This window comes from Gymnoscopelus microlampas (genome assembly GCF_963454915.1).
Source record: "Gymnoscopelus microlampas genome assembly, chromosome: 1".
NCBI lineage: Eukaryota > Metazoa > Chordata > Actinopteri > Myctophiformes > Myctophidae > Gymnoscopelus > Gymnoscopelus microlampas.
The window spans coordinates 59,337,591-59,458,255 of record NC_139962.1 but is presented as its reverse complement, the minus strand read 5'-3'; the positions used below and the strand labels follow the sequence as shown (position 1 = coordinate 59,458,255).

General features: G+C 42.2%; 5 protein-coding genes across 9 annotated transcripts; 1 reads left to right on the top strand and 4 right to left on the bottom strand.

The window, feature by feature from the left end:
* Window positions 1–3,740: 3,740 nt before the first annotated feature.
* Window positions 3,741–39,714, bottom strand: vps35 (VPS35 retromer complex component). The gene is made up of 17 exons (XM_084062743.1): window positions 39,654–39,714; window positions 31,144–31,239; window positions 30,489–30,585; window positions 29,497–29,620; window positions 28,416–28,598; window positions 27,932–28,154; window positions 22,341–22,424; window positions 19,662–19,771; window positions 15,840–15,936; window positions 13,994–14,142; window positions 12,761–12,968; window positions 11,241–11,396; window positions 9,700–9,822; window positions 8,999–9,178; window positions 7,351–7,590; window positions 6,562–6,705; window positions 3,741–4,737 (listed from the first exon to the last, which is right to left on the bottom strand). Exons 1-17 carry the CDS (start codon window positions 39,654–39,656, stop codon window positions 4,558–4,560), a joined length of 2,397 nt encoding a protein of 798 aa, XP_083918869.1. The 5' UTR covers window positions 39,657–39,714; the 3' UTR covers window positions 3,741–4,557.
* Window positions 39,715–43,677: 3,963 nt separating this feature from the next.
* Window positions 43,678–46,125, bottom strand: LOC311044333 (CCR4-NOT transcription complex subunit 3-like; the record flags this gene model as incomplete). Its single annotated transcript, XM_084055833.1, has 1 exon — window positions 43,678–46,125. The coding sequence occupies one exon, from the start codon at window positions 46,123–46,125 to the stop codon at window positions 43,678–43,680; it is 2,448 nt and encodes an 815-aa protein (XP_083911959.1).
* A 2,564-nt stretch (window positions 46,126–48,689) lies between these two features.
* Window positions 48,690–55,935, top strand: orc6 (origin recognition complex, subunit 6). The gene is made up of 7 exons (XM_084061002.1): window positions 48,690–48,833; window positions 49,915–50,041; window positions 50,913–51,076; window positions 51,706–51,795; window positions 53,457–53,566; window positions 54,043–54,132; window positions 54,596–55,935. Exons 1-7 carry the CDS (start codon window positions 48,769–48,771, stop codon window positions 54,730–54,732), a joined length of 783 nt encoding a protein of 260 aa, XP_083917128.1. The 5' UTR covers window positions 48,690–48,768; the 3' UTR covers window positions 54,733–55,935.
* A 4,007-nt stretch (window positions 55,936–59,942) lies between these two features.
* Window positions 59,943–111,848, bottom strand: mylk3 (myosin light chain kinase 3). 5 transcript variants are annotated; one of them, XM_084058111.1, is made up of 16 exons: window positions 111,745–111,848; window positions 111,570–111,652; window positions 104,851–104,990; window positions 83,838–83,931; window positions 82,766–83,246; window positions 81,166–81,264; window positions 79,604–80,067; window positions 76,825–76,930; window positions 75,125–75,218; window positions 71,117–71,226; window positions 68,420–68,561; window positions 66,402–66,472; window positions 65,321–65,449; window positions 64,563–64,715; window positions 63,495–63,630; window positions 62,297–62,610 (listed from the first exon to the last, which is right to left on the bottom strand). In XM_084058111.1, the coding sequence occupies exons 1-16, from the start codon at window positions 111,747–111,749 to the stop codon at window positions 62,533–62,535; spliced, it is 2,385 nt and encodes a 794-aa protein (XP_083914237.1). In that variant the 5' UTR covers window positions 111,750–111,848; the 3' UTR covers window positions 62,297–62,532. The 5 variants fall into 5 exon arrangements, 4 of the variants coding, with proteins under 4 accessions (XP_083914237.1, XP_083914235.1, XP_083914236.1 ...); XR_014600825.1 differs by lacking the exons at window positions 104,851–104,990; window positions 111,570–111,652; window positions 111,745–111,848 and adding exons at window positions 59,943–62,187; window positions 87,861–88,724 and having other exon boundaries at window positions 62,321–62,610; XM_084058109.1 differs by lacking the exons at window positions 104,851–104,990; window positions 111,570–111,652; window positions 111,745–111,848 and adding an exon at window positions 87,861–88,724.
* Window positions 108,151–109,308, bottom strand: LOC311045626 (eukaryotic translation initiation factor 3 subunit M-like; the record flags this gene model as incomplete). The annotated part of the gene is made up of 1 exon (XM_084057582.1): window positions 108,151–109,308. One exon carries the CDS (start codon window positions 109,306–109,308, stop codon window positions 108,151–108,153), a length of 1,158 nt encoding a protein of 385 aa, XP_083913708.1.
* Window positions 111,849–120,665: the final 8,817 nt, after the last annotated feature.

Sequence of the window (120,665 nt, the reverse complement as noted above, 5' to 3'; positions counted from 1 at the left end):
TAGCAGATCTACAAGCTCTCAACGCCTCGCGCTTGGCGTTGAGAGCTTGTAGATCGGCTATTTTTGGCAAAGAGCCTATAGGTGTAGAGGGACAAAAAGAGCAAACTAAGTTAAAAAAAAAACTGAAAAACTTTAATCTGAAACACAATTTTAAACAATATAGAGTAGGGGGTCCCTGCTTCATCTCTCTCTCAGCTAGGGGGTCCTTGGCCTGAAAACGTTGAAGACCCCTGCACTAATGCATCAAAAGTAGCAGATTTTGAGCTTGCAGATCTGCAATTTTTGCTATTTTTGAATTTGAATCCTTAAAGGTATTTTTTTTTTTGACATTTGAGGTTTCCACCCGACAGAAACAATCTGTACATACCCTAGACAGTAAAAAAGTATGGACAACGTTACGCCCATAGACTCTACAGACCATAAATGAATCCTATTTTTCAACGATTTCAAATCCGCCATCTTTCTATAGCCTATGCACTCAGAAATGAATGCTATTGGTTGGGACCAGAGCGGGGGTGGGAAATGAATGCTATTGGTTGTGTAGCTTGTCAATCAAATCATCACACGGTAGCCAGCATACCCTACTTTATCATCAATTTATGGCGACATTTATGACGACATCTTTGTCAATTTATTAAAATAAAGACTTTAAACTAGCGACTGGAAGAATATAGTATTTTTGACAATGTTTATTAAGGTAATAAAATCAAGTGTTTTGTCAAAAACCCATCCGCTTGAATGGAGCTTAATTACTTCTGACACCAGCAGGGGTGAAACAGCGAGACTACAGGCCATTCATATCTCTTCCTATATAGCCTCAATTTACAACTCAGAAGCTGGCCCCTTGGCTGGCTCTCTCTCTCTCTCTCTCTCTCTCTCTCTCTCTCTCTCTCTCTCTCTCTCTCTCTCTCTCTCTCTCTCTCTCTCTCTCTCTCTCTCTCTCTCTCTCTCTAATAATTTACATACCAGTGGCGGAAAGTATAACTATAGAAGTACCTTTACTCAAGTACTGTACTGTACTTATAGGTACAATTCTGAGGTACTTTTACTTTACTTGAGTATTTCCATATTTGTGTAGGCTACTTTATACTTATACTCCACTACATCTCAGAGGTAAATATTGCACTTTGTTTTACTCCACTGGAATTATTTGACAAGTTTAGTTGCTAGTTACTTTGCAGATGTACACACACACACGCACGCACGCACGCACGCACGCACGCACGCACGCACGCGCACACACACACACACACACACACACACACACACACACACACACACACACACACACACACACACACACACACACACACACACACACACACACACACATGATAGAACTAGGCTCTCTATACAGCAGAACAATATAAGCAAAGGGGAACAACAGTCCAAAGTCCACTGCAGTCCAAAACATAACGGCATGTTGACAGCATGTCAACATTTGCACACCAGCCCACTCTGACAGTGATGTAGCAGTGTTTTATCTCATCTCTATCTGATCTTGGTGGCTGGCTCTTTTATGAAGCCATCTTTAGTTCAAATAGAGTTTGTGGGATGTTGTCACAACGCCCACCTGTTGTCTTTTAGCAGACCTATGCTGCCATCTGGTGGTGGAAATGACTCACTTGCCCTCATGCATATGAAGTAACCCATTATGAAAAGAGTCAGTTTCCTGTCTTTATTTCCTTCAGTGGTGTAAAGTAATAAGTACATGTACTTAAGTACTGTAGTTAAGTACAATTTTGAGGTATTTTTTACTTTCATCAGTAGTTTCAATTTTCAATACTTTTACTTCTACCCAGCTACAGTACATCTCAAAGGAAAATATTGCAGGATACTTTTTCTCCACTACAATTATATGAAAACTTTAGTTACTAGTAGTTACTTTGAAGATGTTGATTATTATTACAAAACACACTTACCACTTCAGCCCTATAAATATTTTCAAAAGATTTTTTATACATTTTGAACTTGTGAAATGGGACATTCTGCACAATGAGTACGTTTACTTTTGGTACTTTATCTATATACATTGATGCCCATACTTTTGAACCTTTTACTCAAGTACATTTTGAATACTGGACTACTAGGCTACTTGTAAAAGAGTATATCTACATTGCAGTATTAATACCTATGTAAAACATGTGAGTAGGGGCCATCACTGTTTTCCTTTCGTCTTAATGACTGTAACGTCTACACTTCACTTCCCCAGCAGCAGCAAAGTGCAAAAAGCAGCGACAAGTCTGTTGCAGTGGTGTAAAGTAACTAAGTACAATACTTTTATTCTACTCTACTACATCTCAGAGGCAAATATTGTACTTTTACTCTACTATTATTATATTATTTGAGAGCTTTAGTTACTAGTTACATTGAAGATTTTGATTATTATCACAAAACATACATTAACCATTTCATACTGTATATTTTGGCCATTTGAAAATAGTAGATCTACAAACTCACAATGCATCGCATCGTGACACATTGTGAGCTTGTAGATCATTCTGCACAATGAGTACTTTAATTTTGGTACTTTAAGTATATGTTGATACCAATGCCATTGTACTTTTATTCAAGTACATTTTGAACATTGGAATTTTACCAGTGATGGAAGAGTACCTCTTCCAGTACCTCTTCCTGTCTGCATCACTGGTTAACAGAAAGCTACATATCTGTACAAGCCTACTGTAATGAGCCCGTTTGTTATCATAATTATTTCGTATCAAATTAAGACATTTTTTACACGTTGATTATATTAGTGCAATTTCAGAGATTAGTCTGTTGGTCTACACTGCAGTAGTCTGGACTAGAGCTGATCTACAGTACTGACTCCACTTTCCACTAGGTGGCAGCAGAGAGCTAGTAAATAGCTGACGCTCTATTAAAAAGGTAGGGTCAGTGATTTTCTTTAGTTAAAATACGTGTTAAATAGCTCTATATTCGGATAGTACTCATTGCTATAGTGTTTGTTCAGTAACAAGAGTATCCATGTCTCTCCAGCTCTTCAATAAACAGAAGATGCACACCAATTTCGTCCAATCAGGAGAGAGAACTCAAGTCAGGCTACAGATCAAACAAGTCAAATTGGAAGTGATGACACAAAGAATTGAACAGACACACAATTGGAACTGGAACACTATAAGAATGATGCTGATATGGGTACTCTCTTCCTGATTGGCTGACATTTTGTCACCTACCTGGAAATGTATTTTCTGTTTATTAAAGAGCTGGAGACAGGGAGACCCCAGTTACTGAACAAAAACTCTATAGCAATGATTACTACCCTACCTTTAACTATAGTGCTTCTCAAACTTTAATTTCAAGGACCACATTACTCTGAGACTTACAGACAACACCTTTTAAGTTGGAGGTCCACAGCCATGGGGTTCTTGACATGAAAATGTTTGAATAACTGCTCAATACCCACATCATCTGCTATGTGGAGGTTAAACCATTTGAACAATGAGAAGCAAACTGCTGTTTACAGTAAGGGACACAGTGTAAACAATTTAACATTGCAACAATTTTGGGATGAATAAACTAGTGGTCCTCAAAGTGGGGTCCCCCACATTCCAGAGGGTCCCCAGCAAAATGTGTTAATACAGCCACTATTTATACGTTGTGAAAGGCGACTGAGAACTTAATCTGGAGAGGCTGAGATGGTCGTTGAACAGCTGGTCAATTTGTAAAAAAAAAAAAAAAAAAGAAATGACTCAAAATCAATAAGACACTCACATACAAACATGGTTTAACATTTTATTTACGTTTGATTGGGAGAGGAAGCGAGCGATTAATGCATCTCATTGCACAGAGGGGGCGTTGGAACCCGTGGCTACGGTATGGGGGGATGCATGTACAGTGACGGACAAACAGAGGTTAAAGTTCATTTGCTTTATTAAAACTCGACAGGGAGCTGAAGGGGTGGGTGTCTCTCTCTCTCTCTTTCTCTCTCTCTCTCTCTCTCTCCACCGCCGCAGCGACTCCAGATGGACAGAATGATCATGGAGGAAGGAATGATGATGTCACAATCTCTGGAAGAAGTGCGGAGGCGGGGAAGAGATTGAAGTGCAGCGTCGTCGGTAAAAAAACTAAACAAAACAAACAAAAAAAGTGCTGGCCAGAACTCCAAAAGGTAGAGACGATGTCATCGTCGTTAGATGACGCCGGGAGGAGGGGAGGGAAGGTTTTCTGGGGCGGGCGGGCGGGGGGGGGGGGGGGAAGGGGGGCGAGTCAGAAAAAACAAGGTAGGTCAGAAAAGCAAGATAGGTCGCTCCACTAGGTGTCACTGTGGGGAAAGGGTGACGCAACATGGTTTATTTATAGATTTATTTATTTATTTATCCCCGTTCCCCTGTCACATGGAATACCCTGGATGTGCATGTGTGTGTGTGTGTGTGTGTGTGTAAATATATATCCATAATCTAGTTATATATATATATGGACTTTCTCCCCACCCTCCCATCCTGCTTCCCTGTGGCTCTTAAAAGGACCAGGGGCCTCGTTGGGACAGACAGGGCCCTCTCCTCAGACAGACGACCCGATGGAACCGGCTCTTTTTTTTTAAAGGACCAGGCCCTCGTAGGCGGGGCCCTCGGACTCGGGGGACTCCCGCTGCAGACGCAGGTGCTCCAGTGTGTTGTGGAAGTGTTTGTTGATCTGCTCCGTCTCCTCGCTGGCCTCCAGGTTGGGCAGGTCCTCCCTGACCTTCTGGATGAGCTGGTTCAGCACCTGCATCGTCACCTGGAGGTCCAGGGACCAGCAGGATAGGCGAGGAAGGGGAAGGGTATTGTTACATTATTGTAAACGGTCTTGCTCTTACAACTTAGTTGTCTTGTATTTGGGAGGTTGAGGCAAGTTGTCTTGTATTTGTTATTTGATTTGATTTTGGTCCAATCACAATATAATCTAAACCCAGGATAACACTTTAAAGTGTAATGAAACACTTGTTTCCAATGTGGTCCTGCAGCTAACTACTACTTACTAAAAATAAATAGTCCAATAAATGACACAGCACCAATACATTTTAACACGCAGCACGTCACGTACATTTACAAAATACAAGACCAGTGAAAAAACAACCTAAAACCCCAAACGCCCAAATTAAAGTTCATCACTAGCCTGTCAATCTGGGAACTCATCGTCAAATAAAAAGGAAAAACAGCGCCCTCTGCTGTTTTTTACTTATTCATTTGGCTCTGGGCGGAGCTGAACGGACGACCCGTGCTCAAGGAAACCGGGGTTTTTGGTCTACCCTCAGCACTCCACTTCCGGTGGTGCGACTATGTTTTCATGCCCACTAACACAATTTCTCCCTAAGAACATCGTTTTGGTTACAAGCCCTCTTGTTTCTATGATGAAAGAGCAAGTTAAAATGTTACTAACTTTCCGTGGTTTTGTCTGCTCCGAGGACGCTATTGTTAAATGAGTTTCGGTTTGTTTCCAGTGGGAATTGAGCAGACCAAAAGTTAAACCCGGCCACTACATTTGATTGGGTAAAGTGCGGCCTGCTTCCTGATCTGAAGGCACGGGTGTGTGTACAGGTTGTCAACACGGCTACCGACTGATCCAAGCGCAGCGATGGATCTGTTCTTGAGAGATTACTAGCCTGCAGCTTTTGCCATAACAGTTTTTTCACACTGTTTAGATTAGACTGCCTGACACACAGAGGCAGAAAGCAGAAATACCTGTGTATATAAAATAAATCTTGCCACAACCTTTGACTCTTGATGTCTCATATACCGTTTGGTTCGACCTAGTTTCATACTGATGTACAATCAACTTGGCATTACTCCTAAAGCAGTCAGGGGCATTACCAGTAAATATTTTGTATCTATGACCCAGCTCAAGTTGATTATTAGGTTGTAAGTTGTCTTATATTCGGCAGGCTGAGGTAAGTGGTTTAAAATGAATTGTATCTTTGTCTTTGCGTGTGGGTGACTGTTTAAGTAGTGTGAATCATAATGAAACCAGTTCTATGAGTGACAGACCCTGAGCCAACCATGAACTGTACAGGTATGTTCCACTTCATTATCTACTACTTATTACTTCAATACCTAATCCTTGCTTATTTCTCACCTCCAATGTTTTCAGAGACATATTTTAATGTACCGTTTACGTTTAAAACCAGTAAAGCACCGTCTGGCCGTCATCTTGAGTAAGATAAATAAGGTAGCAGGCGAATAGTGTCTCCCTAATTCAAATCAGGTGCGAGTGGAGAACGTGTGGCTATGGGAACCAAAACGTTGAATTAAATCAAGATTCATTTATATTCATAAAAGTCTATTTATGTCATCACACAGTACGGTTGTGTTTACAGGAAGTGAATTACTAGGGGGGAAAAAAATGTGGCGTCTAATGTTATACAGTATGTCCTCTTTATGACTGCGGGTATGCTCCAAGAGTGTGAAAAACGTCTTCAAGCTATCTGCACTGCTGTTATTTGTCTTTCTGCCACATGGCGAGCCTAAATGAAAGTGTATTGTCATTTGGCAGTGCAGCAGTGATGAAGGCGGATTGAGTTCAACAGTGAGGTTGAGCAGGTGTGTTTTTTTGCAAGCTGCTTACCGCATCGTTTTCGCGCTCGTAGAAGCAGACGTATCTGTTGAGGATCTCGATGAAGAGTTGGACCTGCAGCGACGGGTCCATGCACTGGTTGGCGATCTTCAAGGCCTTCTTTAGACACTCCATCACTCGCTTCCCGTCACGGATCTGAGCAACACAGAAACACATCACGATCGTCTCTTAACACATTGGCTGCCAAAAACGCAGATCTGCGTTCTATTGAATACCATCACTTGGCTGCCAAAGACGCAGATCTGCGTTTTATTGAAAACATTTTTTTAAATTTGACCCAAAGTGTTAAGAAGAGTGGTTGTCAAGTTGAGTCAGGTAGTTATTGGGGAGGCACCAATGCGTCTGTGTGCATATCAAGAGGTTTAAGGGTGGATTTAAGAACCCCTCACACTACAGCAGTGGTTCTCAAACATTTTAGCTCGAGACCAAAAAGAGAAATTCAATGTCTCCCCGGGACCCAAACTGGTGAAAATAGCCAATCTACAAACTCACAACATCTGTCACATCTGCAATTTTTACTACTTCTTAAAAGTATTTTTTCCCAACTGCAGTATAACTTCGGAAGTGGGAAATTGTTTTGAAAATCAAAATCTTTTGAAATAATAATAATTCCAAACAAAACATAGGAAAAATTAAAGGTATCCTCTGGGCATATAGTCGGTTCCTCAAACCGGGAACGGCCCTGTGATTGTCATGAGCGGCGTTTCTGACCCCCAATCAGCCCAATTATCCTGTAGCGTGAGCCCAGCTTCATTCACAAACACCACCACCATTTCTTACGTCCTCTCCGTTCTTGTCGGTGCTCCTTCCGGACCAGAACAGGTGGGCGCAGATGCTGACGGCGCGACACTGGTCGGGCTTCTTGAGCAGCTTGGAGGCGGCCAGCGCACACTGCGTCCGGAGAGGCTCGTGGTTCTCCTCGCTGAAGCAGCGCGTGCGCTCAAAGGTGCCGATGATCAGCGTGATGGCCGCCAGCTGGGCTTTGGAGTCACTGATCTCGTCCTCGTACAGAGAGAAGGCCTGGGGGGTGGGGGGGGGGTGGAAGAACAGATACAGGTAGGTAAAATGGTTATTTAACCGGAACACGTTGTCCACCCAAAAGGTCTTAACCACATGAACCCTTGCGTCCCCTATTCTGGACAGGCAAAAATATTAGTCGAAAATAAGCCATAATAATAAGCTAATGAGCATCATGTTGATACGTTGTGAGCTTGTAGATCAGCTATGTCCCTCTACACTTAAGGGTTCAGTGGTTTGATAGAGGTTTGGTTTAGTAGATACCTTGCCGTGATGCAGCTACATATATTGGAGAGATCTCTTCAACTTGCTCTGTTGACTAGAAATTTATATTCCCATAATACTCTCGTATGCTCTCTTTTAGCACAACAAATGCAGAATCCGCCAAAGTATAACATCACAAAACCTGACACTGCATTAAAAAAATGACAACTTCCAGTTGATTTTACTATTTGAACTGGGATCATCAAATAGCACAAACAGGAATTTGGTCTGACCTGGGAATGTGGCTCAAATCTGATTAGCAGAAATCAGTTTGTGTTTTTTTTACTGTCCAGACTTGATCAAAATGTGATATGGGCTGCCTACCCCACCTCCCCTAGCACTCCTCATTCCTTTTATCACTTCTTGTCTACTTTGATGGACGGTGGTTATACTGTACCATGCAGTCTGCTGGTTAATTCTTCACATAGTCCATGTATGTTATGGTTACTTTCTGCACGCCATTGTTTTCTTAGCATTCTAGTTACATCTCCTTTTACCCTGTCGTTTTTGTTGAATAGGATTCATTATATTTACTCTGCTCTAGCATCTGCTAAATCGGTGGTTCTCAAACTTTTCAGGCTGTGACCGCACAAAATAATCATATTTGAACTGGGGACCGCCCAAAATAGTCATGTTTGAACTGGGGACCCCCCCACCCTGACAAGCACTTGTAATTGTAGTAGTTCAGACAAAAAAACTTTGTTTGACTCGGTTCCACAGATAAATATTGCTTGTAGTATTGCTTTATCACCTATTTTCAAGATTTGTGCCTTTTTCCTTAGGTATTATTTGACAAGTTTGGTAATATTTTGGCTACTTTGTTTATTACTTTTGACGCAGTAATGGACTTATTTTATCAAATTGATTTATTTTCATTGTAGAGGTATTAAAATGGTCTTAAAAGTCATACATTGTCACTTTAAAAATGTGCAGATACCCTGTATACACTTATACAGTATGTTGGTTTGTTAACTGTTGAGTGAGAAAACAATGATCCACATTAAACAAATGATCTTAGGACCCCGCCAAAATCATTTGAGAACAACTGTGCTAAAAGACTAAATTGCTAAATGTTAATTTCAAGTCTTATCAGCATATTGGTCATACTGGCTATAATTGAAAAGACTTGTTGTGGGTTATTTTCTACCTGTGACATGAACTCATAGGCCACCGTCTCGTGGTTTTCAAAACCGATCTCGCCGGCGGCCAGCGCCCCCTGGAGGAAGAGACGGAGTGGCAGCTCAGCCAGCTCCGCCTTGATGAGTGCACTGATGGTCTGATGGGCGAACGAGAAGATCTTCTGACATTTCTTCTCCCACTTGTCATCCTGGGAGAAGTACAGAGACACAGGAACGTTGGAGAGGATTGTATGGAGACCAGTTCATATTTAAGAACGTACAGGATATCGTCGGTGTCGGAGAGAAACCTCTCATGTCCATATTTTCACTTTTGTGTTTTTTTCGTAAATTAATGCCGTACCCGATCATACTACTGTGTGACACGGATGCATATCCACAAGCAGATCTACAAGCTTGAAACGCCGGCCGCGAAGCGACGTGTTTTGAGCTTGTAGATCTGCTACTTTTGAATTTGAATCCTGAAAAGTACCAGTTTTGGACATATGAGGTTAATAAGCAGAGCTTGCAGATCTGCTACTTTTGATGCTTTTGTGTGACGCTGTAGTATGATCAAGTAGGGCGTCAATTTTCTAAAAAAAACGAAATGTTAAAATATGGAGATAAGTTTCTGCCCGTGTGTGTGTGTGTGTGTGTGTGTGTGTGTGTGTGTGTGTGTGTGTGTGTGTGTGTGTGTGTGTGTGTGTGTGCGTGCGTGTGTGCGTGTGCATACCGATGAGGAGTTCTCCTTATATCTGAAGGCAAGCTGATAGGCTGCGAACACCAGAGGAGGGAGTGTGTAGCGGATCCGCTGGTTGCCCCCGGCTCCAAAGTGCTTGCGTGCCGTGTTTAGTATCTGCCCAAAAGAACATAGAAAACTCATTCACACTCATTCTAAGTTACAAGACGGTTAAAAAGACAATCGTGGATAATGAGACACAGTAATGTCATCCGACTTATTTCCACTGTGTTTTACACATACTTATTAAATCACACAGAATACACCAGTTAGAAAAAACATAATTTACAGCAGATACTGTACAAATCATTTTTAATTTACACTCTTTATCATGACAATAGCCTAAAATAAATATATTAGGAGCTAGTTGAATGCTCACACTGCTATCCTCTCAAGTAGCCATGATTTAATTCTACCTTTTATTGTATGAATGGTTTCTGGTCCTATCAGACAGAAGCTGTTGGTTGTTGGTTTATTGTATTGTATCAATGGGCATGGTTTTCAAGATACTGAAGGGACCAGTGCCCATGTACCTGTCAAACTACTTCAAAAGAGTGAGAAACGCCCACGGGCACAACACCAGAGGGAGCTCCCACTGATCTCAGTCCCCCCCCAGATTTGGCACAAACATGGGGATGAATTATTTCTACCATTAACGCATTAAGACCTGGAACGCATCTGTGTCACTTTTTGATTTGAGCTAAAAAGCATTATTTTAACCTTTGGCTATTCAGAAATAGCAGATCTACAAGCTCGTAGCGCGGCACCGAGTGCCACGCAATGAGCTTGTAGATCTGCTATTTTTGAAAATTTGTGAAAATGTGTGCAAATCTTTGAATATACATTGTTTATAAGCAAACCTTTTTTTAAAAATATATATATATATTTTTGGGGGCTTTTATGCCTTTATTTGGACAGGACAATAGGCTGACAGGAAATGGGGAGAGAGATGGGGGGAGACGTACAGCAAAGGTCGTCGGGAACGGGAGTCGAACCCGCGACACGCTGTCATGCTGGATTACCAGCTTATGTGGTATGCGCCTGGACCGCTAGGCCAGCGGACGCCCCATAAGCAAACATTTTTAACTCAAATCTTTGCTTCTGGGGGTCCCTGGAACAACATATTTTGAGATGGGGGTCAGCGGCCAAATACATGTCATTTTGGGGGTCCTTGACATGGAAAAGTTTGAGAACCACTGATATAGAAACATACGTTTTTTTCAAAAACTGTTGGGATTTAGAAGACATTTGTAAATGGTGAAATGTAAAAAAAAATCTGTAAATATACTTTTACTGCTCCTAGTATTGATGATCTCTTGTATAGTATTGAATGTATTGTATACTTTTTGCAAACTGTTAACCCGTTAAGGCCCGAGTCCGATTCTTAAAATGTTTTCTAAATCCTAACAGATTTTTGAAAAAAAGATTTAATTTTTTTTTTACGATTTTTCAAAAATAGCAGATTTACAAGCTCATAGTGCGGCACTCGGTGCCGCACTATGAGCAATCAGACAGAAGCTGCTGGTTGCTCTCACCAGGTACTGCTGGTCGGGGTCGTCTGACTGCAGCAGGTGGATGAAACGTCCCACCAGGCTCTGCTCCTCTGCAAAGTCCTCTGGGTCTGGGTCTTCTGCTGGCTGGTCTGGCTGGTCCTGGATCAGCGTCGACACCAAGCTCAGGATGGAGTCCACCTGCGGAGAGAGACGGTTATACCCACTTTCAGCCTGGCGTTCCTATTTATAGGCTAAAATTGTCAAACAGTTTAAATGATAGTGAAAAGAGCCTATCACATATGTACAAGCTATTTTTGTCTTCTCTTCCGGGAAACAAAACCATGTCAGTATCCGGGTTCGCGGCCAAATAAATATAATTTTGGGGGTCCTTGGCACGAAAATGTTTGAGAACTGATTTACACGTAGAAGGCATAAGTAGAATCGAACTGTTCAGACCTTCATGAGGACTTATATATGTCCTGATGAAGGTCTGAACAGGCCGAAACGTTGACGAGCAATAAATTACCAAGTGGAGCTTTCTGCAACTTTACCAGTGTGCAGACTCTAGTCTTTTTTTTTCATGATGCTTTGTTTGTCTAGCACCTGGGCCACGGATGTGCGTGCACTACCTTTTTCATTAGTAGAATCGGCCTCACCCAAACAATTACTTATTTTCTATCAATTACACACCCCATGAAAACCTTGAATTCATGGAGATTTTTTTTTATCGCGTTCCTAAGCCAATAAATAATTTGATGATCGGTGGAGTCTCCTACCGGAGTCCTACAACGGGCCGGGTACCCGCGGATACCCGACGGGTACCCGCGTTTGGGTGAAAACGGGTGAATATTTTACTTTGATAAGATCACGGGTACGGGGACGGGCGGTACTGAACTAATCGCGGGCGGGTATCATTTTATTGTGAAAATCAGAGAGCACTGTTTCCGCCCAAACAACGTCACTTGTGTAACTTAACACAGCACAACTGCATGGAGCACGCTGGTCAGTTATCTTAACTCACAAAAACACATTGAACATCCTGTTAAACCTTCAAATTAAAACCATCTGACGACGTAAACAACGACACATGTGTGCTGCGTAGATGCGCGTTCGCGCGCGTGGCTTAAGCTCGCTCCTCCGTCTTCACTTGATTTCTGTACGAACCTGACCACTGAATGTAGCGCTGTTGTTGAAGGCTGCAATCTTTTTCAACACACTTTTCAATAGGATTTACATTTTACTCTGCATGTAATCACGGGTAAACGGGCGGACAACGGGCGCTTATTTGGCGGGCGGGGCGGGTCTGGTTCGTATTTTGAAATAATCACGGGTGACGGGTCGGTCTACGGATATGAGTATTGACGGGCGGGGAGGGGCGCGGGTTCTCAAAATTGGACCCGTGCAGGACTCTGTCTCCTACTGACCGATGACCCGGGCATCAAAGTATTGGCTCAGGAATGCGACAACAACAAAGAAATCTCCATGTATTTAAGGCTTCATGGGGTGTGTAATTGACATAAAATAGGTATTTTTAACGTGGCCGTCCTGAAAGACGTCCTCACCTGCTCCTGAGCCATGATGGTGGTGTTGTACTCCAGCGTGTTGGTGAGGACGTAGCAGCTCATGCTCTTGCGGGACTCGTAGTCAAAGTACTCGAAGAGCGGCGGGAAGTGCTTGAGCTGCAGCACGGTCAGGCAGTTGTTGTAGGTGTCCACGGGGATCTTCAGCAGTCTGGTCAGCTCCTTGGACACCGCGCTGCTGGTCGCAATGCTGTGACACACAAGGAACACACACGGAGGATTCGTTGTTTTGTTTCGTTTAGACAGGGAGGTGGTGGAGAGACGGGAGAACAAAGGGGGAAAAGACGTGCAACACAGGACTCTCACCGGCAGTCGTGGAAAAAGTACTCAAGTAGTAAAAGTATCAATACTGCAATGTAGAAGAACTCTGTTACAAGTAAAAGTCCGGAAATAAACATTTACTTGAGTAAAAGTATTGGTATCAAACTGTACTTAAAGTACCAAAAGTAGAAAGTACTCATTATGCAGAATGTCCCATTTCAAGTTTTCAAATGTATACAAATCTTTTGAAAATAGCAGATCTACAAGCTCACAATGCGTCGCGCTGCGACGCATTGTGGCCTTGTAGATCTGCTATTTTCAAATGGCCGAAATGTATATAGGGCTGAAGTGGTTAATGTATGTTTTGTAATAACAATCAAAATCTACAGTTTTCAAATAATTGTAGTGGAGTAAAAGTACAATATATGTCTCTGAGATGTAGTCGAGTAGAAGTAAAAGTACTGAAAATTGGAAATACTCCAGTAAAGTAAAAGTAACTCAAAACGCACAGTATTTGAGTAAATGTACTAGTTACTTTATACCACTGCTTACCGGAATCAAACCAGGGAAATTGCCATTATCATGCAGTCAGTCAACACACTATCCGGTCATCTACCGCTGCAGTAGCTTTTAGCCATCTCAAAATAACATGAGTACATATTGCTCAAGTCACGGCCATAGCCGAGTGGTTAGTGAGTCCGCCTAGGGAGCCAGAGGCCCTGGTTGCCGCAGGTACGATTCCCGGCCAGGACAGCATATGTGTCGATGAAATGAAATTTGTCCCTGAGCAAGACTCTTAACCCCTAATTGCTCACAGGTTCTCATTGGAAACAAGACCGCAAGGACTTTCATGAACGACCTGTTAAAAGGAATTATCCTTCACGGCCGTAACGGAGGACAGTTTTGTATTCCGTTTTGGACATTTGGACGTTCTAAGTCTAACTCGGGCCTTACTGTTCGAGGTTGAGCTTGTTGAAGATCTCCACGGTGCTCTCCAGGACTTTGTCTACATAGTCCACGCGGTCAGGGTAGCACTTCATGGCCAAGTTGATGAGAGACACCTGGAGAGAGACCACGTCCTCTGACGGCATGTCCTGGCGAGACTGGAAAGAAGACAGGAAACGAGACACGGAGGTGAGAGACACAAAGCAGGAAACGCCAGAGCAAGAGTGAAATCGAATAAAACGCATTTTTGGAAAATATTTGTCGAACCCCCCCATAGCCCTGCAAGGGCTAGTGCATACATGGGCAACTGGCGGCCCCATGCGGCCCTCATCTTCTCTTAATGCGGCCCACAGGTTAATCGGAATACTGATATATTATTGACTTCAGCTGTTCCAATTCTAAACAAGGCAAGCTTTAATTACTTCAGTCTATATTAGTAGTAGCTTAATGACTAGTATTACAATTCTATTGGCTTTTTGTTGTATTTAAGTTCATGAAGTTAACATAAGTATAACCAAATGCATTTGAAATTAAATACAAATCAAACTTTTCAGGATTCCAATACAAAAATAGAACAAGAAAAAATCGAAAATAGCAAATAGCAAAAATAGCCGATCTACAAGCTCAGAACGTGACGCGTTCTGAGCTTGTAGGTCTGCTATTTTTGCTACTTTTGTGTGACATAGAATGGCCCGACAGTATATGCAATGTGGCCCTCCGGAGTGAGTGTGGAAATATAGTGGCCCTCTCCATCATCAAAGTTGCATCACCCCTGGGCTAGTGCCATCTTTTCTGTGTTCATTTAAAGTGGCACGATGTAACTTTTTTTTAATGAATAAAATGTAATTTTGTCCAATCTGTATGGCAGAGTATGTTAATACAATACAACTTATACAATTGGGGTGGTTGTATTGACTCCCTTGCTTCTTCTATTGAGACATATAGATCGTGTCAAAGGTCATGTCTCACCTATAGACACAGGATCTGACACAAATCTTGACCTGATGGTCAAGATGCAATCCCCTAAGCAAGCAGGCAGGCTCTTTAATTAGCTAAGCTCAATGGTCAAAATGTCAGCACATGCGCAGGAAACCGGGTTCAAATCCGGGGGTAGAAGAAGGAAAGTTACATAGTGCAGCTTTAATATGAAATTCAAACAATTAGGTTTAGAAACGTCGCACATTTGTTCTTGCGTCCACGGATCATCTGGGGTTCAGTCAGTGTCAAGGAAAACTGTCAAAACCATTAAAAAAAAACTGTCAAAGCCAAATAAATATAATTTTGGGGGTCCTTGAAATGAAAAAGTTTGAGAACCACTGATATAGAAACATCCGTTTTTCAGAATACTGTTGGGATTTAGAAGACATTTGTAGAATCGGTCTCAGGTCTTAAAGGACGACTTCACCACTTTTCAACATACCTTCATATAATAGGTCCTCACTAATGCTCATGATAAAATGATACATTTTTTTTCTACTTGGTCTGTGTCTCATAGGAGGGTTGTGGACAGTCCAGAAACCTGTCTACCAGTGACATCATCGTTAGGCAGGATTTCTTTTTCCAAAAAGATTTTAAAAAATGTATTCAGATTTTTATTAAGGCGAGAACAATGGGATCTATTATAGACGGGTAGACGGGTTTCTGAACTGTCTACAGCCCTCCTCTGAGACACAGACTGATTAGAAAAAAATGGTACCATTTTATCATGAGCATTAGTGAGGACCTATTATATGAAGATATGTTGAAAAGTGGTGAAGTCGTCCTTTAATAGGTTAAACCAGTGCCTGAAGATGAAGTCTGTAGCATTGGAAAATATCTGCTGTGAAATTAAGAAATAAATACTAGTGACATGTACCTGAATGACGGTGGCCACTTGCTGGGAGAATATGTCAAACAGTTTGATTTCAGCTGGTATGCCAGGGCCATCTTCTCGGTGAGCAAACAGTGCTAGTCTGAAACACAGAGCGTTAAATGACATCAGCTCGTTTAATGGCTTTTAAAGCTTTTATGGATCTGGATTTTATGTATACATTTAGACTAGCCAGTCTTTTTGACCCCTTCTTTGAACATTCCCCACTGACAGCCCATAGGAGTACATGCAGTGACAAACATCACCCTCCCCGGCCGGCTTTCCTCCCCTGAACACGGCCAATTGTGTTCGTATCAGTGGTGGACAGCAATTAAGTACTGTACTTAAGTACCATTTTGAGGTATTTGTACTTTATTTGAGTATTTCCAATTTCCAATACTTCTACTCCACTACACCTTAGAGGTAAATATTGTACTTTTACTCCACTACAATTATTTGAAAACTTTAGTTACTAGTTCCTTTGTAGATTTTGATTATTATTACAAAAGATACATTAAACACTTCAGCCCTATATTTCGGCCATTTGAAAATAGCCGATCTACAAGCTTGTAGATCTGCTATTTTCAAAAGATTTGTATACATTTGAAAACTTCAAATGGGACATTCTGCGTAATGAGTATTATTACTTTTGGTACTTTAAGTACATTTTGAATTCCAGAGTTTCACTAAATATTGCAGTATTGATACTTTTACTTAACACTTGCATGACTAAGCCATCAACATGACCGATTTTGAGAATTTAAAGTGGATTATCTTCTCTCACGAAGCTCTGAGAAAGTTCCCCTTTCATGACTTTTCCTAAATATTTGTTTCAAATCATCTCCGTTTTTTTCTTCTTTCTGAAACGTATTATAAATATGAATTATATACCGTATATACCATCCCAGTCGTCATATTTTGGCTAAATTGACCGCTCTCCCCCTCTCTCCCCCGGGGTAGAGCACTTTACACCCCGTTTACCCCCCGCAGAGCGGCCCCCAGCGCAGCAGAGAACTGCTGCAATGCGAGTCTATGTTGCCATGTCTGCTTATTATAAGCGACGTTGGGCTTGATTTCCACGTCTTTCTATTATTATTATTATTATTATTATAATCACTAGACCATACCCAGTGAAGGGCGCAGGCGAAAGTAGTTGCAAACTGGGGGTTATTGCATGTCCTGTCGCGCGTCCATGTTTTCTGTGTGTGTGTGTGTGTGTGTGTGTGTGTGTGTGTGTGTCTGTGTGTGTCTGTGTCTGTGTGTGTCTGTGTGTGTGTGTGTGTGTGTGTGTGTGTGTGTGTGTGTGTGTGTGTATGTATATATATATATATATATATATATATATATATATATATATATATTCTGTCATTCCTTATACTTTATTTATAATGATACAACACTGTTTTGTACAACTATTATTTCAACTTAACAACAATATAATTAATAATTATATGCAAGCAGATATGCACTTAAAGGGTGCACGTTCAACAGTGGAGAATGCATGGGCGTCCTTAACAAATAAACACTCTCCACCTGTAGATCGCAGAAGCAGATCGCCCACCACAGACCGTTCGTTACGATGGGGGGCGACCGTGTTTAGGGGCGAGACAATTAGGCGCAGATTGCTCACTCCAGACCGTTTGGTGCGATCCGGGGCGACCGTGTTTAGGGGCGAGATTGTGAATCGTTCGCATTGTTAGCTTGTACAAAATTTCGGAGACTCGACACGGTGCAATATAGATGATGAACTTTTGTGTGTCTGCCTGGTGGAGAGATTTACTTAAACGCGACGTACGACCAAGGATTGCAGTGCGTTACACACACACACACACACACACACACACGCAGCACGGAGCGTGTTTCTCTCTCTCTCTCTATCTCTCTCTACCCCTCTCTCTCTATCTGTCCCTCCCCCCCTCTCTCTCTTTCCCCTCTCCTTCTCTCTCTCTCTCTCTGTCTCTCCCTCCCTCCCCCGCTGTCGCTCTCTCTCCCTCCCTCCCTCGAGCCGTGTATGCGTATAGGCCGCGGACCGCCCCCCCCCCCCTCTACACACACACACACACACACACACACACACACACACACACACACACACAGCAGGGAGCTGCAGAGACGCTGCAGAGACACACAGGCGCGGGTGCGAAGCGGACACACACACACACGCAGGCGCGAAGCGACGCATGCGCAGTTTGATCGGAGACCCAAGACCCCATCCACCCACCGTCAGCTTACTAGAATTATAGTAGGATATATATAATTACATCATAATTGTAATAATGTTCTACTCCACTACAGCTCAGAGGCACATCTTGTACTTTTACTCCACTACAATTATTTGAAAACTTTAGTTACTAGTTACTTTGCAGATACAGAATATCTTTTCATATTGTTTAGATTAGCTTCATGCATACTTTTACTCCACTACAATTAGGCTATTTGAAAACTTTAGTTACTAGTTATATATATATAGTTAAGAATTCAATTTCATTTGACAATGCTTCATGTCTCACTGTTTTCTCAGGGCAAAACGCATGCAGTAACATTTTCATAGACCTGCCTGCTTATTTCTCTCTCAAGATTTGGCAACCCGTCAACTTTCACTTTCATTGCAAAGCAGCGGAAAAAGAATAGACCTACAAGCATATAGCTTGTCACGCAGCAACTGTCTTGTGCTTGTAGATCAGATATATTTGCGCAGGATTGGTCACATGTGGAAACATACCAACGTGTTCAGGTGTTGCGCTGTTGTCAGCGACGTGGAAAGTGATGATAGAAGGTTCAAGGAGACGCTTTACTTACGCTAGGCATAATAGGCAAATAATGTGAATAGTATTATTATGAATAATACTAATATATGTTTGGCAAGAGATATCCATGTGTTTTGGACAATGGAGATAGTCACGTAATTAGACAGTGGCTTCAGCCTTCATATAGGCTCCATGTTTCACTGAAGAGTTTAATGTGAGCTACAGATTGCGCTGTTTTATACGCTTTTTTTAATAAAGATTTTACATACAGAATCTGCAGTTACCATTACATTTTATAATACTATTTTATATATATATATATATATATATATATATATACTACATTACTATTTTATAATGTTTGTGTCTGCCTACAACAACAACATTATGTGGGTTCACTGACTGAGCAGAGTGCAATTGAGATGTTAATGGCTATTTAGAAGACAATGGAACCCCCCACGGTTTGGGGGAGAAGCTGTGAGCTGGTCTGGAGCACAGAGGTGAGACAGTAGCCAATAGGATAGCCTTATTTGGGGATCAAAATGATCGTATTTCAGGCTGTGTAGGTATAAATGAAACCTCAGTCATGCTAGTGTTAAGTAAAATATCTGAATACTTCTTCCACCACTGGCTCGTATAGATGCTCAGCAAGCTGGATGCACCGGGGGGGTAATTAGAATGGCAGTTGTGAACAGGTACTTTACCTCTGCCTGCACCACCCTTGGATACATTTTCTACGATCCTTTGTGTTATATACGTAGAAGCTTTTTAAAAGCCTTCAACCACGCTGTTAGGCTTAATGAACTATTGTAGAATGATCTGCTTTTCACCTAATGTCACCTCATGTGTGCATAAATCAGGACTTACACAGTAAGCCGATAAAGCCAATCATTAATAAATATGCTGTGGCTGTACATCTTTTATTTTTTCACACTTGTATATTGAAATTAGGATATACCCAATAGTCAAATATTCATTATTTCCATTGATAATGAAGATGTTTTAATTGGCTTGATAAGAGCTAATTGACTATAATACCTACAACTAACTGTAGAGAAAAGTGTAAACGTGTGTTATGCACCTGTCGATGAGGGCGATAATAATGTTTTTGACGTTGACATGCTGGTGCAGCTCAGCACACGAACGCAGGAACGGATTCAGAGTCTGAAGGTGGAACTCATCTGGGAAAACCTGGCATTTGAGAAACAAGAGAACAGAATGGAAACTTAATGTTGTCCACAAGTATCACTAAAACAGTCAACATATAATGTATCTAGTAGTGGCACGGTCTCCCTGTCCAATCGTTAGACAATATTGATAGTAAGTTACGATTGTGTGCAGTTTATGAACAAAGACGCACAAATCACAATGCCTCTAGGGGGTTCAGCACCCCCTACAGGCCATGCTGCTCCTTACACCCAACTGGACCTAGCGGTTTGAAATGACCAAAATTGCCATAAATTGCCATCACTCCTGGGGCTACAATGTAATTATTAGTGCCAGAATGGAACGTATATGTATTACATATTATCGCATTGTATTTTTGTATTTATGATTTTTATTCAGCATAGGTTAATTTTGACAGGTACAGGTGCGGTAAGACTCATGCCTCTTTTTTCTTTTCTTACACACAAGGGCAAACAGTACAATACAAAACAATGCACACCCACCATAACATTTAACATACATTCTAAACAGCACACAATTCTCCTCATACCCTCCCTCCCTCATGGGTCCCCAGTCACCGTTCAATTCACCACAACAACAAAAAAAGGAGATACATTAAAAAAAAAAAAATTACATTAAATCAGCAAGCTCCACATCGAGTTCTAAAAGGGAAAAAGTTGAAAAAGAAAAAAAGACACAAGAATGTTCCATTCACCTTTCCCTCTCCCCTCCTCCCCCAACAGAAAACAGAATGGGCAAAGATAGAAAGACAGAAAGACGGGGGGGGGGGGGGGGGTCTCCATATCACTGGAGAGACTCTATCATGGGCAGCCCTATGTGCCATCAGGGAGTCTGTCAGATTAGTAAGATAGGTTATTATGGCGCCCCAGGCGGACATAAATCCACCTGGTGATCCTCGTAAGTCAAGTTTAATTTTCTCTAATTTCAGAAATAACATTACATCCTTCAGCCAAAGATCTGGTTTGGGGGCACAAGGAGATTTCCACTCTAGGAGGATTTTCCTTCGTGCCAGCAATGTAGGAAAGGCAATACCATTCTGAGTTGATTTATTACGAGTCAGTTCTTTGGGTAGCACCCCAAAGATAGCAGTTACAGGGCTGGGCTGTAAGCTAATATTGAACATTTGTGATAAGTGTCTAAATATGGTGACCCAATAACTCTCCAGTCGAGGACAAGACCAAAACATATGGGTTAAATTTGCCGGGGATGTGTGACATCTGTCGCAACTATCATCCACAGTAGGGTATATTCTAGACAGTTTGGCTTTGCTATAATGAGAGCGGTGTAAGACTTTGAGTTGTATCAGGCTAAGACGAGCACGCGAGGTACTGCCATTCACTCGAATCTGAGCTTGGTTCCAGATATCATCTGTGATGGATTCCCTAAGTTCCCCCTCCCATCCTGCTTTAATTCCATCCAGAGAGATGACCCTTAAAGAGGATATAATGTTATAAATAGAGGACACGAGCCCCTTTACCTGCTTGGGAGTATCCAAGATAGACTCCACTCCTGATCTGGGCGGTAAATTAGGGAATGAGGGATTATATGTTCTAACAAAATTGCGAATTTGAAAGTATCTAAACAGGTGAGAGTTTGGGAGTTCATATTTAATTGCCAATTCCCCAAAGTTAGCGAAAATTCCATCAATGTATAGATCATTTAGTTTAGAGAGACCCAGCCTCTGCCACATAGAGTAGGTTGGATCTGTCCTCGCCGGGGCAAATAGGTGGTTGTTGTTTATAGGACTATAAAAGGATAGTTCACGAAGGCCAAAGAAGGTTCTGAATTGGGACCATATCTGCAGAGTGCTCAGAACAATAGGGTTGGAAGAATGTTGATTAGGGGAGATAGGCAATTTGGTAGTGATTAAGGCCATTAGAGATGTATTAGGACAGGAATTTGCTTCAATTTTACACCAGTCCAGATCAGGGTTGTGGGCCCAGCAAGTCATTTTAGAGATATTAGCAGCCCAGTAATAATACTTCAGATTGGGAAGGGCAAGACCACCATCATCTCTAGTTCTCTGTAGGTATTCCTTCTTTATTCTTGGGGTTTTGCCTCCCCAAATAAATGAAGAGAGTAATGTATCAAGTTTACATTAGTTTAATATTATTAATATTATCGCATTGTAAACAACAGCTAAGGTTTTAAAAGGGAAATATACCATAATCTTTAACCACTTAAACCCACAGGGCTCTAGAACACTTGGTCCATTCCTTTTCCCCCCCTAAACACCAAACGTCTTCTCCGATAATGGCCGATCAACAAGCTCACAACGTGTTGAAACACGACGCGTTAAAGAATAATGAAATGCTATGTTTTGTGTGGCAGAAAAGCACATTTAACTCTACAGTATGGGTGAACATTTTTGACTGGCGCACGGCCACGCCCCATCTGTGATGTCAAAACCTGCAGGATTGGCTGATAACCAATCACAACGCACATTCCCTGTGAGTGGGGGTTTTATGATTATGATTATTATGATTGTTTATGTACCTGAATGATGCACTCCATAAAGGTATTTGTTTATGTACCTGAATGATGCACTCCATAAAGGTATTTGTTTATGTACCTGAATAATGCACTCCATAAGGTATTCCTGAGCCAGTGAGTCTCTGCAGTTAACCACTTGTTCCAAGACACCAGCCAGAACCACCTGGAGAGAACAGAAGAATAAAGGAGATATCAGAGCACTGACAGATAACGGATGAGCACGTTTTAAAAGACATAGCAGAATCTCAATACATGTCATTGTCTACTCACAGCTTCAGCCGTATACTTTGTTTGAATTCCGTTCATAAGTCCATTTCTCCAGTATCATCTGCTACAGGTTTCAAACCAATTTGTGCTTTAAAATGGATTCAAACAAAACGTTTTGACAAAAATAAGCACACGTTGATATTTAGTGTGTTGGATTAACGATGTCAATTAAGTGTTCAAGTCTCTCTGCAAGTTGATTTTCATCCACTACTGAACTGAACAGAATCCAACCCACCACGGTACCATGCTTGGGGAAAAAGGTGATAAGTAGTACTTAGTAAATGTACTGTGAGGCATAACAAAATAAAATCAAATGGTGTCTCCTTTAGTGATTCGTCCCATACCTGAAATTCTTCCTCTGCATGTAACCATTCTAACCATTAGTGACTGATATTAATACAGCACCCCGGTTAAGGGTCTTGCTCAGGGACACTTTAACATACACAGACTGGGCAAACCAAGGTTTGAACCAGAAGCCTTCTGATTCCCAGACTGCCTCTCTCTAGTCCCGCATACTGTAGCTACTGTGCCGTCAATGGGTTAAACATGCCAGAAGTCTCTGCATTCAAGAGTCTTCCCAATTTCTACTCGTCCATGATTCATATTATAAAAGATTACCCCGTGGCCCAGTTATTTGTGCACGTCATTTTTGTTATCCCATCTGAAAATATGAACGGACTCTGCGAGAATGAATACGCTAGAAGCTAAATCCTGAACCTAAAAGGGGAAGACCACTCCTTTTCAACATTGAACTATGTGGAAATAAGAAAAAAGTCCCGATGTCATTGATCTGCACTAAACGGTAGAAACAGAAAGCTAGAAGTGTGCTCGGATGGCACAAGGGGTCAAGTACCTGTCAGTGTCCACCACTGCGGAGTCTGGGGCTTGAAATTCACCCCAGTGCATTCGGCTTTGGCCCGAACACAATTGGCCATGTTCAGGGCAGGAAAGCAGAGCAGGGAGGGCGAGCTTTGTCACGGCGCTGGGCGCTAGGGACTCCTACAAGCTGGGGTGGCGCCTGTCAGCGAGGGACTCTCACATAGCCAGACCAGAGATCTCCGCCTACTAATAAAGTCCTAATATCGTCGCTGTCGGGCAGAAACCTCTTATCTCCATATTTTAACTTTTCGTTTTTTCTTAACCCATTAAGACCTGAAGGCGATTCTACATGTCTCCTAAATCCCAACAGTTTTCTGAAAAACGTATGTTTCTATATCAGTGGTGCTCAAACTTTTTCATGTCAAGGACCCCCAAAATTATACGCATTTGGCCGCCGACCCCCCATCTCAAAATATTTTGTTCCAGGGACCCCCCAGAAGCAAAGATTTGAGTTAAAAATGTTTGCTTTAAAAGAATATATTGTCAAAGATTTGCACACATTTTCACAATTTCTCAAAAATGGCAGATCTACAAGCTCATATCGCGGCACTCGGTGCCGCGCTATGAGCTTGTATATCTGCTATTTTTGAATAGCTAACGTGTAAAATAATACTTTTTAGCTCAAATCTACAGTAAATATGACACAGATACTTCTCCAGGTCTTAATGGGTTAATTAACGCGCCTACTTGATAACACTACAGCATCACACAAAAGCATCAAAAGTAGCAGATCAACAAGCTCGAAATGCGACGCATTTTGAGCTTGTTGATCTGCTACTTTTGAATTTGAATCCTGAAAAGTAACAGTTTTGTAAATATTCCACCCCACAGATACGATATATAAAGGACCGTCCTAAAGTCTTTGCATTGGTTACGGCAATGCAGTTATTTTTTTACATCTCAATTGTTCCCACCCTGTTTTAGCACACTGATTAAATGTCACCAGACATACAGTAGGCAGAGTTCTATGATCACCTGACTACACGAGACTAGTTGGAACGGGAGAAGTAGGACGGAGGCACTACTACGTCCTCCCCGTGGGGGGCTCCTCACTAGCAGGTGAGCCAGTAGGAAACACACAGCAGTGGCAACACAGAAATGTGTTACTAAAGTGGGAGAAAAATAATTGGCTATTATGGCTACTCATTCTAAAAAGAAAGGAAAAAACTAGTAAAGATTAAGCTGCATTACCTTCTATGGAGAGTATATTAAATCAGGGTATCTGCACACTTCAAAAGTACACATTTGTATACCACTAAAAATAAATAATAATACCATTACTGCGGCATTCTGCAAAAAATAAAAACAGCATATTACAAAACAATGTTATTCTTACAGAAGAGATGAACGCTGGAGCAACACGGACAATTTAAGCCTTTTATTGTAAGACTATATTATTCTTATTTTGAACTACTACCTATGTTCACACTGGTTATAGGCAGGCCTGGAATTTCGTCATTTTAGGGGCAAGGCCACTTGGCCTTTGGTGTTGTAATTTTTTGGAGGGCACAAAGGCCAAATGCCAGGGCAGGAAGGCCATCCAAAAAAAAAGATTTTTTTTAAGTCCAAAAAAGTTTTTTAAGTCCACGGAAATAATGCATTTAACTTGAAGGTTAAGGATGATTGTATTTTAATATATTATAAGAATTGTATAACTATCTGTGAAATATAACCCATTTATTTCACAAAATAATGTGTTGGCAAATGACCAATATTTGGTTATATAGGTCTCAATATGTCACATTCAGCCCTGGACTTCATTGACTGAAGTAGGGGTCACATTAATCACATTAGATTCACAGATTAGGGGTCTTCAACCTTTTCAGGCCAGGGACCCCCAAACTGATGGGGTGATGGAGCAGGGACCCCCTACCTCGTAGGGTAGGTAGGGGGTAGGCTACTATATATATCATATATTTATGTATAAAATTGTGTTTTATATAAATACACATGAAAGAATTGCCTGCTCCTACAGTACGCACAGGTTGACCCAGTAGGTGTGCAAAAGGACCTTTCTCAGGGGCGTCAATTGGGTATGGCAAGGCATGGCAGGTGCCATACCTTGGCTCCAAAAAAAAAAAGAGAAATAAAATCATGAATAGTAGCCTAATGCAGGTGTAAGACCATTGTGTTTGCATTGTGTTATAGGTATAATTCATAGTTTCTATGCATTTCAGGGGTTTTGGGGGGGTTGACCCCCTAAAAAAAAAGGATAGCCTATATGTCCCTTATTTTAATCTCTGGGAGTTGGCAACCCTAACCTTGCCATACCTTAGCTTTTGCTGAACTGACACCACTGATCTTCCTCTACAAAATATGTATAAACATACCATGTTATTGTGCATTCATTACTAAGCTATTAAAATATGTCATGTTATGTTTAAAGACAAATTTACATTTTTGAAAAAAAAAAGAATGAAAAAAAGTTTTTAAAGTTTTTAAAAACAAAATATTTTTTAATCAAACAACAATTTCGCGGACCCCCTGCAGTACCTTCGTGGACCCCCTAGGGGTCGCGGACCCCCTGTTGAAGACCTCTGGTAGAGATTTTGTCTTTTCCCCACAAGTTATTTTCATTCAAATGAAATGTGATTGAACTTGCACTAATAATGATTTTAGTTGATTTTTCACTCTTTAAAATATAGTATTTCTTAATTATTAATAATTACAGCTTGTAGATTGGCTATGTTCACGATTTTAAATTGTTTTTAAATAATAATAAAAAAGGAACATACAAGATTTCCACCCCACAGCCATAATATATAGCCAATAATATATGGTTCTGTATGAGTCCGTTTTTGCAGATTTCATTCTAATTGGCTACTATGCCTGCATATGAATTTCATGAGCCTGGGTAGGTCACCCTGGCTTGGCGGAGATATGCCCTGTTGCGCACACTCCACACACTGCGCTGCAGGTGAAAGTAATTCACTTAACGAGGGCTGTGTTGCGCACCAACAAACGGACTAAAACTGTCACATTCTAGCTGTTGAAATAAACTTCCCAATTAGAACATTGTTGACAAACGAACAGATATTATGGATGTGGTTTGCAAAAGGAATATATATTTCTTGTCCATCAGAGCGGTGAGGTCACTCTTTTGTATGATATTGATAGCCTAAACTTTTAATTTGTCTGCAGTTATTCTGTTGCTTGCTTTATATTAAGACTCATAATTTGGGGATTTCGCTGTATTTTATTAGACGTATTCATCTATATTTTGCTGTTGAAAAAAACATCGGGGCACATCGGTCTGTAGGACTACGGAATCCTCTCTCTCTCTCTCAGGCTAGAAATCAAACCTACCATTCAACAGGCTGCGTTAGATTTATCTCCGGTTTGGCCCGGTAATGCTTTTGTGTCCATTACACGGTGTTGCGGGATTCCGAAGGTTCATAGGAGGCTCAAAATCAAACCTACCTACCACTGTGCATGTTGTTGTAGCTGCGCAGCTCAACCAAAGGGACTGGTGTCTAAAATAAACGTATTGACAGGAAAATCGCGCAGAGGAAAAACTGTGAAATCAGTTTCTGGGCGCAGCTGGGGCACCACGGCCACTGTGGCCGTGAAGGCATGTCATTATTCGAGGGGCACACGGCCAATGAGAGGGGCAACGACGGCCATGGCCGCCGTGGCCGCCGTGAAATTCCTGCCCTGGTTATAGGGTTATATAATTCCGCCGATTCTCGCTGTTTTTTTTTCTCACGCCGTTTGGTGAACCCCCCAAGGTTGGTGCCCTGTGCTGCGCTGCTTTTATCCGCCAGATTGAGACGTTCACGGCATATTTTGCACCACTACGGTGCGTTCATCATCGGTGACGAGTGCCTCTAACAGCCGCTGCTGGCTGCGTGCACGCAGCGAGGCAATGCGAGGCGATGCGAGGCAACACTCACACAATCACGTGCAGCATGCGTCCTCTCCCCCTGCGCCTAATGTCTGTACATGGGGCCGACGCGTGCTTTAGCGTGATTGTGTGAGTGTGGCTTCAGGAAGTAAATTCCTAGCCTCGATCTCCAGGCTTTTATTTTTTTAGTTTTGCTAAAAAAATAAAAGCTTGGAAATTCCTGTCCCAGCTGTTGGTACGCAAAAGCACCTCGCGTCGTCTGATGTCTTGAAAACGTTTAGTTTTCTACGACGTGACGAACGCTCTCATTTTAAAGACCGACCAGAAGTCTCTGTCTAAAACAGTGGCAAATGTGTTATTGGCTGGCTTCAGCGGTAGGCTATATTCCACACAAGGCGTACCGCTACCTACCGAAGCGGAATGTACCCTCTGGAATCATTGCATTACATTGTTTGTCATATGGGCAAAAAACAACGGAGTGAAAAGCAACTAGTCTGTTTGCGACACGTTTATACCCCCACTTATACAATTCCAGATATTTTTAGGCATTCAATTGCAGAAACTAAATTCAAGACATTTTAAGGATCGGCAGGAACCCTGTTAAATGTAAGTCAAGGACGGAGGCACTGCCTCTTAATTTAATGGCAAGTGTACAGTGACACACACAGACACACACACACCTGTTTGTACTTGTCCACGTTGACTCCCTCCAGTTGGCTGAGGCGGACCAGGTTGGTCCCTACCAGAATCCTCAGCTCCTGCCTCTCTTTCTCCCTCTTCTCGCGGTCGCGGCTGTGGCCCTGGTGCTGCATGCGCACCCACAGCTTGTTCATCTCGGCGAAGTTGAGCAGCACGAAGTCGATGGAGTCGTTGATGTCGCCCGTCATTGCCTCCTCCGTGCCTCTGTGCGGAACAGGACACCAGTTACCAGGGTTAATTTTGACAGCAGTCAAATTTGACTATAAGTCATAGTCTTTTGAATAAAATTGGATTTCGTTTTGGTCATATTTTAGTCGACTAAATATCATATATGATTATTTTGGGGGGGTCACGGCCTGAAAGGTTTGGGAAACCTTGTTCTAGGGAACTTCCCCACCAAGGTATAAATGAGTGACAAGCATGTCTTGGTGACATCAGATCTTTTTAACATTGCTGTTTCCTTACTCGGGCTGTTCTCCATCGTCAGGGAGGATGTTGCGGGTGCACTGCAGCAGGTAGTTCCTGAGGAACAGGCCTCTGAGCGGGTGCTGGACGCCCCGACACATCTCCACCAGGTCCTTCAGGATGTCCTTACGCGACTGAGGGAAGGAGCGCACGTACACCACGCCCACTGTGATCAGCAGATAGCTGGGGAAAAAGACACAAACTCTATTACACTTGATTTGCTAATGCTTTATTTAAATGGTGCATTTATATAGCGCTTTTATCCAAAGCACTTTACATTGATTGTGCATTGGTAATATCTCCATGTTATAACTTTTAAATTAATGCCCTACTTGATCATACAACAAGCGTCACACAAAAGCATCAAAAGCAGCAGATCCACAAGCTCGAAACGCGGCACGAAGCGACGCGTTTTGAGCTTGAAGATCTGCTACTTTTGCTGTTTTTGACTTTGAATCCTGAAAAGTAACAGTTTTGGACATATGAGGCTTCCACCCGACAGAGACGATATCTTTGCTGTCAGGCAGAAACCTTGTATCTCCACATTTTATGTCATTGTGTGTTTTTGTCAATTCATGTCCTATTTTATACTTCGAAGTACGACAGCGTCAAGTCGTGGAAAAATAGCAGATCTACAAGCTCACAACGTGCCGTGATGTGTTTTAAGCTTGTAGATCTTTTTTTTTTGCCTACAATGCTGATTGTGGGAGGCCAGGTTGAAAGTGGTTTAAGTCTATGGACCCTATCTTGCTTTATGCCCAAACTTCTGAGGCATATTTTTATTACTTTGCAAAACATTTTGAAATAGTGAAAATAGCCGATCTACATCAACGCGTTGCGAGCTTGTGGATCGGCTATTTTCACCATTTTAAATGGCAACATTTTTAAAAAATGCCTAAGAAGTTTAGGCATAGGGCCGCGCAAGATAGGGTCCTAAGTGTATTTTATACATATTTAGCCACCCGATTGCAGCGTGCACATGAACATTTTTGTCTGGGGTGTAGATGGGATTGAACACATCAAATGAAACAAAAACCAGTTGTTAAAAAATAAAATAAAAAAAGATTCATGAGGTACTCACAGTCTAGGGATGATGTTTCCTGCATACTGCACCAACTCGTACAGGTCAGCTACTTTGCGTCCTTTGGCAAACTCATCTGTCAGATAGACCTCTAGGTAGTGGAGCTCGTCAGAGATGGCCATGTCTGGACTCACCGTTAGGGACAAGCTACTGAAACACCTGGTTGTCAATGTGATGCATTTCTATGCATGGATTAAAGCAAATACAATCTCACGACTGAACATGTTTGTATGACCTTTTGTCAAACAGTAAGCCCATTTGTCAAACAGTATGAAAAGGAGCCCCCCCACACTAGCGCTGCTTCCTAAAAGATTTACACACTATGTAACATTATGATGTTTTAGTAATATTGTTCCTGCTGTTCTACATACTGCCAACCAGGTGAAGAAGTCACAGACCTTTGCTTTTATACAAAATTATCAGAGACTATTAAAATTTTATGGAAAATGCTTCAGAACATAATTATTGCTAGTTTGACCACTACAAATGCTTAAAATAATATCCCGCTCTCAATGCGTCTGACGCATTGAGAGCTTGTAGATACTGTAGGCATGAGCATGTAGATAGGCATGTCTTCTATGGAAGCATGTTGCGCAGCGAAAACAACCCATCTACAAAAGATAGGCTGTTTTCGCTGCACAAGCCAGCATGTCTCCTATGGAGAGAATCCATGTATATGTGACTTTGTTATGGTCCAAAGGAAAAATATGACAGGAGATGCAATCTGCCCAGCGACTACGGTCATATTTTCAAATATGACCCGATTTGAAAAAAGGTCTGGGCACCCCTGCACTAGTATTTCCTTCGATCTAAAATAAAACTAATTTCTTCCTCGAAAATAGCCGAACTTCAAGTTCAAGACACTGGAAACTACAGCATGACTCCTCATGGCCAACAATGTGAAGAATGAGAGGAATGTGGACATGAATGCAGTATAAGCTCATTCTATCATAATAATGGCAGACATTGTTCTTTTTGCTGGTAGAGGATACAGAGCTCGTAGTAGCTCTTTGGAGACAGCATGGATGTCCTGAGCTCTCCCAGCATGTTGGAGGCGTGCTTCAAAGCGTCCATCAGCTTGTTTTTGTCCTGCAGAAGACAACCACAACAACTGAGTCAGCGGGATTCAAGGCACATGGGGATGCAGCAGCTTAAAAAAAAGGTTCACAATCTTTTTAGCTCGAGACCCAAAAGAGAAATTTGATGACTCCCCGGGACCCAAACTAGTGAAAATAGCCTATCTACAAGGTCGCAATGCGACGTGTTGTAAGCTTGAAGTTCAGCTGTTTTCACTACTTCTTTTCTGATTATTGGAATTTTCTTTTTTTATTTTGTTTATGAAAGATTATACATATTTATATATATTTATTTTTTTATGAAAACATTTGAATTTGGGGGGATTTGGGGGAAATCTTTTGAAATAATAAAAAACTAAATGTAGGAAACGAAAAATAACTCGCGAGGATGTTAACGATGTGTCGACTTTCGACTCGATTTTGGCCTTGGAACGCCTTGGGTTCCCCAGGAGGAAGTGGCACATGTTGTTCAGGAAAGGGAAGTCTGGAGCTCTCTGCTGGAACCGATTCCACCGCAACCAGATTCCGGATAAGCGGTTGAAGATGGAGGATAATAATAGTAATATCCTACCAGACATCTTTTCATCTGGAAGGACTGGACCTTGACAGCCTGCACAGCTTCATCTAGAAGCTTCTCCTGCTCATCCTGTGGAGACTGTGTGGTTGGCTGAAACACATAACACAATAAAGATTAAAGCTGCAATCCCTTAAGTTTCATGACCTACTTGAGAATCCAACGCGGGTCCTCCCGCACGATAGACCAAACTTCTGCCATTCTTACCAGAGGGAATCTCCACTTGGCCAGGGGAGATATTTAGGCTTCAGGTTGTCCTACCTGACACCTGGGTCTAAATCAGTGGTTCTCAAACTTTTACATGTCAAGGACCCCCAAATTGATATGTGTTTGGATGCGAACCCTCCATCTCAAGGACCAGGGACCACGGACCTCCAGAGGCAAAGATTTTAGTAAAAAATGTTTGCTTTAAAAAAAATGTATACATTCAAAGATTTGCAAAATCTTTTCACAATCTTTAAAAAAACAGCAGCTCTACAGCTATGATCTTGTATATCTGCTATAAGTGAAAACCTTTAAGTATAAAATATGGTTAAAGTAGTTAGAATGATTGTGACTCTATATTAACAAATTTTGCTGGGGACCCCCTGGTAAAGCATAATTATTTTCCTCTATTGTGCAAGTATGTCACTTTGCCAAAAAGAACATAAAGTAGTCAGGACAGACAAGTGACAGATTCACCAGCTATCAACAGAGCTTACACCGCGTTGTGTGGTTTTTTGAGCTTGTAGATCTGCTATTTTTGGTACATGACACCATCGTACTACAGAGTAAGAAATGTAAGCTGAGCACATTTTGGGCTTTTTTCCCCCCCATCTCGTTAAACCGTCTGTCGTTACATACTTTGTTACCGTTATGTTTACGGTTTAATTTCATGAAGCCAAAGGAAGTCACTTGCCTGTTTGTCACCAAATTCTTCCACCAGTATTCTGACTTGGCTCCAACGCTCTTTGACTACATCAATGTCAATCATCCATGGCAGGAAGATCTTTACAGATTGTTGCAACTCACTCATTGTTGCAACACACTGGTGTCATGTTGTGACGTGTTATATTAAACATACGACTTTGAGCTGCGATATGAGTAGGTTACATCTGAAGATGAGGGCTTGGCTTTATCACATGATCTGTCTACTGCTGCAATGTGATCAGTCATTTATTGCTCCCCGTTTCATGTTGGTCGCGCGCTCGCACCATTTGTAACAAATCCATTCGATTGGCTAAAATGTGACAAGGGATGTCTGTTTCACCACCACTGCGCAACTCAGGCCTTTGTGAGTGAGTGAGTGAGTGCCAGTCTTTATCATCAGTCCTGGTGGTTCTAGGAGGATTGTCTATCAGGCCATCCTTGTAAATCATATGTTTTTCTTAAGTAACCTGCCTGGTCACTTAACACATTGATTTCCAAGATCGCATTGATGCGTTCTTTGATTTTTTGGGGAAAATTCCACAAGGGGCGACCTAACACAGCTTTGGAATGATTGATCGTCACTGAGAGAAGTAGAATGTGGATGTGACGTTGTTCCAAAAAAACAGGAAGCCATCCGCTTCCGGTTTGGGATTTTCAGAAAAACAGCTGTAACTCAGTTTCTTTTTTTTGCATTGAAAACCACTAGTTTTCAGCGGGCCGAACCCCCAAAATGGCGGATCGCGGTTGGAACGTCGTCGTTCCTATGGATACACAGATCCCTCCGCGATCCCACGGGGACTATTTTGTTTGTGTTTTTGGGACACAATTCCACGGCGTTTCAAATATCATCGGATTGAGGTAATTATACGCTGGCAAGGGGATAGAAAACTATGTTTAATATCTTGGCAATCAATGCGTTAAAGGTTAAATATATCAAATGTCTTAGGTTATAACTATGTCCACTGACAAATAATACTGCATTTGTAAAATAAAGTTTGGACATAATTTTGCTGGACCATCAGTAATGGCAATGAACCTGTTTTACCTTATATGACCTGTTATTTCTGACCATTTGCAAAACAAAAATGTCTATTATGCTCGAGTAAATGAAACCCAAATTAACAAAATAGTTATTGTATTACAACATTGGAAGGGGGGAAAGGGAGTGAGTTGGAGGGAGAGGGGAGTGGAATGCCAAACATTCCTCTATGCAGTAAAAAACCTTGCTCTGTCTGGCAAGATAAATCACAACCCACAAAACTCACATAACACACAGAGACCAGGGGTCTTCAACCTTTACATGATCTTTTCTATTAATATGTTGAATTCATGTTAATGAATTGACATTTAACCACTTAAACCCTCAATAAGTAGTAAACTTGACCGATGGCTCGGTAGTCTGCTCTTATTCTCCTCTAAACCAAATCTCTCAGTCAAGCTCACAACGTGTTGCAGTGTGATGCGTTGTGAGCTTGTAGATCTACTATTCATTCAGCCAACGATCACCCCCAGAATAGGGATAGTTCAAGGCGTTAATATAAATAAAAGTTCTTATCACACAAACATTTGGCGTACCCCCCTGTAGTAACTCCCGTCCTTACCCCTAGGGGTCCTGGACCCCCTGTTGAATACCCATGACCTACTGTAGAGCATTGGTCCTTAAAGTGGGGTCTGTGAACCCCAAGGGGTCCTAGGGGGGTTTCCAGGGGGTCCCCAGCTAAATGTGTTAATACAGCATCACAATCATTTTAACCACTTATTCCATTTCTACATTGGCTATTCAATGTTTTTAACACAAATGTTCTCTTCTGGGGGTCCCTGCCCCTGGCACAAAACATTTTCAGATGGGGGTCCGTGGCCAAATTTATATATCAATTTGGGGGGTCCTTGTTGACATGAAAAAGTTTAGGAACACCTGACATAGAGAGTAAGGCAGGGGTCTTCAATAGGGGGTCCGGGACCCCTAAGGGGTCCTCAGAGTTACTACAGGGGGTCTGCCAAATCTTTGTGTGATAGGAATTTTTTTTTTACATTAACCTCTTGAACCCTAGCATTCCTTTTCTGAGAACTTTAGCCAAAAATATCAGATCTACAAGCTCACAACGCCTCAGAGCTTGTAGATCTGCTATTTTTGTCAAAGAGGTAAATAGGTGTAGAGGAAAAAAGAGCAGACTCATTTAAAAAAAAAAAGGTTATATAGAGGGGGTCCCTGCTTCATCTCTCTCTCAGCTAGGGGGTCCCTGGCCTGAAAACGTTGAAGACCCCTGGAGTAAGGGCCAGTCCACACACCAATGATTCACACTGCAACAAATGTGTTGCAGAGAGAAAGCGCAGTGGTCTGAATTGCCTCCCTGTTGCAAGAAGGCACAGTTTGGGGATTGTGTTGCCAGTGGTTGCAACTTGCAGGTTGCAACTCGTTGCATTGCAAATCATTGGTGTGGACTGGGCTTTAGAGCAGTGGTTCCCTAACTGTGGGTCGTTGCGTCATGGCAACATTGTTTTCTCACTCAACAGTAATAAAAAATGCTTATAACGCCACAACGGTGTTGTAAGCATGTAGATCAGCTATTGTCACAATATTTATCTGTGGAACCGAGTCAAACTAAATATAATGCCTCAACTCCACAATTCCAAGTGCTTCCAAGTGGGGGGGGGGGGGGGTCGCAGCCTGAAACGGTTGAGAGCCACTGCCTTAGAGACAGCAGCTTCCCCAATCCACTGGAGTCGTTATGTAACAGACAGATGGAGCTGTATTAAATATGCAGACACAATGTCATAACATTTTTTAAGATTAGCACAAGGCATGTACAGATGCAGATTATTAATTGTATAATTTACTGCCCACAATATTTGACATATCGTTGGTCTGAAATAACTGAAAAATAACACAAAATGAATCACCTAACTAACATATCATTGACAATGAATAATTCCCTTTGATTTGTAAAAAACAAAGGGGGGGGGGGGGGCATTTTCCTAGCCACTTCAAACAGGTCACAAAGTCTACATTTACCAAAAATAAACGCATGTATCCAATTCATGTTTCAGGACAGTGTGTGTATATATATATATATATGACTGTTTAGTGCAGGGGTCTTCAACAGGGGGTCCTCAGAGGTACTACAGGGGGTCCGCCAAATCTTTGTGTGATAGGATTTTTTATTTCACCTTAACCACTTGAACCCTAGCATCCCTTTTCTGAGGAGAGCTTTGGCCAAAAATAGCAGATCTACAAGCTCACAACGCCTCGCAGCGCAAGGCGTTGTGAGCTATTTTTGAAAAATCGTGAAAATTTGTGCAAATCTGAATATATATATTTTTTAAAACGAACATTTTTAACCCTGTTACAACTTCTGGGATTTAGAAGACATTTGTAGAATCCACAGAAGCTAAGATATGAGTTACAAATGTTCTCTTTAAAAAATATATATATACTAGAGTTTCGGGGGGCTACGCCCCCCTCAACCCCAGCCGCGCACGGGGCTTTGCGTTTGTTGGTCCCTCCGTGTCCCTGTGTCTATGTCCGTGTAGCTGCAGCACAGAGTGGGCAGTATAGATGGGGATTATGGCTGTTAGAGGCATGTACGCGCACGGGGCCCGCGTGGGCGTGTGTATATGGGGGTAGACAAATTGTCTAAGTAACATTTGCAAAAAGGGAAAAAAAAAAAAAAAATTGTAAGAAAGTGTAATGTAAAAGTTACAAAATGATGAAAAATAAGTAGAAGAAATTATATTTTGTATGTTTCGCGGACCACCAGGGGGTCCGCGGACCCCCTGGTGGTCCGCGCGGAAATCGTGGGATGAAAATTTCCAAAAGGAAAAAAAAAAAAAAAAAATATGAAGGTGGTTGCTTGTTTTTCTGAAAGCTGGCGAATGGCAGCCCTTTCTGCAAGATGGCGGCCGCCTGGTGTTGTTGTGAGTACGTGTATTTGGGGGGGGGGGGGGGCTGTGGAGCTGTGGAGCTGTGGAGCTACATAGTTCTCCAGAAGACACACACAAACATACACCATCTACAATGGACGAACTGAGCAGCAATATAGACATTCACCACACGAACGTGCATTGTTGACAAAGTGATTGCACAGCCGCTGCAGGCATGACAACCAGGTTAGCGTTAGCGACATGGCAGCTATCACAGCGCCCTGTCCGTCGTGCTGCAACTGCCTGTGATGGCTACAGCAGTAACAGCAAGCTGTCTGCGATGCCATTGTCTGGAGACTGCTCTTAGCGTGACACGACCAATGAGAGTGAGCGCTGTAGTTGTTGCTAAGATACGGTGGCGTCTCTGCCCCATAGCTTGTAGATCTCTCACACATGATTGGCGTAGGCTGCGTTGCCAGGTCTGACTTTGTGTCTAAGCAATGGGCGGCTTATTTTTACGCGCCTTTGGGCTCGTTTGCATTGTGCGCACGGCAGCGCTTGTTTAGCGTACGTCAGCGCGACGTGGCAACGGACGTGGCAACGTGAAAGGTGATTGGCTGGTGAAAAGAAACACCCGACGTTACACCAGAAATGGTGCCTGGAGAAAATGGTGACCAAAAAAAAAGTTTGGAAAAAAAGGAAAAAAACCCCGCAGCGGCTGCCTGCTGTTGTGGTGATGAGGTCGTGCGCAGGGTAAACGGTACGAAGCTGCCTCCCCTTCCGTTTTGTCCGACATTTGGTGAGTAGAATTAATTATGTTGCGCGGTGGAAAAGGTGTAGTGAACAGTGAGATGTCCCCTACGCGAGGCGTAAATTCAGTGCGGCCGCCGTGGCGAGTCAGTAGGCGACATGTGGTCTGGCGGTGCGTTGTTTATCCGATAACAGAGCTGTGGGGTGTCACCACCGAGGGTGCGGAAGTTGCTCGCCATTTATATAGTTAGATATTCAACAATTTGCACACATTTTCCCAATTTCTCCAAAAATAGCAGATCTACAAGCTGCCGTGCTATGAGCTTGTAGATCTGCTATTTTTTGAATAGCCCAAAGCAATCTACAAAATGACACACAGACGCGTTCCCGGTCTTAAAGGGTTAATAGACAGAAGTGATACTGAAAGCATGACATGATAACATATCGTTGCTGTCGGTCAGAATCCTCTTATCTCCATATTCTAAAGTTTTGTGTGTTTTTTCCATAAATGAATGCCCTAATTGATCATACTACAGTGTCACACAAAAGCATCAAGAAGCGCCGCTTTTCGAGCTTGTAGATCTGCTTACTTTTGATTCTTTTTTAATTTGAAATCCTGAAATGTAACAGTTTTGAACATAATGAGGTTTCCACCCGACAGAGACGATATGTCACATGACTCCTGGCTGTCACACAGAGGACACTAACCGATTGGCCTATTTGTTGCTGCCAATGATATATAACATAACTCATCCACTGGGACATTACGTATTATGGCTTATTGTTTATTATCAGTTCAAGGTTCCGGCACAGTTTTAACATTTTAGTACATTTCCAGGCCTATAGCAATCAGGTGCAAAATGAGGCTCTTACACATGTGTGCTATCAATGCCACTACACCAGGGGTCTTCAACCTTTTCAGGCCAAGGACCCCCTAACTGAGAGAGAGATGAAGCAGGGACCCCCACTATATATTACATACAACAATTGTGTTGCAAATTAAAGCTTTTCAGATGTTGGATTCATGTTTGTCTGGGAGGCTTCGGCTCAAAGCCTGGACAACAGGGGCGTGGCCACTGCGTTCTGATTCAAATCAACAGCCAATGAAGAAAAGGGGGCGGGATCCACATGCAGTGGGTGTTGCATGTAAATAGGAGCAACGGGAAGCAATTTCCCCTTGAGAAATTGCGGCCGCCATTGTTGTGTACTGCTGTTTGCCTCTCGTCTGACTTTTTAGACGAGTTGCACAGCTCTCAGACCGGTAAGAGGCGTGTCCGCTCAGATTCTGAGCATAAGTTACATCCCGCCCACAAATACAGGGGTTTTGGCCCAGAAGTTCCTCGCCGCTCCCGTTTGTATGCGAGAGCTGGCGAAAACTTCTGGGAACTCAGATTAGATTCATGTTTATGTGTATTTTCAGACATTTAACGACTTAAACCGCCAATACTTAATAAACTTTCACTCTGTACTTGGTCTGCTCTTTTTCCCCCTCTTCGCCAAAAATAGCCGATCTAGCGCGAGGCGTTGTGAGCTTGTAGATCGGCTATTTTCGGCTAAAGTTATCCTTAGAATAGGGATGCTAGGGTTCAAGTGGTTAAATGGAAAAAACAATGATCCTATCACACCGAGATTTGGCGGACCCCCTGTAGCAACTCTGAAAACCCCTGTTGAAGACACCTGCCCTACACATATACTCCAGCAAAGGTGTCACGCAGACAAAAAGAACAGATCTACAAGCTCACGGTGTCCTGTATACACTAAGTCAGACATATTTCACGCAATGCTAGACATGTTTTGGGACATGTTTTTTAAGAACAAAATCAATCGCCAAAAACTATGTAAATTATATCCATACATTTTACAAAACATTTCATTCCAAAGTCCAAATCCAGTCCAAATCTTTTCCAGGTCTGGAAAACTGTTTTTTGAATTTCAAAATAGTTCAACACACCTGATTAAAACAGACACAAGAGGCCCGACATGGATATATGATACAAACATGCACAGAGCTGGTGATTTTTAAACCACTGGTTCTCAACATGAGGTCAAGAGACCCCCAGGGATCCTTCAGGGAAGTGTCAGGGGGTCCCCAGCAAAATGATTGTTAGAACCCAAAAAGGACCCTTATGCATCTATAACTCAGAGGGTGTACACATGGGACCAAATGGACCCTTATGGATTTTTAACTCTGAGGGTGTACACATGGAACCAAATGGACCCTTATGGAACTTTAACTCTGAGGGTGTACACATGGGACCAAATGGACCCTTATGGATCAGGATCTCTAATCTCCAAGAGTAAGCGTTGAACCAAAAGGACCCTTATGGATCTTTAACTCTAAGAGTGTACACATGGAACCAAAAGGACCCTTATGGATCGTGAAACTCTGATTGTGTACACGCGGATCAATGTGAACACTCTCACCAGTTATATTAACACCTGAGGAATGTACTCCAGTGTACATTGGGGACAGAGATAAACAATGTGAAACGGGGGTCCGTGGTCTAAAGCATATCAATACAAGCCTTGAGAGCCACCGTTTAAACCACAAATCAACATGAACGAACCTGTGTTCATCATCATATCACTCTTATCGACAAAGCTGGCCATAGTTGTTGTTATGCTAACGTTAGCCTGCTGTGCTAACCCCCATACAGTGCAAATGTTGTTCAGACGCTCATGTCCAACAGGCAGTCAGGCACTAAGAAGACATTATGCGACCATGAAGGACTTCTATTCATTTAAATGTAATTGGGCTCCCAGTCTAGCTATATAGCCACATCTCACTAGCCTGTTAGCTACTTAGCTAGCCAGCCAGCCAGTTGGGTTGGCTAACGTTATAAGGCCAGAGAGGAGCCAGCACAGCTGCATTGAATTAAGTGTTTAATCATTAGAGTTCAAAGTCCTCTAGGACAGAGACACGGCGACGACACACACGGCACGCGGGTGAAAGCAGTGGTTATTGACGTGTCAGAGACTGTACTCACCATGTTTTAGTCTATCAACAGATGTGTCTCTGTCAACAAGAGGAAACAGTCTGTCGTGGATCAGATTGATTCACTGTGTCATGTGACACACACAGCCTGACGCTTCTTCTTCAATGGTGGTGTTGTTTGGGCCGGTGCATTGGATGTCGTGCTATAGTGACACCTACTGGGTGTCTGTGTCAATGCGAAGGGCTCTGTGGACAGTTTTAAAGCAGTGGTTTTCAACCTTTTTTGTGTGTCAAGGACCCCCAAATTGACACATATTAGCCCAGGGACCCCCATTTGAAAAGATATGCCAGGGACCAAACCATTTTGATTTCTTGGGGGGGGGTCCCAATAGGCTCTATGCACAGCAGCCATATCTTGGGAATGAATTGGGCCCCTTCCTTACTTCCTTCACAGGTGTTACCAATGTGATACTAATTAAGGCTCTGTTCCATTTAGTGTAGCGCAGTGGTTTCCATGACCCCCATAACTGAGAGTGTACAAATGGAACCAAATGGACCCGTAAGGGTCCATTTGGTTCCATTTGTACACTCTCAGAGTTACACACACATAAGGGGCCATTTGGAAGCCCATGAGGGTCCCTGGACCCCAACTTTAGACCCACTGGTGTAACAGAGTGTTTCCAATGAGCCAACATGCACAATATCAGCACCCTGACTCTGTTTGACCAGAATGGGATATGGGACAGAGTCCTCATTAGTATGATTAGCAACACCTGTGCATTTCTTCACACTATGGCAGGGGCGCCGGAACGGAATATGACGTGGGGGGACCCGTCCGGGACACATGCACGCGCGCGCGTGCATCACTATGGCTGCTCTATTCACAGCAGCCATAGTGACTATGGCTGCTGTGAATAGAGCCTATCTACAGAGTAGTATCATCATCAGTGTTCATTTAACTCTGAGAGTTACCAACAGACAAGGGTCAATTTGGTTCCTAACTATTTATTCATTTGGCTGGGGACCCCCTGGAACCCCCTCAAGGACCACTGGTGGTCCCCGGACCACTAGTTGAGAACCACTGTTTTAAAGCACAGCTCAAGACTTATTTCTTCACTCTTGCTTTTAGCTGATTCTGTTTCTTCTGAATCTCTGTGTTGTTATTTGTGGCTTTTACTGTTTTGCTGGACTCACTGCCTTGTATTTGTAGCCATTATTTCTTGCCACTGTTTTTTTTTTTTGCCATTGCTCTAATTCAGGGTCTTCAACAGGGGGTCCGGGACCCCTAGGGGGTCCTCAGAGTTACTACAGGGGGTCCGCCAAATCTTTGTGTGATATGATTATCTTTTTTCTACCGTAACCACTTGAACCCTAGCACCCCTTTTGTGAGGAGAACTTTAGCCAAAAATAGCCGATCTACAAGCTCACAACGCCTCGCAGCGCGAGGCGTTGTGAGCTTGCTTCATCTTTCTCTCAGCTTGGGGGTCCTTGGCCTGAAAACTTTGAAGACCCCTGCTCTAATTTGTAGTTTTTTTGCTCTGTTTTTAGTTTTTCTTGCTCTGTAACGCACTTTGAGCTGCATTTATGTCATGAAAGGTGCTATATAAATAAAGTGTATTATTACTGGAGGCTGGTTTAGCAATGTAAAAAAAAAAACTCTTTTGTTGGTGGGTCTCAGACTTGTTCAGATCAAGCCAAGGAGGATCAGAGTGGGAAAAAGTACTCATATTTTCTGCTTAAGTAAAAGTACCAATACTGCAATGTAGAAATGCTCTGTTGCAAGTAAAAGGCCTGTGTTCAAAATGTTACTTGAGTAAAAGTACAAAAGTATTGGCATCAAAATATACTTAAAGTACCAAAAGTAAAAGTACTAAAATGTTTGAAAATAGCAGATCTACAAGCTCACCACGCTTCGCGATGCGACGCGTTGTGAGCTTGTAGATCGGCTATTTTCAAATAGCCTATATAAAACAGGGTTAAAGTGGTTAATGTATGTTTTATGCTATAATAATTTATATCTGCAAAGTAATTAGTAACTAAAGTTTTCAAATAATTGTAGTGGAGTAAAAGTACAATATTTGCCTCTGAGATGTAGTGGAGTAGAAGTAAAAGTATTGAACATTGGAAATACTCCAGTAAAGTAAAAGTATCTCAAAAGTATACTAAAGTACAGTACTTGAGTAAATGTACTTAGTTACTTTACACCACTGCCAAGGATCCCCAAATTGATATGTACTAGAGGTTCAGTCAGCTACGCGGCCCTCACATCTAGGGTTCGGGCCACTATGCGGCCCTCACAGCTACAGTATGTTGTATCGCCGATCCGACTGATGCCCACATATGGAGATCTCTGTATCTGTCAGTCCCTTTTATGGTCATATATGGAGATCTCTATCTGTCAGTCCTTGTGCCTTTTATGGGCATATATGGAGATCTCTATCTGTCAGTCCTTGTCCCTTTTATGGGCATATATGGAGATCTCTGATCTGATGTCAGAGAACTCTGTATCTGTTAGTCTGTGTCCTTTTAATGCCCATCTATGGAGAGCCCTGATATCATCAGCATATGGCCATATATGGGCATGCCCCCTTTTGTGGCCATATGGAGCTGATTTATTTGTAAGCACCTGATGCCATGACACATTGAGGTAAGATAATACACTCCGTATTTGGGTGTAGCTGCATTGGGAAGTCCTTATGGTTATGGCTGAATCATGGTGACGAGGACATGGTCTGTGTGTGCGGCCGTGCGCCCACACATCCTCCCTTGAGCCAATTCTAACATAGGAAGATGTGTAGAAAGATTGGGCATTAAATGTACTGTAATTAAGGGGGGGAGTATTGAATTCTCTGTAATTGAATTAGTTCATGAATCCATCAGCCACTGTTATCCAACTCTTTTGACTGCTTCAGACAGAACACCTGACAGTATGCCTACAGTAGGCTACTTAGCAGGTCACACAACCATTAATATGCATCCAGCCAGCTATAGGTCGTCGTTTCTGTTAATTCACGCTGGTGACACACTGCCACAGTTACTGGTAAAGTCGTGGCTAGTAATGGTATAGCTGTAACATTAAAATATTTGTGTGTGTTTGTTTGTTTGTTTTTAATTTGCATAGCAATTTAAGATCGAATAAGGTCCAAGAACTCTGGCTTCCCTGGCTGTGGTCATTCTCTATTAGTGTTTTTAAATCAACCAAGAAAATATAGACAAAACTATTGATAATCGCTCAGTAGTTAACATCAGGCATCGTAGGCTCGTCTCAAATGAAGCTATTTTCCCACTGCAGTGCCCCCCATTCTACACCAATAGAATGCCAAAGACCCTCACATTGATATGTATATATATATATACTGTATATATATATATATATATATATATATATATTTGGCCACGGCACGAAGTGACACGCTGTGAGCTTGTATATCTGCTATTTTGAATAGCCGACGTCTAAATGAAGTTGTTAAAATGATGTGATTCTGTGATTAACTAATTTCAGCCCCCCCCCCCCCCCCCCCCATTGAGAACCAAAGTTCTGACTACACCACTTCTGTCTCAAAGCCAAGCACTTCCAGGCTTGTCAGAGAAGGGAGAAGGTACACAGAAATCCTCTCATTGAAAAAAAGAAAAGAAGAAAGTGAAGAAACATGAGAACCATGCATTGGTTACGCTTTCCTGATAACTAGTTTATAACCACCGCATGTGAGCTTGTAGATCGGCTGTTTTCAGCATTATTTCAAGATCTTGAAATAATTTGAACATTTTGGAGTATTTTTTAAAAACATTTTAACAATACAAATATTTTATGGGGGGGGGTCCCTGGCACAAAATATTGTCAGTTCTGGGTCCGTGACCAAATAAATGTAGAGGTCCTTGACATGAGAAAGTTTGAGAACCACTGCCTTAGACAACCCCCCCCCCCCCCACCCCCCTTGAGGGGCTTGAGATGCGTCTCTATTTTATAGGAGAGGGGCTTCAATCTCTCTAGCCTCGGTATGGAGTTCAGTCTCGGAATGTCAACAGCAGCGGCAGCACGTTCTCTTTCTGTCTCTCTTGTCCATTACCGGAGGTCTCTAGAAGTCTTCCAGGTACCTGTACTCAAATTTGAACTCCAACAGTCTCCCGTCCCATTTCTGATAGTCAAAGTAAACGTAAGTGCCCTGTTCAAACTCCCCAGCGACGACGATCTTGGGTTCCCCGTGTCTCTGGAACCACATCATGAACTTGTTGTGGAACATCCATGATTGTTTCTTCAGAGCCTTAGCAGACAGAGACTGAGCCTTGGTGCCCTCTAGGTAGTAGAAGATGAAGAACAGGGTTTCTGGCGAGAATCTCTGGTAGAACGCTATAGAGTCAGAGTGTTTGAAGGGAAAGGTGGGACAGGGGTTCCTCATCCTCTCGGAGTCGGCGGGATGAGGCATGCGCGTCCACGCTGACTCCTGCATGGCCTGCTGGCGCAGCTGGTCTTTAGAGAGAGGTGTGGGGCCCAGCGGACACACCCCCAGCGAGGGGGGTATGCTGACCTCTGACAAGGACGGCCGGGGGGCGGCGGGAGTCTCGGGGGCCGCGGATGGACCGGAGAATAAGATGTCTCTCTCTGATTGGTGTAGGTTTGAGGTCTCTAGACGCAGACGAGATCCCAGCACCGATCTCTCAGCCATCGCCTTGAGAGAACCGAGAGGCACAGGAGGAGACTTTAGGCCCTCAGAGGGCTGTGGGTAGGAGTGGGGCCCGTTGAGCGGGCTCCCTCCTCCGGGTGGGCAGTCAGAATACAATGGGGACGGAGAGCTTGGGGGCACAGCGATGGAGCTGATCAGACTGGGGTTGTCTATCGGCCGACTGGCTGAGGAGACAACTGGTGAGGGCTGGCTGCTCTGTGATTGGCTAGGTGTGCCTAGCGCTGACTCTGTAGAACTCTCTGCCACTACGGCACTGTAACTCATGCTTCCGTTTTGTTTCAGTCTACTCGGTGGTCTAGCGGGCGCAGTGTTCACCCTTACGACTACAGAGGCCATGTTATGCCCGGGGATCAGAGCCCAGGGCCCCCCAGTCAAAGAGCTGTGTGCGGGGCTCGAACCAAGCACACCCAGGCTCGTGCCAGCCCGGTCTGCGGTGACTCCACTAGAGCCAGAGGTGGGGGAGGCCCTGCTCTCTACAGATACGCCCGACTGGGCATCGCTGCTCAGACCCAAGCCGCCCGATGCCGCCGCTGCCTGGGCAAAAGGGTGGGCTTGGGAGATGGGCGTGCTGGGGGTGGGGAGAGACGGGTGGGTGGAGGCTGGTAAGAGGAGGTGGCTGGGCGGGGTGGTAGTGTTTGAAGGGAAGCAGGGTTTCATTTGTGGTGGCTGTTGCTGTTGTTGCTGGCTTGGTGGCTGGGCTTGTCGCAGCTGCTGCTGCTGTTGTTGTTGTTGTTGTTGTTGTTGTTGTTGTTGTTGTTGTTGTTGTTGTTGTTGTTGTTGTTGTTGTTGTTGTTGTGGTGGAGGCTGATGCTGCTGCTGCACCACACTGCTGAAGCTTCCTACAAGACTGTTGCTCGTTGGAACAGCGGAGTTGGCCCTGGCCTTGCTCGCCAGGGACACGAGCGAGGGGGAGGAGGGGCGGGAGGTGGTGGAGGAAGATAAGGAAGAAAGCAAGGAAGGGGTGCCATTTTTCACAAGCGACTGACTGACTTCATTGTCAGTCCACCGGCCGCTTTTCCTATTGTACTCTGAGTTCTGGGCAGTGCATGTGGCCGGGGATGGGGAAGCGGGCGCGGATGAGGTGGAGGAGGTGGGAGAGTTGGCCTGACCCGCTGGAGACGTGGCGACTAGCGCTGCGGGGATCTCTTCCAGGTCGAGGTCATCGTACAGAAACTCGTTCTCCTCGAAGTCAGGATCCTGAGATGAGTCGATGTAATACTCCACATCGTCCTTAATCTTCTGGACGGAGTCCACCTGGACTGAGTCATTGTCCAGCATTCGCAGGACGGTCTCCAACATGCGAATGTGGAAGCGGTGCCTCTCGATCAACCTCCTGAGCTCTGTGATACGGTCCTGCTTCTCCTTCTCACCCTTCTTCTTACCAGTCTGTACCGAGAGAGACTCCACCTCACTTTCAAACTGGTCTACCTGCATATTTAGAGTGTCTATTGTATTTGTGAGCCACTGTACTGTTTCCTCCTTTTCCTTCTGTGCAGGATCAAACTTTGGAGTGAGCCCCAAACCTTCTTTCGAGTACGCCTTTGTTTTGGATTCTCGCTCCACCTCCTTGAACCGCTCCATTTGTGCCTCAATGAGTTTGCGATTCTCCACTAGCGGCTGTTTGTCTTTGATCTCGTTTGAGGCTACCCATGTCTTTATCTGATCCCTCAATCGTTGTAGTTTTTTTATCTCTTTTTTGAGGTCGGCCTCGTGTTTTTCCTTCTGATTAGAATTTGCTGCAATTTGAAGCTTTTGCCAAATATCTTCAAACTGTTCCACACCTTCAGCTACCCTTTTAAAACATCTGTCGATTTCAATTTGTAGTTTTCTCTTGTCAGCCATGGCTTTGACTCCGTTTGCACAGAGTTAGCTAGGGTTCTGGGCTTTTGTTTGTCCTTTTTCAATTATAGGCTAATTATAGGTGCTAATTTCCCCCAAAATCCTCTTTACTTCCTAATTATGTTGCCTCTTCGCCAGTCGTTCCCTTAACTAGGAGGTAGTGGCCTTAGTATGTGCTGGAATTGTTAATTGGTTGGTTGTTTTATATAAATCTAGCAGAATATATCAACTATATAAAGCTCAAGTTGAGGTGGGAAGTGTCAGTCTGTCATGGGTGCACAGATATTCCCATATATGGACTGGGTATGCCTGACATCAGCACAAATCAGCTTATGATATGCCCATATATGGACTGGGCATGCCCAAAGTCAGCGCAACAGCAATAATGTGCAAATCGAATTGTTAAGTGTCATTTTTGGTGCAGTAAGTCCCGTGACGAACGGAGCTGGAGATAAAAAGGGGGTGGTTTTTTTCCGTTGAATTCAACTGCAATACCTGTGGCGATCTTTGTTTCACTGTAGGGGAACGGTTAATGTCAGCGCAAATTGACATTGTTAGACAACGGTTTCTGTTGTGTATGACGTCAGACCATTTTGCTCGATCAGTGAGAGATACAGAGAGAGACCATAGACAGTAAAAAGGATGGACAAAGGAACGCCCATAGACTCTACAGACCGTAAATGAAGCCTATTTTTCAACAATTTCAAATCCGCCATCTTTCTATATCCGGTCCGAATATGCAAATAAGAAACCGGAAATTATAATGAATGCTATTGGTTGGGACCAGAGCGGGGGTGGGGAATGAATGCTATTGGTTGTGTAGCTTGTCAATCAAATCATCACACGGTAGCCACGCCCTCCTACAGCATACCCTACTTTATCATCAATTTCAAAATAAATGGGATCCATCATTTACCAAAACGCATGGTGATTGAAAGAAGACTTAAACTATAGCGACTGGAAGCACATAGTATTTATGACAATGTTTATTGAGGTAAGAAAATCAAGTGTAAAGTTTGTCAAAAACCCATCCGCTTGAATGGAGCTTATTTACTTATGAAACCAGCAGGTGTGAAACAGCGAGACTACAGGCCATTCTTATAAACTGTCTCTTCCTATATAGCCTCAATTTACAAATCGTAAGCTGGCCCCTTGAGAGAGACAGAGACAAAGAGATAGAGAGATAGAGAGGGAGTGGGAGGGAGGGAGGAGGAGGAGACAGGGAGAGCAAGGGAGAGGGAGAGCGGAAGAGAGAGAAAGGGAGACAATAATAATAATACATTTTATTTGTAACACACTTTGCATTTGACAAAAATCTCAAAGTGCTAGAGACAGATTATGTCACCTATGCAATAACCCCGGACCAATGCTGGGTACCACCCTGAACACGATGCACTTCATGACATGTTTTCTGCTTGTACAATATATAGGTAAATAGATACAATTTACAAGACGTTCTTAGATCCAGAGCGATTTACAGTAAGCAAGGAAAACATGAGGTAATACATCAAATGCATAGAAATAGTAAGATCTATGTGATCTAGGATCATATAGGTAAACCAAGAACCTATCATTCTAAACAGTATATAATATAAAATAATCTTTAAAAAAAAATCAATATTCTAATACAGGAGGAAAGGTTGCCAGGAAATGGTCAACATTCTCCACTCTTAGCCTTGATGTGGATCAGGCCATCATTTCTGGGAAATGATTGATTGAATGATTGATAAACTAAATGGTATAAGAAATAATATTTCCTATGCACCAATATTAAAAGGAACAGAGAGAGGTTATGAGGGGATTTCTTTTTTACTTTTTTTTACCAATTAAGCGCAATATCTATTAACATGTTACGTTGATATGTTGTGAGCTTGTAGCGCTTTTTGAAAGTATTTTTGAGTGGTGCCAACCACTCCTATATCTGACTTTGTCTGTGTGTGTGTCTGTCCGGGTGTGTGTCCAATAAACAAACATTGATGACAACATCAATACGGGGCTCATCAAAGGCACCACTCTCTTCACACAGGGTGTGATTTTTTAAATGGTTTTAAGGTCACTCGGGTGGCGCAGTGGTAAAGTGAATAAATAAAAGAATGAAAGAACATACCAAGGTCAGGTGTTTTTCATTTTCTTAAAGCAGGGGTCTTCAACAGGGGGTTTTAGTATAGGGGGGAAAAGGAGCAGACTAAGTACAGAGTGAAAGGTCAGGTATACTAAGTATTGTTTAAGTGCATGGTTAAATGTCTGGAAATACACATCAACATGAATCCAACATGATAGTGCTGTGAAACAAGTCTATGACGCTGCGCTGCCTATGAAATCTATGGGAAGAAAATATTCTATACAATATATAATGGGGGGTCCCTGCTTTATCTCGCTCTCACAAGGGGTCCTTGGCCTGAAAACGTTGAAGACCCCTGTCCTCTCTTCTCTGTGAGCTACATTCCGGGGCGGTAGGTGGCGGTGATGAGCCATAACTTTGGATGCGAACCGGCGTCTTGTTCAAACTACAAAAGGAAGAAGAAGACTTTTGCCGGGAGTTCATTTCTACCAGGAGAAACACAACACAGTGGATCATAGTTTATACATCGTCCTAATCATTATTCTCTTTTTATAAGATTTTTTTTTTGTTTTGATCTACCAACGATGGAAAAGGAGCTGTATTCCAAACTTGCTTCAAAAATGGGGATAAGTTCAGCCAGAGTTATTCGGTGAGTTGCAATGGTGGAAAAAAGTACTCGCCTTCTGTTACAAGTAAAAGTCCAGAGTTCAAAATGTACTTGATTAAAGTACAAAAGTATTGCCATCAAAATATACTTAAAGTACCAAAAGTACTAAGTACTCATTATGTAGAATATGTACTTATACTTTACACCACTGTGTATGTATAACAACTGCTCGGTTATAATGTACTGAAGTGATAAAGATGACAGAAACCTAATTGTGTGTGAGTTGTGGTGTGTGTATATATATATATATATAGTGACTATTCTGTCAGAGTTGAGGGAACATTTTGTTATGAAGCTGAATATACTGTAAATATTATTCAGCAACGATTTGAGTTTGCCTGCAGGTGTCACTGTCTAGTGTGTGTGTGTGTGTGTGTGTGTGTGTGTGTGTGTGTGTGTGTGTGTGTGTGTGTGTGTGTGTGTGTGTGTCTCACTCTCACTAACAAACAAAATGTATATAAATCCGGCAACCTCAGAACGGTCCCAACCAGGTATTCCTAGTAGTAGTAGTAAAAAGAATACAAGAACCGCTGGGGGCGGGCGGTCCGTGTAAAAAAAATGGGGGCGAGCGTTCCGCTTTAAGCGTTATCAATTCAATCTTTATTTCAGCCCCAAGGGCGATCCATATCACAAATAAAAAAAAACATACAAAATATTACAATAATAGAAAAAGAAATACAATAAAAATAATTCCACCATGTTCAGTTTCGAACATACAGACAAATGGTTCCACAGTCTTGAAGAGAACCTGACAGAACTACGTAACGGGTTACTTATGACAGAAATGATGTCATTTACTGACTCAGATGCCCTACACGTAAATCTATACATAATATTGCGTAGCACAGCAGAGCAGGTGGGTACCCCAACACTAACACACATCTGGCTTGCACTGGAGCTTCTTGGCGCTCTCAGCAGCAGCCGCATACAGTCATTATAAGCCACTGTGAGTCGTCTGATGCTGCCTTGCTTGTAGCGACACCACAGGTGGGCAGTATACAGAGGTGTACAAAAAGTTATCGTTATCGTTATATTATTTGTAATGTTTTTATTTGCCCTTTAGCCAGGCAGAGGAGTACGTGCGCCTGTCCCAGGTCAGATGCACGGGGCTGGGGAACCTCACGGCCACCAGCAAAGCTGTGATGTGTCTGGAGCTGGCCTCCACAGCCATCAAAGTACCCATGGACAAGGTGAGCTCTTTGCCCTCAATGTTACCCCCTGCTTTGCTCATCAGAGCATAGAAAGCAGTGGTTCTTCAAAAATAGCAGATCTACAAGCTCACAGTGCGGCCCAAGCGAGCTTGGACATCTGCTATTTTTTAACATAAAAAAATATAATTTTGAATAATTTAGATTTAGTTTTTTTTCACAAATCTTCTCTTCTTCCACAAAACTTTTTTAGATGGAGGTCCGCGGTCAAATAAATATTATTTTGGGGGTCCTTGACAACAAAAAGTCAGTGGGGAGACTATTTTGGATACATTTTTTAAAGGTGCCACAAGTCATCTTATAATGAGCATTAGGACCAAGATAATGGGTGAAGTGCTCCTTTTAACCATTTTCAACCTGGCGGTCTTATTAAAGGCACGTCATTATAGGCGAATCTTTTTAGAGAATGGGGAAACTAGCCGATCTACAAGCTCACAATGTGTCGCTATGCATTCTGAGCTTGTGGAGCAGCTTTTTGCCAGATTTGTCTTAAAGGAGAATTCCAGTCATTTTAGATGTTTGCTTTGACCCCTTCCCCTGGCATAATGGAGTAATGTGTATAAATGAAAATCGCCTATTTTAGCACCTCCAAAGGTCGTTTTTCCCCCACTAATCCTCATTATGCAGTGTACTGACACTCAAACATGCACTAAATGTACCTTACGAGCTGCCGTTCATGCAGAACGACATGGAGCTGGTTGCTTGTTTCTCTCACAGAATCTGGCAACACCGAGGACAAGCTTCACGTTGTTAATTTACGAAAAAAAACATACAAAATCAGAATCTGCCCGACAGCAACTATATATGGGTTAAGTGGTTAAATAAAGTTGTTAAATTCAATGTTTCTTTTTAGGAGTACGCCATCAAGCTGTCGGGGCTGAATAAAAAGATGTACCAGAGTCACCTGAAGGCTTTGGAGTGTCTTCTTGGGCTGGAGAGTCACGTGGGGCTCAGAGAGCTAGCTGTCCAGTACGGCTGCATGGAGGCCCTCAAAGTGGCTGCACAGATACTGCAAAGGTGACAACTAAAACATTAAGACATTTTTTAATCACATGAGCCCTAGCGTCCCTCCCTATTCTGGGGGGAGAACATTCGGGGCAAAAATTGCTGATTTACAAGTCGTTGTGGGCTTGTAGATTGGATATTTATTGTGGACTTCAGTGTGATTTTAAAAGTGTATATTGTCTTCTGTAGTAGCATAACACTAACGCATGGATTAAAGTGCTCAGTCGCCATGACTTGGATTCTATAGAAGTGGGGCATGTCTATTATGGCAGCATGTCATGCATCGAAAATATGCTTTCTAAACTTGTAGATAGGCCTATTTTCGTTTATTCGTTGTTTTAAGATTAAAGAGTATATGAATTGGTCAAACTAGCAAAAGAAATGCATGTTCAATATTTCAGAAAATCCTAATGCTCTCAGATTTTCATAAAGGCAAAGGTTGAATCTGCAATTTCTTCAACTGGTGTACTGTATGGCTATATTGTGCCGATAGTTTATGAAACGCAGCGCTAGTGTGTGGGTGGGCTCCATTCCCCCTGTTTCACAAATCACAGATTAGGCCCAACAAACATTTTCTTTCAGTCATGAGATTTTATTTAGCTTTAATCCTCGCATTCATAATGACATTTGTGTCTTTGCAGATATGAACAGAGTCTCCCTGCTGCCCAGAGACCAGACCTGGATCTGTCCAAACCTCTCTTCACCACCTCTGCTCTGCACTCTGCCTGCAAGTCAGTGACACGCGCACGCACACACACACACACACACACACACACACGGACACACGGACACGGACACGGACACACACACGGACACGGCCCGCACAAAGCTAAAAGTACATTCACACCGGACGCAATAAAAAACTTGGACGCATCTGGGAAATCTGCTTGTGAAAATCTTTTTCATAGGCAGGGTAGTTAACAAGACCAGGGGCCCTATTTAGACCATGGATGACGCAGGACACACACACCAGCTCAGTGGCCCTGTGGTCAGAGTGTCTGCCCTGAGACCGGGAGGTCAGTGGTTCTTTCCCCGGTCGAGTCCAAAGATAATGGGACCCGATGCCTCCCTGCTTGGCGCTAAGCATCAAGTGTTTGCTACATACTGGCATCATGTCCAGAGGGTGTACTTGTACATCAACCTGCCTCATGCTACAGAAACGGGGGATAGGCTCCTGACCTCCTGGGTCCTTATGCTACTTGCTTACTTTATGACGTGGGAAAGCGGCGCAAAGCAAGACATTTGGCAGCAAGGGGTTGTTATAGACCTCTCATCTCCCATTCCCTTTAACCCATTAAGACCGGGAACGCATCTGTGTGTCATCTTTGGCTATTCAAAAATAGCAGATATACAAGCTCATATAGCGCGGCACCGAGTGCCGCGCTATATGAGCTTGTAGATCTGCTATTTTTGAAAATAAAAACGTGGAAATGTGTGCAAATCTTTGAATATACTGTGTGTATATATATATATATTTTTTTAAAGCAAACGTTTGTAACTCAAATCTTTGGTTCTGGGGATTCTGCAAATGTGTTCTAAATCCTACTTTTTTATTTGGCCGTGGACCCCCATCTCAAAATGTTTTGTTCCTGGGACCCCCAGAAGTTGTAACAGAGTTCAAAATGTTCGCTTTAAAAAATATATATTCAAAGATTTGCGCGAATGTTCACTATTTTTCAAAAATAGCAGATCTACAAGTTCATAGCACGGCAAGCTTGTATATCTGCTATTTTTGAATAGCCAAAGAAATCTTAAAATGACACAGATGCGTTCCCGGTCTTACAGGGTTAAAGGAGCATTTCACTGCTGGAAGAAGCTGCAGTCACTCAAAGTTAGCACTATTTGTAGTTGGAAAGAGTATTACCATTTGAAATTGGCACCCTATGACTGGAGAAAAGAGTGTATAAGTACATGTTCCTCTGGATTGCTCTCTACTGTATATTACTCCAACTATCAGCATGACGTGCGCACACCTTGGGGGGGGGGGTTCCAGGGAGTCCCCAGCAAAATAAGTTAATATAGCGTCACAATAATTTTAACCACTTAATCCATAAATACAGACAGACAGACAGACTATATCTGCTCTTCAATTTTGTTTTTAAAGCAAACATTTTTACTCAAATCTTTGCTTTGCTGTTTTGTGCCAGGTCCCTGCCACAAAACATTTTCAGATGGGGGGCCAAATGTATATCAATTTGGGGGTTCTTTGCACGAAAAGTTTGAGAACTACTGTTCTAACCAACTACCGGGGACCCCATGGCTACCAAAACAACATAATTCTACACATTCTACAAATCACAGATTAGATTAACACACATTCTTTCAGTCATGAGATTTTATTTTTGCTGTAATCATGAGTGTACTAAATGTAGCATTTACCTCCTGCATGCAGATGCCTGAAGATCAAAGTTGACAAGAAGCTAGCAACGTCATCTGGAGCCAAGAAGAGCATCTTTGACCGTCTGTGTGTTCAGATGCAGAAGATGGGACAGGACATCTGCAGTAAGTGGCTCAGGGTATTTTAATTGGGGTCTAACGATCGATCAATATAGACCGATTTCATTCAGTGACGTGAACCATGATGTGTTTTCCTGTTTGGGCTTCATGTGAGCAAATGAATTGTTGCATTAGCTATCAAACTGTAACATAACTTGGATGGGTGGGGTTTATACATGCTTTTGTGTGTGGCTGGGTGGATCAAGGTGATGGCTGTACTTTGAAAATTATCTGTTTGCATAGATTGTTGTCTTTTTGTAATGTTAAATCACACTGAGATGACCTGGTATGAAATGTGCTTCACCAATAGATTTGACTTGAATCAAATCATGATTTATTTGAAGATGGCTCTAACCATTGCCATTGTTCATTCCTTACGGAGATAAATCCTTCGCGTTACCAGTCATTTCACTCTGAAGAGCGTACACATTGATTCTTAGAGAGATCAGTTCTAATGTTGTCATTGTATTTCTTTCCTACAGAGGAAGCTGCTCCGTTGAAAGCAGCAGCAGTCAGAACGGTGCAGAAGAGACAGAAAACACTGCTGGAAAGCATAGAGCAAGTTGAAAAGGGTGAGTCACATTTTCATGGCGTGGCTGACTCTATAGGATGCAGAGTTGTTTAGAAGACTCTGTCTGTCTGGATTTAATCTCACAAATTGCTGGTTTGGTATGTCTAGTATGGGTATAATATTTTTCTGTTTTGCATTGGCCAAATGTTGTTAGCCTAATGTACAAGACTAGTGTACAAGAACAAATTCAGGAGGATACCAGAATAAATTAATACATTTTCACTGGTGAAGCTTGTTTCTTTAATTCCTTAGTTACAATAATCTAAAACATGCTACATGTTACTGTTTTTGTTTATGTATGGAAACGGCCAAAGCAATGCTATTCATTTCTGAAGGATTATCTGAAGAACCAATACCTTTTGATTTTAATGACCAACGATATGAAAAAGAAAATCAATGAATCGTTCTTAATAGTGGTATAATGGAAAATGATTTTGGTTAGTCACGTACATCCCTGTTTACAGAGGATGACTCGCCTTCGTCTCCTAAACAGCAGAGAGGGGAGGATGATGATGATGAAGAGGCCGCGGTGCAGGACTATGAGGCGTGGAAGAAGAACATCCTGGAGAACGCTTTGAAAACCAAGAAAACGGAGTCGTGAGGCGCTTGGCAACACCGTTCAAAGGGACGGTTCAGGGTTTTTAAACGAGTGTCCATATACAGGAGAGGTTCAAAGGGGCGTTTCCGCCTGAAGCAGCAGTAACAAGTTCAGGTATTAACGTGAAAATGGTTGGAGATGGTTCCGTGTTGGTTAAGGTCAGGGTAAGGATCTGGGAGGGCATGTAGCCAGTGGTTAGGGCCTGTTTGGACTATATTGTCTCTTGTCGGGTGGAAACCTCATAGTCCAAAACTGTTACTTATCAGGATTCGCGCTGCGTTTCGAGCTTGTGGATCTGCTACTTTTGATGCTGTTGTGTGACGCTGTAGTATGATCAAGTAGGGCGTTAATTTACGAAGAAAACACAAAATTAGAATATGGCGATTGGAGGTTTCTGCCCGACATCAACGATTATACAGTATTAGTCATTCTAGGACTTTTTTGACCATTGTGAGCTTGTAGAGTGGCTACTTTGGAATAGGGCTTAACCACTTTGAACCTAGCATCCCTATTCTGTGGGGGAACATTTACAGACAATGGCAGATCTACAAGCTTTGTGAGAAATACAAAGCCGACCCCTGGTCGAGCTTGTAGTAATACAAGAAGAGTGGGCATTAAGAAAGAGTGGGCACCTCAATGTAAAATTTGCTATTTTGACCAAAAAAACTAAAATATGTGTGTAAAGTACACATGATTCAAACATGCACAGTACATCTTTATCAGACCTAAATGTACCCTTCAACTTCTTGTTTGATTGGATGTACAGGTTTTGTAGCAATTTTTGAAATATTAGGCCCACTAGGCCTATTTGTTCAATCATGTACTAATCATGTATACTTTACATCAGTGGTTCTCAAACCTTTTCATGTCAAGGACCCCCAAATTGATAATTTGGCCGCGGACCCCCATCTGAAAATATGTTGTGCCAGGGACTCCCAGAAGCAAAGATTTGTGTTAAAATATTCGCTTTAAAATAAATATATTCAAAGATTTGCACGAATCTTCAAGATTTTTCAAAAATAGCAGATCTACAAGCTCATGAGCTATGAGCTTGTAGATCTGCTATTTTTGAATAGCCTAAGTATAAAAGGTTAAAATGATTGTGATGCTATATTCACACATTTTGCTGGGGACCCCCTGGAACCCCCTCAAGGACCCCTACTTTGAGAACCAATGCTTTACAATAGCCTACTTTAGACCGTTTTCCAAATATTTAATGTTTTAACATTTTGGACCAAATAGCCAATCTTACTTTGAGGGGCCCACTCTTCCCTAGTGCCCACTCTCCCTGTTACCGTAGTAATTACTGGTTCAGGAGCAACAACACACAATTTCAGGGACAAGTGTGAAATGTTGGGTGCTAGTAGATCTGTTATTTCCCACAGAATGTTGGCCCAGAAAAGGGATGCTGGGGTTAAAGTGGTTCATTAGACTTGATTTAAAGTGTCACATTGATGTAAGCAGGGATAGATCTTAGTATTTCTGGTTAATTTGAAAGACAGACATAAAGTGTTCATCTTAAAATGACAGAATGACTGATGTTGGATTTCACTTTTACAGATTGATAAATCCATCCGAGTTCATAATTGTGTTGTACTGTAGGAGTCAGTTGTTGCCTTTTAGGACCTTTTTAATAAAGCATTATATAGAAATGTTAAAAAAATACACCCACTCTGAGTCTTCTTATTACATTATTTTAAAGTTTTTAGTTATTTGCACTGAATACCTCAGTAAAGTCACACGTGACCAAAGTCCAGCACTAACTCCTAGTCTAATTGTGCAACATGCAAGTCAGAAAAGTGTTTTACTGTAACAAATTCCTTCACAGAAGGCAGCATGTAGCGGACAGACTTAGGGCAGGTACACACTACAAGACATTAGGTCCGATATTGCTGTCGCCGACATTTTTTGGCGCTCGCCGACAAAACCTCCCGACCTGACGCAGATCGGCCTTTGATCGGCGAGACAATGCTCTGTGTGTGTGAAAGGCTCTGCGACCCGATGTGGCCGCGATTCTCCGCTCTGCGACGGCTTTTCAGATATCTAAATTGTTAGATATTCATCTCTGTCTGGGACAGGACAAGAGACAATATCATACAGTGTGAAAGGAGCCGAGACCATTCTGCGAGCAAATCCACGCTGCAGCCAATGAGAGCACATTACAGCAACCGTGGCTAGGGGAGCGTCGCTGGATCTGACCACAACAAACAGTCCCTACCACAATATTACCTTCCAGTCCTGTATTAAGTTAACATTATAAAACTAAATGAGAAAGTGAGCGAGCCTGGTGGGCTGTTTATTTTAGAGGAATTGTACAGAGAGACAGAGCGAGAGCTCTCTCTCTCTCTGTGTGTGTGTGTGTGTGTGTGTGTGTGTGTGTGTGTGTGTGTGTGTGTGTGTGTGTGTGTGTGTGTGTCTGTGAGTGCAGCATGCCTGTGACACACGCTGTGTCTGAACAGCGTTGCCAGATGTTGCGAGAGAAATAAGCAACCAGGTCTATGAAAACAAGCCCAAGAAAAGGCCACTTGAGCACTTTAAACCTATTTACAAATACATTGGATATTTGAAAATAGCCAATCTACAAGCTCACGTTGTAGATAGGCTATTTTTAAAGAAGACATTTGGGGGGGGGGGGTTGTGGAGTATTTTCCAAATCCACACAGATCTTGTATGGGGGTCTATGGCACAACATATTTTCAGAAGGGGGAGGTCTGCGCATCTGCGGACAAATATTAATTTGGGGGTCCTTGCCATGAAAATGTTTGAGAACAACTGGTTCAAACAACATTAGGAAACAAGGCCAAAAAAGCAACTACACTTTCAAGCAACTTTACAGAAAAATAATCCCAAAGTCGCTTATAATAAGCGGACATGGCAACTGTCACAGCGGAATTAGCGCACTTGCCGTGCGAGAGAGAGAGAGAGAGAGAGAGAGAGAGAGGGGGGGGGGGAGAGGCATATCACGGGATACCTCGATTAAAATGAATTGGAATAAACAAAAATGTATGTATTGGGTCTGACTCTGGAGATAGCATCCTAGTGAACTATCCTACAGTGTGTCAGCCCTTGTCGGGGATCAATCGTGTTGTGAAGACCACAACGATATTATGACAGCCGATTTCAAGGAATAAACTCCTGCAGTGTGTTATGCTTAACGATCAGATGACCCCCCCGACAACTTTAAGGTCCTGCAGTGTGTACTTGCCCTTAACCGATCCTGTGGGCTCACTCACACCAAAGCAGTGGTTCTCAAACCTTTTTTTAGCTTCAGTACCCCTTTCCCTGATTACTGAAGCTAAGTACCCCCTTTTTACCTGGCTACATTTAGCTGAGAAAACCACATCATACGATGCTATGAATGAATGATAAACCCACCTTTGAAGAATATGAAATGAGTGAAAGATGTTGCAATTAGTGCCGCCTGTGCAGATGTATTTTGAACTGTGACCATTAGATTTCAGTAGTTCTGGCAGTTTTAATTCAATGTTTTAAATAATGTGCGAATTAGAATGGTTTTCTATTCAATAACATTTGTGTTGGTCAGGGTTTTGATTTAATTTGGTTTAACACTTTGCAGATCAGCAGGTTAACACAAAACATGATGTTGACCCCCCTGTTGTACCCCCATGTGAAAATGTTTTGTGCCAGGGACCCCCAGAAGATTAAAGATTATTCATTTTTGATATTTTTCAATAAAATTACAAAAATAGCAGATATACAAGCTTGCTGTGAACTTGAATATCTGCTATTTTAGAATAGCCAACGTATAAATGGACAAAATGATTGCGATGCTATATTAACTACTTTTGCTGGCGACCCCCTGGAGCCCCCCAAAGGACCCCACTTGAAGAACCAATGCTTTGTATTTTTTCCTCTTTGACCAGACTGTCTGTGAATAATCCACCTTACGTGTAAGAATCATGTTGCTTTATCGCTGCATAATATTCCCGTTCCATTAGGATGTCAGAAACGGGTCGAAAACATATTTTTGGGACGAGTTAAATACAAAATCTAATTTCCCTGTTGTGCAAAGGATATTTTTCAAAAATGTTCAAACCTTTATGAAAAGCGGGCCGCCAGGATTTAAGTGGTTAAGGAAAAGTCATCTCATTAAAATGGTTACTATTTAAATGCATCCATGTATTGTAGATCATATACAAGCTTCACATTGAAACCTTCAGCAGTGACTAATGTGCCATTGCTATGGTTTCACCAACATTAAAGATCAAACCAAGCTGAAATTAAAACATAAATCATCAAATATTTAAGTTATTTGCCAATAAATGAATATATTTATGCAATGCCTTCGAGTCACCTCAATGATTAGTTTTATTCATGAGGCCAGATAATAAATACTGTATGTATTGAACTCCACTTCTTGACAAGAATTCACCTAATTCTGAAGTAACCTCACTGCCCCCTTGACAGTTAAAACTTAAAAGAGGTATTTGTTCTGACGCAAAAATAAACCAGTACATCATGCTGAGAGATTGTTAACTCCATGGTAAGCCTCAGCTTATACCTCTTGTGTATTATTATTTATTTTCATAAAATATTTCTATGTAACAGTAAGGCATGTCCACCGACTGTATAAAATCGCCACTTACAAACTCACGCACTGTACAGTATCAAAAGTGACTCGAACACGACAGACAGTCAAATCCTGAGTGTTCATCTCATTCTGAGAGTTGAAGTAACACTCAGGACTTCACACAGTGCACTCACTACTACCGTGGGTGTACAGCTGCAAGACAATGAAAGGTCACTGGGGGGCCTAGCTCACTCAAATGGCAAGGAATGGTGGCCTATGTTTGGGGTTAAAGGGTTAGTTCAGATTTTTTGAGTATTTTCTGTAGGAAATACTTACCATTAATGTAGTGGTTGCAAAGGTATTAATTGATTGCCTGAGTCCCGTGGTCAGAGTTATGGTCCGTTTCTGATAAATATGAAGTAGTTCCGGTAGATTAGTAGATTTGGTGGGGGCCACTCATTAAAAATAAATACATTTAAAAAACTAACGTCATTTGTATTGTTGACCTATTTCTACCATATAGAGCAGGTTTCGTTCAATTTCGACCCCTCTGTCACATGGTACTAATGTTTGTGTCCAGAATCAGCCTACTCACTCACAAAATATATGACACAAAAAATAGTAACATGTGACAGAGGGGTCGAAATTGAACGAAACTTGTTCTATATGGTAGAAATAGGTCAACAATACAAATTATGTTAGATTTTTTAATTCATTTATTTTTAATGAGCGGCCCCCACCAAATCTACTAATCTACCGGAACTACATTCATATTTATCAGAAACGGACCATAACTTTGACCACGGGACTCGGGCAATCAATTATTACCTTTGCAACCACTACATTAATGGTAAGTATTTCCTACAGAAAATACTCAAAAAATCTGAACTAACCCTTTAAAGCAGCACTATGTAACTGTCCTCTTCTACCCCGGATTTTAACCCAATTTCCTGCACAAGTGCTGACATTTTTACCATTGAGCTAATCAGGTTAAAATTTGTGTCAGATCCTGTGTCTAGGTGAGACATGACCTTGACATGATCTAAATGTCTCAATAGAAGAGCAGGGAGACAATTACAGGGAGACAACCACCCCAATTACAGAAGTTATATTGTAATAACATACTCTACCATACAGATTTGACAAAATTACAATTTATTCATAAAAAAAAGTGACATAGTGCCGCTTGAACTACTTCAGCCCTAGACCTGGTATATACTCATACAACTGATGACGATCCACAATAAAAAAGAAAGAAAGAATTTAGCCTACAGTATAATGACATATGACCCAAAATAGGGACACCGTGGTTGAGGTGGTTAATAACTTGTGAATGTTCAAAAGTAATAATATCCCTTTACTTATTATTACTCCCTGCTAACAGTAACAGTAACTCTGCTAACAGTAAATTACTTGTTAGAATACTTTTCCTCTACTTTGGCTAAATGTGTTACATTTACACTATCTTAGACATCAAGTGGATTTGCAGGTTGCTGATCCGGTCTGGGTCTCTAGAGCGGATACGATCATACGGAAATGGAGCGTGCATGTGTGTGTGTGTGTGTGTGTGTGTGTGTGTGTGTGTGTGCAAATTACCAGATGCAGTAGGCGATCGCTAGACCATATCACACTGGTTCATTTGGAATATAGACACCAAACTGTCCCCAGACACGTAGCCTGCTGCAGAGTGACACTATGGAACCTTTCAGCTCAAGCTTGCTAGTTGAGTTGAAAGAAAGCGTTTAAGGAGGTGGACTATGTCTCTTCAACTGTTGACATCTGGACAGCTAAACATAGCCTATAAAGATTTACCCGGTAGTTATAATCTGCTATTCCACTGAGTTTATAATGCATTATGACCAGTACTTATAAATGATATTATTATGAGTGTTATAATACCTTATACGTGCATTATAATACATTATGAATGGTTATAACGCATCATAGACCCAACGTTAATATAAAGTCTTGCCAAGGTTTCTATATAAACGATAAACGCAAACTAGTGGAGTTTACGGCGTGACAATGCTGCAGAGAGTGCCGTGGCGTGAAACTGTCTCAGTGGAGACGCATTATAATGTTGTTGGCACAGAGAACAAACTCAAATCAGATGAGGGACAGTAACTCTTTAAAGTTACACTGGAGTCCTAAACTTTCTGCGCTGTCAATGTCTGTTGGGGCACATAGGGCTACAGCGTAGCCCTATGTTTTCAATGTTTCCAATGGGAGCGCCACGTATTTACGATGTGCTGAAAACACCAGTATTGTCAGTAAATCCTCCCAACACGCCAAACGTGACGTGTCCACCCACAGTTCCTCCAAGGCGCGTGGACATGGTAATGGGTTACTTTTGGGGGAAAGAGTGACTGTAATATCATCACTCAAAACGTTAAAGTAATTAGTCACTCGGTACTGGGAAAAGTCTCTCTCTCTCTCTCTCTCTAGGTCGTCCTCAGACGAGCACTCCATCGTCATCCCGGTTCTCCGTACATCTGGCCAGCTCGTTGGTGCTTTGCGCTGCTGCATCTTTCTTGAGTACATCCACGTACGTTAGTGTGGGACGTCCTCGTGACCGGTGCCCGTGCGTTGGTTCCCACAGCATCAATGTGCTGTCTGGCCAGCTCTTGATGTCTTTGAGGCAGTGTCCTCCTATAGTCTCATTCTCCTGGCTGCTATTTTCTCGCTCGTGCCGTGGGAAAAGTAGCCTAACGATATTAAAAGTGACATGTTACTTATAACTCGTTACGGCCCAACACTCAATGGCACCTATACCTTAAAGGTTCTATATACAGTAGCACCTTCGTCAAATGGTGCTATGTGGAATTATAGGGGCCTAAACTAAGATGAAGAACCAGTGAAGAACCCTCTAAAGAACCATACAGTGGCTGAACAACTTCTTGGTATGGCAATAGTGTCGAGGCAGAAACCTCTTATCTCCATATTCTAACTTGACTCAAAAGCATCAAAAGTAGCAGATCTACAAGCTCGAAACGCGGCGCGAAGCGTCGCGTTTCGAGCTTGTAGATATTTGGACATATGAGGTTTCCACCCGACAGAGACGATATAACACCTCAGCTATAGCTGTTGCCAGGTGTAACGGCTAGTGGGGATACTTAAATAAAAACTCAAACTCAAACCACCTCAAAGAACCACTGATGAACCGAGCTGTTTTTGTGTGTGCTAGATGCGTAGCGACAGCATTCCCCTTTGGTGTACAAGGGACAAGACGGTATAGATGTGCGTCCTCTCGCTGTGGAGACCAAAGGTTTTCGTCACTCCGTGTTGACGGAGTGGCTCTGGGAGCAGAACCTCTGGAACCTGTTGGCAGCAGCGACCACGTTGAAATGTTTCTGCAACACAGAAGACGCTGTTCAGTTTGACCCGGTTCCACAGATAAATGTTAAGAAAAGAGGTACAAAACTCACAACGCGTGAGATGAGGCTATTTTCACAACGTTTGCCTTATAACTTTAGAAATGTGCAGATACCCTATATACATTATACTGTATGTTGGTTTGTTTACTGTTGAGTAAGAAAACAATGTGGCACATTAAGCTAATCATCTGGAGATCCTTAAAATAATGTTTGTCCCCAAGAGTATACAGTACCTAATCCTTTCAAGATGTAATGTGTTTATAAGGTCACTGAGACACATTTTTGTGGTTTGTGTAGGAAACACTGCTGGGTTTTAGTTCATTGTGTAAATTATCATCAGATACTCCCAAAAGGACAATGAGAGGATCCGGTTCTACATTTAGTATTTTAGAACCTTGGTTCTCAAAGTGGGGTCCGGGAACCCCCAGGGGTCCTTGAGGGAGTTCCAGGGGGTCCCGAGCTAAATGATAGATAGTTAGGAACCAAATGGACCCTTATGGGTCTGTAACTCTGAGAGTGTACAAATGGAACCAAATGGATGTGTTCCATTTGTACACTCTCAGAGTTAAATTAACACTGATTTTACAATATAAATTGGGGTCCCAGAGATAGAAATGGCAGTAAATGGGGGTCCGTAGCCTAATGCATGTCAAACTGGGGATTAAAATGGTTGAGAATCACTGCTAGAGCAGTACAAATCTTCTCTTATGGGGGTCCTTGCCATATATTTTCAAATGGGGGTACGCAGGCTAATAAGTGTGCATTTGGGGGTCCTTGACATGAAATAGTTTGAGAAGCACTGTTTTAGAATACTAAATACTATTTAGGAAAATTCCGTGCGTGTGTTATTAGGAGCTGACCTTCCACTGGTGGGCTGCAGCCAGGTAGCGCTGCAGTTTGACCTGGGACTTGAGCTTCACATGGTGGAGCTTGGCCTTCTCAGGCAGGTTGTTCAGCCAGCTGTGTTTCATACAGCCAGACGCACTCAACCGCCCGCTGCAAACACAAACACATCGCTTATTAGTTGTATGACAATGAATCGTCACCTAAAACAGGGGTTCTCAAAGTGGGTGCCGTGACCAGGGGGTGCCAGAATACTTTGATAATATTTGGAATTTCATCAATATCACTTCAGTTCAACCACTTTTTCTATCTACACCAAATCTCTTCACCAAAAATAGTGGTGACCCGTTGTGAGCTTGTAGATCTGCTATTCATAGGTATGTCGGGGTTCAAGGGGTTAAGCGTCAACTATGAAGTTATTTTGAATCTGTCCTAATGGAAAACAGATATTCTCTCAAGTTTTCCAATGTAATTCAGGGGTGCCGTGGATGAAAAATATATCTTTACAAGGGTGCCCTGAACCAAGAGAACCACTAAAATGGCATGACGGCGACATACAGATAAGCTCGTCCATAGCGGTGATGTCCATTGAGATGGACAGTTCACACACACTGTGTATATCAGTGTTAATTTCGACAGAACATTTTTATATAGTTTTAGTCATAGTCTTTTGAATAAAATTTAATTTAGTTTTAGTCATATTTTAGTCATCGACTAAATCGTCAACAAAAATGTATTTTGGCAGGCCTTGACGGTGTCGTAATGGCTGATTTTACACTTGGTTGCATGCTGAAAATAGCTCTTGTGAGCTTGTAGATCTGCTATTTTCAGAGCACAACACCCGAGCGCAACCAAACATAAAATGACTTGTCTTTTAGTTCTACTGGATCTCTTCTCCACTAGTCCCTCACTAACATTTAAGTCTTGTTTTTATTTGTTGACGAAATTGTCAATATATTTAGTCTTAGTTTTAGTCATCATAGCTTAGTTTTTATTTCGTTTTTCGTCAGTGAAAAAAGGGCAGCCGACGAACGTTTGTCGTCATAGTTTTAGTCGGCAAAATGAACACTGGTGCATATTTGTACCTTCTGGTATTGATGAGCAGTCTGGAGATGAAGTCCTTGGCTTCGGCGGAGACGCTCTCGAAGGCGTCGCTGTCGAAGTCCCAGGTGGCGTGTAAGATGTTGTTCATGGTCTCTGCGTCGTTGTCCCCCAGGAACGGAGACAAGCCACTTAATCTGACAACAAACATTGAATCTGTTAAATCGTTGCTGTTGGGCTTGTGGATCTGCTACTTTTGACCCTTTGAATTTGAATCCTGAAAAGTAACAGTTTTGGACATACTGTATGAGGTTTCCACCCGACAGAGACAAAATGGTGTCTGTGTGTGGTGGGTCGTGGGTGGTTGGCGGAAAGGAGTGGGGTGGTGTGGAAGGGGGTTTTATTTTGTAATTTGGATGTAATGTGTATATGTCTCTTTACTCTACATACAATACATTCACCCATTTAGACCTGGAAAGCCTGTATTGTTATACCTTTCAATATGTAAAAGTAACTGCGTCATTTTAGATGTTGCTACAGTATGTAGCAACGTGATTTATTTTAAATTATTAGAATAAAGAATTGTAGTTTTTCAGAAAACGTAGGTTAGGATTTAGAAGGCGTTTTTAAAATTGGCCTCAGGTCTAAATGGGTTGAAAAAATAAAAGTTGTGTCTGTGTGACTGTTACACTTAAAATATAATGTAAATGTAAACGTCAACTGTCTGCCATCTGCATACCGCTATTTAAATGTGTGTGTGTGTGTGTGTGTGTGTATGTGTGTTCTTGCTGCGAGCACTCACAGCATGTATGTAATCACTCCCACGCTCCACATGTCGGTCGGGAAAGAGACAAAGTCATAGTTGACCACTTCAGGGGCCAGAAACTCTGGGGTGCCAAAGTTCACCTTCAGCTTCTCCCGTGGCCGGTACCTTGGCGTGACGCACGCACGCACGCACGCACGCACACACACACACACACACACACACACACACACACACACACACACACACACACACACACACACACACACACACACACACACACAGAGAATGTGTGAAATGGATGTCATGGAATGCAAAGACTTTAGGGTGATCCTTTGTATTAAGGATAAGGATAATTCCTTTTAACAGGTCGTTCATGAAAGTCCTTGCAGTCTTGTTTCCAATGAGAACCTGTGAGCAATTAGGGGTTAAGAGTCTTGCTCAGGGACAAATTTCATTTCATCGACACATTTGCTGGCCTGGCCTGGAATCGTACCTGGGGCAACCAGGGCCTCTTGCTCCCTAGGCGGGCTCACTAACCACTCAGCTATGGCCGCCCCTCAATAATATAATATCATTATTGTTTTTTCAAAGCAGTGGTAATCTGGGCATATGTTTATTAGTGGAGGATTTCTCTGCTGTTCTAGTCACTACATTGCATTTAGATGTCACCAGACAATCAGTATAGAGGCAGAGATCTCTGATCGCCTGCCTACGCTAGACTAGTGTCCTATGTATGAGATACTGACACTCAGTGGCCTCAACAAGCTCACAACGCCTCACAACGCGACTATTCTCACAATATGTATCTGTGCCAAGCTAAATTGAATGCCTCAACTCAACTCCTACAATTGCAAGTGCTTGTCAGGGGGGGGGGGGGTCCCCAGATCAAATGTGATTCCTTTGGGGGGGAGGGTACCCCAGTTCAAATATGATTATTTTGCTATTTTTGGCGAATGGTCCTCTCAGAATAGGCATGCTGGGGTTTCAAGTGCACTGTAACTTCTGATCAGAAGTTACAGTGCATTTTGGTGACAGGCCACTGTCACCGTCATGCCCCCCTTTTTGGCCAATCAACATGAAAATGTATAAGATTACACGCGGTCAAGTGAGTACTTACTTGCGTGCGAGGCCAAAGTCTATAATCTTGATCTGGTTGCCCGTGGAGGTGACACACAGAATGTTCTCTGGCTGACGTGGAGACATGGAAATTGAAAAAAAAAACGGCAAAACATCCCATCAGGTCTTAGATAATGGTACAGGTCAGGAAAACTGCATGGCTGATGCTTTAACACACAGTGGGAGCGAGAATAGCGAAAATGGCAGATCTAAAAGAAAAGTGGCAATATCGGGGCCACAGCCAGAGGCTACGGCCGTTTGGGTAATTGGAATGGAAAGGTTAGGGAAACCCCCGGCTTAACAGAACAAAACTCTTAATTGAAACTGTGCCTGGTTATGAAGAGAATGGAATCACAGACAACAGACATAGTTGAAAACACGCCAGAGGCAGAGGTTATACCATCTGTAGTCTCTGGAGACAGACGTGTCGGATGCCACCGTTTTCAAGCCTTCCAAGATTGTGGAACAGTTATGCCTAATTTATGCTCTGACGTACGACGGTGTCCCGCGGCCAACAATAGCCCATATACAAGCACCGGTGACGCGCTGTGACTGTGAGCTTGTATATCTGCTATTTTCGGTGTCATGTGAAGTATGTGTCAGGAGCATCAGCTTTTACATTTCAAACAATACATAGTAGCACATGCAAATACCGCTTTTAAGCAGGTGCTGAACCGAAAGAAGACAGTAGTAAAACATGAAAGAAGTTCTGCAGACTATAGCTCCCTTAAGAGCAGTATACTGACACACTGGCCTAGTGTTATTTGTTTGTGAGGACATATTTTGTGTGTACTGTATGTTTTTATTACAGCAAAATGAAACTTTGGTTGAGGTTTGGGCTGAGACCTTAATGCTAAGATGTAACAACAAATATGCTATATATCAATTCAATATATCAACAATAATTGCTCAGTTGATTATAAATTGATAATTCATAATATCCTCCTCATTGTCTTACATTGCACAGTGAGGGTATCAAAGTCACACTTTCAGTGCATTTATAAATGAGCACAAATAAAGCGGATTCTGACAATGTATATTATAACAATACAAAACCCAACTACAAATGCCAACTACCAGTTAATTTTATTGAAGATCCAGATCCGGATCCAGTTCTGTGAATCCAGTCCGGGCCTTCTTCCTAATTGACAGTAGTACATTGATGTAGTAAAATGAACAGACAGTTTTATATCATATATATATTTTTTAAATGCAGAGGTTTTTCATTGGCAGAATCCGCTTTGTTTGCTTTAATTTATGTGCTAAAAGAGAGATTTTGAGAGTTGTGTCACAATGTGTGCGCAATGTAAGCCAAAGAGGAGACTATTTTTGGAATATCAATTTCTAATCAATGGAGCAACTACATAGATACAGTATACTATAGATATGTCTCACCAACATTTTGGAGTTACATCATAACTATGATAACTACACAACACGGTTCTGTGTGGATCTTATTGTACAGTTCACCAGGACCATCAGGGGACTGTCATGAGACCAAAGCGTATACTTATTAAGATGGTGTCTGTATGTTTAGCTTAGTCTGAAGAAGAGCATTCACACCAAACCGATGTGACCGATACAGTATGTCCATATTAGATATCCAGTTGTCCAGAACCACAGATCCAATACATATGCCCATATATGATCATGCCAATATATGGGCATATACTGATGACATCAGGGATCTCCATATCTGGACATAAAAGGGACAAGTACTGACAGATAGAGATCTCCATACAGTATATGGGCATAAAAGGGACACAGAATCAACGGTTACTCTGACAAAGCCCTCAACACTAGACTCAGACATACTGTATTGGTCGGATGGCAGTGCAACGTAGGTGTGCACCATAAAACAACACCTATAGCAAATATACAATAAAAACATTAAAAAAACACAAGTGATGTGAGCAGGTGCAAGTGCAACTTCCAATAGAATACCTACCATCAACATCAAACCATTCAGTAAAATGTCTAAAGACCTAAAGGAGGTCTGTATGAGTGTGTGAGTATTACCTTGAGGTCGAGGTGTAGGATGTACTGCTGGTGGAGGTACTGAACCCCCTCACAGATCTGTCTCATGAACACGATGGCGTCCATCTCAGTCAGCTGGTAGGTCTCGTCCACGATGCGGTCAAACAGCTCCCCTCCCTCCACGCTGGAAACAAACAGGGATGTGATCTGATTCACACCATGCAACACAAGTCCCAGGTCTGACATGAAGTGTCCTAGAACACTGATGCTCAAACTTTTCAGGCCGCGACCACCTAAATGTGAGCTTGTAGATCTGCTATTTTCACAATATTTATCCGTGGAACCGAGTCAAACTAAATGTAATGCCTCAACTCCTACAATTCCAAGTGCTTGTCAGGGTGGGGGGTCCTCAGTTCACATATGATTATTTTGGTGGGTTCTAGAAGACCTAACCAGCTCTGACAGAGATCACTGCAGAAAGCTGAACATGTCTTCCAAATACACCACGCTTTCACCACCCTCTTAACTCACTGAGTGCCATTAACGTGTTTCACGTGTTTTTACCGGTATGTCGCTGGGTGCCATTAACGTGTTTCACGTGTTTTTGAAAAATTAGCATAAAAAAACAACAACATTTTTTTTTTTTTTTAGAAACATGTTCAGAACCCAAGATATCATCATCTGAAGATGTGCAGCTCCATCCACTCCTTGTTTAACTTAGAACTGAAAAAGGCTGTATCTCGCTTCCTAAGCACTTTTTGTTTTCTGTGAAAAAAACTCTGGCACTGGGACAAAATAATATTTTTAAAAATCTGGCAATTATGGCACTCAATTGTACTACCTAGGAGTATGTAAAAGAACAAAAACAAATAAACAAAACGTTAAAAAAAATAAAAAAGTTCTGGCACTCAATGAGTTAACTTGTTATAACGTACATTTTTTTTATTTTTATTTTTTTCTAACTTCATTGAAGTCTTACCCATGGAATCCACAAAAATGTCACAGCAAAATTAAAGGTAGAGCTAGAATATCTAGACAACAATATCTGTTTTTTATATACAGTATATATATATATATATATATATATATATATATATATATATACACACACACAGAGTAAATATATATATATATACACACACACAGTATATATATATATATACTGTCCTAGTATAGGGTAGGTAGGTAGTGGTACCCTCGCAAAAAACATTCTGTAATCCTGGTCACTATACTGCCTCCCCCTGGCCAGCCGCGACGCCTGATGGAGGGGAAAGGAACTGGTTGGAATAACGTGTTCCTTCCACGCGCTACGTCCTACCGGGGAAACTCCCCCCTGTCAGGTGATAAGAAGCGGCCTGCTCACTCCTCATGCATGAAGGAAACATGAGCTCAGTTCGAGGCTCTCCCCAGACTGGCAGAGGGAGAGTAGTGCCCAGGATTCTAGCTTAGGGATTTGGCACTGGGTGAAAAAATGTGTTACAAAAATCGTGGGATTTTTTTTTTCAAACATACAGTGAATGTACATAGTAAATATGTTTCAAGGCATTCAAAAGCTATATTTGCAATGCTCTGGAAGTCTCTACAACAGTTACATTCGGTCAAACAGCAGCCAGGAAATACTACTTCGACTTCTGCTGTCACGCCTTGAGTATGGGAAATGTGGGAGGCGGGGCGGATGTAGCTGATCAAACACGAGTCCCAAAAATGCATAACAACATATTTATCGTTTATGCCAAATTATAACATATATATCTTTTTTCACATTAGCTGAATTTCCAGCATTTACAATTATCTGCTGCACTGTCTTTAAAAGAGAATAAGACTTTGAAGCTTCAAAGACGAGACATAGACATGAGAGGTGTGCAAAGCATTCATTCTGAGCACACACAGTGACGTCCGGGTATTTGGACACAGCGATGTCTGCGTAATGTTCTGTTCTTAAAGCGTCACAGGCAGTGCTTCATTTGTAAATCATTAGGTGCCGGAGCTCATGAACCTGTTAGTCTTGTCATATCGCGCATATGATCTTATGTCAGGCACATGAGTCACAGAACACTGACATAATGACAAAAATAGTTACATTATACGGAGGTATGAAGCCAAAACATGGTGTCACTGCTCACATGCGGTGTTTATGAAGTTCACTGAGGGAAATACAGACATGTCAGTATTTATAGTCCCGTGTTGACGAGAGTTGGGGTAGAGGACAGAGTACAGCAACTTGCAATGGGCCTGGTCTTCAAGATACTCAAGGGACCAGTACCCATGTACCTACTACTGCAAAAGAGTGAGTGACGCCCACGGGCACAACACCAGAGGGAGCTCAACTGAGCTCATTCCCCCCAGATTCAGCACAAACATGGGGATGAATTAATTCTACTATTATGCCAGCAAAAAGTGGAATGCCCTACCACCGGCCATCAAAAAATGCGTCTCCCTACCCTCCTTCAAAAAACGCCATAAAAGAGCACCTTGCAACTGGACCTAGCTAGACAAGTCTTCTAGCTTGCCAAAAGAAATGACCCCCCACAGTTTTTCTGTAAATATACCTAGAATTGATGATTTCTTGTATAGTATTGTATGTCTTTATGTGTCTTGATGAATTTAATACACAGGACCACAATGGAAACAAGCCCTCAGGGCTTTTTGTGTTATCCTTTTAGCGTTGTTGTATAACTGTACCTCTGTACTTTTTGCAAACTGTTATTAAAGTATTCAATCAATCAATAAAAACCTTACAATTCCATGATCAAGGTGAGGTTGGACCGACACTCGAAGGCGTCGTACAGCTGTATGAGATTGACGTGGTTCAACTGGTTCATGACGCCGATTTCATTCTTCACTTCCTCCTGTGGTGTCAGGGCAGGGGGAGGAGTCAGGGCAGGGGGAGGAGTCAAGGCAGGGGGAGGAGTCAAGGCAGGGGGAGGAGAGACAAAAAAAAGCACAGGTGATTATTAAATCAAAATGACCTTTGATAGGTGTGACACTGGGGCCACTTACGGCAGTGGTTCTCAAACATTTCGTGCCAAGGACCCCCAAATTGATTTGTATGCCGCGGGCCCCCACCTGAAAATATGTTGGGCCAGGGACCCCCAGAAACAAAGATTTGTGTTTAAAAAAAAAGATTTAAAGATTTGCACATATTTTCACGTTTTTTCAAAAATAGCAGATCTACAAGCTCGTAGCACGGCGCTCGGTGCCGCGGGGGGGCTGCACGGAAAATTTGCGCTTCCGTTAATCCTGCACTGCCCCCGGTACGATACTTGGTCTTGGGGACCTCAAGGAGGTCGGCGTCACCAGGCCTGAGGGAGCGGACATGACGTTTGAGGTGGTGAGTAGTGTTTTGAAGTGGATTCTTTGTTTGATCGGGAGCCAGTGAAGGTCGTGGAGGACTGGTGTAATTATGGTCTAGGGAACGGGTACCGGTGAGCAGGCGGGCAGCTGAGTTCTGGACATATTGGAATTAATTGAGTTGCATCTTCCGTGTAACGATCTATTCTAAACACACAAGAAAATGGAAAGGCCAGCTTGTAAATTCATGATCTATCAATTAGCTAACCCTGTCTGACTGTGTGTGCCAAGTTCAGATACATAAAAGTTCAGTGTGTGAGTTATGCAGAGAGTGCTCACACTTGTCTAAGCCAAGGTTCAATATAGTCAGTGGTGTAAAGTAACTAAGTACATTTACTCAAGTACTGTACTTAAGTAATTTTGAGGTACTTTTACTTTACTGGAGTATTTCCAATGTTTAATACTATTACTTCTACTCCACTACATCTCAGAGGCAGATATTGTACTTTTACTGCACCTCAATTATTTGAAAACCTTAGTTACTAGTTATAAATTATTATATTATAAAACATACATTAACCACTTTAGCCCTGTTTTATATATAGGCTATTTGAAAATAGTCGAAAATAGTTGCTATTATCAAACATTTTAGTACTTTTACTTTTGGTACTTTAAGTATATTTTGATGCCAACACTTTTGTACTTTTACTTAAGTAACATTTTGAACACAGGCCTTTTACTTGTAACAGAGTATTTCTACATTGCGGTATTGATACTTTTACTTGAGTAGAAAATGTGAGTACTTTTTCCACCACTGACTATAGTGGTGGCATTTTATAAACGTGTGATAGAGGCAGTGATTTAATGTGTGTGATGGGAGACGAAGGATGAGAAATGATTTGTGGACATTAAGGAGAAATAGGAGTCACAGGTGCAAGCTGTATATCGTCAGTGTCGGGGCAGGAACCTTCAGGAAATGGAAAAATAGAACCCGTGTTCCATACAACAGTGGTTCTCAAAGTGGGGTCTGGCTACCCCCAGGGGTCCTTCGGGGGGTTCCAGGGGGTCCCTAGCAAAAGTAGTTAAAGGTAGGGTAAGTGATTTGCTTTGGTTAAAATAAGTGTTAAATAGCTCTATATTCTGATAGTACTCATTGCTATAGAGTGTTTTTTCAGTATTAGGAGTCTCCTTGTCTCTCCACCTCTTTATTAAACAGAAAATGCATTTTCGTTTCAGTTTCATTTCCAATGTTATCCAACCAGGACAGAGAACTCAATCAGGATACAGATTAAACAAGTGAAATTGGAAGTGATGACACTAAGAAATGAGCAGACAAAATTGGAACTGGAACACTACAGTATATAAATTAAGCTTAAAAATGGGTACTTTCTCCTGATTGGCTGCGATTTTGACACCTACCGAAAAATGTATTTTCTGTTTATTAAAGAGCTGGAGAGACAGGGATACTCCTGTTACTGAACAAACACTCTATAGCAATGATTACTATCAGAATATAGTATTTTAACCTTTTAACAAAATACTTTTTGTTTTAACCAAAAAATATCACTTACCCTACCTTAAAAGTGATAAAGCATCACTATCATTTTAACCACTTTATCCATTTAGACTGTACGCTGGCTATTAAAAAATAGAAGATCTACAAGCTCACAGCGCGTCACTTTGTGCCACACTGTGAGCTTGTATACATGGAAAATGTGTAAATAATTTAGATTTTTCTTTTTTTTTACATAAATCTTCTCTTCTGGAGGTCCCTGGCACAAAACCATTTCAGATGGGGGTCCGCAGCCAAATACATATGAATTTGGGGGTCCTTGACATGAAAACGTTTGAGAAGCACTGAAGTAAGGTATTCATTTGCTGAAAAAAACATGTCACCACAAGTTGAAATATGGAGATACAAGGTTTCTTCCCGACAGCAACAAATTATATTAAATCTAATTGAACGGCGTGGCTCCATAGTGGATCTTGGACTTCATGTGACCAGCCTGTGATGTCAGTCAACTATGTCTGACACAGTGGTTCCAAAACCTTTTAGCTCGAGACCCTAAAGAGAAGTATGATGTCTCTTCCCGGGACCCAAACTATAGTGAAAATAGCAGATCTACAAGCTCACAACGCGTTGCATTGTTTGTTTGTTTATTCATTTTAATTCATGGAATTTCTTTGATTTTTATTTATTTTTGATTTCGGAATTCTGTTTAAAAATGCTAGACTCCTGTACAACCACACTATAAAAACACAGTCAAAATATATTTGTATTTTGTAATTTTAGCCTCATCAATCAGATTAATGACATTTAAACTGTAATTAATTATGATTAATCACCATTCGTAAATATGCTCAACCAGGTGCGCAAATCCCGGGGGGGGACGGGGGGGGTTTAATAAAAACCAAGCATGCACCCTTGGTTGTGCTGAAGGAAAGAGGGATGATAGCAAGGTTTATTAGCCAATCAGAATCAAGCATTCAACCAAGCCGTGGAGGCTTGGTTGAATGCTTGATTCTGATTGGCCAATCACTGAATTCAGCGGTGTGTTATTTCTGGATAATGACCGATGAGCTCAATAAACCGCTGTCTAATCAAAGGCTCAGAGCACCTGCTCATATCAACCGGCACTGCTTGATTTTATGCTGTATCCAACATGACAGCCATGTAAACAAACACACCATGTCATTTACAGCTAAACATTGCACTCAAGAATGTTTTTGAAAACATTTGAAGCGAGAAATAGACAATCCAGTAACCAAAAATGTATTATATTTGATCAACTACACTTCCTTGTTTTCCGAGGCAACGGTGTCCGCCCAGCGCAACACTTACAGTATGGAATACTTTCATTGCCGTAAGCAAGGAAATACTTAGTTTTGTTGCTACTTTTGAGTCAATTTATGAATTAATGTATTAAGTAGCAGTGTAATAAGCGGGATAATTGACGGGTAGATGGTCATTATTGAAAAATAAATCCCTTCAGGGTGATTATGCACTTTCGCTCCGCGTCGGTGCATGATCACCCTGTCGGGATTTATTCTTCAATAATGACCAGCTACCCGTCAATTACTCCTTGCTTATTAAATAGCCTACTGACTTATAGTAGTATAGTATAGTAGTGATAATGGAGGAGTGTGTGTGTGTGTGTGTGTGTGTGTGTGTGTGTGTGTGTGTGTGTGTGTGTGTGTGTGTGTGTGTGTGTGTGTGTGTGTGTGTGTGTGTGTGTGTGTGTGTGTGTGTGTGTGTGTGTGTGTGTGCGTGCGTGCGTGCGTGCGTGCATGCGTATTTTGTATGTGCGCTCCACAACTAAAAGGTTGCTATCCAAGAGACTCATAAATCATCTTCACAGGAACATGGAATAGACTGATGGGGTGGAGGGGGGAGAGAAAGGGAGAGAGAGAGAGAGGGAGGTAGAGAGACATTGGAGTGTGTGCTGGTCTACTCACCCGTTCTTTCATTCCTTTGACTTTAATGATCTTGGCCGCGAGGATCAGACCAGACGACAGCTCAGCACATTTATGGACCTGACCGAAACGCCCTCTGTGCACGCACACACACACACACACACACACACACACACACACACACACACACACACACACACACACACACACACACACACACACACACACACACACACACACACATAAACTCTCTTCTTGTCTGATATAGAATTGGTCATCTTATGTGTGTGTATGGGGGGGGGGGGGGGCATTGGATCGATGTAAATTGAGCCCTCTCAACACCTCCCAAAAATAACCCAGACTCCTGTGCTGTGTCCAGCTGCTATCTCTCTCTCTCTCTCTCTCTCATTAGTTCTCTTTCTCGCTCTCCCGCTCTCGCTCTCTCTGTCATTAGTTCTCTCTCTCTCTCTGTCTCTCTCTGTCTCTGTCTCTGTCTCTCTCTCTCTCTCTCTCTCTCTCTCTCTCTCTCTCTCTCTCGCTCTCTCCTCCCTCTCCCTCTCTCTCTCTCCCCTCTCCTCCCTCTCTCTCTCTCCTCCGTCTCCCTCTCTCTCTCTCTCCTCCCTCTCCCTCTCTCTCCCCCTCTCCCTCTCTCTCTCCTTCTCCTTCTCCTTCTCCCTCTCCCTCTCCCTCTCCTTCTCCCTCTCTCTCTCTCTCTCTCTCTCTCTCTCCCTCTCTCTCTCTCTCTCTCTCTCTCTCTCTCTCTCTCTCTCTCTCTCTCCTCTCCCTCTCTCCCCCTCTCTCTCTCTCTCTCTCTCTCTCTCATGTTATCATGGTTATCCATGGTGTTCCAGTGTTTATCTGTGGATGCCAGGCTTGACGTGCCACTGGGGAGCACAGCCCAGAGAGTCTAGAGTGTCATTATCACATGGTTGAGTAGATGCCAAGCTGACAATGTACTGGAGCCATAGTTGGGATAGAAATAGACGGCGGGTGACCCCCACGACGGGACTATGTTCTGGAAATGTACTGGGATCATAACATACAGTCAAATACAAACATTCAACCCACCATCCATATTGTGGGCATGTCATTATGGCAAAAATGTTCAAAAATGTCCAATAGTTTTTTCCATCTTCATGTGACACCGTCGTACGACCAAGTATAAAGTATAGGGCTTAATTGGCTAATTCATCCATTTGTAACTCTGAGACAAGTGTACAAATGTAACACACACCTGTATTGATGAGGTGTTATAATATATTTATTGTAATAGAAATACGTTAAAGGGATAGTTCACTCCCAAAATGACTTTTTTTCTATCGATTACTCACCACATGGAGACTTGAATTCATGGAGATTTTCTTGTTTTTGTCGCATTCCTAAGCCAATAATTTGATGACCGGTGGCAGCTCCGGTAGGAGACAACTTTGAGTCTCCTACCGGAGATATTAGCATCTTTCTGCCGGTCATCAAATTATTGGCGTAGGAATGCGTGTGTGTGTGTGTGTGTGTGTGTGTGTGTGTGTGTGTGTGTGTGTGTGTGTGTGTGTGTGTGTGTGTGTGTGTGTGTGTGTGTGTGTGTGTGTGTGTGTGTGTGTGTGTGTGTGTCATTATGTCATTATGTCACTTTGATACCAATACTTTTGTACTTTTACTTGTAACTATTTCTACATTGTAGTATTGATACTTTTACTTAGTAAAAAACTTTTTCCTCATATGTGGGACATGAACATTGGACTCACCCTCCCAGCACCTCGTTGGGTTTGACGCTGTAGTAGGAGCCCATGGGGACCTGCTTGGCGCTCACGATGCGGTGCTCAAACGGCGCCGGAGACGCCCGACAGTCATCTGGACACAGTGGACACAACGGAACATGGGTTGATAGTACCGTAGGTCAGGGGTCTTCAACAGGGGGTCCGGGACCCCTAGGGGGTCCTTAGAGTTACTACAGGGGGGTCACCAAATCTTTGTGTGATCAGATTTTTTTTTTTACATTAACCACTTTAACCCTAGCATCCCTTTTCTGAGGAAAACTTTACCAAAAATAGCAGATCTACAAGAACGTGTAGAGGGAAAAAAGAGCTGACCAAGTAAACAAAAAAATACTGAAACACAGGGGGTCCCTGCTTCATCTCTTTCTCAGCTAGGGGGTCCATGGCCTGAAAACGTTGAAGACCCCTGCCGTAGGTCATTGGTTCTCACAGTGGGGTCCGGGGATCCCCAGGAGTCCTTGGTGAGGGGGGTACCAGGGGGTCCCCAGTAAGTTAATGTGGTGTCACAATCATTTTAACCACTTTAACTGTATTTTACACTTTGGCTCTTCAAAAATGGCAGATATAGCATGGCACGAAGTGCTTGTAGATCTGCTATTTTTAACTCAAATCTTTGCTTCTGGAGGTCCCTGGCACAAAGGATTTTGAGATGGGGGTCCGTGGCTAAATACATTCATGTTGGGGTTCTGTAGGTGCTTTGCGTGTGCTTTGTGTGTGTGTGTGTGTGTGTGTGTGTGTGTGTGTGTGTGTGTGTGTGTGTGTGTGTGTGTGTGTGTGTGCGTGTGCGTGTGTGTGTGTGTATGATATACTGTATGCACCTTTTAGGAGCCAAATATTACAATGTATTTACTGATCCCATGGGGTAACTGAGTGGCAGCTCAGATGGTCCTGATGAAATAAATGACCTCCCACTGTTTTTGTGTAAATATACTTTTACTGCTCCTAGTATTGATGATTTCTTGTTTATTCTTGTGTGTCTCTATATGTCTTGATGAATTGAATACACAGGACCACAATGGAAACAAGCCCTCATGGCTTTTTGTGTTTATCCTTTTAGCATTATTGTATAACTGTACCTCTGTACTTTTTGCAAACTGTTAATTTTAACTGTTAAATATTTAAATCAGTCAATCAATCAATCTCACCCAATCAAGACTGCTGTGGGTGGACTTAGGGGAGTGACTCAGAGAGCATGTCTATGGTTAATTGATTGGCAGGTGTTTTCCAATTTTCTAATTATACAAAAAAGGTAGTTTCCTGTAGTTGACTCTTCGAAACAAGCTCCAGACATGCTCAAATGAGCATGACAGCACACCTTGCCGCTCTCAAATGAAAGATTTGAGCATGGCCTAATCACAATATAAATAATAATAGCCTAACTCCACCACTGATTAGAATTATAGCCATAACTGATCAGCATTGACAAATCCTCAGTGGATTTGACTGTGTACTAACTAGAAGCTCCTCCCACTCTGACATCCTCATCAGCTGTGCATGGTTATAATGAGATATAGATAGCAGTGAAGTTTTGTTTTTCTTCGTGTGTATTGATTCAGTTGTGGAAGTCACTATGTGTCAGATTTAGCTCATTAGCTCAAGTTGTCTGGCACAAAGCCATCTCAAAGGCTCTGGACCAAGGGCCAAGGCTTGGATATTTACGATGAGCCCAACACGGAAGCTTATGAATGGCCAGAGTGAGGCACTGTTTTACCCTGCGCCGACCTGCGGTGTCAGAAAGAATTTATTTTAACGCAAGTGAATGGGTTTTTTGACAAACTTTAGACTAGATTTTCTTACCGTAATAAAAATGGTCATAAATTCTATATGCTTCCAGTCGCTAGTTTAAAGTCTCCTTTCAATCATCAGGATATGCGTTTTGCTAAATTATGGTCCCATTTATTCTAAAATTGACGATAAAGTGGGCTATGCTCAAGGAGGGGCGGGATGATTTGATTGACAACCTACACAACCAATAGCATTCATTCCCCGCCCGCTCTTGATTGACAAGCTACCCAACCAATAGCATTCTTTGGGGGTTGTTTTCCGGTTCCCTGGTCACATGTCTGGTCTCAACCAATAGCGTTTGAGTTCCGGCGTGGCCAACTGTATATATTAAAGATGGGAGGATACACGTTCCTGAACTATCGGCTTCATTTTCGGTCTGTAGAAAGCAGGGGAGTGGCTTTGTCCATTCATTTTTTACAGTCTATGCTCTGGACTGGCTGAGTCAACAGGGACTAGTTAAATGTACTATGGCCGAAACAGGCCATATACTTAAAGGTAGGGTAAGTGGTTAAAATAAAAAGGTTGCCAGGTTGAAAGTGGCTAAAAGAGCATAACCGACATGGAGATAACGATGGCCGTATGACATTTCTGTTCATTTAATCTGTTTTTGTACATATGAATGGAAATGATTCTAACAATTAAGCAAAAATAACTGCAATTATTGCAGCTCAAATAATTGCGATTACGTAACACCGGTAACTGTGGCGGGCCTTGGCCCGGACGGTTGGCGTAACCGTCTGGGCACCTAGGCTGGTAATCCAGCCTGACAGCGTGTCGTGGGTTCGACTCCCGATCCCGACGACCTTTGCTGCATGACACCCCCCGTTCTCTCTCCTCATTTCCTGTCAGCCTACTATCCTGTCAATAAAGGCATAAAAGCCCCAAAAATGTATCTTTAAAAAAAAAACTGACAGGCTTTCAGCTCAAAATCCAAATTCCTCCATATGAATGCATCGACCCTTACCTACGACAGGAAGCAGAGCTTCGGAGGCTGGATCCACGCTCTGTCTCCTCTCTGTGGACACGAGCACTGGCGTTACTGCCTTCGATGGCTCCTTCATCTTTACTCCCAGTAAAGATGGCTGCTGCCTGGAGTCCTCTGGCACCGGCGCGTTTGGAGCAACGTCCTGCTTTTCCACCAAAACGCCCTCCTTATTCTCTGTCACCGGGTCCTCGGAGCCCGCAGGCCTACTGTCGTTCTGATCAGGATCCCTTTTGGTTGTCTCTGTAGGTACAGTCTGCTGGGTAGAGATGTCCTCAACGGCAATAAAAACGGCGTCTTCGCCCTGGGCAGGCGGAGAGACGGTCTCCGGCGTGCCCGTGGGTTCCTCTGTGACGACGGCGGCTGCCGCAGGTAACTGATCCGGTTCAGGGGCCTCTCTCTCCTCCGCGACGTCGTCCCGTCGCACCACGGCTGCTTCTGGGGTTCTAGGAAACAGTATAGTCATCGTCAAGATGAGGTTCCGGCGCGTTCTAGCGCAGTCATGCAGTACGTTGATTAACCCATTCAATCCGGGAACGCATCTGTGTCATATTAGATTTTAACTATAACCATTATTTTTATACTTTGGCTATTCAAATAGCAGATCTACAAGCTCATAGTGCGACACTCTCTACGAGCTTGTAGATCTGCTATTTTTTAACATTTGGGCAAATCTTTGAACATTTTTAACTCAATTAAATCTTTCCTTCTGGGGGGAGGGGGGGGTCCCTGAAACAACACATAATTATAAAACATATAATATTGGGGGTCCTTGACAAGAAAAGGTTTGAGCACCACTGATATACTGTAGCAACAATAGTTTTTCAGAAAAATGAAGACATTTGTTGAGACATTTGACAGTTACAAATGTTAGCTTTAGAAAAATATATATTCAAAGATTTGCAAAGATTTTCAATATTTTTCAAAAATATGCTATGAGCTTGTATGTCTGCTATTATCAATCTAAAATGACAGAGATGTGTTCCCGGATTGAATGGGTTAAAAGGTTATACAACCCCCTACCGCATTATTCAAAATGCAGACTGAATAATGGGGAGAGATTACCCAGCATCCGTATACTGGGAAAACCTTTGTAAAGGAAAACAACTCTAAACTTAAATATTTACTGTAGAGCAAAAACAACTCCGCTAGACACTGTATGGGGTTTATGTGGTTACAATGGGGGACAGCGCACACAATACATTAATATTCCTCATGTGAGTTAGTCTTAAATTCTTCATTTATGAAAGGCTTCACTGAACAGAGAGGTAAAGTGCTGACACGAGCAACACGTGCCACAACAAGTACAGTGACATTCAGCTAGCATCTTTTGATACTACAGTACAGTACATGCAGGGACATTCCTGGGATAACTATTGATTTTTGTGGAAACACAATGAACTTTACAGGGGTGCATGGACGAGGGAGTGTTTTTGTGTACATGAGTGAGTCAGACAGACAGACAGACAGACAGACAGACAGACAGACAGACAGACAGAGAAAGCTCTGCACACGGCGGAGAGCTGTTGCTATAAACTGTTGACCTGCTGGTTGAGTTCTTCCCATTCTTGTCAGGTTTCTGAAACAGACGGAGTCTGGCCGGTCGCAGCGGTTGTTTGGACATAAGCTTTCCCTCCGGTTTCCTGATAGAGCGGCAGCAGCGGTCGTTAATGGCGTATTAGAAAAGCAACAACAACTCACAACTCAGCCTCAACAAGTATTGTGCTTACCGGGTGCATACTGCACAGTAGCTCAGATCAGAAAAGCTGATATAAACAGAACAATACCAGCATTCACTTAGGCAGTGGTGTAAAGTAACTAAGTATATTTACTCAAGTACTGTACTTAAACCAGCGTGCTTTGCAAGCTGGTAAAAAGATAGTTTTTGGGTGAACTATCCCTTTAACCCGTGCACCTTGCGCACAGGTGCGCACTATCATGACAATGATAGTTTGACGCTTGTAAAAGTAAGATGACAAGCAGTCACTGAATGCTTTAGAAAGCCATGTCCTCATACTGTAGTAGTATTTATCTTGATATCATATCAGTGCTGACTGAGAGCACACTGGCGTATATATATTTGAGATGTTGTCACATTATGCGAGGGTGAAGGAATTAAACAGGCCGAGCTGATGACAACTGATTGTCAGCAGCAGCATCTGTCGCTATCCAGCTAATCTCTCTGTCGGACCGCTGGTCTCTACCTACACGGTGCCTGTGGGAGATTAATAGAAGAAATTAAAGACAAATAGCAGATCTACAAGCCTGTACATCTGTTCTTTTTGGGGTCCGCGGCCAAATATGTATCATTTTGGGGGTCCTTGACATAAATTGCTATTTTTTTGTTAATATCTTTTTTGGAAAGTATAATAACATTATTCAATATGTCTGTAATTTCTTTGAATATTTAAGTTATTTGTCATATCTGACCTGTGCAATTTTGGATTACGACGCCTAACGATAAAAGATATACCCACACACTGCCACACACTGATTAAGAAGCCTAAAAGGCAAACTGAAATAAAATGTGTTATTCGTATGTTCCAATGTTCAATGCCCAAAAAACATTTAAATCGTTAATCGCAGTTAATAGGCTCTATGCACAGCAGCCATATTGGGAATGAATTGGGCCCCTTCCTTACTTCCTTCACAGGTGTTACCAATGATACTAATTAAGGCTCTGTTCCATTTAGTGTGGCATAGTGGTTGTCTTATTTTCAAGGACCCCCATAACTCTGAGAGTGTACAAATGGAACCAAATGGACCCGCTACTCTCACACCCACCATAAGGGGCCATTTGGGAACCAAAATGGAGTGTTTCTAGTGCGCCAAAATGCACGATATCAGCACCCTAACCAGAATGGAACAGAGCCGTCATTAGAATCATTGGTAACACCTGTGAAGGAAGTAAGGAAGGGGCCCAATTCATTCCCAATATGGCTGCTGTGCATAGAGCCTATTGTATAACAATTAATTGTCAACTTAAATGTTGTAATCGTGCCCTAAGCATCACTGTACACCTAATGTATGCTGTGTCGCATCACAATGTTGTGTGTCTAAAATATCAGACCTACAAGCTCACAACACATCGTATCCATGACGCGTTGTAAGCTTGTCGGTGCACAAAGTATTACGCAGGCTTACCTTTCCAGCACAGGGACTGTGGTCTGAGATGCACCTTTCTGAACGTCAGATGCAGGCCGAGGTTCCGGCGCAAAGACCTGGACCTTGCTGGGCTCTCGGCTCTTCAGCGTGACCTCTTTGGGCTTGCGAGAGCCCTTGACAGAGCCATCCCTGGTCAGCGGGAGGACTGTGGGGGGCATGGAAGAGCTCTCTGCTGGGGACGGGAGAGATTCTGAGGTAGCTGGTTCAGAAGGAGGAGGTGGAGGAGTCGGCAGAGACGTTGGTGCAGATGCTGGTGGTGCTGGAGCTGTTGGCGGAGATGTTGCTGGTGGAGATGTTGGCCGGGATGTTGGTGGTGGTGGAGATGTTGGCCGGGATGTTGGTGGAGATGTTGCTTGTGGTGCAGGTGTTGGTGGTGATGGGGGTATTGGTGCAGCATGTGGTGGTAGAGGTGACGTTTCTTGATCTGGTGGTTTCTCATCCTGAAGTGTCTGTTGGGTGTCTGTAGAGGAACCATGCATGGAGGAGAAGTGTGTGACTACTCTGTTTGACTGCTTGTCTACGCAGCTACTAAACATACATAACAGCACCAAAGCGGCATACACATTTTCATTTTAAAATTATAATAACTTCACACATTCAAACCATAACATTTTATAATCATATAGTTATTTGAATTGCCTTAATCCTAATTGGTTATTGATTCAACTTCTTTAGGGTTCTTAGGGCGCTTTTTCTGCTGAAAACTGAATAAAGGGGGTTACCTAATTATATTAGGTAATAACAGGTTTAATATACTGTTTTTGTTTAATTTAAAATAGTGAATACAGGAAGCACTTCCAGACAAGCTTTGAGGGAAGCCTCTCCCGTGCGATCAGCTGATAAAAAATAGCTCCATTTCACATGAGCATTTCTCAAAAAGTAAAAAAAAAAAACTCTCTTTTTAAAGCGCCCTGCTCAGCCAAAAAAGCACATAAAAAGCCTTTCAAAATCGGACCTCTTTTGTTAGTTTCTTATAGGTTTTAATATAAAAAAGGCGGTGCCTATTATAATTTTTTTTAAGGCGGATAGTGTGAGCACACGTGTCTCTTACCTTTTACAAGTTCTGACCTCTGGTCCTCCACCTGTGTCTCCTGACACAGCGTGACGTGGGAACTCACACTCGGACCTTCTGGCGGATCTCTTTTCTAATGAGAAAACAACAGAATTCACATCCAGTCAGCTCTCAGTACACATGGTGTTTGTGTTGCTCGGTGAGCTGTAACATACTTTATTTTAAAGTCACACTGTTTAACATACATTTTAGCAGTATTTTTGGCCTGTCTATGGTCTGTTAGAACAGTGGTTCTCAACCTGTGGGGGGGTCCCCAAAGGATTTTGGGGGGTCCCCAGATGATTAGCTTAATGTGCAACATTGTTTTCTCACTCAACAGTAAACAAACCAACATACAGTTTAAGTGTATACAGGGTATCTGCACATCTCTAAAGTTACAATTGAATGACTTTTAAGATTTTTTTTAATACCAAATTGGCCAAAATATTATGTAAGAAAGAGGCAAACATTGTGAAAATAGCCGATCGGCTATTTTTCTATTTATCTGTAGAACCGAGTCAAACAAAATGTAATGCCTCAACTACAATTCCAAGTGCTTGTCAGGGTGGGGGGTCCCCAGTTCAAATATGATTATTTTGGGGGCCGCGGCCTGAAAAGGTGGAGAACCACTGTGAACAACGATTCCCAGAATTCTGTTACCACTCCAAAACGGATGCTGCAGGGACCTAGATATTTTGGAAAGCAACAACAGCCCCAAGGGGGCCCTAAGCGGCCACAGGCCACACCATTGCTCCAATCCACAACACTGTTTCAGGGGTCTGGCATGAGAACAGTCACACCCCAAAAAAAAACAGGTCCAGTTTACTAACAACCTAAACAGGCTGGTGAGGAAGGCGGGCTCCGTCGTAGGGACCTCACTGGAGGGGGTGGAGGGGGCGGCTAAGGTGCGTACAGCGAGGAGGAAGTTAGACGCCATCATGGCAAAGTACCCCTCCCACCCCCTCAACCTGGATTTAGTGGGGCATCTGAGCAGGAGAGGAAACAATAGATTCACCTACCCCGGGTGGAACTGTGTGAGACACCTTTGTGCCGGTAGCTATGAGGATTTCCAACGAGACGAGGTTTAAGTGGTTAAAATGGACAAATACAGTAAGATGACACAGACATTATAATGAGAAGTGGCAATCTGGAAGGTTCCTGGTTCGATCCCCAGCCCCTCCTGTCAAAGTGTCCTTAAGCAAGACACTGGAACCCCTTACTGCTTCTAATGAGGGTACCTGAGAATGTATACCATTATATAACACGTAGTAAAGCTCTAAAAAGCACTTTTTGAACAGGCTACATAGCCTACATTGAACATTAACAATAACAACACTGCATAGTGTCAGTTTCAAATGACCAAAACGTTGAATGTTACAGTCTTATGGTACTATACTGTACTCATTCATTGTAGTGAAAGTTCTTGAAATGACGACACAAAAGTATGAATTAACAAAGTTTACTGACTTATTTGGCAGTAGAAAAAAATACAGACAAGTGGTCGGTACAAAAAATGGCTTTGAAAATAGCGTGTTTCGAATGAACGAAAATCAACAACAACAACAATAATAATACTACCGGATGTAGTGTCATGTGACACGGAATGAATAACTTGGCTCTTCCGGTGGTTCTTTCACAATAAGGGTTACAACAAGTACACACAATATGCAATGAAATAATAATACGTGTTTCTTCAACTGTAAATGAGTACGTTCCTTTTTTAACCGTTTTAACTATTTATGAAATGACATGAAAATGAAATAAATCACAACATTCATCAATGTGTGGCTAATTTCTCATTTGCTGTATTCTTTGACTCTGCGACCAGTTGTTCTTGTGGCACAATACGTCTTTGGTCCTAGGTGCTAGGGCAAATCTAGGTCTTTGCCTTAGGTCCTAGGGGCGCCATTTCTTAAGCCATTTCGCAATAGGGGCGCCACAGCCAGAGGCTATGGCTATTTGCGGGTCCTTGGCATGGAAAGGTTTGGTAACCCCTGGTCTTTGTTGTGTGTTATTATTTGGGTGTTGTTGTGGTAATAAACAGTTCCATGTGCACAGGCCTGGTCTGGTACTGTATGTGTTGTCGTACCATTCTATGTGTTGAGTTCTGTTCTGTCTATGTAGTGACATGTAGGCTATTTCTGTACAGCACTGTGGTTACTGCTAGTTGTTTTTTAAGTGCTTTATAAATCGTTGCTGGCGGGTGGAAACCTCTCAAGTCCAAAACTGTTACTTTTCAGGATTTCAGGAGCTTGTGGATCTGCTACTATTGATGCTTTTGTGTGACGCTGTAGCATGAATATTAAGTGGCATTAATTTATGAAAAAAATAAGTTAAAATATGGAGATAGGAGGTTTCTGCCCGACAGCAATGATATATAAAAATGTTATAATATTGATAGTGAAATGAACGATACTTTAACGTCAACACTGTGCTGTGTCTACTGTTGCAACTGTGCTTCTGTTGGCAAAGCCCACACATTGTTTCCAGGCAGCTGGCTAAACAGGCACATAGTAACCCGGGTCAGCTGGACGTAATTCAAAAGACTGTTGCTTAACATGAGAGCACCTTCAAATCACACTTGTTCATTATGCTCATGGAGGGGGGGGGGGGGGGGTGTGGCTGGTCTGTGTCATATCGACCATATACGGTGTTGGCACCGGGGAAGCAATTAAGTTAGGAATCTGAATTTTATTTAGTGATGCACGCACATGTGCAAGCGCGCACACACGCACGCACGCACGCACGCACGCACAGACACGCCACACACCACACAGAGAATAGGTATGCTGACTATCAAAGGATGTTTGCACTAATGTGTAGAACAATGAGTTGTGCCTTTGTAGTTAAATACTCATTTAAGGAATGATAACATCTACTGTAGCAGTAAATAGGTAAGACTGTATATAAAGGTCGGGTCTATAATGCATTATACGCACATTTGTAATGCATTATAATGCACTTATAATACTTCATAACACTTGTGGTCTAAATGTTTATAATCATAAACATACTTATAACAAAGACACTTTATAACTGACTCAGTTATGGCAGTTGTAATGTTGTGTTCCACTGAGCTTATAATGCATTATAACCAGCACTTATAATACTTCATAAACCTTTGTCATACATGATTATAAACATTTACAACAAGTGTAATAATGCCTTGTAAGTGCATTATAATGCATTATAAATGTGACTATAATGCATTATAGACCCGACCTTTAAGTGAAGTGCTACCACATTACAGTATGTTTGTGCCAATGCCCAAGAATACCTTTTGGTTCTATAGAAATAATATAGTACAAGCTGTTCCTTCCAGTGGAAGCCAAGGAAGTACATACTGTAACATTCTTACTGAGAACAAACATGGGAGCTCCACTAGCAGCATGCTGCATGAAGCATCTCACAGAACAACGTGTGCAATTAGAGCTGTCACCATCATAACATTTAGTCCATGATTCATTGTCATACAAATAATTGCGATATAATTGTGTTTTTGGTATTAAACATTGGAACACGCAAACATTACATTTTTGTTTGCCTTTTAGGTGTTGGAAACTAAAATTGCACAGGGCAGATAGGACTAAAGTGCAGGCCATACTTAATAATGTTATTACTATTTTAAACGGCTATTTTAGCTATTTTGGAAAATGTATAACCATTTTATACATGTTGGAGATTCTTTGCCCTAAATGCCCAGAATAGGGACACCAGGTTGTAAGTGGCTAAAAGAGTGTAGACGGCGGCATGGAAATAATGACGGCAATATGACACCTCTGTTAATTTCATCCAGCTGTTTTTATACAGATGAAAGATTGTGAAAACGATTATGCAATTAGATCAAATAATTGTGATCAAGCGATGATAGTTGTGACCGGCTTAACTGTGCAATATGGAGCCGTGGCAAGGAACCTTAGCGTGAACTTCACTTCAGTTTCACTGCAGGACAAGTCAACGGGAGGGACGGTTTATTACAGAAACAGAAGATGGCTGTATAGGGAAGGTCTGCGGTTGACTGACCTGTTCCTGAGGAGCGCTGCTCACGCCCACGCCGTTCAGGATGAACTCCACCACCTTGGAGCTACGGAACACTTGGCCCACGTAGCCCAGCACGTTGCCCAGGACGGACACGGAGCCCTCCAGCCCTTCCAGCTTCTCCCTCTGCCTCGTCCCTTCCTGCTGCAGGCCCCTCATCAGAGCCACGGTCTCCCCGCACATGGCTTTGACCTCCGAGACCCAGGACGGCGGCTCCTGGGTCTGGGGCGCCTCGTCCCTGGTCGGGAGCTCTCTCTCCCTCCGGACGTGGGTTCCGTCCGCCTGCAGCGAGGCGATGCCCTGGCACACCGCGTCCAGCCGGCGGAGCACCTCGGCCTGCCCGGAGGCCATCTGCTCCACCTTGCCCTCCAGCTGGAACAGTTTGATCTCCATGCGTCCCAGCGTGGCCAGGAGGCCCGTGCTCGTGCTAGAGGGGCCGCTCGGAGTGGTCTTCTTCGCGGCCCCGACGGCGGGGGCCGCCGCTCCATTGTCCAGCTTCCCGCCCTCGTACATCCTGGCGATGCAGTTGGCCAAAGTGGCCGGCTTGCTCATGGCGGCGTCAGGGTCGAGGAGGAGGTGGTGGTGGGAGCCAGGAGATCAACAACCTCGCCACAGCTCTCTGTCGGTCATTAGCTCTGTTTTGCCTGAAGCCCTCCAAGGTGTCTGGGCGGTGTTCTGTCTGTCTGCTTCAGTCCATCTATTAAACAACAGCTCCACCCTCTCTCTCTCTCTCTCTCCCTCCCTCTCTCCCTCTATGTCTCTCTCTCACAGTATATCCTTGTCGTCTGTATGTTAGAGGCACTGTACTCTTAAACACCTCCTCACTATCTTATCTCTCTACTTGTCTCTGTACCCTTTACTCCTCCCTTTTTTAAAAATGTGTCAGCAGCCAGTAGTCCCTGGCCAAGATTCCAACAGTGGTTTGAATTCACCATAACGTCTAAATCCACCTCAGAAGCTTTTACTGCTGGCTGGTGGACATGCCAGGGATGACCTTTGCACCCGAGGAGGACCGCACATCCGGCATGGTTGGGAGAGAGCAACGTTTGGAACTTTGGAAGAAAGAATAGGGATCATAGTTTTAAACTATCACCTGTCATTCTTTGGCAGGATGCCTAATTTGGTTTATGCTTATAGGTGTTAACCGTTACATCGGTTTGGCTGATCATCCATTAATTGACTTTTTCCACGACATCTGTATCGGCAGTTATGCAGCCCATGTGTCCCGATTTGTAACCTTCGTAAACAACACATAAAGAAATAGCAGATCTACAAGCTCACAATGCATCACAGTGCCTAGATAAACACTGAGCTGTATCCCATCATGTCACCAACACCATTGTTAGCACTTGGCTTAGAGTATTTATATATCTAGTAACAATGAGCAGCATGAGTCCTGTGTGTCATTATGTGTTGGGATAAGTCAAAGCCTGTAATGTATTTAAAAACACTTTTAGAGCATATCCGTGGTCACAACCGGAGCACAATTTACAATAGATGCCCAAAAATGTTTATAATTCAAACTTTATGTATTTTTATATCAAGAGTCCCTAAAGATCAATCTTAATTATGTTCCTGTCAAACAAAAGCATAATGCATGATTATATCAGCAGATCTGCACAAACCAATTTCAACCAATAATATGATGAAAGAGTGCAGTGCTACTCTGCAGCTTTACCAACGATATTTTTAAAACTAGACATTCAAATATGTATCTGAAAACTTTTGAGGTGATAAAATAAGCAATGCAGCAACATAAATTTGATTCGGTGCCTTGTTGCAGGAGGGATGGTCGGCTGAACGTGTTGCACTGACTGATTCGAACCCTAACCCCATGGACATTTCTCTAGCGACACCCATGGTACAACATGTCCACTTGCATGCAAGACATTTCAAATTCTAATGGAACGGCTTGCCATGAAACTTGGAGCAGCACGACCTCTAGGGGGCGCTAGCTGAGCTTTTTAGACTCTGAAAGTCTTGTTGTTCTAATGTATTTGCACCACAAACCCACACACAACGGGGGCCGCTCGACAATACTGTGCAGCCAGAGTGTTGTGTGACGAATGCGAGTTTGACACTGGCACAGGGTGTCCTTTAAAAATAAACCAGCAATGTTGAACACTCCAAGTGGACAACTGGAATCTACATGTAGCTGCTTGACCCGTCACCTTCCATAACGTATTGTTTATTGGGTAACCTGAGAACTGGCCAATTGACAGGACTGCTCTAGGGTTTCCCCGTTTTACACACATTTTAGAACCCATTTCTTGCATACTGTCATACAACGACATTTGAAATAGGGCATTATTTTATGAAAAAAAAAAAAAGCTTAAAAAGATGAAATATGGAAATACAAGGTTTCTGCCTGACGGCGACGATATTCACATTGAGTACCTAAACAACACCTCCCCCCGCAAACCCTTTAATACGCAAACTAACTGTTTGGGTATTAAAGTCAGTCCCTTACACAGTGTATTATCATGTATTAAAATCAGTCCCTTACACAGTGTATTATCATATATTAAAGTCAGTCCCTTACACAGTGTATTATCATGTAAGCCCCAGGGTTTTAGTTATAAATCCTGGTCTGGTGGGAGGATGTCACCGTGTTTGAGAGACTGCCAGGTTCTACTACATAATCTGCTGGATATGAGCATTTGTTATGCAATGATGGCCTGGTGATGATGGGACTGTCCGGTGGAAGGACGCTGGGTGTGTGTGTGTGGGTGTGTGTGTGTGTGTGTGTGTGTGTGTGTGTGTGTGTGTGTGTGTGTGTGTGTGTGTGTGTGTGTGTGTGTGTGTGTGTGTGTGTGTGTGTGTGTGTGTGTGTGTGTGTGTGTGTGTGTGTGTGTGTGTGTGTGTGTGTGTGTGTGTGTGTGTGTGTGTGTGTGTGTGTGTGTGTGTGTGCGCGCGTGCGTGCGTGTGTGTGTGTGTCGGGGGGGATAGATCAAAGAATGTGTGTGTTTATTAGGAGAGACACACAACTCTATTTACCAACATCTAACAATAGAAGTTGGCAGTGTGGTGGACAAAGTGCTCGACCATAAAACTTGAGTCAAAGTATACTGGTCAACTATTACTCTACTCTCAAGTGAATGTTGCTCCGTCAAATTTGTACTTGAATGCTGGAGTGAACTTGCTTTTAAAAATACATTATGTATTCAAGAGTACATGGCTTTAAAAAAAATAAGTATTCAAAAGTACAAACTACAAAGTACAGTATATTTTCTTTTTAATAGCAATGTATCGCTGTATTTAAATTGAAATGGGGAGGTGGAACTTTTTACAAATGTTAAAAAATAGTGAGAATAGCAGATCTCCAAGCTCACAACACGTCCGTGCCAATACGGAGGCCACAATGACAGTAATCTACTGTTCTCTCTGCTGTGTGATGGGTAATGTGGTTTCCATAGCTGTAGTTCTCCAAGGTGTGATGGGTAATGTGGTTTCCATAGCTGTAGTTTTCTGAGGTGTGATGGTAATGTGGTTATCTTTCATATTACTCACTCAATGGTAGCGCCAATGGACGCTCCACAACACCGTCACGTTATTCTTTTTTGTATTTTTTTTTTGTATCTACACCGTCTGGAGTATAAGGAGTTATGACAGACAAGCAATTTTGGACATTAGCACAGCGATCGCACAGCGAATTCCGGACTTTAGTTTTTTTTGAAGAAGTTTCGGAGTAGGACACCGCATCCTCAGGCTGCACTACAACAGCTCAGTTGAAGGCGTTCTATCAGGCTGTGTTATGGCCTGGTATGGAAACTGTACGGCCCGAGAAACGATAAGCCTACAGCGAGTAGTGCAATCGGCAGAGCGCATAATGGGAGGCGAGCTCCCCGCGCTCCAGGAACTGTACAAAAAGCTGTGCGTAGTCAAAGCCCAGCGCATCATCAAGGACAAGCACCACCCAAGTCACAGACTGTTCAAACCCCTACAACGACCGCGGCCGAGCAAGGGGGCCTACCGCAGTATCAAGAGCAGCTTCGACCCGGCTGCCGTCAGACTGCTGAGGCACGAGACTTGGTTGTGAATTGGTGTGAGAAATCACACGCTGTCCCATTCCAGGCCTCCGTGGCGGATATTCTATCCTTTCTCCAGGAGCTACTGGACCAAGGCAGAGCCTTCTCCACTGTGAAAGTGATCTGGTGGCTATTTCAGCTTGCCAAATAGGCTTTGATGCCAAATAGGCTTTGATGCCAAATAGGCTTTGATGCCACATCGGCGTGGCAACACTCGCTCATATGTCGTTTCATGAAAGGGGCTCGTCGCCTCCTTCCAGTTTCTAAGACCTTAACCCGGCCTGGGATTTGGCCTTGGTACTGGACTCACTCTCTCAACCACCTTTTGAGCCTTTGAGTGTAGTGCAGGGGTCTTCAACAGGGGGTCCGGGACCCCTCGGGGGTCCTCAGAGTTACAGCAGGGGGGGCCACCAAATCTTTGTGTGATAGGATCATGTTTTTTACATTAACCACTCGCCTAGCCTCCCTATTCTGAGTGGAACATTATCCAAAAATAGCAGATCTACAAGCTCACAACGCCTCGTGCTGTGAGGCGTGGTGAGCTTGTAGATTGGCTAATTTTGGCAAAGAGGTTTGGTGTAGAGGGAAAACAAGAGCAGACTGACGGTTCAAGTGGTTAAATGTCTGAAAATACACATTAATCACACATACACTGTGTAATCAATGTATGAAATGTTTTAATCTGCAAAACAATTTTATACAATATGTAGTGGGGGGTCCCTGCTTCATCTCTCTCTCAGCTAAGGGGTCCTTGGCCTTGGCTTGGCCTAATCCGGGGTTTGTACCTAAAAACCCTTTAGTTAAATGTGTTGCTGTTGAATTGGAGGCATTTCACGTTCCCCTTTTACTTCACAGGAGGATCAGAGATCACATTCTCTTTGCCCGGTCAGAGCATTGAGTTTGTGTATTGACAGGTCTAAGACTCTGAGGAAGTCAGACCACTGCACCAGTTATTTGTTTCATGGGCAAAGCAATTAGCTGGTAAACCCATAACGAAGCAGAAGCTCTCTCACTGGATAGTGGAGGCCATACAGTTGTCTTACTCTAGTAAGGGTCTGCTGCAGCCTCCAGACGGTCTGGGTGCACATTCTACTAGAGGGATGTCTGCATCCTGGGTGCTTTTTAAAGGGGTCACTATCCAGGATGTCTGCACTGCGGTGAGTTGGTCTTTCTTTCTTTCTTTCTTTCCTTTATTTATTCAGGGGAGCCCACTGAGAGCAAGCTCTCTTTTTCAGGGACGCCCTGATAACAGCATATAACACATATAAAATACATACATAATGAAAAACAACAACAAACATTTGAATCATATTACAATCATCACAGATGCAAACAAACAGTGTTTACATGAAACAGGTGCAGTCTTCACCTTTGACCTTCACCAGATTCTACAGACTGGATGTGACTGCGCCACCCCCCCCCGGCGCAGGCAGTCCTAAGTGTAGGTTCTAGACAAGGGGTAACCCCATAGGCTGACTAATCAGGGCTTTGACTTGGAAAATGATTTGAATGAATACTGTGTCACTGCAGGTCCATTGTATAGCACAAGGGGGGCAGGGCCCTGCTGCTCATGTGATCAGTATGAGGTTGGTCCAGCCAATGAATTGTCTGGAAGTGTATAATAAATGCTTCTGTGATCGGGCCACGCGGCGCTCTCCCATAAGCGAGACATCTCACTCGTAAAACTCAAATAACCGGGATTAGGTTTGTAACCTATAGTTTCCATAGCTGTAGTTTTCTAAGGTGTGATGGGTAATGTTTACTTTACTTTATTATGGATCCCCATTAGCACTTGCCTAAGCATGGCTATTCTTCCTGGGGTCCGTCACACCCAAATACACATCATACACAACAACATACTACAGATACAACTAGAAAAAGTGCTTCTCGGAGCACATGTCTCCGCCAGGTCAGGTGTGGGCCAGCAATGTTCGTAATTCGCCAATCAGGATGGAATATGAAAAATAGGACGGATCTGCTGTCCCATTCCAGGCCTCCGTGGCGGATATTCTATCCTTTCTCCAGGAGCTACTGGACCAAGGCAGAGCCTTCTCCACTGTGAAAGTGATCTGGTGGCTATTTCAGCTTGCCAAATAGGCTTTGATGCCAAATAGGCTTTATCGGCGTGGCAACACCCGCTCATATGCCGTTTCATGAAAGGGGCTCGTCGCCTCCTTCCAGTTTCTAAGACCTTAATCGGGCCTGGGATTTGGCCTTGGTACTGGACTCACTCTCTCAACCGCCTTTTGAGCCTTTGAGTGTAGTGCAGGGGTCTTCAACAGGGGGTCCGGGACCCCTCGGGGGTCCTCAGAGTTACTGCAGGGGGGCCACTAAATCTTTGTGTGATAGGATCATGTTTTTTACATTAACCACTCGCCTAGCATCCCTATTCTGAGTGGAACATTATCCAAAAATAGCAGATCTACAAGCTCACAACGCCTCGTGCTGTGAGGCGTGGTGAGCTTGTAGATTGGCTAATTTTGGCAAAGAGGTTTGGTGTAGAGGGAAAACAAGAGCAGACTGACGGTTCAAGTGGTTAAATGTCTGAAAATACACATTAATCACACATACACTGTGTAATAAATGTAATAAATGTTTTAATCTGCAAAACAATTTTATACAATATGTAGTGGGGGGTCCCTGCTTCATCTCTCTCTCAGCTAAGGGGTCCTTGGCCTTGGCTTGGCCTAATCCGCGGTTTGTACCTAAAAACCCTTTAGTTAAATGTGTTGCTGTTGAATTGGAGGCATTTCACGTTCCCCTTTTACTTCACAGGAGGATCAGAGATCACATTCTCTTTGCCCGGTCAGAGCATTGAGTTTGTGTATTGACAGGTCTAAGACTCTGAGGAAGTCAGACCACTGCACCAGTTATTTGTTTCATGGGCAAAGCAATTAGCTGGTAAACCCATAACGAAGCAGAAGCTCTCTCACTGGATAGTGGAGGCCATACAGTTGTCTTACTCTAGTAAGGGTCTGCTGCAGCCTCCAGACGGTCTGGGTGCACATTCTACTAGAGGGATGTCTGCATCATGGGTGCTTTTTAAAGGGGTCACTATCCAGGATGTCTGCACTGCGGTGAGTTGGTCTTTCTTTCTTTCTTTCTTTCCTTTATTTATTCAGGGGAGCCCACTGAGAGCAAGCTCTCTTTTTCAGGGACGCCCTGATAACAGCATATAACACATATAAAATACATACATAATGAAAAACAACAACAAACATTTGAATCATATTACAATCATCACAGATGCAAACAAACAGTGTTTACATGAAACAGGTGCAGTCTTCACCTTTGACCTTCACCAGATTCTACAGACTGGATGTGACTGCGCCGCCCCCCCCGGCGCAGGCAGTCCTAAGTGTAGGTTCTAGACAAGGGATAACCCCATAGGCTGACTAATCAGGGCTTTGACTTGGAAAATGACTTGAATGAATACTGTGTCACTGCAGGTCCATTGTATAGCACAAGGGGGGCAGGGCCCTGCTGCTCATGTGATCAGTATGAGGTTGGTCCAGCCAATGAATTGTCTGGAAGTGTATAATAAATGCTTCTGTGATCGCGCCACGGGGCGCTCTCCCATAAGCGAGACATCTCGCTCGTAAAACTCAAATAACCGGGATTAGGTTTGTAACCTATAGTTTCCATAGCTGTAGTTTTCTAAGGTGTGATGGGTAATGTTTACTTTACTTTATTATGGATCCCCATTAGCACTTGCCTAAGCATGGCTATTCTTCCTGGGGTCCGTCACACCCAAATACACATCATACACAACAACATACTACAGATACAACTAGAAAAAGTGCTTCTCGGAGCACATGTCTCCGCCAGGTCAGGTGTGGGCCAGCAATGTTCGTAATTCGCCAATCAGGATGGAATATGAAAAATAGGACGGATCTGTCTTGATCACTTGACTATAGAGATAATGTGAACCGATTTGTGTGATGTTTGGATTTTTTTTTAGGAGTAATATAAAGAATTTGCCTCCTGGTGGCGCTATAATAGGACAATGTTAAAATGTGTTCCTCAACGTAGTGCGAATGTGCACGCAAAGTTTCACCACAATCGGACACTGCGTTCATGATTTGTAGCATTTTGTTCACAGGCCACCCCTGCAAACTTTAGATGTCAATCTTAGCCAATCAGGATGGAATATGAAATATCTAACAGATCCATCTCAATCACATGACCGTAGAGATCATGTGTACCGATTTGCATGAAATGTGGATAATCTGAAGTAATATTAAAAAAATGATTCATTAAGTCAAGGGAATATTTTGGTGCAGAAACGTTTATTTAATTAAATTGTTTGCATCGTGGCTACGAGCCGTGCGGCCTCTTGGATACAGGAAGAGAGTGGGCACCTCGATATTAGATTGGCTATTTTTCCAAAATGTAAAAAGATGAAGAATTGGAAAAATAACCTTTGACTAGTACTACCTGTAGTGTTAATCTAGTTAATACAGTATTAAATCAATCAATTTGAACATGCACGGTACAATTTACCCTTCAACTGCTTGTTAATGCCCAAAATGACAACATATTATATGTTCAAGCATGTTCTAATCATGTATACTTTACATTACTTATTATTATTATGTTTTTTATTTTTTCTACATTTGGGAAAAAAAATAGGCAATAAAAAATAAAAAACTTTGAGGTGCCCACTCTTCCTTAGTGCCCACTCTTCCTGTTACTGGCCTCTTTCTTTCTTTGAAGTCTTCTGCGGTCAGCGCCTCAGCAACATTGGTGTGCACTAGCCTGGGACCAGACGAATCTGCGAGTGCAAAAAAAAATTGCACTCTGCGATTTGGGTCTGGCACCGCTCCATAGAGAATCCATTTCCTGTTCCAGAAGACGTGGGGCACCAATCAGGGCCCAGTATTCGAATATGGGCGACTGTAATTGGTAGTTGGTTGTAGGTATAACCAATTGCGTCGAGGGACATTGTTTTGATCCCGCCCCTTGGGAAACAAAACGTCCTCATGGAAGCACCAGACTCATATCCACGCAGTGATATAGTCTAGCTACGCCAGGCTTGATTGGTTAATATTTTAAGTATTTTAAGCATAATTATGTACATATACACCGCTAATATCGTCTCTGTTGGGTGGAAACCTCCTATGTCTAAAACAGTTACTTTTCAGGATTCAAATTCAAAAATAGCAAAAGTAGCAGATCTCCAAGCTTAAAAGGCGTCGCTTCGTGCCATGTTTTGAGCTTGTAGATCTGCTACTTTTGATACTTTTGTGTTACGCCGTAGTATGATCTACTGTAGTAGGGTGTTCATTTATGAAAAAACACAAAAAGTTAGAATATGGAGAAAGAGGGTTTCTGCCCGACAGCAACTATACACAAACTTAGATGTACTGTATTCTGAATGCTCTCAGCACTAACAGCCTCAAATAATATATAGACACCAGGTATTTGTCTGGGGTTAACTTGGTGCTATTTGGCCCCAGAGGAGAGAATTCACCTCTGTGACAGCAGCTATTGTGAAACAGGACGGCGGCAGCCATGTGCCACCTCTGAGAGTGCTAAAACAGTAGCCTCATCATCTGCAGTAATCTGCAGCCATACAGGAAGGGCCCATATATCATAGCAGTCTGTCAACAGCTGCAGGGGCCTAGTTATTAGGGTTTTCATGACCCTATGTTTTCCAACAACTCTTAAACTGCTCGGCTTGCTGCGGAGACTGTTTCCACATCGTATAGCTTAAATGTGGAAAATCATTGTGAGTGTGTGCGTGCCTGCGTTCCATTGCGCGCGTGCGTGTGTGTGTTAGCCTGCATGGCATGCAGGGTATGCGTGCGGCCGTGTGCTATGCGTGCGCGTCTGTTTGTCTGTAGGTCTGTCTAACTAATCTCGTAAACCGCTGCGCAACTTTCAGTATTTCACTTTAATACACTTCTGGGGTCATTTTAACGTCTACTCTGGCTTTTGTGTGCACCCAAGTTTTTAAGTTGCTTGATTCAATATTTTTATATTTTTAAACAACATAAATTCATAACTTGCTTTCTTCCACTGTCTACCTGTATGTTCTCAATGTGATATTAGTACAACTTGTCAGAATATATTATCGTGTAACTTTAAAGGGCAAGACGACTTTAGTAGAGGTTTGGGTTGTGTAGTTACCTTGATGTAACTCCAAAGGTGGACAAGAAATCAAAAATAATTCCTCCATTGATCAGAAATTGATAATTCAAAATATGCTTCTCATTGACTTACATTGTACGGTAAAACAGCTCTCAAAGTCACTCTTTTAGCACATAAACGAACACAAACAAAGCTGACAATATAGAACATCACCAAACCCAGTACTTCTCTTTCTTTTTAAATAAAATTGTCAACTCCCTGTTGATTTTACTACTAATTACAAGTACTCTGGTTACTGTAATAGGCTCTATGCACAGCAGCCATATTATCGCTTCCTTCACAGGTGTTACCAGTGATACTAATGAAGGCTCTGTTCCATTTAGTGTAGCAGAGTAGTTCTCAGATTTTTGAATTTCAGTTTTCCACGACCCCCATAACTCTCAGAGTGTACAAATGGACCCTTACGGGTCCATTTGGTTCCATTTGTACACTCTCAGAGTTACACACCCGTAAAGGGCCATTTGGGAGTGTTTCCAGTGAGCCAACATGCACAATATCAGCACCCTGACTCCGTCTGACCAGAATGGAACAGAGCCTTCATTAGTAATGTTATTGGTTGTGTAGCTTGTCAATCACATCATTCCGCCCCTCCTAGAGCATAATCTACTTTATCGTCAATTTTAAAATAAATGGGACCACAGTTTACCGAAACGCATATCATGATGATTGAAAGAAGACTTTAAACTAGCGACTGGAAGCATGTAGTATTTATGACAATTTTTGTTAAGGTAAGAAAATCTAGTCTAAAGTTAGCCAAAAACCCATCCGCTTGCTTAAATTCTTTCTGACACCAGCAGGGGTAAAACAGCGGAACTGTAACAGGCCATTCATATGAACTGTCTCTTCCGTATTAGCCTCAATGTAAAACTTTTAAGCTGGGCCCTTGGTACACACACACACATGCTAAAACCTAACTTTGATCTTGCACTGTGACTTTGACTTTTCGGCCAATATGAAACGTTTAAAGAGAAATGAATGGCACAGATCTTGACCCCTGATCTACCCTGATGTCATCTGCCTAGTCTGGTCATAATTGGATTAAAACTGACCCAGTTCTGTGCTGTGACAGACAAACAGGCTGTGTGTTTATATAGACAGACACACACAGTATATACCATAGTATTAATGTCTTAGTATTGATGTCATAGACGGGCCTCCAAGTAGTTAGCGCCCGTTTGGCCCGCGCAATGCCGTTCAACAGCCACCGATATACTGTACTGTGTAAAGCAGGGGTCTTCAACCTTTTCAGGCCAAGGACCCCTTAGCTGAGAGAGAGATGAAGCAGGGACCCCCACTACATATTGTATAAAATTGTGTTGCAGATTAAAAAATGTCATTTCTTAGACAGCGTATGTGTGATTAATGTGTATTTTCAGACATTTAACCACTTGAGCCGTCAATACTTAGTCTGCTCTTTTTTCCCTCTACACCAAACCTTTTTGCCAATAATAGCCGATCTACAAGTACACACCGCCTCGCACCGTGAGGTGGTGTGAGCTTGTAGCTCTGCTATTTTTTGGATAATGTTCCACTCAGAATAGGGATGCTAGGCTATTGGTTAATGTAAAAAAAAACATGATCCTATCACCCAATGATTTTGCGGCCCCCCTGGCCCCCCCAACTCTGAGGACCCCCGAGGGGTCCCGGACCCCGTGTTGAAGACCCCTGGTGTACAGTATAGACTGACACACAGTGCTGATGTCAAACACTTCATAGACTTGCCACCGAGTACTCTGACAACAGATACGGATGATCAGACGAGCTGATTGTCAGCTTGTGAATTAATAAATGCAATTAAACTGCAGGCATTGACAGTATGGCTGTGTCTTTACAGCCTCACTCCACAGAACAGTAATAGATATAGACTACAATAAAGAGTGACTTATAGCTGGCTGTGCACCATTGTAATGCACCGAAAATAGCAGATCTACAAGCTCACCCTGAGACTGTTTGTGTAAACCTGCTATTATCGGTGCGGGACAAGGCGAGCAAAAGCGACAGGCAATCCAAGGCAATTTCAATGGATGCAAACTGATGGCTGACACTTGAATCCATAAACAAGTGAATATGAACACAAACCATTCTACAGCAACACATCTAGCTAAACACTGTAGCCAATAGCCTAATTCTACTTCTAACAATTCACTGCATCTCTCGACTAGGCAAACTCATATATTCTATAACTTATATATTCTACTAAAATATGCCATAATTAAGATCAGTCCATACAGTATGTTGGAATAGTGGCAGAGACAATAACCCGAAGAAGACCGCAAGGTCGAAACAGCGTTTGTTTGACTGCTGTTTATTAAAGTTTTGACGCATTTAAAGTGAGTTGCGAGCCCTTCCTTTATCTGGAATAGTGGCAGAGGCCACCAAATGTTGGCTTTTATGGCAAAAAAAAAGAGTATTTATGAATATAGATGTGCAATTCATAATGTTATATACGTTTGGGAGACACCACATTGACACCATACTGTGTTGGTGACCCCATGGCCGTCCTAGCACCACCATTCAGCCAATTTGCAATCTGGTGTAAGGATCAGCATGGACTTTAGGCTTTTAGGGGACTCTCTATGTGCCGATGTCTTAGAAATCAGCAGTGCATTGCAATGTTGGGATCAAGAGGACCACGATTCAGATGCCTGCCGCCTGCCTGATGGACCAGATATATCAATGTATAGTGAGATATACCCAGCTAGGTGTCTCCAAAATCACACAGGCCTGCTTTATATACATTATGCCATTGCATTGCCATTTAATATTCAGTATCTCAAAAACAAAGATGAGCAGTATCAATCTCTTAGTTTGTAAACGTCGGAGCAACATTCTAGGTCATTGGTTCTCAAAGTGGGGTCCGGGGACCCCCAGGGGTACTTGAGGGGGTTCCAGGGGGTCCCCAGCTAAATGACCCTAACGGGTCCATTTGGTTCCATTTGTACACTCTCAGAGTTAAATTAACATTGATTTTACAATAAGAATTGGGGTCCCAGAGACATACATGCTATTAAATGGGGGTCCGTAGCCCTAATGCATGTCAAACTGGGAGTCCTTGAAATTAAAATGGTTGAGAATCACTGCTAGAGAGCCGTAAAAATCTTCTCTTATGGGGGGTCCCTGGCTTAACTTTTCAAATGGGGGTCCGCGGGCTAATAAGTGTCAATTTGGGGGTCCTTAGCACGAAAAAGTTTGAGAACCACTGTTCTAGGTTATGTTGGTGAATCTATAAACAGGGAAATAATATTGATTGATTGTTAGTATTGCCGTTGATTCCATGAATTCACTTAACATGAATTCACCCCACAACAATTCACATATCAATTCAAATATCAGTTCACCCCAACACAAATTCACATAAAATCAATTCAATTCTCCTAACATCAATTCATCTGACACCAATTCACACGTCAGTTCACCTGACATCAATTCACATTTAACATCAGTAGAGAATGTTACTACAATATAACTAACACACGTGTGGTGGTTGTAGTTGGGTCTATCTGCTCTTCTATTGAGACATTTAGATCCTATTACGCTGGGTGAGACCTGCTACTGCGAGTGTCTAACCGGAAGTATCGCTCAAGTACTTCCAGTATGTATACGACGAATGCGACGGAAGCCCCGCCCTATAGACACGCTCTGCATTAAGTCGTTGCCAGGCTGGGAACGAGGCTCAGAAAGAACCTACATTCGTAGGACCTTGAATCTCAAAATGCGATGTATCCTCTCTGCCCAAACCGGCTTTCTGTATTAGCCCAGCACGAAGGGCATTCAAGTTCTGGATTGCAGCTTTAAGTTGTTAAAAGAACTAAATAAAGAAGTAAAGTAAAACTTTACAAGTAGCTTAATGACAGACACTTTAACCCTTTGAGACCGGGAACGCATCTGTGTCATTTTAAGATTTCTTTGGCTTTAAAAAAATAGCAAATATACAAGCTCATAGCTTGTATATTTGCTATTTTTTTGAAAAATCGTGAAAATATGTGCAAATCTTTAGTTTGAATATATATATGCTTTTTTAAAGCGAAAATGTTTAACTCAAATCTTTGCTTCTGGGGATTTTACAAATGTCTTCTAAATCCTAACAGGTTTTTTTCCTAAAGTTTTTTTTTTTCTTTTTTTTCTTTTTTTACTTATGTTGCTATATTATCAATGGTTTTCTAACTTTTTTCTTGTCAAGGACCCCCAAAATAATATGTATTTGTCTAATACGGTATATAATAATAATATTTTGTTCCAGGGACCACCAGAAGCAAAGATTTGAGTTAAAAATGTATATAAAAGATTTGCACACATTTTCACGATTTTTCTAAAATATAGCAGATCTGCAAGCTCGTAGCGCGGCACTCGGTGCCGCGCTACGAGCTTGTATATCTGCTATTTTTGAATAGCCAAAGAAATCTTAAAATGACACACATGCGTTCCCTTCCCGGCCTCAAAGGGTTAAAGGAACTAAATAAAGAAGTAAAGTTAAACTTTACAAGTAGCTTAATGACAGGTATACTCCATGCAGGGTGAATGCATCTTCCTCCACAATGTAACAAGACTTAGTTGAAAATACCACAGAAAAGGTCATCACATCCCCCCTGTGACTCACTGACCTATGAAATATAATACACGGGCCGCAAGGTGACAGCTTGTCATCTCGTAAAACTGTTTCACATGAAGGCATCAAACCACACCCTGGAGACAGACACTTTAAAGGCCTCCGTGTTAACCACATGAAACCCAGAGGCCCGATTCTGACCAGAACATTCGGCGAAAATAGCAGATCTACAAGCTATTTCCTGGGGCCGGGGAGTCTAGTTCAACAAAGTATAGGCTATAGGGTTCAAGTGGTTAAAGGCAGAGTATGTAACCTTTCCCTGTGTTTACATAACAAAACAATAAATACATTCTTTATCAATCCTTGCCCTCTGTACCAACCAGTCATCAGCCACTGCTATTATAGAGGGACATTTTGCACTGAGATTTGTTTAAAATATAAAGTTCATTATACATAAAATGTATTATTATTATTATTAAATGATGGGTAAAAAATGTAACCAACAGTAAACCGTGTAGATGACTTGTTCTTCTCAGAAACCAGAGATAAAAGCTTGTGAGCAGAATAGAAATGTCATCATCATTCTACAACTCAAGTCACCAACACCACCAGAGTGGAGTATATTTCTTAAATATGTGTTAAAAAGCTACCAATAGCAATCATTGCAATAGACTGTTGAGTATCAGACGTCTCTCAAGCTCTTTAGTAAACAGAAAATACACGTTCAGGTCGGGATACCAATGTTATCCAATCAGGAATGAGAACTCATGCAGGATAAACACGTGCAATTGTAAGTGACGACACAAACAAAACAAAAAAAGACCAGACAAAATTGGAACTGGAACACTAAAGCTGATGAATGATCGCTGTGGGGTTCTCTCTCCTGATTGGATAATATTGGCATCCCTGTTTACGAAAGAGCTGGGGAGACGGGGAGACACCTGTTACTGAACAAGCACTCTATAGCAATGATTACTTGTGAATATAGAGCTTTAACTTAAAAACACAAATAAAACTTTTTAAAACAAAAGTATATCACTTGAAGCTGAACACCCCCTTTAAGCTGAATTATCCCAAAGCTAAACAAATGCATACAAACACATTCCCAGTATAGTGTAATGGACACTGAACGACAAAAAAGCAAGTCAATTAATAGGAAAGTTGACATCATACTTGAGGATGATTTGTAAGTGCCTGTCAGCACAACTTTAACCCTAGAGTCTCTATTCTGGGGGGGAGAACATTCTGCAGAAAAGCAGCGGACCTAGTATAGAACCCTGGGGGACCCCTGTCAACTAAGTAGCCTACTGTATATAGTGTTTAAGAGGTTAAATGAGACGATAAACGCTCACTGTTCAGTATCTAAGAACTTCCATGGCATTCAGTGGGGTTAAACAGCAGCAAATCCACATCCACATGTCAGCATGTGGATGTGACCAAAGGGTTGCCAACGTCCCTTGAAATACTGAATCGTCCCTTAACCCATTAAGACCTGGAACGCATCTGTGTCATTTTTTGATTTGAGCTAAAAAGCATTATTTTACACTTTGGCTATTCAAAAATAGCAGATATACAAGCTCATAGCGCGGGTGCCACGCTATGAGCTTGTATATCTGCCATTTTTTTTTTAATCGTGAGCATTTGTGCAAATCTTTGGATATATTTTGTTAAAAGCGAACATATATAACTCAAATCTTTGCTTCTGGGGGGTCCCTGGAACAAAATAATTTGAGATGGGGGTCCGCGGCCAAATACATATCATTTTGGGGGTCCTTGACATGAAAAAGTTTGAGAACCACTGACATAGTAACAAACAGGTCATATACATTGTATAATACAGGTTGTTAACCACAAAACATTGTATGTCCAAAAACTGTTTTCAGGATTCAAATTCAAAAATAGCAAAAACAGCAGCTCTACAAGCTCAAAACGTGTTTTTCCGCACCGCATTTCAAGCTTGTAGATCTGCTACTTTAGATGCTTTTGTGTGACGCTGTAGAATGTGATCAAGTAGGGCGTTCATTTTCAACCAAAAAAAAGAAGTTAAAATATGGAGATAAGAGGTTTCTGCCCGACAGCAAATATTATAATACAGAAACTGTACATGTTTTATCTGGGTCGTCCCTTATTTTCTACCGTGGAAATAAGTGACACCTGGCCCTGGTGTCCCCTTATTTGAATCTCAGGTATAGTTTAGGCGACCCTAAACCTCTGCCTAAACCTCTGCCACCTCAGACGTTTTTCTTACCGTGAACTTGCGAATGTAGTCCGAGACGCTGAAACCTGGCGTGCGGTGAGAGCGAGACCAGAGCGACATGGTGGTCCCTGATCCATCCTCTGCTCTGTGTGACATGGTGGTGGTCCCTGATCCATCATAAGTCTGGGACGCTGCATGCAAGGGAAACAACATAGGAAACTATCTGTTTTGGACCGAGCAACACACACATACACACACACACATACACACACACGCGCGCGCGCACGCACGCACGCACGCACACACACACACACACACACACACACACACACACACACACACTCTCCTCTTCCCTCTCTTTGGGCTCAGAGGCTTTGCAGTTGGCGGAAGGGGAGGGGGGGGGGGTGTCCCTGTTCCCCCTTCTTATTCTGACCACAGTGTGCACACACACACACACACACACACACACACACACACACACACACACACACACACACACACACACACACACACACACACACACACACACACACACACACACACACACACACACACACACACACAGAGAGGCCTCTTCCTGCTGGGAGATAGCAGCTGTGTGAGATTAGTGAGGGGTATGCAGGAAATGTGACTGTCCTGTTTTATTAATAGGTGCTCAGATTGGACAGTTTTGTTTGTGACGCTCACTTCAAAACCACTAGGGCGTCTGTGTGTGCGTGCGTGTGTGTGTATGACTAGTAGGAGAGAGAGAGAGAGAGAGAGAGAGAGAGAGAGAGAGAGAGAGAGAGAGAGAGAGAGAGAGAGAGAGAGAGAGAGAGAGAGAGAGAGAGACACACACACAAACAGACAGACAGACAGACAGACAGACAGACAGACAGACAGACAGACAGACAGACAGACAAGACAGACAGACACAGCCAGCACCAGAGGGAGAGACCATGATCTGGTAGCACCAAATTTAGAACAAACATGGGAAAGCTCTCATTTTACTGCTCTGCCGCCAAAATGTGGAATGACCTGACACCATCCATTCATCTTTAAAGGGTGTTATTATTTCTACATTTCAAAAACAAGGGGAGGTAAACGTAATTTCCCATCGAAAGGAGGTCATTCACTGCCGTCGCTTTTCCGTTTCTCCTTTGTACATAATAGTGTTTGTATTTGTTGATGACATGTATTATTGTGTTATTATACTATGTTGATTCATTGAATACATAGGACCACAATGGAAACCATTCCCAGGACTATTTTGTGTTATCCTTTTAGCCTAAATGTCTGACTGTACCTTGTGCTGTTTACATTACTGACTAATAAAGTATTCAATCAATGACTAATAAAGTATTCAATCAATCAAAAACAGACAGACACACAGACGTGTTGTTGACGTGATGTTTCACGACTTCACAGCATTAAAGGAGACCCCCCCTCATACAACCACTAGCACTCTGTTTCCTAAACAATAGGCTCTATGCACAGCAGCCATATTGGAAAGAAATTGGGCCTCTTCTTACTTCCTTCACAGGTGTTACCAATGATACTAATGAAGGCTCTGTTCCATTCTTGTCAGGGTGCTGATATCGTGCATTTGGCTCACTAGAAACACTCCATTTTGGTTTCCAAATGGCCCCTTATGGTGGGTGTGTAACTCTTGAGAGTGTACAAATGGAACCAAATGGACCCGTAAGGGTCCATTTGGTTCCATTTGTACACTCTCAGAGTTATGGGGGTCCTTAAAAATAAGACAACCACTATGCCACACTAAATGGAACAGAGCCTTAATTAGTATCATTGGTAACACCTGTGAAGGAAGTAAGGAAGGGGCCCAATTCATTCCCAATATGGCTGCTGTGCATAGAGCCTATTAACACAGCTTGTAAAAATGATAATGTGTCTGAATTATCATTGTAAACCTATGCAGCTGCTGTTCTACATACAGCCAACAAGCTGAAGAGGAAAAAAAAATCACACCCTGTGTGAAGAGAGTGGTGCCTTTGATGAGCCCCGTATTGATGTTGTCATCAATGTTTGTTTATTGGACATACATACGGACGGACACACAGACAAAGTCAGATATAGGAGTGGTTGGCACCACTCAAAAATCACAGATTGAGGCTTAAACCTTTGTTGTTATGAAATACCTGAGACCATTCATGCTTATGAACGTGTGTTCTATTGTTAGTTTGACCACTTCAAGTGCACCTTAAAATAACTAATAACCGGAAATAGCCGACCTACAAGATGTTGTGAGCTTGTAGATCTGCTTTTTTTGGTGTGTGACATGCTTCCATAGAAGACATGCAGGCTTCTATGGAATCCTATTGACTGAAATCAGGTGTGGCGACTTTAATCCATGCGATAATCTGGCCCAGTTCATTAGTAATCGGTTGAAGCGCACATTCCCCCCATCTACCATGTTGAACATGTGTTATCGTGTTGAATTTGAATCCGAATCCCAATAATGTGCTTTATAAATAAATATCTTTATAAATATCTGCGCCGGAGTGAAGATCAACTTGCACTAGCAGCCACAAAGCTACAGGCTACCATTCATTTTCAATGGAGGGCAGCGACATGAAGATACAAATGACACTAGCTTCAGACGCCCGCTGGAAAGCGACAAAATAAAGTACAGCTGGCTTCAACTTCACATCAGCAGCTACAGTTCGAGAAATTTGTTGTTTAACAATTTCCACCCCTTCTCTCTCCACAAAAGTCCTGTTTATAGTGTTTATAATGGTGGAAAACGATTGACTTCCGTCAGCCAGTTCCCTGTTCTTTTTAACCCTAGCCTTTATATTCTCCTTTATATTTCCTCGTCGGGCACACGTTTGATGATGTCAATGAGTGTGTTGCACAACATTTAACAGCAACCTGACGACAGATATTCTGCGTTGCTTTATGGTTTCGTATCTTTTGTCGCTGCCAGTAGCTTCTCAGACTTCATGTGGTCAGTCTATCACCAGTCATCCATGAAGTATCTATGACACATATGACTCCATATCTGGGCATGGTTTCAGCCCAATTCAAACGCCATTCACTTCCTTACAGACAGCTTGGCACTGAAAGCGGATAACCGATGGCGTCATTCATGCCCACATTTTGAACCATTATAGAAACCTAATTTAAAATGTCTAAACGTATGGAACGTATGGGAACAGATTTGTCAGATTCTCTGTTAACCGGATAGACATGCAGACGGACAGATAAACTGCGTAGTCTTTCTGAAACACTGCAAAAGAATAAATAAATATTGCGGTGATGAGCTAAAACCGTGCAACTCCACGTGACGATTTGACAGCTTGGCATGCGTTGGCTACTCTTTATTTAGTCGTGCATCGCGTGTACGTATCCTTAGGCAAAGGGCGACAGGGTTTGCAGGCTGGACTTCACGGTTGCCAGGTTGGCCTTCAAAGAGGTGACGCGGTCAAAGAGCTGCTGCCATTGCTGTTTGTCAAAGTTGCGGTCCATGCTTTGGCTCACAACAACCTTTCGCCGGGTTTGGTCAATTCTGCAATACACCATCTTGGTCTGAACGGCGTCAATGACGAAGGCTTCGACATCATCCGCACCGATCTGAAGTTCCTGCTGCATGGCGTCAAAGGATATCTCCCTGGATTCCACCGCCATGTCCATGAAAGTCAGCAGACGCATCTTGGCCATGTTTTGTGTGTGGGACAGTTCAAAACGATCGATGAAGTCCTGGAACTTCTGGTAGAATTGTACGTACGCTGATAGTTTTGCACTCACAAAGATGGTCAGTAGATCGTGAATGAGCTGTCCCTTGAGGAAGCGAACGGGTTTCAGGGCCAGCAGGTGGTCAAACAAGAGGGTGTTGGGGTCTTTCAGAGCTCGGATGATGCATTTGGTGGCCTCGGTGCGTGCGTGCGAAGCGTTGTCCTCCGTGTCGCTCCCCAGCAGCTCCAACATCACTTTGGCCGCGGGTTCGCTTTGCTTGCAGTCGAACAGCGCCTCGTAGAGCAGCCTCAGAAGAGTGTGCTTCCTGTCCGTGGTCAGGTTCCAGTCGGCGATCCACTTGCGGACCGTGTGCAGGTCGGTGGGGATGAAGGCGATGGCGTTGCAGGTAGCCGCCACCCTGACGAGGCTGCAGAGGAGCTTGAACCTGACGGGGCTGTTTTCGTCCATGACGTGGAACAGGTTGCTCAGCAGCTGCGTCCTGAGGGACGCTCGCTCTCCTTCGTGGAACTTCACCAGCTTCTCGCACAGGCTCTCAACGAGGGTCTCCTGCTTGTCGCTCTCCAGGGTGTTCAACAGATGCACGATACTGTTCATCACGCTCTCCACGTCTTTGTCGTCGTCCTTGAAACAGACGTGGCACGCCTCGATGATCTGAGCCAGGTCCACGTGAAGCCCACCTTCAGGGTTCTCCTCGGTGAGGTCCGCCCCTTTGGACTTCATGTAGGCTCTGAGCTCTGACGCCTGTTCCTCCTCTGTAATATCAATAAACTTCATCTGTCTTTTATTGAGCTTGTAGGTCAACTCGACGCTCATACCGAAATTGATTAGTTCTTCCAAATACTTCGCTGGGTGCAGTTCTATCTGTTGCTAAATGACAGTTTGTTTATTTAACAATTAACTATAAAAGACAATTACATGGTTGTGATGACAGCGTGGTGATGTCATTGCGCGATGATGTTCATCAATATCTGACCCCTATTTAGGATAGCAGCCTACAGGACAAAGACAGTGTTCTTTAGACAAAATGTTCTTGATTCAAAACCAATCGTAAGTTTGTATCAGGCTATATTATCTTTAACTGAAGAGTGCGCAAGATAACTGATTAAGAGTGAACCACGTTGGTACCAAGTGGTAAGATACATGCCTCACACACACAATATTACATTTATATTTAATAAATTATATTTATTGCAGTCTCATAAATTAGGCTTATTTGATATAAAATAACAGCTCTACAAGTTCGCAACATGTTGTGATTTCTTACATCTCTAAACCCTATGAAGCTAAGTATTTAATTGTCATGGACCTCTTCCGTGACTCTTTGATGCAGGAGATGAATCCAGATTTTGGAACCTTTTCGCTTTACAACTAAATTCAGGCTAAGCATTCAATTAGCATTGATATGTCCCATGCTTTATGGCATGAAAGGTAAGGTCCCTGGTTTAAATCCGATACTTTGAACATGTTCACTCTGCATTTAAAACTAAAGTAACTAGTTGTCATTAATTTCTCCCATGCCACTGTGGTGAAGGAAATAATTAAATCACTGCTTTATAAACATAAGGTCCCCGGTTCAAATCCAACATAAGTTTTTGGAACCTTTTCACTCAGTAACTAAATCCTATGAGGCTAACTAAATAATGTCTCACAAATAGTCTATGTGTCTGTGGCACTAGAGAGGAATTAGTGTTTCATAAACAGATGGTCCCTGGTTCAAATTCACATTTAGGAATATTTTCACTCTACATCTAAATCCTATGAGGCTAAGTAATTACCCTCGTATCTTCCAAGCCTCTGTAGTACAGGAGATAAGACAGCGATTTATGAACAGAAGGTTCCAATAATAGTTTTGGCTGTAATCTTTCACTGAAGAAAGAACAGTTTAAGTATGAACCACAGTGGTAAGATACACACCTCACACACGCACGTCATATTACATTAGTGCAGTGTAATAAATTAGCCTTAATTGGTTTATAGCAGTTATACAAGCTTGCATTGTGTGTTATGATTTCGTAGATCTATAAATCCTAAGGAGCTAAGAATGTAATGATAGTGCCTTGTAAACAAAATGTTGCAGGTTCAAAACCAACAAGGAACATTTTCCAAGTTTGTACCAAACCTGTACCTAATCTTTCAGTGACAACCACGCAAGAGAATAAATTAGGTATGAGCCATAGTGGTGCAGTGGTTAAGATGGTGCAGTGGTTAAGATAAACACCTCGGAGAGCAAATACTGGGAGTTCAAAACTCACCGATGGTAAAAGAGAGAGTTCGAAAGATGGTATAAATCACGATGGCAGAGTGAACAGAACAGTCCTATGACTGAAACGCCTCAATACGAACGAAAATTCCGATCAAATGACTCGATAAGAACGAGATTCCCAAATTATGTGAAACAAGGTTGCTAGGGTGACAGGGGCAGACAGTTATACACAGCAGCTATGAAAAATATAAACATCATAAACTGCTCAAATGTTCATAAACATGCTCATGCTATTTTAATCATTTCATTCATTCAAACTTTCAGATGGGGGAGAGGACATATGGACTAAATTTAATATCAAAACATTTTGGACCAATTACCTCAATATCAATATAATATATTGATATATTATATAGGCTACTATTGGAGCATAACATATTTACACAATGATAACGCACGCACGCACGCCACACACACACACACACACACACACACACACACACACACACACACACACACACACACACACACACACACACACACACACACACACACACACAGCGTATGACTGCCATCTACTGGTCTCACCACCACTCTGCATGCAAGCAGTAGGAATTTTCTCTTATAATGAAACAGACCAGACATTATGAATTACACCACCCTCAACACACAGACAGACAGACAGACAGACAGACAGACAGACAGACAGATAGGTGTTATCAGACAGACAGACAGACAGACAGATAGTTATTAGACAGACAGACAGACAGACAGATTGGTGTTGACAGACAGACAGACAGACAGACAGACAGGTGTTTGTGGACATTTCACTGCTTGTAGAAGTGTTGACAAATAAACCTGCCCGACTCACCATCACAATGTGGCTCGTCGTGAGCGTGCACGCACGTGTCCTTCATGAGCGTGCACGTGTCCTCCGTGTCTGTGGCTAGTTTTCTGCTGAGGAAAAGTGAATTGCTATTAAGCAGCATGAATAAAAATATAAAATGTGATTGTTTTTTTTTAAGTGGTCTCGTGGCACAACTTACCCCATGTATGGTAAGTTCTCTTCAAAACAAAGTGTATGTGCCCCATAGGCCCCAACTTGCCCCTTGCCAAATGGCACAACTTAACTTAACCCAGAACTACCATATTGACTTGATTAGCTCCCACAGCTAACATGGTGCACTTTCATGCTAGCTTTACTGCCTCATCATGCTGGAGCTTATAGATACCCAAATGCACCCGATCTACTATGAATCACCCCATTCAATGGAAAGGAATTGCTCCAAATGTTCCCATTCTATGGGGTGGAATTGTACAATCTCTGCAACCCCGCTCACCCAGGTTACCGAAATTACTCCTAAAACCCCATTTAATGGAAAGTCTTCTCCATTGGCTGTTCTCTCGGACACCCCGCCCACCTCTTTCAGACTCGGGTTACAAAAATTACTGCAGAAGTCCCATTTAATGGTATTGAGAGGTTGCCATGGCAACATGGGCTAATATTGCGGTGGTTTTAAATGCATTTTGATTATATAACATTTATATTGTCACATTTATAATTTATTTTTTATTTTCCCGTCCTTCAGTGAATTTATATGATTTTTTTTTTATAATGTATTTATTTATTCATTCTTTAATTTATTTTTTGCTGACCGAAATTGCGTTGCCATTGTGTTTAATTATTAATTATTTAATGATATTGATAATGTAATTTGGGCCATCGTGTTTATTCATTATTAAATGATAAAAATCAGTTTATTTGTTAAGTTTGGTAAGGGAGGGGTGTGGTGGATTGCTCCATTTACAACGCTAACATAAACGATCAGATTTCAAATATGAAGTGCTTAACTAAAGGCCACGGATGTTACAATTGTGTACGTTCCAGCTTGAGTACCCATATCTTCCGTATTGTTCAATAAAAAGCCTTTTAATCCGATCGACGGCCATTTTCTCCGTCTTTTCATCAGCTTTCAACTATGCGATCCTATCGGTTGGGAGGTGTATTGCACATTATAACTCTATGCGAAAATGGCCGACGATCGGATTAAAATGCTTTTTATCCAACAATACGGAAGATATGGGTACTCATGCTGAAACGTCGGCATGTATAACATCCTGGGCATTTAGGTAAGCACTTCATATTTGAAATCTGTACGTTTGTGTAGACGTTACAGTTGTAAATTGAGCAATTCATCACACCAGGTTGAAGAATGTCCATGACCGTCATCTTTCAGGCCTACCGCTGATAACCATTAGCACATTGTCTCAAAGTGGGGTCCGGGGACCCCCAGGGGTACTTGAGGGGGTTCCAGGGGGTCCCCAGCTAAATGATGGACAGGGACCAAATGGACCCTTATGGGTCTGTAACTCTGAGAGTGTACAAATGTAACCAAATGGACCCTAACAGGTCCATTTGGTTCCATTTGTACACTCTCAGAGTTAAATGAACATTGATTTTACAATATGAAAGTGGGTCCCAGAGACCTACATGCCATTAAATGGGGGTCCGTAGCCTAATGCATGTCAAACTGGGGGTCCTTGAAATTAAAATGGTTGAAATCACTGCTAGAGAGCCGTAAAAATCTTCTCTTATGGGGGTCCCTGGCTTATCTTTTCAAATGGGGGTCCGCGGTCTAATAAGTGTCTATTTGGGGGTCCTTGGCACGCAAAAGTTTGAGAACCATTGCATTAGCACATGAAGTCAATTCATTGTTTAATTTCAAATAAGTTTAATTTCACTTATACCACTTCATTCTGTTGATGTTTCTATTTTACTGCTACAGCAATTCATCACAAGGCTTTTTCTTTACTATTTAGCATAAATATAGTCCTGGTTATTTCTCCCTAACGCCCTAAAAAGTCCAAACGGGACTATGTGGTTTGCGCATGTGCAAAGGAACGTTCAACATGGTGTGGTGGGTGTGGTGGGGATTGCTCCATTTACAACGCTAACGTCCAGGTCATAAACGATCAGATTTCAAATATGAAGTGCTTAACTAAAGGCCATGGATGTTAAAATGGTGTACGTTCCAGCTTGAGTACCCATATCTTCAGTATTGTTCAATAAAAAGCCTTTTAATCCGATCGACGGCCATTTTCTCCGTCTTTTCATCAGCTTTCAACTATGCGATCCTATCGGTTGGGAGGTGTATTGCACATTATAACTCTATACGAAAATGGCAGCCAATCGGATTAAAATGCTTTTTATTGAACAACACGGAATATACGGGTATTTTTGAGGGATCGTACATAATTGTAACGTCCGTGGCCATGGGGTAAGCACTTTATAGTTGAAATCTAGACGTTTATGTAGATGTACGGGCCGTAAATGGAAAAAGTGCAAACATCAGGTTGAAGTGTCATGATATGAAACCTATCTATCTATCTATCTACATTGGACTGACACAACGTGAGCTAAGAGACGTGGTTTAAATGCAACATAACACACATCACCACCCAAACAAACCTGGAAATATTCTGTGCATTTTCATATTTTGTTGATCATTTTTCGATAAGTGTTTGTTGAGAACGAGAGATTTGTTTAACTTTTCCAACCCCGTGACGTCACGTCAGATTACTTCCGCATTCCGCGTGTTCGTACTCATGTCTCTGTCAGTGTCAATAAAGATCTGACAAAACAAATGTTTTATGATCTATCTAAACGTTCAAATGTTTTAAAAAGGTGCTGACCCTATGGCCACGGATGTTACAATTATGTGCGGGCCCTTAAAAGTACCCGTATCTTCCGCATTGTTTAATAAAAAGCATTTTAATCTGATTGGTGGCCATTTTATCAGAGAGTTGTAATGTTGCGTGAGTGCAGTACACCTTTCAACCCATAGGGTCAGGTGAAAACATATGGAGAAAATGGCCAGCAATTGGATTAAAAGGCTTTTTATTGAACATTACAAAAGATAGAGGTACTTTTGAGAACCCATACATGATTTTAACATCTGTGGCCATGAGTTAATAATTTTATATTTAAAGTGTGAAGATTTATGTTGATGTACAGGCTGTAAATGCAGAAGTGCAAACACCAGGTTAAAGTTTCGCCATGACTGCCATAATGTATTATGGTTTCCAAGTGCTATACTGCCACCGGACATAAACATTAAAACAGATCAAATAATTGCTGTTTGTGGTTCTATAGGGCGTTGGTGTAAAGTAACTAAGTACATTTACTCAAGTACTGTACTTAAGTACAATTTTGAGGTATTTTTACTTTACTGGAGTATTTCCCAATTCTCAGTACTTTAAACGAAATGATGCAACGCTGATATCGCTTTTGTATGCATTTTATAATATTTAAGGCACCCCGTGTGTATTGTATTCCAATAATAATAATAATAATAATAATAATAATAAGGGTAATAATAATCATAATAATAATAATGTAATTATAGAGCAGTAACACACTGAAATAATAAGGGTAATAATAATAATAATAAGGGTAATAATTGAATGTAGAGCAGTAACACACTGGAATAATAATGTAATGTATAGAGCAGTAACACACTGGAATAATAATAATAATAATAATAATAATAATAAGGGTAATAATAATAATAAGGGTAATAATAACAATAGTTAAGCCGTACACGATAGGGAGTTCCAATAGAAAAATATAAGCCTCGTGTACAATATAGGCTCGAAGTACTTGCGAGCGTACACGCCCCCATAGTTATAATGGGGCGTGTACGCTTGCATATGGGTGTCGTGTACGGCACCTGTGCTGACTACAATTTCCCAATGGAGGGCAGCAGTGAGCCATTTGTTGAGATCTAATAGGCCCATCCACATGTTTTACAGATCTAATTAGCCCATCTACATGTTTTACAGTTCTAATTGCTCCATCCACATGTTTTACAGATCTAATTGCTCCATCCACATGTTTTACAGATCTAATTGCTCCATCCACATGTTTTACAGATTTAATTGGCCCATCCACATGTTTTACATATCTAATTATCCCATCCACATGTTCTACAGATCTAATAGGCCCATCCGCATGTTTTACAGATCTAATTGCTCCATCTACATGTTTTACAGATTTAATTGGCCCATCCATGTTTTACACATCTAATTAGCCCATCCACATGTTTTACATATCCAACTAGCCCATCCACATGTTTTACAGATCTAATAGGCCTATCCACATGTTTTACAGATCTAATTGCTCCATCCACATGTTTTACAGATCTAATAGGCCCATCCACATGTTTTACAGATCTAATTAGCCCATCCACGTGTTTTACAGATCTACTGTGATTAGTTCATGTGTACACAGACATCTATAGGTGCGACTGCAGTAAGCCACTTACTGTAGTTAGTTCATGTGTACACAGTGGTTACTCCCTATGGTCTGAGTATCTACAGGGCTGACAAGTAAAGTCTAATAGAGAGTATTAGAGTCTGCTAAAGCCTAGTACACTCTAGTCTAGCCTAGTCCAGCCTGTTCCATGCTAGTATGGCCTATACCACCTTCCCCTAGTCTGTTCTCCCAACAGGCTGGACTATACTAGTTTTGGTGCACTAGGCTGTACTGTACTGTACTGTACTGTACTGTACTGTACTGTACTAGACTCTACTGGTCTCTAATAGGCTGTTTGAAGCTCTAGTAGGCTTTGCTAGGCTTTGCTGGGCTCTATGAGGCTATAAAAGACAGTACTTTACTGTGGCTCATGCAAAACTATGGCTCGTGAACACAAGCTATGGCCCGTGTACACAGTGGTTACTCCCTATGGTCTGAGTATCTACAGGGCTGATGTAACCCAGGTTTCAAAAGGTTTTCAAAAGGTTTGTGTCACTGTTGTCTGTGTGTCACTGACAGAGTGACACACACAGTCACACACACACTCAGTCTCACTCAATCAATCAGTCACACCAGTGCTTGCAATTGTCAATCATTGCAATCACAGCCACGCCCTAAAGCAGAGACAGTCTGCAATAGCAGAGTGAGGTGCACACCACTCTGAGGCTACTGCAGACTTCCACCCAAACTAATACTCTCTATTATACTTTACTAGTCCCTTGTCAGCCCTGTAGATACTCAGACCATAGGGAGTAACCACTGTGTACACATAGTGGCCAAATTATTCAAGAAGCCCAATAACCCTAATTTTCAGAACCACATGTTTGTGTGTGAGGAAAGTTATATGGACGCGTCCGGGGTGAAGAGCTGATCAATAATACGTTGTCCGATTGTTTCAGCGCCCCCTAGGGGCCGAGATAATAGTGAAAAACTGTTTGAAAGGAGTAAAAACAAAATTGGACACCTGTTTCTGGGTCAGCGCGTCGCCCCGAACGCGCCCATATAACTCTCCTCGCACACGGCCTTACCATACTCCTTAATTGGCTAGGGTCAAATGTCAAGTTATTTCGCGCAATAAAGCGATATATCTCAAAATCGATGCATTTTTAGAATCCACCTTTCGGATATGTTGTACAGCTCGCCAAGGCGCACGCATGGATGTCTTGTTTGTCCCGGTACGACACTCCTAAGTTGACCTCCTACACTTTCAGAAGGCACATAGAGTCTTATATCTTAAGACCATATCAAAGGACAAAGTCAGAAATAGAAGTGTGTCGTAACGGGACAAACAAGACATCCACATGTGCGTCTCAGCCAGCTCTACAACATATCCAAAAAGTGGACCCTAAGTCCTTATCGTATTCGAGATATTGAGCGAGATAGCGAAGCCGTAACCATAGCCAATTAAGGGATAATTAAATCATGATTTGATATTAGGGTTTGATTATTTCAAATTTTAGCATTATTTTACGTGTAGATTTGGAAAAAAAATGTATCGGAGAAATCACAGGCTTGGAACACCCTAAAACCAACTAGGAAGTGGCCTTTTGAGGCACTTCCTGTTGTCCAAGAAAAAAGAAACTTGCATATTTGGAATCAGCGCCATCACATTAGTCTAAAGCCAGAGTCTCGAAGAAAAATACAATTTCTAAAAATGTAACGAGGGTTGACCTTTGCAGTCTTTTCGCTGACCTTTGAGCTTTATCAGTGTCAGAAAAAATCAGGGCCAGTGCCAAAAAATCTGGCTTACTCTCAATATGGATTGAGAGAAGTTTCGGATTTTAAAAAAATATCTGGAGCGATTAGTTACAGATTTTGTGCTCAACAAAATCAGTTTTTTATACAAAAGTCAACGTCCAATCTTTTTGGTGACCGTTTGTATTTCTCAAGGTCCTAGAAAATCGAGACCTATCCCATTCAATTCAGCGTCTTTTTTTGAGTCTGAAAAGGTGTTTTTTAATTTAAAAATAAAATATTTTTTAAAAATGTGAGAAAAGCTAAACTTTGAACTATTTCAAAAATCTATAACTTCTTATTAAACAATTCTAGACTATTGATGTAACCTACCATTCGACTCAATATCATATAAATAAGAGGGTGGAAGGGTCAAAATAAAATAATAATATGTTTGTGAAAAAAGCTTCAAGTTTACTAAACTTTAACGCTTGTTTAAACCACTTTTTAAGGGTCATACAAAATCGAGACCTAGCCCATTCGATTCAGCGTCCTCTTCTGAGTCTGAAAACATGTTTTTTAATTTAAAAAAAATATTTTTGAAAATTGTGAAAAAAGCTTAACTTTTTTTTTTCAAAAATCTATAACTTCTTATTGAAGTTATAGATTTTATGATATTGAGTCGAATGGTAGGTTACATCAATAGTCTAGAATTGTTTAATAAGAAGTTATAGATTTTTGAAATAGTTCAAAGTTTAGCTTTTTTCACATTTTTAAAAAATATTTTATTTTTAAATTAAAAAACACCTTTTCAGACTCAAAAAAAGACGCTGAATTGAATGGGATAGGTCTCGATTTTCTAGGACCTTGGGAAATACAAACGGTCACCAAAAAGATTGGACGTTGACTTTTGTATAAAAAACTGATTTTGTTGAGCACAAAATCTGTAACTAATCGCTCCAGATATTTTTTTTAAATCCGAAACTTCTCTCAATCCATATTGAGAGTAAGCCAGATTTTTTGGCACCGGCCCTGATTTTTTCTGACACTGATAAAGCTCAAAGGTCAGCGAAAAGACTGCAAAGGTCAACCCTCGTTACATTTTTATAGCCTCATTAAGCTAATCATATGGAGACCCACTGGACATAATTTGGGAATCCCCAGTATGGAAACAACTCTCTCAGGAGAGCAGTGCAAAGACTAGCCATGGTTTGTGTAGAACAAGGTGTCTCTGGGAGGGGATGGGAGGCTGCCAAGTGGGATGAGACATCTGTGACAAGGCTCAAGCCCCATGCAGGGACTGCTGATGTTCTCTGTAAATCTTTGTGAAATGTGCTGTTTATGGCATTCCAGAGATTTCACCTTATGTGTACCTAATGGCCCAGTAAGAGTATGCAGGGACGAGAGGAAAGTTGGATGGACTGAAATGTCACATCCTGTTCAGCTAATACCTTCATTCACAATTTTGGAGAATAACTGACTATTTCTTTGGTTTTTTGTTAGATCTTTATTTGCTCAGCATACACCAGGGTTTCCCAAAGTGGGTGCCGTGGCACCCTAGGGTGCCTTGATGCCTGTCCAGGGGTGATGAAGAATAATTTGATAATGTTTGGAATTCACCAACATCACTTCAGTAAGTTTAACCACTTAGATCCACTATATATATCAGCGTTGCATCATTTCGTTTAAAGTACTGAGAATTGGGAAATACTCCAGTAAAGTAAAAATACCTCAAAATTGTACTTAAGTACAGTACTTGAGTAAATGTACTTAGTTACTTTACACCAACGCCCTATAGAACCACAAACAGCAATTATTTGTTTTAATGTTTATGTCCGGTGGCAGTATAGCACTTGGAAACCATAATACATTATGGCAGTCATGGCGAAACTTTAACCTGGTGTTTGCACTTCTGCATTTACAGCCTGTACATCAACATAAATCTTCACACTTTAAATATAAAATTATTAACTCATGGCCACAGATGTTAAAATCATGTATGGGTTCTCAAAAGTACCTCTATCTTTTGTAATGTTCAATAAAAAGCCTTTTAATCCAATTGCTGGCCATTTTCTCCATATGTTTTCACCTGACCCTATGGGTTGAAAGGTGTACTGCACTCACGCAACATTACAACTCTTTGATAAAATGGCCACCAATCAGATTAAAATGCTTTTTATTAAACAATACGGAAGATACGGGTACTTTTAAGGGCCCGCACATAATTGTAACATCCGTGGCCATAGGGTCAGCACCTTTTTAAAACATTTGAACGTTTAGATAGATCATAAAACATTTGTTTTGTCAGATCTTTATTGACACTGACAGAGACATGAGTACGAACACGCGGAATGCGGAAGTAATCTGACGTGACGTCACGGGGTTGGAAAAGTTAAACAAATCTCTCGTTCTCAACAAACACTTATCGAAAAATGATCAACAAAATATGAAAATGCACAGAATATTTCCAGGTTTGTTTGGGTGGTGATGTGTGTTATGTTGCATTTAAACCACGTCTCTTAGCTCACGTTGTGTCAGTCCAATGTAGATAGATAGATAGATAGGTTTCATATCATGACACTTCAACCTGATGTTTGCACTTTTTCCATTTACGGCCCGTACATCTACATAAACGTCTAGATTTCAACTATAAAGTGCTTACCCCATGGCCACGGACGTTACAATTATGTACGATCCCTCAAAAATACCCGTATATTCCGTGTTGTTCAATAAAAAGCATTTTAATCCGATTGGCTGCCATTTTCGTATAGAGTTATAATGTGCAATACACCTCCCAACCGATAGGATCGCATAGTTGAAAGCTGATGAAAAGACGGAGAAAATGGCCGTCGATCGGATTAAAAGGCTTTTTATTGAACAATACTGAAGATATGGGTACTCAAGCTGGAACGTACACCATTTTAACATCCATGGCCTTTAGTTAAGCACTTCATATTTGAAATCTGATCGTTTATGACC

What these genes read in the sequence shown, in the direction of transcription:
- vps35 (XM_084062743.1), bottom strand. An exon ending in AACAAGCTCAACCTCGAACA is followed by an intron (nt 12,969 to 13,993) that starts GTAAGGCCCGAG and finishes TGTGTGTCACAG; the next exon opens with CATTGCGACCAGCAGCGCGG. An exon ending in ACCCCGACCAGCAGTACCTG is followed by an intron (nt 9,823 to 11,240) that starts GTGAGAGCAACC and finishes TCTTTTGGGCAG; the next exon opens with ATACTAAACACGGCACGCAA.
- orc6 (XM_084061002.1), top strand. Translation starts at nt 48,769, where the DNA reads ATGGAAAAGGAGCTGTATTCCAAACTTGCTTCAAAAATGGGGATAAGT. An exon ending in TCAAAGTACCCATGGACAAG is followed by an intron (nt 50,042 to 50,912) that starts GTGAGCTCTTTG and finishes GTTTCTTTTTAG; the next exon opens with GAGTACGCCATCAAGCTGTC. An exon ending in GCTCTGCACTCTGCCTGCAA is followed by an intron (nt 51,796 to 53,456) that starts GTCAGTGACACG and finishes TCCTGCATGCAG; the next exon opens with ATGCCTGAAGATCAAAGTTG.
- mylk3 (XM_084058109.1), bottom strand. Translation starts at nt 88,427, where the DNA reads ATGAGCAAGCCGGCCACTTTGGCCAACTGCATCGCCAGGATGTACGAG. An exon ending in GAGGTCAGAACTTGTAAAAG is followed by an intron (nt 83,247 to 83,837) that starts GTAAGAGACACG and finishes GTTCCTCTACAG; the next exon opens with ACACCCAACAGACACTTCAG. An exon ending in AGCTCTGCTTCCTGTCGTAG is followed by an intron (nt 76,931 to 79,603) that starts GTAAGGGTCGAT and finishes CACTGTGTCCAG; the next exon opens with ATGACTGTCGGGCGTCTCCG.